The sequence below is a fragment of the Stegodyphus dumicola genome, chromosome 10 (genome assembly GCF_044657685.1).
Source record: "Stegodyphus dumicola isolate Sdum_Otavi_A_Nest chromosome 10, ASM4465768v1".
Classification (NCBI taxonomy): domain Eukaryota; kingdom Metazoa; phylum Arthropoda; class Arachnida; order Araneae; family Eresidae; genus Stegodyphus; species Stegodyphus dumicola.
In genome coordinates this window covers 33,974,698-34,118,098 of record NC_140777.1, presented here as the reverse complement: position 1 = coordinate 34,118,098, position 143,401 = coordinate 33,974,698, and the positions used below count along the sequence as shown (strand labels likewise).

General features: G+C 33.0%; 2 protein-coding genes across 2 annotated transcripts; both read left to right on the top strand.

Annotated features, from left to right (window-relative positions):
* Positions 1-3,218: 3,218 nt before the first annotated feature.
* LOC146994941 (uncharacterized) lies at positions 3,219-36,260 on the top strand. Its single transcript, XM_085826051.1, has 3 exons — positions 3,219-3,414; positions 19,543-19,605; positions 36,039-36,260. The coding sequence occupies exons 1-3, from the start codon at positions 3,260-3,262 to the stop codon at positions 36,154-36,156; spliced, it is 336 nt and encodes a 111-aa protein (XP_085682177.1). The 5' UTR covers positions 3,219-3,259; the 3' UTR covers positions 36,157-36,260.
* Positions 36,261-92,905: 56,645 nt separating this feature from the next.
* On the top strand, positions 92,906-140,699 carry LOC146994940 (zinc finger protein 341-like). The gene is made up of 9 exons (XM_085824868.1): positions 92,906-92,965; positions 93,257-93,349; positions 106,696-106,883; positions 107,951-108,523; positions 116,878-117,042; positions 120,760-120,882; positions 125,010-125,138; positions 134,693-134,892; positions 136,596-140,699. The coding sequence occupies exons 1-9, from the start codon at positions 92,935-92,937 to the stop codon at positions 137,653-137,655; spliced, it is 2,562 nt and encodes an 853-aa protein (XP_085680994.1). The 5' UTR covers positions 92,906-92,934; the 3' UTR covers positions 137,656-140,699.
* Positions 140,700-143,401: the final 2,702 nt, after the last annotated feature.

Below are 143,401 nucleotides of genomic sequence, written 5' to 3'. Positions count from 1 at the left end.
GTGGTGACAGTTACAATATTACGTCCAGTACTTTGCTGGGTTCCAGAGCACATAGGAATACAAGAAAATAAGAATACAAATTAGCCGTCTAAATTGGCAGCAAATGATGTAAACTTATTGGAAATTCCTGAAAAATTTCCTATTTCTTTACTAAAGAGTAAAACAAAAAATAAAATGATGTAAGAATGTCAATTCAGATGTAATAACATATCAAGGGGAAGATACACTTATAGATTTTTCCCAAAAGTGAACTTGCTGAGTCATTAGGATCTTTTTTAACAGGGGTGGAAAATATACCCAGTATCCTAGCCAGCCAGGATTCAAACTCCGGACCTCCCAATTACGCGTTGAATGATGTGCTTTCAGTTATACCACGAAGGCACGCAGAATTGAGGAAGAAACTATCTTATGCAATCCCCCTCTTAAAGGGCGACTGGGGAAGAGGGGACAAGTCGCCAAATCCTGGTGGAGACGAATTATCGTCCACCACTTTTAATTTCGGGCAGAACTTTAAAGACATTTTAGAATTTTTCGAAGCAAGGGAATCGAAAAATCTGCATTACCATCACTAGCTTCAAACTGCGGATCTCGAGATTACGCCTCGGACATGTTTCCAGTTACACCACGAAGGCACGCGGAAAGGAGGGAGAAAATGCCTTATGAACTTAAAGCATATAATAGCTTTATAGCACAGTACTTTATTGATCACGAGCCATTTCCAAAATATCTTAAAAGATTTGAACTAGGAAATTCAGAATACTGTTAGTGTAGAAAGATCGGTGATTCAGACCATTGCGCATTCAGCTGCAGTTTAAATGCAATACTTCATCATGCAAATACAATCATCTTCGGTCGCCGAATAAACAGTATTGACCACAGTGAGCAGATAAAACTTATTCGAAGTGTCAAATTAAAAGGAAAGTAAAATGATCAATTTTTGTGTTGTACGTAAAATATGCCTCAGTTAATAAAAGGGAAAGCCAATGTAATGTCAACCTTAGATAGAGCTCTAAGATGTATCAGCCTATTCTACGACTCATGATTATGATTTACGTATGATCATTATCATGGATATCACCAAATAATGTATTATATTTATCATGATTTTAATCATGGACTTAAATAATATGAATTTTTATGCTATGCAATTAGGTATAATGTAAAATATTTCATTTATGTAATATCCATTGTAACTGTATATATTTTTGAATTTGGAAAATTGGTCTGCTAACTCTTCTCCTGAAGGGTTTTATCTAGTACCAGATAGTGGGATGACTAAACACTAAAAGACTTTTGCAGGGAATGTCAGTTCTTTGGTAGTGTCAAAGTCGCAGTTAGAAGACTTCTAATGGAAAATGGCTCGTATTCACGTCACGCATTGTGGAAAACAATAAAAATAAACCATGCAACCAGCCTGTTCGCCTGGAATCGAACTTCTCAGTATTCAGCAGTCTTACCCACTCGACTACTAGTTTGGCACAGCTATTACTAACTATTAGAAATGAAAGAAACTTTCAACTGATATAGATTTTGAGTAAAACTGTATGATTTTAAGGGCAATTCGACATGGGTTCCTCGTTTACAGAAGTTAAAAGGGTTTGCAAAAGTGGGAGGACCCAAAACCATATTTATAGAAAAGACGGTAAATAGGGTAACCCTTACGTTAAAACCGTCAAAAAGGCAGTGAAATGCAAAATGTGCTTAACTTTAATTCATTTTCGAGGTTGTATTATTACGACAACCCTTTAGCAGAAGACTACTGTAAATGCAAAGTACGTTTTTCTTACGAAATAAAAATCTATTTCTTGTGTCACTAAATTAATATTTTGGCTTCCTTCAATTAAAGTTGATTTAAAGAAGCCAGAATTTGTGTTCTGTGTCACTGAATAAAAATATAACAGCGAAATTTGAATGAATATTTAATTTTTTGGCTTCTTTTTATTAAGGTTGCATTTGCAGAAGCCGGATGCTTCTGTGTTATCTAATAAAAAACACTCATAATGAATTTTGAATGAATATTTAATTCTTTCGGCTACTTTTTTGAGGTTCTGTTTGGAGAAGCAAGACTTTGCGTCCTGTGTCAATATATAAATCTTAATCACAACGAATTTAAATGAATATGTAATTTTTTTATTCTTTTGGATGAACGCATTGAAAATGCCAGAATAAGCGGTAAGCTGAATTTGAGCTGATTTGTTGTTGTTGTTATTGTTACTTTGATTCCTATTTTGCCGAATCTGTGTTTCCTTAGAATATAAAGATAACCCAAAAAAGCCTTTTCTATCTTCTTAACGTTTATCAAAATCACATACAATCCGTGGACTGCTCTTCAAGACAAAAACCTAAATGTAAGTTTTAATTTATGATGGTTTCATTTGATGTTTCTTGCTTTTTAAGCTTTCTTGATTGATTGCGCTTTTACGAAATTCATAATGCTCTGCCATTTTGAAAATGACTCTTGCTTCTAGTACGTTAGCTTGCTTAGCGACAAGTTGGGAATCTCGTCAAGCAGTACCTTGATCTGGAAAGAAGTACGGGTGGATAAAAGAGAAAATAACCTGAACGCTTTCTGTCGAGGAAAATAACTATGAAATGTGAAGAAATTGAAATTATAATGAAACCTGAAGAAAATGGATATCTTTACATTTTAGTAATATTCTTCTTGATATGTAACGGTATGTTCATTTTCTTTTTTATCCACCCATTATTTTCCCTATAAATTTAGTCTTCACTTCTCCCCCTTTGCAAATATTCCTTTTTTCTAGAAAACAAAAAGGACCTATATCTCGAAGCTGATAAAGTTTTATTCAAAATTTACTCCAGTCTAAGCTTCTTTTCTGCCTTACTAATAGATCTGTCCTGTTTCGTTTCCATTTCGGCAATTTGCACATTATTTAATTAATAAAAGATGTATTTAACAACACCCCTTACATATTTCTGTACAAAATCTTCCATTTTTCTTTTTGTTACATCACGTAAATGTACGCATTTACGTATGTATAGAAAAACTGCGTGATAACGCTGAAAGCGATAACATTTTAATTGCTTCCAATAAGCATACAATCCGCAATGTAACGCTGATAATAATATAGATCCACTATAATGTGAAGTTAAGGAAAAAACAAATTTTACGAGCTCGCTAACAGCGCAGCGAATTATCTGAGACTAGAACATCACGTGATGTCTGATAATATATAGAGTTATGTAATACTCTGGAATTTTCATTTTCCCGCAGGGAGAAGAATATCCATTCCTGCCGATGACCGTTTTTGGATGTTTATTACTGTCCAGCTCGCTACTTTGCCTGGGGTTGCCGGAAACGAGGTACCTGAAAAATCTCCTTACTCTCCACGACGCTGAAATGTTCGGCAAATACTGGAAGTGGAAAGATTACTGCACGTCCGGACCTAGCAAGTAAGTAGAGCGTTATCTTTGGTATGCTGATACAGGAATTTATAAATACAATTGCTTATGATTTAATTCTATCTGAATTGAATTATGCGTTATCATATTGATAAAAAGTGAATTTAGTTGGTTTGCTTTTGGAATTTAACTAAATTTTATATAGCATTACTGAGAATGAATGGAGGTCATTTTATCACATCTCTATGAAGTATGTGTTATGTGAAATGAACTGAAATTTCTTTTATTTAATTCATTCGAAAAAAATTAATAAGTTTCAATGTGTACAACATTAGCAGTACTGCAGTCATCATAGCAATATTCAGTTTAGTCTATATTCTGTAAGAATGTCTGGTGTAATTCTTGTCGTTTCTTGTGTTATTTTCTCCTTGAGGTAATTAGAGTTATTAATTCTTCCACCGATAATCTTATTTTTGTCAAATCTGCAGGAGAAAATGTCTAGTGGGGTAAAATCTTGATTTCTTGCTGGATACGGAATAGATCCGTTTCTTCCAATCCAGCTTCCAAGAAAGCGACGATTTAATTCGTCTCGCATATATTTCGCAAAATTAGGCTGTTCTCCATCTTGTTGAAAGAAGATCTACAGCTCATAATTTTTCCATTTAAATAATGTCAGACTGTAAAAAACAATCTGTAAGGTTACTAAGAAACCTCATGGAAACTGGGATGCCATGGGTTATCTGAGTAACAGAAACAAGTGTTTTCTTTGTAACATTACAAGAGTTTTGCCTGTAATGGTTACAGATCTTTTTCTTGTAATATCACAGCATATAGTTATGTAAGTAGAACATATTTTTCTCATGTAAATTCTCAAACGATATATCTGTAATGGTTACAGATATTTGCGTGTAATATTACAGCAAATAATTATGTAAAAAGACCATGTTTTTCTCATGTAAAATCCCAAACGATATATCTGTAATGGTTACAGATTATTTGCGTGTAATATTACAGCAAATAATTATGTAAAAAGAACATGTTTTTTTCATGTAAAATCTCAACAGATATATCTGTAACTGTTACAGGTATATGCATAGGATTTACCGTTACAGGTTAATCATATGCTTGTATTATTATAGCAAGTTATTATGTGAGTAGAATATACTTTTCTTACGTAAAATTCCAATGGTTGTATCTGTAAAGGTTTCAGATTATTTCCTTCTAATATCCCATTAAGTAATTATGTGTGTAGAATATATTTTTCATAGGTAATACTAAAGGATATGTCTATAAAAGTAATAGATTTTTTTGTCTAAAATGATGCTTATTATAATAAAATATATTGAAATCAAGATGTTTTGAATAAAACAATATCTGCATGTGTATATCATTATACAGATATATGCAAGTGAAGCATAATAGTTTGGAAATTAACTTTCGGGTTGTTTATTCTCCCATCAATAAAATTCCAACTTCTATACTCAAGGACCCCATTCCGGATATGAATTCCTGGGGTATTTATAGGATTCCTTGCCAGTGTGGTTTAATTTACATTGGCCAAACTAAGAGAGCCTTAAAATTTCGCGTCAAAGAACATGAGGCATATGTTAGAAAAAAGGAAACACAGAAGTCTTCTGTTGCTCAACATTGTTGGTCCGAAAATCGCACTTTCAATTTTTCTGCTGCCAAAATTATTCAAAAAACATCTTCCATTGGAGAACTGGATTTTCTAGAGGCATTTCACATTCATAAAAATCTTTCTGTTCTAGTTAACGATCCTAATTCCAATCCAAATTTGCCTTCGGCTTTTAGAGAAATTATGTTTAAGTTCTGGTTTCGCCAACAGATGGCACCACTTCCTTATTCTTGTCCAGGCTTTCTTATCTTATCTAATCATTATTTCCTATCTTGTTCATTTGCGGTTTTGCAGCTGAAGATGATGGTTCGGTAAAACCATCGAAACTAGTCCTGTGAAAATTTTGTAGGTATAACGCTGATTTTTGTTTTTTGACTTCTGAATTAGTATTTATTCGGCGTGTTATTGTGTCTTAATTATAGAAGCCCCAAACAGGCTTACATTTTGCTTTCTTTTTTGCACGTGGTGTGGCCGCCATTTTGTGATTGTAGGAGTTTCGGTGAGTACATTTTTGCAATTTTCAAGTTATGTTTATGTTTTGTACATTTGGATATTGTGCTTTGCTTGTCTGATTTCATGCATTTTGCTTACAAACGTTTTGTTTTCTATTCATTTCAGTGAGGGATTTTTCTGTGTTTTGTGTGTACTTTATTATTGCTCAGTTAATTTAGTTTGATTTTTGCATTCATGCCTTCATCCGTTAATCGTTTCACTAAATTACGCCTGAAACGGCAAAAATTCCTGAATCATCTTGACTTTTTATTTAAATGTAAATGTAAAAAATTGATCCCCAATTTTATTCAAATCAAATCTAATCAAAAATCTTCGAGTCGCGTTTCAAGAATTCTGTTAAATTGCAAGCTTGCCTTACTTCGGTCCATGATAAGGGATACACGTCAAGAATTGTCCAAAATTGAACATGAACTCTATAAGCTTCATCTGGAACTCGCTAAATCATATCCAAAATTCACTGCCCTTGAACAAAAGTCTTGGTCTAGAACGGAGAATGCAGTTAACCGTCATAAAAACACCCTTGCAGTTAAATTCGAAAAACTTCTTTTACAGTCTTCCAGTTCAAGTGGTTCAAAAAATCTTCCCATTGTAAACATCAAGCCAATAGTTAATATTTCTAATGTTAGTCTTTCAGAAGAACAAGAGAGAATTCTAAAATATAATTTTAACTTCTCACAAACCTGTAAACCCTCGATTCCAAAGATTTTGGCTCCTATCGAAAAAGCTTTCAAGTTCAGTAAAGTTTCAGATTCACAGAAAGAAATGATTAGGCATCTTATCGCTCATAATGTGAAATTCAATAATAAACCTTTGAAACCAAATCTAACTGCGAGAGAAAGAGCTACAATGCGCGAAATTCATTCTAACCCGGATATTATCATTTCAAAGGCCGACAAAGGTGGCCAGATAGTCGTCATGGATAAGAACACTTACATCGATGGTGTCACTAAACTCTTAAACGAAGGACCATATAATCCGATCCCTAAAGATCCTTCACCTTCGGACTTATCCAAAATAAAGACTGCGATCAAATCTTCGCAAATCATTTCAAGCAACTTAAAACATTCGCTTATCCCATCTGTTGCGAATTGTGCCAGATTATATGCTCTTCCCAAAATTCATAAAAGTGGTATTCCTTTCCGCCCTATTGTATCAAATTTAGGTACTGCCTCGTATCCTTTAGCTAAATATTTAGTTTCTAGATTTTCCACTCTATTAGACAATAACATTTACACCATAAAAAATTCAATGGAGTTTGTAAAAAAGGTTAAAAACATTTCTCCTAGTAATTTACTCATGGTTTCTTTTGATGTAAAATCATTATTCACCAATGTCCCAGTGGAGGGTGCATTAAGATGTCTAGAAACCAGACTTCGCGAATTTCATTTCTCTTGCATCGAAATTGAGGAGCTAATTTCTGTCACTCAACTCTGTTTGAAACAAACACATTTTGTTTTCCAAAATAAATATTACAAACAAACTGAGGGATTAGCCATGGGAAGCCCCCTCAGTCCCATCCTGGCTGATATCTACATGCATTATTATGAATCAAAATTGTTTGAAACTTTAAACTTCCCGGCATGGTTCCGCTACGTAGACGATACTTTTACCCTGTTTAAAGGTAATAAAGATGATTTAAATAAAGTTCTTTCAACAATGAATTCTATTGATCCTGCTATTCAGTTCACTTTTGAACTTGAGACTTGCAATTCTCTTCCGTTTCTCGACATTCTGGTCACACGTAACACATCCAACTTCAGTACTACAGTTTACCGTAAACCTTCATCGGTTTGCCTTCCACCACACTTTAAATCATGTCATCCGACTAAACAAAAGTTAGCTTCATTTTATTCCTATGTTTTCCGTGCTCTTCAAGTTTGCTCCTCCAAACTAGCCCTTGATGAAGTACTAAATTATTTAAAAGCAATAGCTATTGACAGGGGCTTTTCACCCAACATTATTAATCAAGCAGTTAAAAAATTCTCATCTGAACACACTAAAAGCCACACTCTTATTTTAGGAGATTATAAAAATTCTGTTGTCATTCCCTTCTTTCCATCAATTAGCTATAAAGTTGCACATATTTTGCAGAAATTTAACTTTCGGGTTGTTTATTCTCCCATCAATAAAATTCCAACTTCTATACTCAAGGACCCCATTCCGGATATGAATTTCTGGGGTATTTATAGGATTCCTTGCCAGTGTGGTTTAATTTACATTGGCCAAACTAAGAGAGCCTTAAAATTTCGCGTCAAAGAACATGAGGCATATGTTAGAAAAAAGGAAACACAGAAGTCTTCTGTTGCTCAACATTGTTGGTCCGAAAATCGCACTTTCAATTTTTCTGCTGCCAAAATTATTCAAAAAACATCTTCCATTGGAGAACTGGATTTTCTAGAGGCATTTCACATTCATAAAAATCTTTCTGTTCTAGTTAACGATCCTAATTCCAATCCAAATTTGCCTTCGGCTTTTAGAGAAATTATGTTTTAGTTCTGGTTTCGCCAACAGATGGCACCACTTGCTTATTCTTGTCCAGGCTTTCTTATCTTATCTAATCATTATTTCCTATCTTGTTCATTTGCGGTTTTGCAGCTGAAGATGATGGTTCGGTAAAACCATCGAAACTAGTCCTGTGAAAATTTTGTAGGTATAACGCTGATTTTTGTTGTTTGACTTCTGAATTAGCATAATAGTTTGGCTTTTTAAATTAGTCAATTTGACCTCAGAATAACATTAATTTAAAAGATGTGCTTTCAACAGCAATGTTCTTTTTCAAAAAGTAACATTAGTCTGTTGCAGAGTATTTTTGTTTTATGAAGAGAAAGTTATGTCTGATATTATTGAAAGGCCTTTCATTTTGATTAATTTAAAAGTTCAAATTGATATGCTACTCCTTATATTTGCCCTGTAAAATAGCTGAAAAAAATAGTATGTTTTATTTGCATGTTTTAGTGTCAGTTAATAAGATATGTTCTAGAACTTTCTTTTTAGTAATTTTAGCTAAAATAGACACATGTTGCTTTAGATTTAACTTATATGAGTAAACGTGTTGCATGTTGATATGATCATATTATTACAGTAAAAGACATTTTGTGAAATATTTCTAAGAACTCAGAACAGCTGTTCTTCATATTTCAAAAATATATTCTCTCCTTCTAAAAAATGACATTTTCAGTAAATTAAAGAATTCAACATAGCAATGAACTTCATTTTGTTACTACAAGGAATTCAAATTTTGTTCATACACTTGAATTACAACATCTAACTAATCTTTTTATTCTTATCTGCACTCAGTGTTTGTCAACAGTCTGCTATTGTTTGAAATAATGCATAATTTTTTACTTACCTTCAAATAATTTCCTTTGAATTAACAGATAGAAGTCTTTCATTAAAAACCTAATGTCATGCTTTTTGAATAAGCATAAAACTTTGCCAACTGACCTTAATTTTTAAAGCTTGTTTCCCTTAAAATTCTTAATGCAATTATGCCTTTAAGAAATTTACTTCTAAAATTAATACTTCAGTTTAGCTTAAAATTTAATGCATTTTAATTTTACCTATAATTTTTTACAAACATAATATGTAATAAATCTAAGCTTAATATTTACCATTTCGAAAGTGATACTAAAAAAGTATTCCTAGTTATTATAAATTTCGAGATTCGCATACAAAATTGTGAAATAAACATGTGACAATAGAAAACAAACTTTATGCTCTCTCTATATTACAGCATGTTAATTAAGAAGTTTATTGAATTTATAATTTTATTGTGAAACACTATGAAGCAAATAATATGCTAATTAAAATACAGAAGTAAAAATAATTTATTACTTAATTCATAAACTTTACATAAAACCTGAAAAAAAGAATTAATTAAAAAATAACATATTATAATTTAATAAACATTTCATAAAAATTCGTTTCGACTGCTTGGAAAAAATGAATGGTTTTTCCTCTCTTTGTAAACCATGTCTCCTAAATAAAGAAAAAAACATTTCTTTTAAAATCATAATCATGCTCTTAAAAAGCTTATAAAAATTATTTTAATAGATGTTTTAAACATGTGCTTATATAACACTTTTAATCATATTTCTTTATAATATCTTAATTAATTAAGAACAGCTTAAATTCTTTAAAAAATTGGATTACAGTGAACCGTCTCATTACGACAAGCTATCTCAGTCAATCACTTTTTAAATTTAACCAGCATTCCTCATAAAATAACTAATTAGTAAACATAACTTCTCTAGGATGCCCACTATCATTTAAAGATCAAAATTTTCAGGAATCACGTATAGCTAGCTTAGAGAAGGTTCATTGTACAAAAACAGCCAATATTCAAATATTTTCATAAATGAAGCCAATATAGTTATTAAATATAATATACAGTATACTTATATTCAGAATTCAGAACTTGAATAAATTTCTCGAACTGTTTTAGCATTCGAAAAATATTATATTTATTATAAAAATATTATATTTCTAAAACAATATTACATATTTGTCCAACGGAATCACTGGGACTCGGACAACATTTTCCCCCTAGCTTTCTTTTAGCACAGGATTCTGAATATGTTTTAATGATTTAGGTAATGTTTGTCTTCCTTAAGGCGCTCACAAAACAAGTTACCCTAAATGTTTTGTCCGCATAGTGGTCATTTTCATCTTACTAACTGATTTGCTAGTGGATTTTGGGTGCATGGCCTATCATTGATGAAACAATAATAGTGAACAGCTTCAAGAAAATGGGGATATCTAATGCTCTTGATGCCATATTCCCACTTATTTTTACTAATTTTATCTTCCGAAAATTAAGAGGGAAAAATTAAACGAATAATTTAATTTCCAAAGGACACAGTCACAGTAGGAGTATAACAAATGAAAAGTAATCATGGATAAACTACTACTATCACAATATTATTTATTTAAAAGAAACCTCTATTTCAATAAGAATACACATAATTGCAACATCTAATAAGTTATCTCATTTCTTCTTTATAATTTGAACTTCTGTCATTCTCATTGTTGTTCTTTCAAATCCTTAGGCCTCAGATCATACATAAATAATTGTTGTGAGAAGGTTGTGGTACGATGCTTGCTAGGGTGAACATTCAGCTGATATGGCAAAATTGCACAGTGAATGGCAGTTGGTATTTGCTTTCACTATCATAGATCATTGTTTATATTAGGCTGACATAATATTCAACAGTTAGAAGAGAAAGATTCAACGGGGCCTTAAGTGGGCAAAAGTTTGCCTTTGTTAGTATGACGAAAACAAACATTATGTTGATAAATCCATTTTAAAATCTTGGGATATTCATTTTCTGAATGCATTAAAAGGGGGAAAATTATGTAAATATTTTTTTAATTTTCAGAATCTGGTTCTAAAGCTGGGTGGGGTGGAATATGCAACGCAATACCGTAATTCTGAAGATCATTGCTCGTGGCAGTACAAACTAAACGGTGATAACTTGCGTGCTGTAGAAGAAGACACAAATTGCATTTCCAGATGCATTAAATGCTTTGAGGTCTAGGGAGTAGCAGTGGGCAATACTAAGAGTGAAATTCAAGGTATAGGGAAGTAGGAATGAAAATTACTTTTATCAGATAACTTAAATGGTTATGTTACTAAGCGTTCTTATTGGAATGTAGGTTTCTTTTAAATAATAATACTATGATAGTTACCAGTAGTTCATTCATGAATATTTTTGATTGGTTATGATCTTATTGTAATCACATCCTTCAAAATTAAATTGATTTCTTAATTTCCCCCTTGATTTTCATACTATAATATAAAAGGAGGAAAAAAGTATGCAAGTAAACATAACTCCTCTTTCTCTCTCTATATATAGACATGTATCTTCGTGTGCAACTAAGCAAAACAAATGTGACTTTTTCTTCTTTAAAAAAATTGTGTAAATAAATAGGATGAGAATTAAGTTCATTTCAAAGACTTATGACACATGAAATATACATGATCAAAATAAATTAGAAAATTAAGTTCAAATAAATTTTAAGCTAAATTACGTGTTGCAAGTAAGTTGCAATAATTCAGTTGTAATAATTAATACTAATAAAACCAAACATCATATTCCCATTCTGTAAAGTATAAAAATTCTTCTGCAAAACTGAAAAAATGACCGACACTTTGGCTTATTTGATAACTTTCAAATTCACTCCTTTGTTTGCATTTAGAATTTATGACTTTAATTTTCCACAGAAATTTGTTTTTGATTTTAAAAAATTTCACTGGCATAATTTCATTCACTTCAGCATATATTAATATATGCAGAAGGTTTTTGTACCTTACATAATTTTAAATCTTATGTAAACTAACGTAATTAATAACAAAATCAAAACATAGATCAGAAACTACTAGTGTCACACGAAATGCTATGAAATTAATTAATAAAATAAGAATGAGATAAAATATATAGAATTAATATTCCACATGTGAAGTTTGGAAGTTTTACGTTAAATATTTTTTTTTAATTAAGTATTTTTAAAAATGACCCCTTAAAGCATGGGACCTTTCGTAATTAGAACTTGCAAATCCACTTCGCTAGTCTTTCATAACATTGCTTTTCTTTTATTAACAAGAAATATTGCATTCAGTTATTTAATTTAAGATATCAAAAATAATGCTACTGAAAGGCATGAATACTTACTTAATTTGAAATTAATTTGGTTGACTTAAAATAATATTAAAAAAAAATAAATCTTCATATATATTACGTCTAAAAATCAGAACTTATTGATTTTCTTTTATTTGAACGATATCTGAATTCTGCCTTAGTTTGGACTAGTAAATAATTGGGCAATTAAATGCCAAGCTCTAAGAGAACTAATGTAGTTTACAAATGCACTGAATTTTATTTCCGGTATTAACTTTCAAAGAAAGTAAAATTTTCTGCATATTTGCATCATTTGGATTGATAGAATATGGCAAAGCATGCAAAGGCTATCAGCCTAAAGGGAAGTATATATTCATGGGCGGTTTTGTAAGGAAAAGTAGCTTGCATTTCCATTTATTCATGTATATATATATATATATATATATATTTACATTGTTAATGCTAAAATCAATGCTTCATTAAAAATTCATTATTATTTTATTTTTAATACAACATACAGATACAGAATTGTTTTAAATTCCAATAAACAATAATAATTTATTTTTAAGAAAACTTATTTTATGATTTATATATTATATTACATGAATAAGAGAAACATTTGTTAAGAAATGTATTAAACTTGTATTAGCAGATTCATGCTATCCTAGTAACAAGACTATCATACTTCAAAACTGTATTAAAACTGGGCAAAATAAAATCAACATAAATTCTACATTAAATGTTTAAAAACTTATAAGTATGCAATGGTAGTTATATATACAATATAATATATGTTGTCATTTATAAAATATTAATAAAATGATATTTTTGGAAATAATGCACAAAATTTTAGTTTTGTTTTATAATTAGTTTAACAAATTGTTAGAAAAATATTTAGGTCATTTCCATTTTTCCCCTGTTGATAGTGGTATACTAAAATATATGGAATAATAAGTTGCATCTAGTTAGTAAAACAAAACATTACGAAAAGTATGATACGGCATATTTTTAATCATATAATTACTTCATTTTGGAATTATAATATTTTCGTAAGAAATTAATACCACTGAAAAAAATATTATTACACTAAAGGAATAAACGAGATTCTCGACCGCGTTGTTCAAGTTTTTGTAATTTTACTTCATAACACACTTGTACATACACATATTAGACTGAATTATAAACCAGGTATAACTAATTAGATAATCCTAGAAAAAGAATAAACTAAACCTAGTAAGCAAAAAATATATACATTACATCCAGAATTCTAAATGTTTATATAAACGTTTCTCGCAAGGCTTGCCGGGAAAAAGATGTCAAACGTTCTTTGGTCAGACGATTGGAAAAGAACGCTAACATGATTAGTTTTGTTTTCAACAACCACATTACCATTTCAATTAAATACCACAAACAGTGATTAAAATTTGGAATAATTAGTTTTAAATAATAATACGGGCAATTTAAGGCGTAATTTATCGGATGCACAATGACAAAATACTACTATTAGATCTGCATTTGGAATAAATATTTTGCCCTCTTTCAACTCATTAGACATTACGAACACTGATATTAATTAATCGCAAAGCTTAAACGTTTAAATACTTACTCACTACATATAACAGTGCAAAGTGCATGAGAATAATCTGCATAAAATGAACAAAAAATATTTCAAGCAGTAATTGTAAACATTTTCTTACTTACCTGCGCTATACAACCAACATGCATTCAGCCATGTTTTTTTCTGCAACTAGCTTTCAAACACTTTTCTCCTGATTGGCTAATTTCCAGTCAGTCACGTGATTCTTCCGCGCGGCTACTGAAACATTATCTGTAATGCTACAAGCAAATCAACTGTTACCGCTACAGTTTGCTTTCAACCTGTTACCATTACAGGAAATTCTTCTGTAACTTTTTGATTTCTGTAACTTTACAAAACTTTTGCCAGTAAAGAGCGAACTTTTTTTTTACCGTGCACCTGTTCAACCCTCCAGGTCATTGGTCATGATTCACAGCTAGTGAACATCCTCCTCCAGAGGGCAAAACACTACAAAATCTAAACTAGGCTTTTTGGCATCATGGAGTTTCAGAGTATGTCCACTTACATCCTGACGAAAGTTTATCGTGCATTATCACTTCGTACGCTATCAAAATACAAGTCCCTATTGTTTTTAAGTTATTGAATTAAATAAAGACTCTTTCAGTTCATTTCACTAAAACCATGCTTTTCAATGACTACATGAAATCGTCCCATTCAACCCAATAATCCTTTTATAAAGACTGTCAAAATACTGTCTCACAATTCAATTGACTCTAGCAATGTCCTCAGGGAAGCCCTTCTAAATTAGCTGAGAGTTCTATTCCATTACGTGTTAGTCGTAGCAGTGTAACAGACAGGAGAAGCAAAGGGTATGTAATCAGTTCAGTAATAGTATAAATTGACCAAGACGCTTTTATTCGCGTCTTGGTCAATGTGTCTGTGTGGTGTTGCTCTGGAAAATGTGTGTTGGTGTGGTGTTGGTCTGGTCAATGTGTCTGTGTGATGTTGGTCTGGAGTGTGGTGTTGGTCTGGAAAAAACAATGAATACGCAACCTTTCCAATAGCATATTTGAACACCATGGCCTTAATCATGTATTGTATTGATAAAATATTATAGTCTGGAGAAAGCAATGAGCATGCAACAGTAGTATCATTGAATACTATCTGTTTAGTCCTAGTAGTACGATAGTCTGAAGTGATCAATAATTATTTATTTAAATACCAATAATAAAGCATGTAATAAGAGATTTAAAAACAGTTCAACAATTTTGGATCGAATTCATCATTTTCAATACCGTAAATTGTTCTAAACAAAAGAAACACATGAGAATTAATTTTTCTCCCAGACTGGTTTTGACTGGATTATTTAGATTAGGACAAAGTATACGAGGGCTGTCTATTTAAGACAAGGAATGCCTTCGTGGAGGACATTTAAAAACATTTGCTTATATTCACATTTCACGTGATTAAAACTACAAAACCTCGGAGGCAGCCATCCCGTTCTCCAAAATTTGAGCCCATTTTTAAGCGATCTAACAACTTTTCTCTTGCTTGTGTGAGTACTATATATTTTAGCTAAATGGTCCTAATCTCTGGATACTGGATTTTATTTTGCGCAGATGACATAAAAAAAGGTTTGTGACGTAAAATTAACAGTAAATACCAAATGAAAATTTGTCAGTTAAAAGATAAAAAGACCAACTAGAAAACAAACTACTTTTGGTTCCTAATGTCATTGTTCAGCATTATTGGCATTGCCAAGATAAAAATAGCAATCGATCTAATAACTTAAAATGATTCTGTATTCTGTCTCCTTTTAATTGATACTTCAAAATTTAAATGTACCACAATAAACATTATGGTTATACTCAATCAACTTTGTAGTTGGACCACCTTGTGTTTATGATGGGTCAGCAGGAATTTCTAAAGATCAGGCTCGAACAGCAAGCTTAGAAGTTGTGTTAAAGCACGTTTGAGAAACGGAAGTAGTTTTCTTTAAATGTAGACTCTGATTTCAACTATGTTCTTCCATCGGTCGATACAAGTCCGCAACATCCGTTAAAATGAACAAATGTCCGAGAATTTACGAAGCAGTTAAGCTCATGCTTTTAAAATCACTCTTATGGGAAGTCCGTTTTTAAGCTGTCGGATTACAAAATATTTTACTGCTCATACGTTACAAATATATCGTCGCCATTGTACCAAAATCACGTTTCTTGAAGGCTGCTATTTCTAAAAAATAGTGTATTTAAAGGTTTGACATGCGTTTAATTTTCAGAGAAATCTGCTGCGCTGTATAATAATTCTCATAAATTTACCTCATAAAATAAAAAAAAATTTCTTTTTTTAACATAGCATGAAACAACAAAAAAAAATAAATATAAGGTATAAATAAGGATCGCGAAAAGTTCAAATCCTTGATTTTGGCCTGCGGAACAGGATATCAAGACCTAGAACTAGTCGAAGTTATTATAAACTCCACTTAGTAAATTTCAGTTCTTACATATTGCAGTTAAAGAATTTATCTCCTTTACAAGATTTTATCTGCACCAAAAGCAGTTTGTCTTTCATATTAGTTACGGTACTCAAACTAAAAGATTAGCCATGAAAAGTCTTCTTAAACATACTGTCGCAAATATTATTTTACGTGCACTGTTCTTTGAATAAAAAATATTTAAAAAACTAAAGTTTCTGTTTTAAATTCGTTATATCGATGGCATATTCAATCTTATTAACAGCAATAAAGATAATTTACCTCTTCTGACTTTTATGAGTTTTAAATATCTACTTTGGAACTCAAAACGTTCAGTTATCTTTCTTTTCTTGATATTTGAGTCTCACCAAACAGTTTTAATTTTTTGGTGTGTTGGAAACATTTCTCGGTTTATTACTTTAGGCGCATGCTATAGCCTCTCATTTTTACTAGACAAATGTTAGATTTTTTCTACACTTTTGTTTTCCTTTCTTTCAATGTTTGCTTTAATCAGTCCTTGATTAAACACTGAACTGTTTGATAATGATCGCTATCGATAGAACCATCTCGTCTCAGAATATTAATTAGCAAAGAAGTCAAAAAGTTGTCAGTTTTAATAAGAAGAAATATTCTCCTACTTCACTCAGTATCGATAATTTAGTTTTATTCCTTTCTTTCCCGCTGTCAGTAACAAAATTGAGCATATTTAGTGAATTTTCAAGTTATTTTTTTGCCTTATAAAATACCCAGTTGTGTCCTTGAAGACCTTATTCCTGATTCGAATTCTTGGGAAATTTATAGCATTCCTTCAAATGCAACTTAATGTGCTTTAGGCGAACAAACCGCGTTTCAAAAATTTCATGTCAAAGAACCTGAATCTTATTTTCGAAGAAAAGAAATAATTAAATCATGAGTTACAGTTCTTCTGCATACCAAAAGTGCACTTTTGCTTCTACCAAAAATCTTCCAAAAATACTTTTTCAATAGATGAATTAGATTTCCTTGCTGCTCTCCATGTTCACTAAAATTTGTTAGCATAAACCAATGATTAAAATTTCAATCCTTTTTTTCTCACTCGCCAATAAACCAACTCGCCAACTGTTTTTGATCTGGTTTCCCTTGACATCCCGATATATTACCAACTGATTTGTTCTGCTTCGTTATTTTTCTCTCCCTTTCGTTATAGAGTATGTTATTGTAACCTATAAGTAAATTCTTCATAATTTGTTAATTCTTCAGAATTTGTTAATTTATCTTTCCGTTTGTAGTCTCTCGTTTAGTTGCAGCTTAAGAAGACAGTAGTGTTCAGTTTCCAATAATGTTTCGGCTAAAATAAAAATCTACCTCAATTAATATCCTTTTTCGTGCACTCAGAATTTCATAGCGTATCACTCTTGGCTACATAAAATATTTTATGTTTATCATAGAATTAGGCGAGTTCATTAGTGTTCCTGGTACATGAACATGGTACTACGTGGTAGCGAAAAGCCACGGAGCTTTTAGCTATCATGTAGGCAAGTTCATGCATGGTAGCGAAAAGCTCCGTCGTGTTAATTTAATAATCAGAAAATTTCGGGAAAACGTTTCAAAAGCCAAACGATTTTGTGCCAATATGTGTACTATATGTAATTAGAAGTTTGTTATATTCATTATCATAATTCCGCAAAAATTCCTAAGAATTATTACTTTTATATATCGTAAATTAAATTTAACTTAAGTTACATGAGTAAATTGTTATTTAATTAAGAGGTTCATTAGTTGACACAGAATTTTATTGACTCTAAAGCATATATACATCTTCTGTATATTCATTAATAAAGAAGCAAGAGTTCGCGAGCAGACGTTAGAATATAATATTCCATTAGAATATAATATTGTATCAATACGAAAAATATTGTATTGTTTTGATACAGTTATTATAGTACTGTATTAGCACAAAAACATATATACATGTGTCGCCCAGACGGTATAGTACTTAGGAAAGCCAACTGCGGTACCGAAGAACCCGGGTTTGAATCACGGAGAAAACATGCATGTTTGTAAATGTATAGTTTCTGTGTGGCATGGGGGCACTCTAAATATGCGGCGAGCTGAAAGTCCTCTCGTATGATTTGATGGAAGAGGAGAGAGGTGGGAAATCCCCCGGACCACCCCTGGGATGCTCTTCCTCAAATTTTTATGGAATATGAAAACCCAACCTGTCTTTGGAGTAGGTTCTGGCAACTATTCTTCCATGTAATATGGGCATGACAACAACATATACATGTAATTTACATGTATTAATAAAAAAGCAGCATTTCGTTAGTAGGCTATGAAAATACTTGAATAATTATTTACAGACTGATGAAAAATATTCATACTGATTTAATCTGAAAAATAAAATAAAGATGCTTTTCTTTGTTATGCTACTAGTTGTGATAAATATTACACGCGGCATATAAAACAATGTAACGATTTAGATCAGCGATTCTGAATGGGTAGTACGCGTACCACTGGTGGTACGCAAAGAAACAAATTATTTTTAACTATTAAGTTCAAATATTTCGTAAAGAAAAGGAAAAGTTGGTAGAAAGTTCCTGTGATCGAACTCGAAATGAAGATTTCAAAATAACACACTTCTTAACCTTTGGCTGAACCGAAAAAAGAAAAGATTTTAAAGGTATCTCAAATAAAACTATTAAACTCTTATTGCCTTTTTGCGCAACCTATTTGAGCGAAAGGATTTTCTTTCATGTTATATTTGAAAAATAAATACAGAATAAAATTTAAAGTGGATATTAATTTAATTTGCGGTTAAAACTAAGTGAAATAAGATCAGATATAAAGAAATTGATCTCTCTTAACAGACCCGAATTTCACACTAAATTTTAGAACTTACGAAATATAGCTTAAATTTTGATAATTAAAAAAATGGTAACCAATTTTTAATCTAACATTTTTTATGTGGGCGTATTTAATACAAATAGTCAATAAGTGGAGCAAATGATAAAATATATATTTTTTTAATATTTCTATTGAGAAATTGAAAAATAATCATTGTAAAATATGGTGGTATTACTAAAATTTTTCAATTTTTGTTTAGATGGTACGCGTTAGTCAAAAGGTTGAGAACTGCTGATGTAGATTACTTCGAAAAGATTACTCTAAGGACAATTGTAAAACAGCTGTCGTCTTTTTTTCTATATACTTATTTATTTGATTTTAAGTACGGTTTTAACGTTTGAAGACAAGTTTGTAAAAGATTTGTATTCTTTTTTACCAGCGTATTATTTTAATTTGTTTTTTCCTCTTAATGGCCAAAGCATTTCACTGGCTATTTAGTAATCTGTTAAGCAGGAAAAAAACATTATCTCACTTCTTTTCTTAACTTCTGTGGGTATTAAAAATAAATTTCTTTTTCCAGGTCAGACCACAAAAATGGAATTTTGAAAAGCATGGAAAAAAGATCACAGTCTCCCATACTTGGGTAAGTACCCGAATATGATTATTTCAATAACTACACTGACGAGAAAATCATGCGCGTGCCAACCCACCATTTCAAGAAGAAAAAATTCTAAAGACGACGTAACAAAAGCTCACAAACGATGAAAATATATCATCAAATATGTATTAGAGTATCAGATTTCATTTATGTTGAACGTGTATATTTTTTGCGATGTTTCTTCATATTTCTCGCCTTTCTTGATTTCAAAGAATGAAGACGACTTGAATACTAATGGCGAACCAGGAGATGAAAAGAACTGGATCGTTATATCAAATTCATTTATTCGCGTCGTAACGAGAGGAAAAAGTGAAGGATAAAGGTACTTAATAAGATTAAAGGGATCGTATTCATTAGGTTAATGAATATGAAGTCATATTTTATTCATTATTTTTTGCATTTTAAACGCAATTAACATGCGTAACAAAATTCTAATTAATAGTACGTAACACAGCGCAGCCCTTTTTTTTGCTTATAGAAATATCCCTCCGAATGTGAATGCTTTGATTTCAATCGGATCTTGTTTAGTAAAAATTAAATAAATGAAAATCGAAATATGACAAGAAAACTTCAAAATGAGGATTTCGTATTACCGTAATAGTTCGAAAAAGAGTTTGTTATTCAAAATTTTGAAATACTCAAAAATTATATTTATAACATTAGTTAATGGAAACCCATCATAAGTATTTAATTACATGTAAAATGCGTTTAACTTTTTGCATTTAAAACTGATATTTCTAAGAACACTTTCAACATAAATAATAATAAATAAGTAATGAAACATGTTTCTAATACTGGTAATTGAAAATGAATGGTACAAGAAAGATATAGGAAATGCTGCAAGGAAATGAATGTTACTCGAGTCTTGTGCGATAAATTTACTTTCACAAATACAAGTATAATATGTATTTTTTACTTTCCACTTTTCATTTGGTAAATTGAAATATTCATCATTTCCGAAAATATTCTCCAGAGTCAAACTTTCAAAATGGTGGCATACGCGAAAGATGAAGCTTATTCTATGCTAGAATATGCGGAAACAGGACATGTAACCATAGTTCTGAGTCATTTTCGGACAAAATTCGCTAAACAGGTACCTCAGCATCACATAATCGCAAGGTGAGTAAGAAAATTTGAAGAGACATTAGCTTATGCAAGGAAAAAAGCACAAGTCAACCATACATCGGCAATGCCATGGTGAGAAATATTCCTGCCACTTAAGGAAGTCCATCAAGTCAATGTGTCCTGCCAGCTGAAAACGTAACATACTGCAAGAAAGAATAGGGAGCTTGATACACAAGCGTCTTCAGTTAAATATTTGCAGATTTCACATGACACAAGTATAAAAACTGCAGATACATCAAACTGGAGAGAGCTTTAAATGGATTTTAAAGTGGATGGTTTTGTGGACAGACTTCTTGTTCACTGACGAAGCATTAGAAATTTTGTGTAGTGGTAAGCTGGATACTGAATCATACCATAGCTAAGTAGGGGTAAGCTGGATATTGAATCATACTTGAGTATGTGCACTAAAACTGAATCCTAAATATGGTTTTCAACAAGCAAACGTTTTCGGTACCATAACTAACCGCAGTGTATTTGGACTTGTCTTTCGCAATTCCACCATTACAGGCTTCATCTACATGGCATGCTGTAGGAGTACTTTTTTCCCATTTGAAAGAACAAGATCCGAACTTTATACTTCAACTTTATACTTTTCAAATGGACACTCCGCCACAACAACTTGAAAACATAAGCGATTATGTTGTGTACCAAAATTACATACAGATAGTCCAATCATCACGTAACAAAAATTCGATAAACATACCAAATTTAAATCTTTCTTTCCAATTCATTTTGGCAGATAAGTGCAGCAGCATATTATTAACCCATGTTCGATACTGATACACAGTTTTAAAGGCTTTAACTAAACTGTCTTAGATTGAAAAACACATAATCATAGCTACAAAAATATAATTTTTTATATAAGATTCCAAGTATCACATTAACATGGTAAATTCACAATAAAATCACAAATAATGACCACACTTACGTACTAACGCAACAGCTTGGCGCAGTTTGACTGCTTTACACTGGTATGCAAAAATTAAGGACGAGACGGTTTTTTCAATATAACTTTGTACAAAAGCTTTCCAAATCAACACATTTGATACCGTAAGATCCCCAATACGTAAGGACATGAGTAATGTAAGCAACACTTACTAAAAGAGAAATCAGAGGGATAAAAAGAAGCTTTATTGAAAACGTAGCATGGAGCGCAATGCGACTGAAGGCCGAAACATCCCTGTGATGGGTGTCCAGCAAGAAACATCCGGTCTTTAATAGGGGATATGATCTCCCCTGACTGCTAGGCAGGTTTCACAGCGTCTTCCCATGCTGAGAATGAGGGTCTCAATGAGTTGTTGAGGCATTGCTGCCCATTCGTCTTGCAGCGCCAATCGAAGCTCCGGAATCGTTACTGATGGTAAGGTACAAGCTGCCAAGCGTCTGCCTAGAAAATCACATACATGCTCGATGGGATTGAGATCCGGAGATCGTGCCGGCCAATCCATACGTTCAATATCCTCACTCTCTAAGAGCTGTTCGGCAGCTACTGTGCGATGACATAATGCATTGTCGTTCATGAAAAGAAACTGCGGACCCATAGCGCCTCTAAAAAGACGCACATATGGAAGAAGAATCTCGTTACAATAACGGGTCCCGTTGACTGAACCTGCGTCGAAGATGTGAAGGTCTGTGCGACTACCAAGCATGATGCCTCCCCAAACGAGAACACCGCCACCTCCATACCTGTCCCTTTCAATGATGTTCGAGGGATGATTGCGGCTTCCCCGCTCTCTCCTGATGAGTATGCGATGAGAATCGCTACTCAGACTGAATCTGCTCTCATCTGTAAAGAGTACTCGTTCCCATTCATTGTCTCTCCAATTCCGGTGTTCCCGGCACCACAGAGAACGCCTTCTCCGATGGGCAGGCGTTAGAAGTACACACCGTACAGGGCGTCGTGCAAACAGACCACCACCGTGCAGTCTTCTGGCCACGGTAAAACGCGATATCGGTCGTCCAGTCGCCTGTGTCGTGTGTCTAGCGATTTCTCCCGCTGTCTGCCGCCTGTTTCTTCTGGCCTGTAAGGCAATATACCGGTCATCTGCGGGTGTGGTTCCTCGTGGACGACCACTACTAAACCCCCGGATAGCTGTTCCTGTACTTTGAAATTGTCTCCAAAGTCGTGAAACGATGCTGTGAGCAATTCCGAACTCTGCAGCCACACTTGTCACACTGCGGCCTTCCACCAACTTCCCAATGATTCGACCTCGGGTAAAAGCATCCAGATGTCGTCTAACAGATTGATTATTCGCCATTTCTCGCTGAGGCAGCAACTCGGTGTGATTTTAACTGCTATACGGCGTGCAATCTCTTTGCCAGAAATACTGATCTTACACCGACAACATGCTTTATACTACTCAGACACTCCCCCATTACGTCTACCTGCATATCTGCGCATGTGCTACCGTACATCACCTTTCTTAATCTCCTGATTGGTCTTTCTGTCCGCTCTGCCTCTTCGTTCAGCTGATATGCTAATTTTTCGACTTCGTCCTTAATTTTTGCACACCAGTGTATACTGATTAAAACGTAAATGTTACTTCTTAGTTGCATGCTGGTGGTTTTCGTGAATTGTTTCGAAAGAAAATACCTAAATTATCGCTATTATCGTAAATCGGGGGGGGGACATTACCAACATATGATAAGAAAATACACTTTAACAATTTTAATTATCAGATAAGGTTCATGCGATAAGTTAAAAAAATATAATATTTACACTCTTCATCAAACCTTTCTTCAATTTTTGCGCTATTCAGCTTTCCAAGTGCACACGATCTGTTTTCGCTTTAAAAAAAAAAAAAAAAAAAAGGGATTATAGACATTCTGCATTGAGCAAACTTGGGCCACACCGGCTCTCTATTAAACATATCTCCTCGTTATTTTCTTCAGAGATTTTGCGGAAAAATTATATATTGCTGCAGAAATGTTACCTCAGTTCCTTTCATTGTTGGCAAATTCTAACACATAAAGACATATAAGCACACGATAGCACGTAAGTACCGTAATTAATTTATCATGATTTTGGGATTATTTCCTTAATACATACTGCTATTAAAAAATCAGATTTGCATGATCAATTCTACAGCTAAAAGAAGGTAAAGGGTACTTACATGAGCAGAATTTAGGGATCTAGATCTAAATTATAAGCAATGCTGAAAGATAGCGTTCCAAGAATTAAACTGTAAAGCCTTAACGTTGTCACTTATAGTCCTTAACACAGTTGGTTACTGTTTGCAGAGGGAAGCCGTTTTCTCTGTCACGCTAAATATCAGCTTAATGCTTTGCGAACGCAAAAACATTGAACAACTTCAATCATGAACATCTTTTAGCTCTCTCTTAACTGTCTGTAAAACTTGAATACTTCACCCCGTCGGACTGGAACCTTTTCAGTCATTTTTAAATGTCTCCAACACTGAAACACTTCATCAGTTTAGGGCAGGAACCTTTATCGCTCAGTCATTTCTTAAACGTCGGAAAACCAGGAACACTTCATCAATGCAGGGTTGGAACATTTATCGCTCAGTCAGTTCTTAAATGTTTGTAAAACTGGAACATTCCATCAGTGTAGGGCAGGAAAATTTATTGTTCGGTCTTTCCTAAGTCGTCACCAATAAAATGTTCTTTCTCCATCTCAGAAAATTGCACTCCTTTCTACTAGTTATAATCCGCAAATTTCTTCCTTTTTCCCCTTTTGTTCTTCAGCATGCTAAACTCTGATCTAACTCAAAGCAAAAAGAAGGAAATCTGAAAAAAGTCCTCTGTTTTAGACAAAATCTTTCCTATTCCTCCAGACGTAATTATTAAGTAAAAGCTAAATTCTGATGCAATCACGCCTCGCTTGCAGTTAATTGGTTAATCACAGTCCGCTAGAACCTTTTCCGAACCGATTATAATCACATAGCAATTACAATTCACTGCGCGTATTTTCTACAACGCCCCAAGAAACGTGAGTAGACTATTTTTCTCACTTCTTTCGCCGTGGAAATTCTCAGAAATAATTTCATGCCTCGACAAAACACCTTTCAAGAAAATAATCAGTCTAGTAGAATTTGGCCTACACTTTTCTTGCAGTACTATTCAAGGTGTGGTGTGGTGTGGTGGGGTATTTAATTATGGCAAAGTACACGAGGGCTATCTGCCTAAGGGGAGGGATGCCTTCGTGGTGGACTGTTCAAGGACCATTTAAACAATGACTGGCTCCATGCTTTAAGTCAAGCCTTTTTTTTTCCTTGTACAAAGATAAGGAACTATTTTAAGTGCGAAAAGTTTTGGTTACAAGATTGTAAAAAAATAATCCATTCTGACCATTCCTACCATTCCTAAGTCTATTCTGACTATTTTTGCGGGGCTTTTGTACGCACGGACAGAACAAAGGACCCTTTATTCCAAAACTGACTGTAAAACGGATTCAAAAGTGATATCTGTAAGTAAATACGTTAAGTATGTGTATCTCTCATAGTTTAAAATAGATTAGCCGTAAAACATTGAAGTTGAAGACTTGCTATAACATCTAGTTTTCAACTTCCTTTTTTTAAATTTCAACCGGCAATACCAAACATATAAGTATACAGTTTGAACCTTGTCGCATACTTTTTCCAAGAACTACAAAATTTCGGCTTCTGCAGAGCAGTTTGAATTCTAGTTTCTTCAGCAAGAACACCATTTGGTCATCTTTAGAAGTTAGTTAAATCACGCATAGAAGGTCGTGTTAAGATTTTAGTATGTTTGCGTTTTTCAATTATTATTTCAAATAGGTTTTCAGTTTTTAGCTGTTTAAAGCTCAGATTTAACCTTATTTACAGAAATCTCTAAGTGCAGGTTTTCATTTTCTTGATATTAAAAGTTTAGTTTAACATAATCGGGGACGTCTCAATTTTTTATTTTGTTTAAATGACTATTTTGCTCTTTATTTATACTTAATTTTTAATTTCGGATTAGCATATATTGGTTTTAGACTTTTTTTTTAATTTCAATGTACATAATGTAAAGTTCTATGTCTTTTTAATTGTCATTTTGGCACTATGTAATATTTTATTCCTTTTTCCAAGGTGTTTCGAAAATGTGCAGGGAAACTTCTGGTACATTTCAAATACACCCACCTCCATACCCGGCTCAAATGTTGTTACCTGGCTTTTCTTTTCGCAATCGTTTTTCGTAGGCATATACTTCCAAATACAGAAGCCAATTTTTTTTTAATTAATTTTTGACAAACAACGAAAATTAATTTTTAATGCGGTCTTGCCTGTGCTTATATTTGGGCACGTTTTATATTCTTTATGAAGAAATAATAAAAATACAAAAAATTTGATTTCCGTAAGACAAAATTTGACCAGGATATTTAATTTTAAATTTTGTAATTTGTGATGGCATTTTCAACTTGCCTTAAGGGATCGGTTAATTAAGAAGAATTCGAAGAAATAAGTTCGGCAAAAAAATGCGAATAATTTAATAAGCCATATATGGAAGTCATATGGTGTCCACATCAGATTTTTTTAGAAAGCTGCTGCATCCATTTACCTCCTTCAACGAAAACATTTTAACTTCTTCCTCGAGGTTTTCAAACCTTCACCACAAGGAAGCATTTTTTAAAATGCAGGTTAGCTGCTACGTGGCTCACTTCTCATTAAGGGAAGAAACAGCATTTTCTCTCTTTGCAACAGACACAAAAAGGGAAAGGGCTCCTTTATTCATAATAACAATTGTTTAGTTTTACCGGCGCCTGCATCTCATCTCATACCCCTAGTTTCTCCACCCTCCTGATAGGAATCTCACAACATTTAGAAAAAACCTTGAAGTCTGAATCCCTACATAACAATTACAGCAACCAGAATTTTCCAGAGCTTTGGTCGCGTTGATTCTAATGATATGACATTGATACTTTGGCATCTAAGATGACTCGATCTTGCGATTCTTTCCTTTGAGGCTGTGAAATGATAAATATGTGTTCGCAACCTCGCTTTCATAGAAACGGATAGGCGATGCAGTTCTCTCGGCCAGGATATACTTAGGTGAGAGCGGTAAAAACCTAAATTATCGTATCACTGTTAGCCGTGTCACGAAAACACCACAATCAAACATCTGTATTTAACACCACCGTCGAACATCTGAATTTCTATAGGAATTTTAACTATCTCAACAGGCACAGCGCCTTCCTTCTTCCTTCCTGATATTACACTCTCAATTCCCGCAACAGGATATAATGCCAAGCTCTAATTTGTTTATTCCACTGACGGGACACAAGAGATTAATGAGCTTCTTTTCCAGAGGACCAGTTGTTCTGTCAATAACAAAAATAAAGAAAAAGAAAAATAAATTTTCATATTATATTTGTATTGCTCAAATACATCTGTCACAAAGCAGACTAAATGTTTATTGTCTAAAAGTAAAACCGGAAATTTTATTTGTATTTGGACATAAAAATATTTTGAAAAAGAAACGAAAAGCTCTCTCCTCCGGAAATGCAGAGAAAGCACCGAAACAGAGCCGTGTAACTAATCTCTATTTAATTTCTCATTTCCCCTCGCGTATTTAAAATTTGAATCCATAAACGAGAATGGAAATTCAGAATAGCAACCTAAAGAGAATTACCAAAACGCGGAAATTCATCCATTTTCTGTCGAAAATCCCTGCGGCAAAGCAAAGTAAAATAACAAAACAAATGTTCATTAAAAACTCGTTAGAGTACAATTAATTGCGTGGGGCGAAAAACCCTAACGCGCTTTCAAGAAAACTTCCCCCTCGGTTTTACATTTTTAATAAGCCATTACAAAATAATGCATTGCCCGAATTCATGGATGTTATTAGTTTACAGCACTTGACGGTATAATCTCGCTTTTCGGGGGAATGGTATTGTTACACTTTTCGAAGGAAATGATCCAAAAGTTATTGGCACATTTTAAAACTATTATTGCTGTCTAAATATTTTGTGCCCATTAGTACTAAAACTGTTATGCTGTCCACAATACTCCAGCTTCATTACTAAAGTTCAAATTTTATAATCAAAAATTGCTACTTGTCCTTACGTTGCCCGGATTTAAGCATCAATAAAAGCAAACAGATATTAGTAATCTAAAATCTTCTGATTACATTTTAATACAGGTGTGGCCGAACTTCTTATCAGTAATCAGACAGTTAATTGTATAAGCCCTTCCTGCAAGTAAATGCAACTAGGTTTGACCATGTCTCAACTGAAAACGCCTCCATATTAGGCAGGAGGTGGAAACTAATAAAAAATCACCTCGGAGAGATACTACAACAATTCCATTTTGTGAAGAACCACGGGACCTCAATCCCGAAATGCAGACTTACGCAAAACTATCTCTCTCAGAGCTAACATCTCTGAACCATCCCCCCGGGCGATCGTCTTACTTCAAACGTACACAGACCACGACGGGAGGATGCGAAAAAGGACTCCGTGTTCATGGCCGTCGCGCAACCTAGTCGGATGGCCGAAGATATTTACATCTATATTACAAGCATCAACTGCCCTTTCTGGAAATAGGAACGGGGTTTGCATTCTTATACCCTCCGCTGCCGGGAATGTCTAAATAAGATCCCAGCCAGCACATTAGTCGACCCCCGGGGGGGATTCCTATCAGTAGACACACGTTAAAATTCAAGAATGCTCAAGAGCTGCAACTAAATTTTTCAGAATTCGTTTTGGTTTGATTTATTTAATTACGGAAAGCACAAGAGAGTTGTCTGTTGTTGGAAATGGACAGATGCCTTTGCGTAAGAAAATTGGCTCGTATCCACGTTACACATGGGAAAAATCACGAAAACTTCTATGCGGCTAGCCCGTCCGGCTGTAATCGAACTACTGTTCAGCGACTTTATCGCTCGGCTGCTCGTAGGCCTTTCAAGATTCGCAACAAGGCATTATATTGTTTTAACAATAATGAAACAATTTATAAATATAAAGAAATGCTTCAACTAAATTAAGAAGATTTTCATATTTTTTTCATTAAATGTGGTGCCTAAATACAAATAAAAAAATTTATTACTCCTGCTGTGTACATTCAGGAAAGTGTTTCTCCTACGATATAAATTTTCAAGTCTTTGGATTTTTTGTTTTTAAGATAAAAAGTTTCTATTCAATAACTTCAAATAGTAATAGCGTTTGACATTCTTTGGTAGCATAAACTGGTAACAAGCTCCTAACAGACGTAGAGCGAATTATCACTATGTCTGGACAAAACTACAGTCTCAAGAAGGTTTAAGAAATATTTTTATTACATCAGAACGTTAACATAAAATATTTCTCTCATGCTTAATAAATCAGTCAACTACTTGTGGAGATATAATTAAGGCATCAGTCAAATTCAAGATTTATAACCAAGTCTATTAGTCCAAGAAAACGCAATTGGTTTAATGCGATGTTGGCTGAAAATCTTCTCTCCGTAACAATTTAACTGTTGACAAGTATAATGGAAATGCTTGAACATGCCTCCATATTAGGCATAACAGCCGAATAATACAATCTTATCTGAGTAGCGAAACCTAGTAACGTGGCCTCAAGAGGCAAAAGCACTCTGTATCTTATAATCCGGAAAACTTCGACTAAATTACCCTTGAGCTTGATTTGCATTTTGGTAGGGAAACGAAAAGAGAAGTGACAGTAAAAATCTAAATCATAAAATAATTGGTTATTCATAATAATAGTAATTTTACATAGTTACTAAATTCATCTACACTCTAAGAGATATGCAAATTTATTATTTAGATAAACAAACACATATATTTCTTGAAATAACAGATAAAAGAAGCATTCTCTATTTGAGCTTCTAATTTTTTTTTTTTTTTTTTTTTTTTTTTTTTTTTTTTTTAGTCCAAAGGGATTTGAATCCCGAAGGACTATTAGTTTCGTTTTGGCATTTTGCGTCGGACTCATAAATGTCGGTTCACTTTTCAAACTGTTGCCACAAAATGTTAGAGTCCTGCATTATATTTGAAGAAATTAAATAATGAAAAATCTGCATAAATGTATGTATATTTCTCGTATTGTGATAAAACAACGGTACATAGAGTCATCGAATTTTGAATAACGTAATCCTCCAACGAATATGAGCATGTGGAAGACCAAATTTGAAATTTGAAATTTGTTTTATGATCGATTTCCTATTTTTTAAAACTTTGACGAATTTTTGATTAACAAACTCAAGGATTTCAAAGCGAGCAATGGCAACGTTGTGCAGAAAAAACATTTTTATCTCCAGCGCGTGAGTCTCTGTATCGGAAATTCTAAAGATATGCTCGTTTTAAAACTATTTTGCGATATTGCAGTTGCACTGGATCTTATGGTTTAAGTGCGAGGAACATGATATTTAATAAAGAAAGGTAACACACAAAATGTTAAAAAACGCCCCTTTGGACGTAATTCAAAATCTGAAACATTTCAGTTTTTTTTTTTTTTTTTTTTTTTTTTTTTTCACGGAATATGTTACGCTGTTTGATCTGAAGTCAGTGCAAACAAAAGTTTATTTTTATCTATTACCAAACAATTAATCTTTTGAAATTTTGAGTTAAATTCAAAATTCTTGCCAAAACAAATATTGTTATGTGAGCATTTAAAACACTCAACTAACGCAATGAGGAGCGTAACCTCTAGGGCAGGTAAAAACGAATAGCATAATTTGTAAGAAACAGCAACTCTTTTCTTTAACATAACGAAAACTGCTCAGCTTGGGTATGAAAAAACTCAACTTTCATTTCAAAAGCATTAAAAGTAATCGATAAAGTAAACGTTGAAACACTTACATATAACAGTGTGACACAGTCCTGTTTGACATAAATCAAATTCAACCGTTTCAACCACGCTGAAATCTCACGTATTAGACATGCTGCAAGAAAACTTCGAAATGGCATATCGGTTCATTTGAGTTTTCCAATTTTATATCCTCTGGCAAATAGTGGAATGAGTTTCATTATGCAAAATATCGAATTCCATTAACAAAAACAAAACATAAATAAAAATTCTTAATAATTAAATGCATATTATTTTAAAGTGACGTATATTTTCTGTTGTCATGTTTAAGAAAAGCATTTTTTTCCAATAATATAATTGATTAAAATAAATATAATTTCAGTTATTATTATGCTTTTCCTCTGGTTATTGTTTTCATCTAAACTGAATTTGAGAACAAAAGAAAACGTAGTAATCTGCATGGTAACATAAAAAGCTTTACATTGGAGTGAAAACTAGAATAGTAAGTTTAAAAAGCTTAGCTTAGAATATGATGAACGTAAATGCATGCCTTTGAAAAAATAATCCATATTAGATATACAACGCATGTTGCGGAGAAACTACAATTTGAGATATAAAAACTGTTTTAAAATAAGCCTTCAAAGTTACGGTTTTCTCTAACATATAGTAGCTTTTCTCTCCATACGACTAAAATGAGCACCAAACATGTGGAATTCGAACTTTGCCTTAAATCACTTAATTTCTTAATTCGATGGGAATTAGAATATCATCATATACAAATATTTTGGTTCCTATCCCCTAGTGGAAATTACAATTAAAGATAGCTAGTGTCATTTCGCAATGGCGTTTTCAGACCTACGGACACGAAACGGAATAAGAAACTTTTCTAAGGAACGTGTTTCTTCCCTAATTAGTTTTAAAGGCTTTTTACAACCAGCTTTGCGAATGCAACTGCATTTAGCGATTTGTTTTACTTATGAACGCACAAAATTTTACGACGTTTCGTAAACAATTGCCCCTGAAGATCTGCTTCGTGTCAATGAGTCAAATTAATGAAGATCTGTACAGTATAATTATGGAAGGTCTTCCTTTATACTAAATATTTAAATATTTTTCAAACTGTTTCTGATTGCATTTTGCGTGCATGTATTGGTTTAAAACTGATGTGCATCACCAGGGTAGCACATTGATAATGTATTTGTGTTTTCTGATGTTCCGACAGTGGTAAAGAGCTGTAAAAGGTGCGGGCTCTTAAAACAAATTTATATGTTTATATTTATATATTATTTCTGAATATATATATATTATTTCTGTTTATATATATATATTATTTCTGAAGCTTGTGGAGAAAGCGAAAGGCCAGAGCTCTGTTTTTCTAATCTGTTTATATGTTTGATCCTCCTGAAAGCTTCGCGTGATTGTGGTCAGGAAGTAAGATAGAATTTCTTTTTTATAATTTAAGGCTCTATGTTAATTTTCAACATTACAATGAATGAGTATGCTTTAAACTGTAATTGTTAATTAACTACTTTGTTTGTAAACTCAAATCATTCGGTTTGTTAAGCAATTGTCAACCGGTTGTTGTTTGTAATTTGAAAGATTCATTAAAGATCTTGTATCAGCTCAATTCCACAGTTCTGGAACCAGAATATATTTACCAAACATTTTAGAAGAGATTTTAAGGATCTTATGTTCTTAGCCATGTCATTTGTTGACGGGTTCTTTGAATTATAAATGCATGAGAGCTTAATCTAATGTAACGGTCCAAATAATTTTGAAAGATTCCTTTAGAGATGCATCCTAAGTCAAAAAGGACAAACTTAGGTGAGAATTTGGCAACTGCTATCTCCATCGAAATAGTTCTCTAGTGTTCCCAAATATTCTATACTTGTTCAATTTTTTCTCAAAGTCTACTTTTCTCATATGTGCAGTTCGGTCAAAGAAGCCTCAACTAGTGAAAATTATTTAAAGCTTTAAATGATATTGTAGCTTTTAACATAGTCATAATGTCACTAGTTACTATGTATGATAGTCTGCATGACTATGGACACTATGACTGTTAGCAGCTGCTAATAATGGCTGAATTTAATACAAAATTACCAAAGAAAAATTTAAGCGAATGCTAAGTAATTACGTTTGCATACGACATGTCTATATGATCGCTTCTATGCTTTAGGAATTTTTGTTAATGTCATGACACCATTTATATGTTTATAATACTCATATAAACCTTAGAGATTTTATTTTAGCTGCATATGCTACAAACATGATGTAGCTAAAAACTCATTTTTATTTTCTATCTCATTTAAGTAAAACTGTGCAATTTAAAAGTGCATTTTATTTAATAATAAATCTGACCGAAGTGACTTAAAATGCATTTATTTCAGAATGTAAATAATGTATTTAACTTGCAATACATACAATTTATAATTTTTTACAGTTAAAAACAAATTTTAGCTTTTATATTGTTATTTTAATGAATAAGTGAGTTTCCTGAAATTATACATTGCCTTCTTCTGAACAAAAACGTTTTGCCTGTTTTTCTTAAGCTAATACGTTACTCATAGCGGTCACTTTATATTTATCTTCGTAATTTAAGCATGTTAGAAATGTCTTTCTAAACTTTTTGGAGTGTTTAATATGTTACTTTACTTTATCTTTGCCACAGCAACAGCACTGTGGTACTCTATACTGGTGATTGAAAACCAGTGAGTCACCAAAATCCAGGGTCACTGACGTCAATGATAACCATAAGATTGATGGTAACCAGAATAGCTCGATTTTAGTCAATGGTATCCTTCGGTTTCATATGATTTTATTGATTTAAGCTAAATTAACTGAGCCGCCCTACATCATTTAACTGACCACCGGTGACTAAACGTCATTGGTCATTAACTTGCAGGTCACCAGAGACCAACAACTTCAATGGAAATTAGCAACGTAAAACAATTAAACTATTAAATTTTATTTTTAAAAATAACTCAAATTTACTCCACTGTCCCATACTGGCGAGCTATAGAGTGACACTAAGGGACCTTCAATCTATACGTCATTGGTGACCATAATGGATACCGAAGGAGACTGTTAATTAAAAGCTTTGTGCCTCGATTTCATAGTAGTTATGTGTTTAAATTTATTCCACTGCCCTACTTCGGAACCTATGAATTAACCTCCAAGCGACCCTCAGTTTGTAGGTCACCGGTTTCCAACAGCTCTCAGAAGTACCGATGTGCGTCAATTTAATTCTAAGTTATAAATTTACCGAACTGTCTTCTAATAGGGTTTATATATACGAGTACGTAGGGGAGTCAACTGAAAACCATAAAAGTAGAAATAAAAATCCGCATATGGCGCCAGTGAGCTGTAAGTTGGCATGCCTGTTTGCGACAGTATGCCGGATGTCTCCTAGGTGGCAGCAGCTGGCAGATGCACAAAAACCGGCGCAACAACTGTTCCAAATGGCAGCCCCACTAGCCACATGCACCAGCGAGGAGCAGCGTTCTGTGATTCGGTTTTTGCGAAGTGAAGGTGTGAAACCTATTGACATTTTTAGGCGAATGAAGGTTCAGTATGGAGATGCGTGTTTGTCACAGCCACAAATCTATGAATGGTGCCGGAAATTTGCAAATGGTGTTACGTCCGTGGCCGATGCTCCACGCCCCGGCCAGGCTCGGCGCGTAGTGACTCCAGAGACCATTCAGCCGTTGAAGCCATCGTTTTGGAAAACTGCTGTGTGACAATAGACGAAATTGCAACATGTGTACACATGAGTCATGGATCGGCACATCATATTGTGCATGATGTTCTCCAGTTTCATAAGGTGTCTGCAAGATGGGTGCCCCGACAACTGACGCCTGAACTGAAACAGCGACGTGTTGATGCGTGCGAAGACCTTTTGCGGCGTGCTGAACGTGACGATAATGCCTTCCTGTCACGAATCGTCACTGGTGACGAAACATGGGTGCATTACCATCAGCCTGAAACAAAACGAGCGAGCAAAGAATGGCGCCACTCCTCATCACCGAAACCCAAAAAGTTTCGGACACAGCCGTCTGCAGGGAAGGTTATGCTGACCCTCTTTTGGGACGAAAAGGGCATCATCTTGGAACTACACGCCACGACGAACCTCTGTGACGAGTGCTACGTACTCGGACCTCCTAAAAAATCATCTCCGGCCTGACATCAAAACGAAACGACGTGGATTGCTGTCAGCCGGTGTGCTGCTGCAACACGACAATGCACGGCCCCATACGGCGCGTGCAATGGTTGCGACCATCACAGAGCTGAATTTTGAATGCCTTCCACATCCTCCTTATTCGCCAGACCTCGCACCGAGCAATTTCCATCTGTTTGGTCCGCTCAAAGAAGCAATGGGCGGCAGGAAGTTCCACTCCGATGAAGAGGTACGCAACGCGGTGCACGAGTGGTTGCGCCGTCGCCCAAAAGACTTTTTTTCTGCAGGTATTCAGGCTCTTCCGAAACGCTGGCGGACTTGCATTGAACGAGGAGGGGACTATGTTGAAAAATGATTTACTTCTGTACCCTGTGTGACAAATAAATAATATTTAAAAAAATAATTATGGTTTTCATTTGACTCCCCTAAATAATTACTAATACAAGGTGACGCATATATTCTAATCACAAGTTTAACTGGAAACCTTGTCAGAATGAATGTGTTCATGTGTGAAGCATTTACATTAGTCAAGCAATTAATATGTCATAGATCGTTAGCCGGAGTAGTTGTGCATTTCAGTGGTGAAAGACTTCATTCAAATAGGATTTGCCTCGATGAGCATTGCTGTGGTGAATATCGTTACAACTGTGGGTAAGATAGTTGATGGATTCAATGTGATTCCAACAGACGGCGCAACGGCAAACAAAAGAAAGGCTGTCTTTCTACAAATATTTCCAAATTATTTCATTTTGCGTTGGGAATATGACTTAACCATCTCTCTTTCAGATTTGAAAGCTCTGTTCCATTTCCTCTGAGCTGCTTGAAAAAGAAAATCTTTACCTATCGTTTGCGAATTACTGACGAACTCAACACTCTCATCGTCCACGAAGTACATAGTACACGCTATAGCTATACCACAGGATATTTTGAGATGCATGGAAACCACTCAGCATTGCTTCGAACAATATGCATTCCAATCATAAGAAGAACATGTAAAAGCTATTTTCATGATTCCTTGTTTCCAGTATTATTCGCAATACATATAACACCAAAATACCTTGGTGCATACTGTTATTTCCCAATTACATATAATTACTACAAACGCTCACAGTCTTTTTGTTGTTATTTAAAATTTGTAGTTAGGGCAAACTCCACTCTGTGCATACAAATGATAGAAAATTTTGTGAACTTCTGGAACATTGTTTTTTTCATTAATCGAAAGATGTTTTAACGAAATAGTATCTCATTTAATGTAGAATCGTTGGTTTAAATCCTCTTAGCTGTTACATTGACTTATTCAAATCATATATAATACGATTAATTGAGAATATATTTTTTATAATTTTATTATAAATCGAAATATATATTTCCTTCGCCCGTGGGTAATTTAATGTAATTTTATCGTATTTTCAGCCTCCTGCGAAAGAGGGACAGCTTCCACCTCGCCAATGCAGAAGGAGAAATAGAAGTTTTGGAATGCAATTTTGAATCTCCCTCTCTAGAAGAAGCAGTTAAAGTTACAGTTTTATGAAGGCTGTTCACAAAACAATGTTTTAATATTCGAAGTGAACTTCTTACATATAAATATAAAAATTATTTGGAGTGTTATGTCCAAAATAAAGGTTTTTTACAGTTTCTAAATTCTCATGTGTCTTTTATTTACCTATTTATACACTTTTCCGGTCAGTAGTCCGGCTTGGAAATGGATTCCCAAGTTTTTCCCAGAATTATCTCTGTTTTGTACGCAGGAAGACTGTGAATACATTCAAGACCAACGAACTGGATTCTTAGTTCAGTGCATAGTTACGAAACTAAACGCATATTTCTGGATATATAGATTTATTATACTTGCTTTCTGTTATGATATACATTTACTTTTGCAGCCATGCTGTCCAGAATATAGTTAGTTATACAGCTGAACGAGATAAATTTAAATGATAACTACATTTTTAGAGTACTAAGTTGAGTAAATCTAACTTAAACTCCTTAAAATTTAATGTAGACCGACAAGAAAGTTATCGCTCCGGCTGCAGAAGTATAACAAAGTCCTAATAAGGTTATAAAATAATCGTTTAATTTGAAACTTATCAAAATATCCATTTGTTCATACCAATCAATTTTTCGGACATTAAATAACAGAAAATTAAAGTTACAAATTGAAGTGTATTCGTAGCTAGAGACTACAATATCTGGCATAATAAAACATTACCTCAAACTCTGCGGGATTTAACTTCGGTTAGCAAAATGGCTAATGCCAAAATACTCACTTAGCAGATTTCGGTGAGAGAAAGTGCAAACTGCGGGCGTCGCTGCCAAATTCTCCATCTCTAAAACTTTTAAGAACCGCCTACTCATTTGCATCCTGGTGAGAGCTGAGAACCAATTAAAGGAAAAGTGACAATACAGATTTAAATCATAAGAAAGTGGATTAATTAACATAAGCCATACACATTATACTCAGTCAAAGTCAAAATTCTATTAATATTTTATCAATTAATAGAATTTTGACTTTTCGTATTCTTTTCAAAATTTCTGAAATATTACATTGCGTTACGTTATAGTTGCATTACGCTACCCTTCGAATTACAAATCATGCACTTGCTTTGGCAAGTACTGCCATAGCAGTGTCCTATACAGGAGATTGAAAACTCTAATATCAACGGTTTCCAATAACCTTTATGGTAACCAGAGTCCGCCCGTTGCAATCAAGTGTGTTTTTTGGTTTCATTTAATTTTAGCAGTTTATCAAGTTTAATATCAAGCACCTGCCCACATCAATTTCTTACTAATTGACGTCTAAGGATCATCAGTCAGCAGGTCACCAGCAACTGTCCGCCATGGTAGACATCAGTGTGCTTCATTTAAATTCTAACTTAAATCTCTGCCTAAAATTACAACATCGGCGATTCTTAATTGGCTACCAATTATAAAAAACAAGGGGACGCTTATTTTATCGACCATTTTGACTGGAAACGTTCCTCACTTTGATTGAAAATAGTTCAGCTGCTGAAAAAATTATTCTAGATATTGAGTTTATAATATATGATGATAAAGTAACTTTCATTAATTTAAATAAAGTACCTCGCGTATAAAAATAGCCATATGAATAGGAATTATAACGGAACAAATCAGAGCTTCCACAGCAAGCGATATTGCTATAAAAACCAGGAGCTAAAAAGGCAGAATAAACAGAATTCTCCTTAATAAGATGGAATATAGCAAATCATCAAAACTACTCACACGGCAAAGACAGGAATGTCCAAGCAAAATGCTGTTTAGTATAACAGACGCAGATATTTGAACTAGCTAACTGATGTCCGCTTACAGTCTATTTGTGCGGTTGCTTAAGAGGAAGGGTAAGCATATAAGGAAAATTGCTCCTGAAGTTTTGAAAATGCGTTTTCTTAAAACCACCAGAAAATCAAACAATATGCAAGAGATAGCCAAATATCGTCAGTCTGGAGCCAAACGTGTCGCTACAACTCAGTACCAACGTTTTCTGAGCATATGTTTATTTCTACTTGAAATAGCTTTGCAATTCAGATATCAGTCGGCTCATAATTAAACCATCTAAAATATTATACATGTATAAGTATTTACAAAAAAATAACAAATTAAGATTCAAAATTCAGAAACTCCAAAATTTCTAAATTAAACAAAATGCATTAATAAACAAACATAGCTTTTAATTGTAGATTTATTAGGATTTTTTCTTCACGCAATGGCATCACTGGCGAAATCGCATAGATGATACACGTGACGTAACTTAACATAACGGCAACCTAATACTCCAAAATATTTTGAAAGTCTCCGCTATGGATGTTTCTGATGGCAATACTGTTTGCTGGATAAAAAAAAGCTAATATCATTTTTATCTATAATATCGTAATACTTCATAAGCGATCAGTTAATGTTTTCTAGAACAGATTGAAGGAATTAAAGAGAAAAAAAATGTAAAATGTTCTTAGACCAAAATAGCAATTCTCTTTCCCTTCAGATGCTCGTGACATCCCTCTTTCCACCCCAAAAACAAAGTCATTTATCCCCCCTCGTCAAAAGAATTTTATCGATTGCCGAGTGAAAAAGGGAAATTTAACGCATGGTTAGTTTTATGAAGAACCTCCAGGGGGTGGGTGAGATGATAATTTTTCCCCTCCTGCTTTTTGCCGTCTTAAAAACGAACCAGGAAGACAGAAAAAAAAGGGTTATAATAAAAAAGGAGGTGCAGCCATTCATCATATTTGGCAGGCACAATACCCTCTAGTGAGATGATGGCCGCTCTAGGGTAAAAGGATACGGATATTACTTGCCGCAGGGAAGTTTTAGCCAGAGAAAATATCCAGCATCACAGTGTCTGAGACCAGAAACTGTGAGTGGTTTTAGGGAGAATGAGTGATATTCATCCTTCTATTATTGTATTTCGTTACGAAAAGTGTGACAGACATTTTTTAGCCCAATAAATATATTGCTTCCACATAAGGTGAAAGACAGGTGTATTATCCTTAAAATAAGCAAACTATCACACAATGTCGATTGCAACAACGAGTTCTCGAATTTCCGATCTTTTTATTTGCGATTGATTTTTTTCGCCTTTAACTTAAAATAATAATAAATAAATAAATAAAATATTAGCATGCGAGTCTGAAAACTACACATCGCAATGTCCCTCAGAGGGAAATGTATCGTTAACAATATAAAATATGTAAAAAATTGCACAATATATTTTGATTTATCTTCTGCCATAAAAATGAATCAGCTGTTTCTAATTTATAAAACTAAGTCTTTACTGTTGAATAAAATTAAAAACCCAATTCAAAAAGAATTTCAACTTTCAAAACTCCCCGTTCTATTCTATATTTCTTTTTTTATATTAAATGGTGTAAGCAGAAAACTTTCAGAATGTTTAAAAGCGTGAATTGCATGTAAATAAAATTTAAAGTAACACTAAGTTTTAAATGTTATTATGGAGGCACCTAATGGGCAGCCACATATTACTTAATATAAGAGCAAGATGAAAGAGGGAAAAGGTTTTTAACACTTACAGAAACAAGTGGAGCAAGCTTCGAATGAATCATTTCAAAATTTAAACTTAAAAATTCTACTTAAAAGTGAAAATTCAGTGCCTTAATTTTTATCCCAAAAGAAAAGTTTGCTTATTTTACAATGCTTTGAAATTCTCTAAAATTTTATGTGATCTTTAATAGAAAACTAAAGCAAAGAAACTTGTTTAAAATTTAGATTTATAGTCTAATTTTCTGTAAACTGAACCTGATATTTTCATTAAAATCCTTTTGTTTGTTTTTAGATACACTATAAAAGATTCTATCATTTAGAAATTCTGGACAAATGTTTAAACATCGTTGAGCAAATCTATATATTTCTCTAAAGAATCTCTATAGAAACTCTATAGAATCTATATCTAAAAAGGACTCGAACCTTTATAACCGGGAACCGTTATGCAGATGTAATGAAAATTTCATGGCTTGAAACCATGCTTTAAAATAAAGTAAATCCAAATAAAAATATCTTGAAAGTAATAAGTCAATGATAAAGTGTTCACAAATTAAGGAACTGAAAAAACCTTAAATGGTAAAATCATAAATGAAAATTAATGCCATGTACAGATATGTGATGCTTTAAACGACAAACACGAGCAAGAACGAACTAGAAAATGCGAATTTTTAAGTCCAACAAAACTAAAGTCGCTTCATCACCTATGGAGCTTGTTTAACTACTATTACAGTAAACTTCTTCAATGGCAGAGACTGATAATTCAATATGTTTTATCTATGAATATGGAACGCAAAGACTTTAACACATAAAGGAATGAAGATAATCGTTAAATTTCCATCCATATTTGTCAGTGGAAAATGATAAATTAAACAATAATATCGATTCTTTAGCATTAGTAAATAGAAATTTCCTCGTGAATCAAGTGACTGCTTGAAGTCTTCGTAACGAAAGAACCGATACTCAAGTAATTTCAGTCTCAAATTGCAGTTTAATTACCTTCGAAAAGTGAAACCTAAGTTGTTTTACTTTGAGTGAAATTAAATTGAAATTAGTCTGTTTCTGCAGAAACAGACTTCTGCAGGCCGTTTCTGTAAAGATGAAAACTGAAGTGAGTTTCAAGCACTCTTTTCATATCACTTCATTAACCCAAAGACTGATCTTTTGTTTCACAAGGTCCAAGTTAAAGAAGACATTTTTAGTCACATTAATATTTGTATTATCCTATAATTTTGAATAGCCTCGTGGTTATTTTCAAACATTGCATGAATGACTGACATGAAGGGTAAATATCACTCTTCATGCAGAGTAACAAAGTACCAATAACACCATAATGGTTACATTCATTATGCAATATGTTTTACCTTTTCCCAAATAATAATATAAAAAATATGACGCGGACACCACATGGCTTTCTTGTACGAAATATTAAATTATACGCGCTTTTTTTTTTTTTTTTTTTGGCTGCATTTTGTTTAAATTTATTTCCTGGAACTTCATTAGAGACAGATTTATCGCTTAATTAATTCAGGTCCATTTTAAAGCAATTTTATACCCTTTTGGGGGGGGAAAGAGTCGTTTATTCTATCCTTAAGTACAGGTGTACTTAATGTACCTCCGCAGTAGCCTTTTGGGGGATAATGTAAGTTATTTTCTTTATCCTTACTGCGCACTTCGTCGTGTAATTAAAAGCACGTCCATCTAGCATTGGAAGTTCTGGAGTTTGAATTCCGGTGCCCATTTTTCATGCTTCCTGCTTTAAAAAAAAAAAGTTAATGACTCTATAAAACTCTATTTATTTCGAGGTCAGTTGACATAAAAGAGCTTTCAGAAGAATCTTTTTGAAAAGCGGGCTCTTCGTCTTTCAAATATTACTTGTTACTACTTAACAAAATGAATAGTCTAAAACCAATAAATTAACTTTATAATAACAATTTATAAATTTAATACTTATATTTTTTCTCCTTGAACTGTTCATAAATATTAATTTTGCTGCATGAACTGTTATTTACATCAATAAAATTTAAAGTTTTCTTATTAAACAATCCCAGTAATTTAAGTGCGAATCAGGTGCAGGCGAGAATATAATATGTTAATAAACGCAAAATAAAGACATAAGGAAAGTCTTAAAAGCAAGTGCTTTCGCACTGCTGCATCCGTTTCTACTCAGTCAAACCTCGTGAAACAGCAATTACTCTTATAAATCCAAGGTAGTTGAGAAAAATTGAAAATTATCTTAATACTCCTTTAATTTTGAATCACTTGTGCGTGGTAATTAACTTCCTTTCCCATTTATTTATCATAACTTTCCTACCCTCTACAGGAATTTGCCCTACTTAAGGATTATTATTATCCTAAATTTTTGAGTAGTTTCCAGTTTCTGCATTTGCGCCATTTTGCGATAATAATCTCCTGCTCTTCCTTAAACAGTCTTCAAAATTATTTGATCGAAATCTTCCTACTTATCGATAGGAAGGCCACAAATTCTAGAAATGGGTGTAAATTAAAGTCTCATTAAAAGCCTTTGTTTCCTGTTATGTGCATATCTCGACTTTGATTTATTTCTAGCGCAGCGCGAAATGTCAAGCTCATTTATGTTCTGGCATGTTTGGGCTCCTTCTACTTAATGAAAAAATACTCGCGGCTACACTCTGAATGCAAAATATACAGTTAAATATATATGAAATTTTGTTCTCATTTTTTCTATTATCCTATCTTCATTGCTATATATGTAAAACATATCTGATAACTTCGAAAGATTAAAAAGAAGACTTAAAGAAAAAGTTCAGATAAAAGGAGTGCAAAATTAATATTACAGATAAGAATGACACATATCCGACAGAAAAAAACTGATACATAAACATTTTTAGACCATACATTTTTAAAACGATTTTGGGGCCGTTTGATTAATGTTTAAAACGTAAAGAGCATTTTTTTTTAAACATTCCATCTGATAACCGTTTTTCTGGACTCTAAGTCTGCATCATGATTTCCGTGATAGAAAAATTTTCATAAAATTTTCGGGAATATTGATTCCCGTTCCTCTTTCATAACTTTCCAGATTCCATCAATTGTGGTAAGTTTGGGCTTAGAAAGAGCTCTTTTCAAGAGACCAAAGCCATAATAGTCCATAGATGAAACGTCATGGGACTTGGAAGGAATACTTTGAAAGTGTATATATGTGAGGTACCCGCGAGTAACGCGTGCCTACAAAAGTATAGATAACCTTACCTAGAAAAATAGCAATCTTAATTGAGATAGGCATTTAACATTATGAATTTAATAAGGAACATTAAGAATGAAGAATTAAGGAACATTAAGAATGAGATTTAATAAGGAGAAGTAATATAGATACATAATAATGGCTTAAGGAAGCGTATAGTCCCCACACAAATCGGCGTTACATATCACGTGGAAGGCACAAGACGAGTTGTTTCACAGGCACGCACACACACAGACTGAAGTCGTTACCAGGACTGCCGGGGAAAATTCTTCTCTTTCCGTCAGCCCGTAGGGTTGTCAAGCAGGTTGACTGTTTCGCCAATTGGCACTTTTCTCCAGAGTTTTTCAGTCTGTATCGCCTGTTTGGCGCTGCCGCTACATATGCAATACCAGTATCAGTCCTCATTTTTTCCAGAAATGCTGTGGTACTTTTCGAAGTAGGACTTGTTCCTTTTTTTGATAAATCTTCACTCAAATTCAAAAGGATAAAGAAATGTAATTTCTTCTGCAAATATCGGAAATGAAATTTCTCTTGATAGTATGTTTAGTTAATTCTAACATTTTTTTTCACTCTTTTATTTTTAATTCCCCATTGTATAAGAGAGTCCGGTTGCAATCACAAACTGAAACTTTGCATTGACAGAACCAGGTTTATATAATATTTCTGATCGTTTTCGATAATAAAAAGACCTTTCTTCTTTAAAATCATTTAGGCAAATGTATTATTAATGACGAGTCACAATGTATTCCCATTTATCTTCTGCTAAATAATTTTCAAACAGAGTTCTAGAAATTTTTTTGCACATCCCTGAGTGAAAGCTGATGATCACTATGTTTTTAGCTTTCAATTTGTAAATCTTTGTTTATTGCTTTATTTATTGTTGCCACAGATGTATTTAAGGACTTTGCAATTGATTTCTGAATCTGCGTATTTTTTCGCTACCAGCGATTTAACTTTAGAAACATTAGATACAGTGCCTAAATTTTTTCGTTATTAATTTTCTTTTAACATGGAAGCAATAATTGACTGTTTTTTTCCTTCCCACTTAATAATGTTGCTTATTTTGCACTTCGAAATTTTAAATTTTAACATTATGCATTTCGCAACGTTTTCGAATTATGGAATAGGGAAATTTCTCTTCGGAAAGTGTGGAAACATATATTTCAAACCACAGCTTCTTTGCATGCGATTTGAAAGAAGAATAAATTTAAAGGTAGCAAGCGATAGTTCTCGTTTCAAATAAGCTTCTATGTTTTCCAGAAATTTTTACTGTAAAACATTTACTGTTAATTCTTTATCGAAGTCGTTCTAAATTTGTTTAAACACCCTCTGTATCTATGGCATTCGAAAATATGACTCCGCCCCCCCTTTTTTTGCTATACTTTTGTTCTAAAATTTGGTCTTATAAACGGCTATTTTGGTAAGTGGAATTTCAAAAGGAGACTAATGAGTTTAATTGTCAAACTACATAAAATAATTATGCCATTTAAATACTAAATAAAGCACATAGGTAATTATCATCTGTCTAAATGCATAACCACCGTTAATTATAATAGTTTATAATAGTTACATAGAACTCAGCAATTTCAAATTTGACCTGCATCTACTATATCGAAAACAAACAGGCACTAATATATCATTAGCATTCTCTTACTTCCCTTTTAATTTGGGGAACAAGAAGACTCTGAAAACAGGATAATAAAATAATATTATATTTAAGAACTACAATTTCTGTTTCAGAAATTTTTTTCTGAAGTTTAAAGACATTCGAGATTAAATAAGAGAGAGAAAAATCTTTGAGTGAATACGGTAAATATTTTGGAACAAGATAATACTAAACTACAGTATTCAGGATCAAAATATTCAAAATTCGCCATAATAAATGGCAAAGACATTTTAAAACCTGAGCAAAAGAGGATAAAAAAATATCTTACTTTTATTACTATCTTTCTTTATTATATTAAATATTATTTATTTATAATATTTACGTTTCTTGTTTAGGAAACTAGAAAAGAAACTTTCTTTTCTAGGAATTTGAATCTACATTAATTATCATTATTTTAGTGACATCGGAACGACGTTAAGTTATCTGCTAAAAAAATTCTTTATGAAATTTCTAAACTACGAAACAAAATTTCTTATTAATAAATTTATCTTGAAGTGTTTATAATTTACCAAATTTAGCGCCTTTACTAAATATTTTATAATTCAAAAATGAAGAACTTGTTTTTGATGCAATCAGGAGGAATTCAAATAGGGACTCTAATTTTTGCCAAAGAACATAGCCTTTAAATACAAATTTGGCTATAGATCGGTAAACTGGCACGATTTGGGTCAACCTTATACAAAATTTTAAAATTCACTCAAATTTAATTTAGCGCATAATATAGTAAAACGTAAAAATTATGGAAAATTCTTAAAAATTAGCAAATATACTATCGAAGAATCTACCGTATAAGAGCGGAAGATTACTCAGAGATGAATCGGAACCTGAGAGTAATGTAGGGTAGGAAACGCAGTTGTAACGTGAATAGTTGTTGAGAAACTATAAAAGATTAGCACAAAAGAAACTGTCATTTCACAACCACCCATAGAGGTAGCAGAATGGAGTGCAAACTTGGCAGAAATGCTTTTAGAAAATAGAGCTGTTGATTGCAACGGGCTAGCTGCTGCATGCTTGCACTTGCGAAAACTACCCGGTAGGCGCATTTCAAAACACCAGAAGTTTGAACAGTTGCATAAAAAATTATGTGAAACTGAGACCTTTGAAACACTTGCTGTAAATCGGGAACGAATGCACACATTCTAAATCAAAGAGATGGTGCTTAATCATACACTTCGTGTGCCAGTACTCTAGCAATAGCTACTTACTTTACTCTGAAGAAACCTGAATTAGAACCAACTACACACATACCATAAGTAAATGTATCTGAAAAAGAATGAGAAAGGACGCTATATTTCCTACTTCAGTCTTATTCCCAGACGAGGCATAATCACCAGGGAAGACTAATACAATGCACATAACTTCCATATACCGGCGATAAAAACCGCCATGTTATACGAAGTCGTGTATCACTATACCGGTTTATTGCCAATGCTTAGGCTGAAATTGTGAAGTAGTACCTCATAGGTCCATATCTTTTGCCTTTTCGTTTAGACGGACTGTACTATGAGATTTGTTTAAGGGAAGTCTTGTCCAAACTGTTGAGTGACCAACGGAGTCACAAAGCCATGATATTCAGTTCCAGCAGGATGGGAATCTAGCCGTTTTCAGCAATGATATTTGGTGCTTAAATGCAATATTCGGAGAACACTCGGTCGGGAGTGGTATTCTCATTTATTTGATTGCACAATCTCCAGGTCTTTCTTCTCTGGATAGTTTTTGGGGGTCACATAAAAAGGTCTGTTGCGCCATGCACCCCTGGCCTGTGAGGAGGACCTTGTAGCCCGCATCAGCCTAGCCCAGAATTCACCCAAACCTTCAGAAACTTTCAAAATGTCCAGATTATCTCATGTAGAATTAAGTTTTAGAGAGATATCTTCATAGAAGATTTTCTAAAGAAAATTGTCTTGTATCCACATCACACATGGAGAAAATCACAAAAACATCCTTGGGACTAGAACATTTGCAGAAATCCGAAGCCAGGTCTAACTACCGATATTCATTAGTCTGATCCGCACGGCCACCGACGAACGATAAATATAAGATTTTAACATACGATATAATGAATACAAAACAATTCAATATTTACCAAAGTAAGCGCATAATAAATGCAAGTTAGCTTAACAAATCGTAACACCCAAAATATTTAGCATTAGACAGCATTCAGATAGTTTTTTGCTGTCACGATTATCATAACCATAAGATATAAAAATCGACAGTTTCATTCAGACATATGGAATAGAATTTAAGTCACAGTCAGACCCGGAAAGCAAAGTTGCGCATGAGTGAATGTGCAGCTGATTCAGCGAAATCATCGAGTGAATGTCAGTTCCTGATTGCTTCACTGATGATTCGGTGCTTCTTTTACCCGGTTAGCATGAACAGTGCATTTAGACAAAATCCTTACACCAATTCCCTGACGTAGTAATGGCTGGTAGGCATGCTCAGTTTTATCTCTCCTGATTAGCTGCGGCTTCCTAGCTTTGAAGACAGCTAAGACTTAGTATGACAATAATGACAGCTAGACAATCATGTTAGTTCTCCTCTACATACCTCTGTTCTGTGGTATAACTGATAGTGATTATCAACCTGTAAGTCAACAATAATCAACGGTCTTACTGGATACCATTTTGGAGGAAGGGGTTGTATATATATATATATATATATATATATATATATATACGTATATATATATATATATATACGTATAGCATTTAACTTCTTAGTCCGAACATTTTCTGAATGATTACAGAGAAACAGTAAAAGGGAAGAGTTTTTATTGCATTGCAACTATATTAGAATGCATAACATAAAAGAACAAAGTAACTTCTTTATTCAAAAATCTCAGCAAACATGTAAATAAAAATAAAGTTTTCCGTTTCGTGGAAGTTAATCCTTTAACAAAAAAGAAGAGAACTGAGAAACTGATAAAGCTTCCAAACTTCACTGTTAATTTAAATGTAAATTGCAACATTAATCACTCGAAATTAGAATGAAGTGATGCTGTTGGATAGGGTATCTTTCAGCTTTAAATTACAGAAGCTATTTCATGGAATCTTCGTACTATTTTCCTTTCCTTTAAATCAACAAGAAATAATTTTTTAGAATTTTAATAATTTTCAAGGTAGATCGAGATGAGTGGTATGAATGAGATAGTTGGCGCAAAACCAAAGATCATTATAATGCGCCAAATGCGAGGTATTATGACCTAATTTGATGAATTCAAAACAGATTATTAGTAAAGAAAACAAGAAGGTGGACAAATGTACCAAATCCTGAGGATGAATTCATATAAAAATAAGGTAAAAGCACACAAGTGGTAAACCTTAAATACAATACATAATTTTCAAATCAGATTAGATTAAGTAATAAAAGCCAGTCTCTTTTAAATAATAAAATAAATTACAACTGACCTCTCTTCGGATTAAACGGTCGAGAGGTAAGTCACAACTATTAAAATACTTCTGAAGAGGACTATTAAAACATGTACACTCAATACACTCAATTAAAATATGACGGACTGATAGACCAACATTACAATTTAAACTAATAGGCGCATTCTCAGCTTTCAAAGGATAGTTATGTGTCACTCTAGCGTGACTAATTCTTAGACGATTCAAAAGAACTTCCTCCTTGCGATTTCTTGTAAACTCCCAATGCTCAATTCTAGGCTTTACACTTCTCAACATGTTATACAGCTGAAAATCCCAAAGTTGCTGCCATTTTTTAAGATTTTCTCTTTGATGACACAACAGATATCGCTAGCAGGGATGAGGTAACTGGACAGTTCAACAACAAATTTCGCTGTGATACTTGCCAGCTCATTTCCCTTTATTCCTGCATGTCCGGGAACCCAGCAGTATAGTATTTCATATCCACGATATTAAGTTTATATTCAACTTGAGTGCAACTGAGATATCACAGGATTATCAGTGCTGGGAAAAGATTCTAAAACCTTCAACGCACTGTACGAGTCAGTATATATAATAAATGTTTTATAACTTAGCCTTCGCATGTACGAAAGACCATAATATAGTGCAGTTAGTTCAGATGTTAAGACTGAGAAAGCATAGTGCAAACTTTTGCCCTCTATGTGATCTCCAATTACAAATGCCATCGCAACATGAATATTTCACTCAGATCCATCTGCATATATCGGATGATAACTGCTATATTTACGCCTGTGCTCAGCAAAGAGTTGTCTGTAAACGATCTCGTTAGTGTTTGCCTTTACGTGATGGTCGAAAACATTAAGAAGCTGTATTCGTGCACTTTCCCAAGATGGGATTTTAAAATTCTGCACCTTGAGAGCACATATCAGAGAGGGAGAGTTCCTCAATGACAGGGCGAACTCTTAAAGGAAAGGAAGGCACAGAGAATGGACGTGCTTCAAATAAAGTGTTACACACATTATCAAGTAAGCACAGCTTATTAGGATGTTCAGGTTGGGACAAAATACTAAAATATACTGCAAACCGGGACAACTGGTCACGCCTCAGATGAAATGATTGTTCGTTAAAGTCAACGTAAATGCTTTGGACTGGAGATGTCCTGAAAGCTGCAGGATCTAGTTGGATGACATGATCTAGTTTTAACAACACTGGAGACTATCAGTTAAGCCAGCTGTATTGCTGTACGACTTTCCAGCTTTATTTCTTAACTGATGGAACCATCTACTCTCCGCTAAATTTATTAATGAATTTTGAAAAATAGTAATGAATAATAAGTGCATAAAGTTCTAACATAGTAATTGTCTTAAAACAAAAAAAAATTGGAATTTTGTAAAAGTAAAAATTAAATATTAAATAAAAAATAATGACAATAGAGAAGTTTTAGGAGAATTTTGAAAACCTCAAACGTCAAAGAGTCTTTAGTCTATATTCAAGAATTAATAATAAAAGGTATATAGATAGTCTGAATTTGAAGTTAAAATTTCCTTTGTTTAATTTAGCTTTCAAATTACGAGTGTAATCCAGTTTCCACAGAGTTACGATTTGTTGTATCATGAGATCTACAATTATCTTTGAAACTGTGAATGGGAACAATCTTTGAACTTATGAGAACGTTTATCGAGTTCTGCTATCTGTCGTTTCATGACACCTTTAATTTATGTTTCGAATTGTAAATGCGAACAAGTTCTTCCGTTTGCCGCATCGCAACACCTTTAATTTATTATTTAAATTTTAAATTTAGTTCTTTTAACACTGAATTATTTGAAAATAATGCACACATTTCTTAAGAACTTATATATACTTTTAGTTTTTAATGATATATTTAATTAACATTTTATTTATAATACTTTGAACTTTAATTTATAATAATAATAACAATAATAAAAGAGGCTTCTTTGGTACAAAATAATCAATTTCGTTATAAGTAGACGACGCCGAGAAATTTTTTATTCTGATTCCTGTTAAAGCCAGAGGAGTCAGAATATAAAAGCAAGTTAAAATACTCTCTACCTTTGTAAGAGTTGATGTTAAACTATACAGCTCAAATTTTAAATAGTAGACTATTGCTAAGCCAGGAAAAGACCCAAGGAATGCCTCGAACTATCGGCCAATTGCCCTAATGAGTTGTGTATGCAAGCTACTTGAAAAAAATGGTAAACAGCCGCCTAGTCTACTTCTTGGAAAAGAATAATGTTATATCGCCTTTTCAAAGCGGTTTTCGAAAGGGAAGAACAACCATAGATAACATGCGTCTTTTGGAGCCACCCATTCGAAAAGCTTTTGTTAGAAGAAACCATCTTGTCGCTATCTTTTCTGATATTGAGAAAGCATATGATACGGCATGGAGTTACGGTATAGTACTTCGGGATCTTCACGATAGGTGACTTGTCCGGCAACCTACCAATTTTCATTCAGAATTTTTTGAAGGCTAGAACTTTTCATGTATGGATTGGCTCTGTTTTGTCGGATGATTTTGAACAAGAAGAAGGTGTGCCTCAAGTCTGTGTGCTCAGTGTAACCCTGTTCAGCTTTAAAATCAACTCTGTACTAAAAGAACTTCCTCGCTCCATCTTGGGAGTTTTATATGTTGATGATCTACAGATTACTGTCGAGGAGAAGACATGAGACATGTAGGGATGCAACTGCATATCACTTTGAACAGGATCTAAGAATGGTCAGACAGACAATTATTTACATTTTCGAAACAGAAAACTTTGTACTTGCACTTTTGTAGGAAGCGAGGTTTCCATTCTGAGCCTGAGTTATATTTGAATGGTTCAATTATTCCACTTGCCCTGAAATAAAATTTTTAGGACTGATTTTTTTTTTTTTTTTTTTTTTTTTTTTTTTTTCCCTACAGAAAATTGACTTTCCTTTCTCATGTCTTAAACCTGAGAAAGAAATCTTTAAAAACACAAAATATTTTAAAAGTTATAACGTTGCGCGCCTCCAACTTGCACGCAACCAAGAGGTGACTGTGAAAACTTGTATAAAAGATAGAGCCTTGTGAAGGGTTTAAGTCCCTTTTTATTCAACGTAATAAAATTACAATTGCGTGCTCTTGACGCTCACAGACGGTGCCAACTCGGCAGTCAAATAAAAATAATAACCTGAAAAGAAACTAAAGACAAGATTCTAACTACGAGGCTCTCTAAAATAACTAACTCACCGCGTTTTACAATACCGCTGCTAATTCAGCAGACTTGAAGCTCACTGGAACGATTAACACTACTTCCCGCCAAGCACATAGGCCGAAACGCGGGGTCCTTCAAATTCTCGCTAACTACCTCCGCACTCGCTAAGTAAGAATATCACACACCGAACTCGTTTCCTTGCTATTTAAATCATACTACTTCCGCTGATAATTTGAATCCTTGCGCGTTCTACTAAAATTTACATATTCTGGCATTGGCAGTTCCAGGGGAAAGTAAGGCTTGACAGGAAAGATAGTTTAAACTTAAAATAAATGTTAGTTAAAATAAATATAAACCCTACATTTGCCGCTGCCAGAATTTGGAAAACTTGGAAGCAGGTTCTACAAACGACCTGTTGTAAGTTTCTCTAATTCTGAACTAACTGGCGAGAACCTCGTTTACACAAAAAAATCTTATGTAACAATTATATACTAAAATTCTGTTGCTCGTTATAACTTTCTTCTTACAGCAACTTTTCCTGGACTTCATCAATCAATCTTGGTCTTTCCTTCCAGCATCTGGAAGGAATAAGTATCAGTATCTTTCTAAATACATTATAATTTACACTTTCTTGACACAATAAATTTTTGTTTTTAAACGATTCGTTTTTCTTAGTTATTGCTTACTTCACATTCATTCAATTTTTCAAGCATTAATTTAACTTTACCCTGGCTCTCCACCGTGTGTGGTGTCAAACGGGAATATTCGTGTTTTAGTCTTACAACACTTCCCCTAACCACCATGATTTGTTAGAATTCAACGACCAAATAGACACACCTTACTCGACATTCTACAACTCAATGAGCTACTTTAATATTCTTAAAAATTCAAATGTAGGTGGAGAACCCTACAAAACACATTCATTCTAACTTCCCCCTCATTCATCTTTAAACATGCAGGCTTTCGCTCTAAAGCATGACTTTATCTACAATTTACTACTTAAATTTTGACTTCATTGCTTTTAAGTATTCACTTTTAGCATCTACAATTTTATGCTTCTAGACTAAATTCTACTTTTATATAACATTCAAGTATTTACGTACATTTACAAAATTTTAATACATATGATTTTTACAATTTACCATAAAATGAATAAGAGAAAATAAATTTTTACTTTACTCATTCTTCGCCAAGCTGGCGGCACTGAAACTAAAATTCTTATTAGTACAAGAATACGAAGTTATTTTTATCTTCGGCCAAATTTTGGCTTTAACATAACAGAATTAGTCTTTCGACCAACAGAAAATGCTTGTTTTTAGCTTTTACACTTAAAGAAAATAATACTTTTGCCGTAGCTAAATAAAGTAAAACAAAACTAAGTCTCAACCGAGACATATTGACTTTCGTCAAAACATAGAACTTCGTACTTATGCATAACATTTCGGAACAAAAGAGAAAAAAATTTATAGAAGGTTTTAACTTATCTTTGAGTTTTCGATGCTTGAAACTCCGTCATTCGTTTTTGGTAGAATTGGTCCCAAGTTAGAGGTTTCATGGATGTTAATCTTCTCCTTACTGATCTCCGAGTGTCGTCCACGTTGCTTTTTCTTTTGCGTCCTCTACATGCTGGCCTCTTGGCGGAGTAATCGTCTGGTTGTTGGCCTTTTCGTTTCTCCCTGGGACGGCTGGTCTTGACGTCCTCCGGTTTGTGCCTCCTGCTGGCGTTTCAGTTTCCGGAACGGCGGCCTTGCTGGCACCTGACTCTGTGGCCGTGTGCGCGTTCTCCTTGATGTGTAATTTCTCCTGCTATCCTTTGTAGGTGGTGTTTTTCTCTTTACCACGGTTTCTTTACCCGGTGCATCTGTATTTTTGTTTTTCTTAAACGCTGGAGTTTGAAAATTATTTTTTCTTTTTGATACCGACGTCCGGGTTGTAGAAGTGCTAGGTCTCTCTTCAGTTCTCTGTTTCTTGGGTGGTGGAATAGTTGTCTCTGGCCCTTCTATTTCGTTTAGACTTGAGTCCTGCAAGAAACTTTTAAGGATTTCAAAATCATTTGGATTATAGTATTTTTTCACCTGGTCGGGACTTGCTTTACAGATTTCCCCTCTCTCGTTCTTAAGATATAAGACTACTCCTTTGATTTCCTGAATTACATAGGGGCCTTCAAACTTTGGAGCTAGCTTTGCCATAAAATTGTCTGGGGCACTTGATAAGGAAAATTTCCGCTTCAATACTTTATCCCCAACTTTAAAATCTGCTTCACGGCGTTTTCTATCGTAATATAGTTTCTGCCTATTTCTTGCCGTATCCGAGGTTTTAAGCGCCTGATCAATCAACTTTTGCACATCTTGTTGTTTAAACTCCTGCTCTATTTGTTGCACAAAGAATAATTTATCTAAAGGCGTAATTAACTTTCTGCCTAAATATAATTCTGCTGGAGTTTTTCCCGTAGTATCATGATGTGCCGTTCTTAAAGCATAAGCTAATTCATTTATGTAGCCATCCCAGCGCTTGTGATGTGTGCTAACGTAACTGCGAATTATTTTTACAATGTTTTTATTAACTCTTTCTGCTATGTTAGCCTGTGGTCTATACGGAACCATTTTGATATGGCGTATGCCAAGTCCATTGCATATGTTTTCAAATATTTGACTGATGAATTGTTTTCCGTTATCGCTAATGACTTTTATCGGTGCACCGTATTTTAAAATGTATCTGTGTAAGAATGCATCTGCGACTGTTTTGGCTGACGCGCGTTTAAGTGGAACAATTTCTATCCATTTTGAAAAATGATCTACTATTACTAAAAGAAAACGATTTTTATTTAACTCGCTCTGGGGGAAGGGACCAAGAAGATCTATGCCTAAAATTTCATTCGGAAATGTAGCGCGAATGCTATTTAAGTACCCGGCCGGGCTGTAATTAATATCATTTATTAACTGACATTGATTGCAGGACCTGACATACGCCGTTACTATTTTGTATAATTGCGGGAAATATACCGCCTCGCGTACCCTTTTTATAGTCTTTCTGACCCCGAGGTGGCTCGCTGTTTTTTCTTCGTGCAACTCCTTCAAAATGCTTAATCGAAGCAAGGCTGGGATGACTGGCTTATACTCAAGATTTTCGTTTGTTGTTTTCGTATAGAATAATAAATTATCTATTTTTTCATAGTTTTTTGCTCTATTTCTTATCGCATCGATATCTGTATGCTCAAAGCTTTCGGGGTCTTTCAAATAAGCATAGATATTTCCAAATTCAGGATCAGCTTTCAGTTCAGTAATAACCGTATCTCTAGAATCTAAAATTTTTGAAGTCAACACAGCGCATTTAAGTTCATTTCCTTCATCGTCCAGTTTTATACGAGAAAGTGCGTCAGCTACATTGTTTTCCTTACCCGGTTTATATTTTATTGTGATATTATATTCTTGGAGTTTTAAAGCCCATCTTATTAACCTGGGCGTTAGGTTTTTTCCCGAGTAAAGTCTACCAACAGCCGCATGATCCGAAAAGACTGTTACTGGCGATTTGCCGAAATAAACTCGAAATTTGTGTACAGCCATTAATACGGCTAATGTTTCTCTTTCTGTAGCTGTATAATTCCTTTGTGTCTGATTCAACGTTTTACTAAAAAAATGCCAGCGGATGGTTATTTTGCATAAGAACCGCACCCACCGCATAGTCTGACGCATCTGCTGCAATTTCCAGGTTTTCATCCCCCTTAGGGAATTTTAAAACAGGGGCATTAATAAGCGCTTCTTTTAATCTTTCAAAAGCTGTGTTAGCTTCCGCTGTCCACGTAAACTTAGCCCTTTTTCTTTTGATTACTAAGAGTGGTTCAACAATATTAGCGAAATCTTTTATGAAAGATCGATAGTAAGAACATAACCCAAGGAACGAAGAAAGTTTCTTGGCGGTGTTGGGCGGTGGGAAATTCTTAATAGCTTTTATTTTTGAATCTTGCGTTTCTATACCCTTTTGCGAAATTTTATAACCGAGATATTTAAGTTCTTTAGTTGCGAACTTGCATTTTGAGGCGTTAATTGTAAGACCGGCCTCTTTTAATAATTTAAAAACTTGTTCGAGGTCATTAATGTGTTGTTCCAACGTACTACTCGTTATAATTATATCATCTAGATAAATTAAAGTTGATTTTCCTAGGACAGGCTTTAGAACAATGTCCATAGCTCTCTGGAATGTTGATGGGGCCCCACACAACCCAAAGGGCATGCGTAAAAATGCATAAGTGCCCGATTTTGTTATAAACGCGGTTTTGTGTATATCTTCGGGTCTCATAGCTATTTGATAGTAGCCAGACGTTAAGTCCAAAGTAGACATATATCTTGTCGATTTGATCTGTCTAATGATCTCGTCTATAACCGGCAAAGGGTAAACTGGAAATTTGGTAATACTATTTAGTTTTCTGTAATCAATAGCAAACCTCCAAGCCCTTTTATCCGAAGGAGGAAACTCGTTCTTTTTCCTACATAGTACGACTGGACTCGCGTACTCACTATTTATGGGCGTTATTATTTTATTCTTTAATATCTCCTGAATATGTTCTTCGATGATTAGGTCTTTTTGTTTATCATAACGATACGGTTTAGTCCTACAAGGTTTTTCGGCATTTAATTGAATCTTGTGAGTCACGATTTGGCAGTTTCCTGGTTTTTCTGAAAACAAATGAGAAAAATTACTCACCACTTGCTGTATTGCTTTACTTTCATGGTCATTCAGATGGCTAAGGTCCACTTCAGGTGTCTCCACAGGTTCCACCACCCTCTGGTCCATCTCCAACACCACGGAACTATCTTGAAAATTTAATTTGGCCCTCGCGGCCCTTAAAAAGTCCATACCTAAAATAAGAGAGTGTTGCAGGTCTTTCACCACAAAAATCAATACTTTGAGATTTTCCTCTTTTACCTGTAAGTTTAATGATAATTTCCCGATGCAGTGACATGTTTTTCCTTGCGCCGCTATAATTTCTGTATTTCTGGTTTTAAATAATCGTATCCTATAAAAATTCTTTTTGAAGAAATTTTCACTCATAAAATTTCCTTCTGCTCCTGTATCGATGAGGGCTTCTACTGGTACATCGCCAACCAGGACTTGTATAATTGGTAGCTGTGAGTTTTTTACAATGACCGTGTTTAAATGTCTATTTGAGGGTTTTTTTAAAACTTCCGGGGTCTGGACCCTCCCTTTCACAGGCCCCTCTACTCGTTTAAAGCTTTCTTTTCAATCTGTGTCTTCTGGGTACGCGGATGTTTATTTTCAAATTTTCTTTTTGGGCCTTGACCTTCGAGTTTCGATGCGTTAGCTTGATAGTTCTTTCCCCCATAAGAGCGATTTCCATTTCTGGTTTCCTCCTTCCTTCGGGTACTTTGAGAATATGTTTCCCCTCTCGCTTTTTCCGCTATTCTGCGATTTTGAAACTTCACCGCCAATTCGAAAAGTTCCTGCAATGTGCTTGGTTTTCTAATTTCAAAGTAGTCTTGGACAGCGGGTAACAATCTTGGTAATATTATTTCAATTATCTCCGCATCGGGTTTTTTTCCATACAGCATATCCGTTAGCTTGATTTTTCGTAAAATAAAGTCCGTCAATTGTGCTGTATCCCGTTGATAGAAACTATATAGTTCGGCTTCCAGCCGTGCGCGATCTTTCACTATGGGGAAGGCCTTTACTAACGATTTTTTGAAATTTTCAAATGTATACGTCGGGCTTCCAAATTCACCTAGAAGAAATTTGCCTATATTTTTCCACCATAGCGCGGCCTGTCCTCTTAGTGCTGATGTGGCGATGGCAACTTTTTGTCTTTCAGGCACAGGGTAGAGCTGAAAGTGGTTTTCTAGACCTTCGAGAAATACCGCCACCGAATTTTTTCCGTCGAAATAGACGTTTGGCTTGATTGATGCTCTCAAAGTCTGGACCAGGTATCCAAACCCTTCTAACTGAGTTGTCATTTCTTGGTGTTGTCCAGCGGCTTCCATCCAGTTTTCGGCCATTTCAGTTCGATAAGTGTTCGGGCGCCAATATAATGTTGCGCGCCTCCAACTTGCACTCAACCAAGAGGTGACTGTGAAAACTTGTATAAAAGATAGAGCCTTGTGAAGGGTTTAAGTCCCTTTTTATTCAACGTAATAAAATTACAATTGCGTGCTCTTGACGCTCACAGACGGTGCCAACTCGGCAGTCAAATAAAAATAATAACCTGAAAAGAAACTAAAGACAAGATTCTAACTACGAGGCTCTCTAAAATAACTAACTCACCGCGTTTTACAATACCGCTGCTAATTCAGCAGACTTGAAGCTCACTGGAACGATTAACACTACTTCCCGCCAAGCACATAGGCCGAAACGCGGGGTCCTTCAAATTCTCGCTAACTACCTCCGCGCTCGCTAAGTAAGAATATCACACACCGAACTCGTTTCCTTGCTATTTAAATCATACTACTTCCGCTGATAATTTGAATCCTTGCGCGTTCTACTAAAATTTACATATTCTGGCATTGGCAGTTCCAGGGGAAAGTAAGGCTTGACAGGAAAGATAGTTTAAACTTAAAATAAATGTTAGTTAAAATAAATATAAACCCTACAAAGTACTGGCGAACACCTCCTGGGGTGCAGAGCGTTGTTCTATGCTTCACATTTACAGAGCGCTTGTCTGCTTTAAACTGGACTATGACTCAGTTATTTATGGATTCGCTTGTCCTTCAGTGTTGTTAAATAGACTTCATTTATTTGAGACTGTTTCAGACACTTCAAATTCAGACTATCTATATACCTTTTATTATTAACTCTTGAATATAGACTAAAGACTCTTTGACGTTTGAGGTTTTCAAAATTCTCCTAAAACTTCTCTATTGTCATTATTTTTTATTTAATATTTAATTTTTACTTTTACAGAATTCCAAATTTTTATAGTGTTTCTTAAACTTTCGAAATCTCTTTCGAAACACTCTAGGATGGTGTTTCTTAAACTTTCGAAATCTCTGCACCTTTTCTACAATTTCCGTAACATTGAGTACCTCTCATCATAAACAAATTGCATATACTTTAATAACAATCAAAATATATTTATCTTTTCCCTTTCTTGTATATAAATAAAATAGTAATAAACAAAAAATAAAATTTGTTCATAATAAAATATAAACAAAATAAATAACAGTTATAAGTAACATTTATAATAATCAAAGAGTAGGATAAAATTGCTTATGTTGAAACGACAGATGATCATATTTTGTTCCCTGGTTGTTAAATTTTATTTGAGATTCTCTTTCACATCCAAAACTCTATTATTTTATTTTTTTTACTTAATGTTTCCGAATACTGAAAAAGCAACATCACACAGATATGAAGTTGGAAAAGCCAAGATGTGTTTCAGGATTTTATCTCTTAAAACCGCTTCTAATTACTTTTGTATTTTATCTCCTAAAACTGTTAATTACTTTTTGAATTTTATCTCTTAAAACTGTTTCTAACTACTTTTTCATTTATTTCTTTCTGTTTTCAAATAACCATTTCTGTATTTCTGAAAAACTATTCAAACTTCTTCTGTGTTTCAGGCCTTCATCTGTTATACATGTTGAATTTGCAGCCAGAATGATGTTAAAGTACACTCCTAGTGTTTATTTTTCAAGAATCAATCTGAAGCTAACTCCAACAATTACTTTTTTTCCGCATGCAATGAACCTTCTGGCATGAATACTGTAAAAATGTTGAATGGTTATCTTATTCATTCAAGATTTTTGTTTAAATCAGAAAAGTAGTTTTCAGGCCCACTTATAAATGCTCTAAATGCAATTCTGAGTAAAAGCATCAATCTTAACTGTCGAACTTGTTACATAGTCAGGAAAGTGAAACGAGACGACTTCTTCATTACCAACTCTCTTTCGTGGCAAATTTAATTTTGCCATGGTAGCATTCACTTTATCTTGAACGAGAAAGAATGAAATTTCTTAGCAACGATAAACTGAGAAAAGTTAAAAATAAGAATATATCTGCTGAATAAGGCAATTAACAGGGCCATTTTTAGTCACATAAATATTTTCTATTCTCAAATCAACCATTAAAATGCCTTGAATTCATATCTAAGTTCAAATAATCGGTTTAGAATTTTCTGACAAAATAGCCAATATGAAATCAGTATCAGTAGGAAAAAGACGCTGAGTATGATTACTTTCCATTTCTTCAAACATGATTATCCCGCTTTCATCCAGAGCTCTCTGCAGATCAACAGCTATCTTCCGTGTTGCCAAAGCTCCTCTGTGTATGCAACAATCTGTGGCTATGACATTTGGAGAAACATTCTGCGTGCCAGAGCGTTTTCTCGTTCACCACCGGCTGTCACACATTTGTGCCAGTATCCTGGATTGTTTTATAAACTATAACTTTTGGCACAAGATGCCATTGTATGTCCATATGGTTTCAGATACATGAAGATCTGACCTTCTACTCAAAATGAGAGTAGCATAAATCATATACACGTGGGTTTTATTATATAAATATAAGATGAAATTAATGTTTCCGAATGGCATGCTCTATGACGACTCTTTAAGCTATCATACGTGTTAAAATTAGCATTTAAATATCCTTTTCCTTTAGTTTGCATGAAAATGTATATAAAAAAATTGCCCACTTTGAGAAATAATTTTGGGAAGCGTTATTCAAATTATTCAAAAATTTTAATTCATAAAATACATTAATAAACTTTTAAATAAATAAAAATGCAAGAAAGTCTGTTTACAAAAAGTAAAATATTTCACGTGAACTGGAAGATAGACACTCTGTAAGCTCAGTCTCTGACAAAATGTCCATATGAGAATCACTAGAAATACCGCTTTTTAACTCTCTAGGAAATGAATCATCACTTTCATTCATATCACTAATTGGCTCATTTATCATTCGTCTGATAAAAAACGCTTTCTCGCCATAATAAACTGAAGTCGTATAAGGTATATAAGTAAATTGAAGGTTTTCCGAACTAAAATCAACGCAAAACGTAATTGAACTTCACATAGTAATTCTAAAAGACTCTACCTAGAAGCAAAAAACGAATATAAAAAGGATTCGAAGAGTTATAGAAATGCGAATGTTTATATGATGAGAAAACGCGCTGGCATGCCAACGTGCCGGCCGGGAAAAGAGTGCGTTTCTTGCTTCTTCATGGATTTAGGCTTAACAGCAAAAAAAACCTTTGGCCCTGGACAGACACCCTGCTGGCCTCAGCGATAAGCTCCGCTTCCTGTCACGAAAGGATTAAAGATAACTTCTGTTGTGAAAAAACAACAGTCTGATAAAGGTTGGCAAAATTAATGCAGCATGAATTTCTTAATTTTTCGTATCTAACAAATGCCATAAAATTTGCAAAATTCAAAAAAAAAAAAAAAAAAAAATCGCAATATCAGTAAACTTATCGTCTATTAATGCATAATAACGATTTCGAGAAATGCAACATTCATTTCTGCAATATTCCAGAAAAATACTCGTACAGCTCTTCAGAGTATCACAGAGTAAAATCAGTAGACTCACTTCAAACTACTTAGTTCTTTAAACACAACTCAGTGCAAAGCGCATATGAAGAACGAAGCTAACACGGAGATATCTCAAAAATTAAAACCACGCTGAACTAACAGCTAACAACTGAGAGCAGATATTCTTTTCGGTTTCACATAGTTTTCAACTGGCCACCGAGAAATACCTAGTACTTCTCAAAATTACTGGAATGCATGCGAGGGCCTGATACGGTTACAGTTGCATATGGAATCAATTACAGTTATACAATAATGATATCCGTTACGGTGATATTCGGAACTTTGATTTGATGCTTTTAACAATATATTTGTTTAATTTGCGTTGGCTATTCGTTAACCATGATGCCGATTATTATCGGCCAGGAGAGTTGCATAACGCTCTTATATTACATTACATTACCCATTACGGTGATACCGGGAGCGAAGCAAAATGTTGCCAAGTTTGAGGACATTTGAAGATTTCTCGTCAAATTTTGCAACAAAAATTTCTTGCCAAAACCGTTGCCAGCTTGGCGATATTTCGCCAATTTAGAGAGATAGCCATTTATTGAATGTTAAATAAACTTGCTTTTATATTCTTATTTTTCCGGCACAGCATGATCTCTTTAGATTTTCATGTTACATTATACAGGAAAAAATACAACAATTTCACATATAATCTCACTCGAATTACTAATATAAGTGCAGCATCGGGACAGGGAACTGCTACATTAAGATTTCATTCTTCAACGCGAATGGTGTAAAACGCAACTCTATGAAATTGAGAACTATGTTAAAAAGCACAGTTTTGATGCGTTAATATTAAATGAAACTCATCTTAGACCATGTTATGGAATCAAATTTAATGTGTTCAACATACTTCTCAAGAACAAAAACCATAACCGAGGGAATGGCATCGTTATTCTCATTAAAAATCACCTTAAATACAGCCATTACTTATTACCGACTCCTTTACACATTGAAGCCACTGTAGCTCTTATTTGTAGTACCAACCAAAAAGCATTTTTTTTTTATTTTAAAAAATTGATTTACTAATTGCATTCGTCAAATCACATACAATCCACCCAGCTACGTGATGTCGAATAAAAATCTTCCCACTGCCGAAGTATCGATAATAATTGCTGGACTTTGGGTGGCCAGAGTGGTATAAATGTACACTTACCATGATATACCCCAATGCCCCTACCAAAGTCCTGGATATTCCTCTGCTAAAAGGAATTCAACATACGCCTTAGCTGGAACTTATAGAAGAACTTTCCCAGTTAACTTTCTACGGACCGTATTCACCAGCTCACAACTTTTGAAAAATAAGAAACTGGGAATAATTCAGAGATAAGCTGAACGCAGTACAATGCAAACCGCACCTCAGTACTATCTCAGATATAGAAACAGCTATTACAAAACTCAATAAAGAACTTAAAAACACCTTAGAAAACCCAAGCTAAGTTATCCTTCAAGACAACCGTAATAAATTACCAGACAGCATTCTAAATAAAATTAAACTGAGAAATCATATAAGGAAATAGTGGAAGCTTTCACGTTATCCAAACTGAAAAGAAAAATCAACAGTCACGTAAGGGAAATCACCGAAGAAATTGCAGATTACAGCTCTAAAAAATAGGATTCGCTTCTAAATAAGACGGCTATCGAACGAGATACCGTCTGGAAAATTGCTTTAAGTTCATTAAGACCCGACCGCCCGAGCCAGATAGATCCCCTAACACGCGGGAATCAAATGGCACAAAGCGAGCAAGAAATTGCCGGAGTTTTCACAAATGTTTTTGCAGAGAATTTCATTCAGAACATAACTAATCATTCACAGCATGATGAAGAGATTAAAAGTAATCTTGCTTTATTCTTAAACCAAGAATCCATAGCAACAATTCCGCACACTATATACCAAAAGAAATCGCCAATGCCATCAATAAATAAGACGTGAAGAGGTTTCGAAGATACTTCAAATAGAGCTATTGAGAAGGCGCCTAAGAAGATTATCTTCCTAGTTACCAATATTATCAATGCCTGCCTACGTTTAACATGCTTTCAACAGCAGTGGACGCATGCAGTGATTACTGCATTCTTAGAATCCAGAAAAAACGCAAGGCAACCTTCTAGTTATTGTCCGATTAGTCTCTTTCCCTACGTAGGGAAGCTTTTTGAACGATTCACAGAAGACTGAAGGAATACCTCAAATCATCTACATTTTAATAATTACCAATTCGGATTCAGGCCAGGACACAACACCATCATGCAAATTTTTAATGTCATATAAACCGTAGCGACGCATTAGTTAAGAAACAATGCCTACTGGCCTGCTTCCTTGATATGGAAAAAGCCTTTAACCGTATATGGCACGAAGGTTCCCTTTACAAACTTTTAAAAAATTTAATTACTAATTGCATTCGTGAAATTGCAATTAAGTCATACCTGAAATGTCGAACCTCTCAAATAAAAGTAGGGGATACTCTCTCAAGTAAAAGGATTATTCGCGCAGGAGTCCTGCAAGATTCAGTTAGCACCGTGCCCTTTTAATATTTTTAAATGGTTTACCAGAACCACTCAAAGTTGTCACTTATGCAGACGATACGGATGTTGTGACGAAACTGATCAGGCAAAGCCATGCAGTTGATAATTTACAGTTCAGTCTGAACATACTTGCACATTGTGACTTATAGAAATTTAAACTTAACCTTCCAGCTTGGCAATTTTACATGAGCGCGCGCACGTCGTATTTTTTACCACATCCGTTATTTTACCGTTTTTGGCACGAAAAACGACAGAAATGAGTGAATATTGATAATAAATTTGTTAATAAATAAAATATTAATCTTATTATTGCAAAATACAAATGATATCACATTCAAATATAAGTAAAGTTCTTATGTTAGTGAGATGGAAATGCAATGATGTATTTTATTATAGAAAATTTTAAATTTATTATTTAATACTTATATTTTTTGTTGTTTGACTTCTGAATTAGTATTTGTTCGGCGAGTTATTGTGTCTTAATTATATTGCCAGTTTTTTAGTATTACCCTCTATACATAAATTTTATACATTTAATGCAAATTACCTAACATGTTATTCTTATAGATCTTTACACCCTGACTGTTATATACAAAACAGTCAGTTTGTAAACATGTTAGATGCTTTTAGCGTAAAAAATGGATTTAGTTAGAGTGTTGCCGATAGATGACGCTGTCAGTATCATATCATAAGAATAAAATGATACAACAGTATTATTGTATAAAATTTCCATTTCTCAGTCACCTAACAAAAAGATTTGTTACATGTTATGTTAGCAAATGATTCGGGAAGGAAAAGTGTACAAAAGTTGTGCCACAAACCGAATGAAAAAATTAATAAAACTCCTTTTCCCCAAACGAAAGTCGTAAAAATATGGCCATATATTATTTGTAAAATATCTGGTGTTCCATTTCTCCTGTATAATATAAGCTTTCGTCCCGGATACTTTCGAGTAATCGGAGGACAAAATTACCATTATATTTTGCAATTTTTTCCTCGATCGTTTTCTGGAATTTCTGGCTCAACGAGATAGTCAAAGATATATTCACTAAGAATTCCTCCCTGGAGGAAAAAAACGATTATATCGCTTTTTTGAGAATAATAAAATGAGACATATTTATTATTTTTTTTAACTTTTTCTGCCCTCAACGTAAATTGTTTAGCTGTTCTTTTATTTTTAGAATTGTGATTTCTATTATCATTCTAAGTGGTATAAAATTCCAGTAAAATAGATAACAACATTTTTTTCGGTTCGATTTGATTTAATACCATGCTTTTTGTTTCTTAAAAATCCAAAATTAGAATTTCGATGCTGCATACATAATAACTGAAACACACTGACATTTGTTGCATCCATTTGTTCTACATATTTTACAGATATATGCCGTGTCCATTTTATGTATGATTTGATCATGTAACATAATTGAAGTTTCATAAATGAATAATTTATTAATTAATTTCTATAATTTATTGTTAGTATTTATAATTAATTTCCTATTATACTCTGGCTTATGAACTTATTCAGTCTCATCTTGCTCATTATAAAGCGGTATGCTAGCATTTTCCTGAAATGCTTGTTTATATTTAATTGAAATGTCAAAGATTTTTAAGCATCAAAGTGTTTGCAGTCACTGCATTTTTAGCTGATTACGATGAAACAGTAAAATAAAATTGGGATGATGCATTTTTAGTGTAGATCTATATTCCGTGTAACTTTGAGTATCAACTTTCTATTTGTTTAATTTCATGTGCAGAATTTAATAAAAAGGATTTAGTTTTTGGATTTAAATAAATTCTTTTTAGTCCGTGTGTGCTGATTTGTTAAGAAAACAGCATGACCTTTAAACTTCAGGGAACTTAAAGTTTAATTATTTTTGCTATAGTTGATAAGTTTTGGGAATTTTTGTACATATTTCTGTTCCCTGCCTGCATATTCTACTGCGCATTTATATTATTATTCTGGTTTACATAGAAATTTGACCTACTGGTATCCGTTCACTTTTATTGGTTTTAAATATTGCTTTTTATGGAAATTTGATTCCACGTACAGTTTTATTGGTTTTCGTGTAATATTTTTACGCCATTTACTGATGCTAGTACAGGTTTAATGATTTTGTCTATGTATACCCCAATGTCAATACCAATTACAATTTTTTTATTGATTGGAACGGAACATTTTTAACAGAGGAATACTTAGAAAGTCAATTTACATTATTTTGTGTGCTTAATATTATTAATAAAATATTTGTTATTACCTACCTATATTCTGAAGGTTTTATTTTTATACTAAACGTTCGTTCCAAATTGTGTCAAAATATATAAAATTTCTACTCTTTACATAGTTCCCTTTTTTAATATTTATAAATAAGTGCCGTATGTAACATTTGGCTTCAGCTTTCAACTCGTTTATACTTAAAAAGGCAGTTATTCAAATGACACAGATTTGTTTCATTTCAAACTAGTAATTTTTTTTTCCTTTAATTCCTGTTTGTCGTTGAACTGTTTAAGCAGTCTTGGGCTAATTGGCCATGTTAAATATCTATAATTAGGGGTAACCTCTTAAAATTCACATGATGCCTGACAAAAACTAACTAAACATCAATTCATGTATCATACTATAACATAAGAAGGATCGTATAGTGGTAGTACAAATTAAGTTTTAAGTTCGCGTTGTGAGTAGCCTATGCAAAAGGAAAATCCATATTTGAAATTCAATTAAACTCTATGTTTCCTAAAGCCTTACGGCTCAAACAAATGGAGTGACCTGGCAAGTAGTGACCAAAGTAAGTTAACACACAAAATAAACAAGTGCTATTAAAATTCTAAATCAAACACATTTATTAAATTCTTGAATATAATAACACCAAATATAGGATAAACCGTTCAGTATTCCATCACATAATTTTACTGTGCAAAATAACACATATGTCTCACAAAATTACAGCTCACATTAATTAAAAGTGAGCATTTTTCTAACTTGCCTATAAAGCAGGTGTAACAAATTGTAATTTTCCAAAATAACTGGTCATTCATTCCCTTAAAATTTCTAATCACTTCTTAATATTAACAGCTAGCAATATTTAATTTATATAAGTAATTAAAATTTATATATGTGGATAAATGGTTATTAACTAGTCTAACATGGCATTTGGGAACACAGAGAGAAAATAATCTTAAAAATCCCTCACAGATGGAAGACGGTTTTTCCGGATTGAAGGATCTTTAGTGTCCAATCCACTGCGAAATGAGCAAACACAATTTTTTTTTTTTTCAAAACACTTTCAGAAGCGTCCATTGATTTCAGGAATCACAGGTGTAGGATATTTAATACAAATTCTTTAAACAGCCAGCAACCTCTTTAAATATGTCCATTAAGAGAGAGAGAATTTTCCGAACAGAAAGATCTTTAGTGTCCAATCTAATCCACTGGGAAATGAGCAAAGACCATTTTTTTTTCGGTCAAAACACTTTCGGAAACGTCCATTGATGAATGATACCTCCTTCTGGAGCAAATCTCTATCTCATGACTAATTCCTTCAACTGGAATGTCTCGAACATAACTATTCAAGGAGTTCTCCAAAATACGCGATGAAACGGCGAAACTAAATTTTGCGTAGAGTACTTTCGGCACAAACTTCTAGCTGTAACAAATCTCTTCTGTCTATGACGGACAATTCTAACTGGAAAGCCTCTAACTTGATTATTCAAAGATCTCAAAATACACGATGAAACAGTGAAATTAAATTTTGCGTAGAGCACTTTCTCCGTTCGAACAAATTCTCATCAGCGGAAAGCCGCGAGAAACCTCGCCTCAGACCGCAGGCGCAAGCCCCCCCCCCTCGCTGGAGGTCAAGCCCCACCGAACTTTCTCTTTTACTACTTTACATCTTCGCAACTAAAATATGTCTCCAAATCCGACTCAATAGCCGGCGCTCGCGAGAGCAAGACCCGCAAGGGGTAAAGCTCCCACTCTTCTCTCCTTTTTCTTTCTAGCTCAAAAATCAAACTCCGAATGAATCTAAAAAGTTGCAAGCCTCCCAAAAAATCTCGGTTTCTCCTCATCTGTGAGTTCATAGGCCTACAAAAAATCATCAAATTAAATCTTACCAATCCCAGAATTTTGCTTTATCTTTAACTGAGAAAATTACACCCCCACGATGAATTAAAAACAAGAAAATCTGACAATGAAATCCTGACATCTGTACTCTCAACTTAGAAAGTAAAGTGGAACCTCCAACTAACAAGCGGAAACTAAGCTTTACGAGAATCCAATTACCTAAGCTTACTGAAAGAAACATTGCAAATACAACAAAGCGAAAGGAAGACGATTTTCGTTACAAAAGCCATTAGTAAAAAGGCCACCAGCGAAGCAAACGACAACAACGTAACTGCTCTAATTGTTAGTAAAAAGGCCATAAACCAATGAACCAGGTGGCTCTTGCAACCGTTTCCTGTCTTTGTTACACTACACTTTCAAGAACTACCAGTTAAATAAGGCTTTAACAATTTAAGAAAACTCTTTTTAACAGAGTTTTTATTTATATATATATATATATATTTTTAAAGAAAACGTTTTTACTTTTGCAATACACATGAGTACAAATAAAAATACTAGCATAATGATAACTTAAAACACATTAATATAATTAAAATTCGCGACATAACAGCCATAAAGCTGTAAAACGCTATTAGACATTGCTAAACTACCAGCAGTTTAGCGAAATTAAGAAAGCAATTGTAAAACTATTGTTGAATATGCGAAACAAATGCATATAAACTAGTTTCTAGAATCATTAGGTTTTTTGAAGCAGGAGACGTGAATAATAAACAATGCCCTACCGAGACTCGAACCTGGATCCTTCGCATGCGCGCCGAGTGTGTTACTGTTACTCCACGAAGACATGCTAGAAGGAGGGAGAAAATATCTTATAAGTTGTTTAATAAGAGATAAAAATTCATCAGGAATGTAATTTAAAAAATATTTTTATAAAAAGTCAAAAGATAAATTTCAAAATTGTGTTTAATTTAGGCTTTAACTCAAAAAGAGTTTAATTTTCGGTTTTGTTTTAGGATTAATTATTGAACTAGTTGTTAGTTATTATACTCGAAAAATTTAAAACTGATGTCACAATTTGAAATATGCAAATCGTCGTCTATTAAACTTAGCCGTTTGATAAACTTAAAACGTTTGGAACGGGAGTGATTTTAATAAGTGGCGTTAAAAAGAAATTTAATAAAAAATACAAATTATCAAGAAGTGAGCTATTTTCTACATATCTCAGTATATAAAGCAGTTATAATTATGGTATGAATGATAAAGATGTCAGGGAGTTTTGAAGTCTCACGCTTAAGTCATCAATCAAGCGTAAAGCTGAATTAGAGATATTGTGTTTGGTGAGGTAGTAATTCTTCCCACCTCGGGTAGACGATCCGGTGTTGTTATGTGATCTGACATTACTTAATGATCCGAAATTCATGAAATACTCCGCTATAGACGTTTCTAAATGTTATTTCGAAAGCCTGTAAGTAAGCAAATTTTAATTTTAAAAAATTACAATGGTAGAACTATCAAACAAAATTCTTACATTTATGTATAGCATCATTATCATACAATATATCAGATATTTATGCATTCCTTTACACATTTAGACATGTATCACATATTTTACGCTCATTTACATGCTTCTACGAGCATCATACATTTATTTTAACGCAGGTTTTAAGAATAAGTAATAAATTTTTTTCTGGGTTAGCTTTAATGTGTGGAAAGAGCTTAGTACATAGAAGTCAATTCCAAAGTAAGCAACAAGCAAGCCTCATACAAATGTTTTCCTTCTTTTTTTATGGGCTCACCAGCGCTCTAGCGGTAAAGTCGCTGAACACTAGTAATTCGGTCCGAGGTTCGAATCTCGCGAACTGTCTGGCTGCATGGATGTTTTCGTGGTTTTCCCCATATGCAAGGTGTATACGGGCCAGTTTTTCTTAGAAAGTCCTCCACGGAGGCATCCCTTCCTTTAGGCAGACAGCCCTTGAGGTTTTGCCGTAATCACGTAAACCAAACCAAAACAACCTTCTTTATGGTTTCCCATTGCAAAAGATGTTCCAACATGATTTCTCGTTTTTGAGCCATCAGTATTTTTGGGAGTGTAGCCGCTGTATCCATGTCTGTATTCAAGAAAAAGCTGTTTATAGATGATGTCGCTCCTATTGCTTTTATTCAAATGACAGAAAACATCAAGCAACTGGATTTGTGCATTTTCCCAAAGGTACACTATCAAAACACTTTACTATCTGGGCATTCAAGTCAGTTAAGAAGTATTATCTTGTAGATACATTAGGTATTTTGGGAAGCAAGATAGATTGAATAATATCCAACGCCTCTGGAATACCGGCGCAGTGTGCAGAACCACTACACCACGAAGGCACGCTAGGAAAGTGGGAGAAATACCTTACAATCTGACCGGACTCTTAAAAAAAAAAAAGAAGGCACACAAAAAGATGGTCGTGCTTCAAGCAAGTGAACAAACAAGTCTGTGTTTGAAGTGGAATTATTAGGATGTCCCGGTTGTTGTAGTATATTAAAATAATGACAACGAGACAACTGCTCACGTCTTAACTGATGAATTGGTTTAAAAATACAACATACAGACTTTGAACAAGAGACGTCCTAAATGCCCCGGAACATATCCGGAAAGCCTGGTGGTGAACAGGGTTATTTTGAACATAGAAGACTGTGACCAGCCACAACGATCTGCTCCCCCCTCCAGGAGATATTCAACAACGTTTTTAAGAGGTTCAAAAATTTAAAGCATTTCTTCTTTAAGTGAAGCACATTTTTCAACAGAAATCACTCAACCATTAAGATGCAGTTCTGGCTCAGAGGTGGAGATTACGTTTTTTGCAAAAGTAGATACGCACAGTCTTCTGACGTGAGAATTTGAAACCACTCTGAATTGACCAATTAACGATACTGTTAACTGTGATCTGCAGTTCTCTCTATCTAAGTTCAAGATTAGGATGTAGATTTCAGATTTTTCCCTAATTTTGTGTTTGGTGTTTAATTTGGCGAAAACAATTTAACCATCGCCAACGGCTCCTGAAACGGAAAAATATCGATATTTTCAATTTTAGTGTTCAACTGATTTAATAATGCCTTTTAAATTACTCACTGACTTATTTTCTTCTATATTCTTATCTATTTTACTGATAAGCTTTATAATTGAGCTTTATTGACTACCTCGTACTTTTTTCAGCTTTTAAATTCCGTTGTAAATAAAGAAAATAAATCCTCTTACCTTTTCAGATGTGTACCCAACTATTTAATGGAATTCAGATCTTGACACTTACTCGTCGAATAAACATGAAATTATCTTCTCAATCCTCTTTCCCGGTTCACAGGATATACAAAAATGTGTGATAGACAATAATGGCGCTGCGCATCTAACAAAGTTTTAAAATGAATGTAATTGCCGCATTTAAATTTCCAAATGTATTGTTCGGCTATATTTCTATCCAAATCAAAATTCAATCTAAATTAAAAGTGAATTTATTAGAATACAGAAACAAACTAATCTAATCTAGAGTCCAAGATTTTATCCGTGGCATTCAAGTTGCCTCAAACAAATCGAAAGCAAGTTCAAATATTGCCAGTTAGCGTTCTCTAACTCAATGTGCTTCTACTGACTTATTCATTGCCCCTCTGAGGCTGATAAATGTGTTTATTCAAACTGGAACACAAACAGATTTTCTTTCATGTCAACAATACAGAATACACCTCTTTCATGAAACTGTTTCAGATAACAGCTGTAACTATTTCAGACAACAGGATAACACAGAGCTTCGTCCAGATGAATTTACCTTTTAGGTGTTTAACCAGATCTTTTCGGATGATGGTAACACTGGCTCCAGTTGTTGGTCATATTACAAAGAACTCCATTGATATGTTCCTTGAGAAAAAGTCCATTAATGCCTCCACTCTCAGCAGAAATCTAAAGAGCTTTAAAATAGTGTTTCTTATTATCTGGCAACCTCCGCTCAGGGAGACTGACACTAACTTGTTTCCTTCGTCCTTGCTGGGCAGCGGTTCTTATTTTCCGTGTCTTCGGATGTTCTGCAGCTCCTTCGTACGTGTCCTTCGAAACCGCAGTTCCAGAACTTTAGAGTCGGTTTGTTGCCACTGCCGTTTCTTCTCAAGGCATTGACTTGTCTGGTTAAATGGTCTCGAATTTCATAGCGTACACTAAAGTGCTTTTTAAATTTTTTATATCCGCCATTCGCAGAGCTTTCTGTATTTCAGGATCCCGAATGTCATCGATGAAGTACTGCAGGGACAGGATTTCCCTTGTTTCTCTCGAGCATTCTGAAAGGGCGAAATGGGACAGCCTTTCAACATCCATGGCAAGCACCTGAAGTGTTTCTGTGGGCTTCTGATAACGGAATTTTAATTGAAGCTTGACATAGTCTTTTAAATATTTCTACCCTAAGCGCACTTCCAAAGTGCAGCATAGAGCTTCAAAGCCTACTATCTGGTTTTCGTGAAAACTTTGAAGGATATCCACTGCGTCTGCTCTCAAAAAAAAAAACGACAAGATGAGACACCTCAAACTGGGAAAGCCTTACCTTCGAGTCCGCCACTATAGAAAACTGTGCCTTAGACACTTAACCGTAAGTCTTACCATCATATGTGGATAGTTTAAGAGAGGAACGAGAAAGCACGGATAAAAATTTAAATCCATCAGAATTGCTTCTTGCTGTCGCTATGCATTTCTTTAATGTATGAATTCTTTGGCGACGGCTGAAACTCTCTTTTCACTTTGTTCTTTGGTAGAAAAAACTCTTTCTTCAGTTTCTTCAACTCTATTTTCAAACATGTCTGTTCCATAGACTCGAATGTATTTTCTGTTATGCAAGTAATTTCTCTATTCATTTCTTCTTGACCTGCTTCAGTCTTTTCTTGAAATGATTTAGTCTCTTCTTTAACGGATTCTTGGCCAGTTTCCATCTCTCCTTGAGCAACTTTCATCTATTTTTTAACGAACTCTTAGCCAGCTTTCATCTCCTCTTTGTACGCAGCAAAGGCTGCCACCAGCTGTCTTAATTGCTCATCCATCGCTTTTATCCCTGGTATTCAGTACTAATTCTGACACTAAAAACTGTTGCATGCGCACGGGTTCATAACAGGATGAATGCATAGAGATCTAAAGAAAGGTTGATAACATTTATTTTATGGAAAGAAACACTTCAGATTTCTGTAACCTTCCACAAAAATAGTCGTACAACTCTTCACAGTATCACAAAGTGCAATGAGTAGCTACACTTCAAATTACTATAAACGTTAAGCATAACACAATGCAAAGCTCATCTAAAGAGCGAAGCTAATCCGGATGCATCCCAGTACTCCACTATCAACTAACAATAACAACTATAACTGAGAGCAGATGCTCTGTCCGGTTTTACTTAGTTTTCCCCCGGCTGCCGAGAAATTTATAGTACTTCTCGAAATTACTGGAAGACATATGAGGTCCGAATACGATTACAGCTACATATGAATCAATTACAGTTACGAATACGATTACCGCTACATTAATTAGTTACAGTTACAAATACGGTTACCGCTACATATGAATCAGTTACAGTTGGCAAACGGTCCCTAAGTTTGGCGACTTTTGTAGATTTCTTAATAAATTTGGCGATAAAAGTTAGTCGCCAAATTTGGAGATGCTAAGGCTACATATTTTAATTTAATTATTAATTTTAATTTGCGATTATCCTCTAGAAAACGAACAACAAAGTCTATTGTAGGATTAAACTTATTAAAAGTTACTATTCTAGAAATATTGCGATAAAGCTGTGGGAAAAATACTTAGAAAAAAATTTTTAATTCTAATGGAATTCATATTAAACACTTAAATAACGAATTAATGCATATCAAAAGAAAATTAGTTATTGTTGATCTCCAGAAAGAAGGCTGACTTTAAAAGAGGAATTAGTCTTGTCCCGTAAGTTCCACATCCAATAATGAATGAATAATCGTGTTTTATCTCCCTCGTCTTTTAAATTAAATTCTTTAAAATACATCGCTCGTACCATTTTGAGCAATTCCCTTTGAAAAATCAGTCTTCTTCCAGTAGGTCAGCAATTGTTACATTTCCTTTGATATATATGAATTCGCTTTTTAAGTGTTTTAGTATGAAGTCCATTACAATTTAATACGTCTACTAAGTATTTTCTTTTAAGCTTTATTTAAGTATTCTAAAGCATTAACTTTTAATAAGTTTCATTTCACAATAGATTTTGCTCTTCATTTCGTAGGGAATAATCATAATTAAGATTATAAACTATATTTATATATAGTAGGTATATGTATACATGTATGAAATTTATTCTTTACTCTTCACCTTTTTCCTCAGATAGGATAATCAAGATTTCTATTTCTTTTGAATTCAGTCTTTTAGATATATATATGACATAATCAAAGCAAGGAAAAGACGGAGCACTGTTGATGCGTAGTTATCCTATATTGAAGAGAAAGTATTATGATTGCGTCGTAAGCTAATGTGTTGACTTCGTAAATAAAACTTGGCAGTCGAGGCAATTTTAATTCCATTTTTATTTCCAATTGACAATATGTGGCCACAGATCACTTGGCACCCTAATTGTGCCTGTTCAAGAACACTTATATTATTGATATTATTGCAATAGGAAGCAGCGTAGCGATATTGCGTCCAAGCACAGCACAGACAGAAGCTGAATGATGGAAACACGCGAAGAGAAAAGTTTTGGTTTACAATGGTAGTTTCAGTTCCCAATTATTAAGTTATCAGAGCTGCGCAGGCCATAGGATGATCTAGAAATAACGCAAACCAGAGAAGTTATTGCAATTTTTAGAATAGAGAGGGAGAATTAATGTTTTACTGTTAGTTTAAATTATAATTTTTATTCACATAATTTTTTTCTAACATATATATATTCTTTTCAGTCACAAATATCCGACAACGTTACATTAGGTTTAATTTAAAGTAATGAAATTAATATATCCGAATTTAAAAAATTATCTGTCGTGTACATTCAAATTCTGCATAAAATATTATATATATAACTGTCAATTTCAGTCTTTGATATACAACCTAAAAATATTAAAATCATCAACAATACGTATTTCGTATAAACTGAAGATTATCCTGGCGAGAAAGATTCGCTACTTTTCCGCTAGTATGAGGCGTGAAATAAAAAATCTCATGGTACTATTATCTAAGAATTTTAAGCTTTGCAGATGATTCATGAACTCCGTGGGTTTAAAACAAACATTTGAAGCGATTTTCAACAATGTTTTTTTCTTCTTTTAAGTGAATGATTCTGATTGGTCAGTACATAATTTTTCTCAAAGTTCTTAATTCCAAAATGTCATTTGGCAAATATTGCTCCTAGTGTGAAATTATTGTTTGTTAAAACTGCTGATTCGTCAATGAGTGAAATGCCAATTAAATAATATTTTTAAAGGACAGATTTTTAATTGTGTTTCAACGGTGAAAATAACATGCAAAAGCCTTCAGCTGCACATTATAGTATAGAATGCCTATTAAGTTTAAATGAACTGTTTTACATATGAGAGAATTAGGTGTTCTTTTAAGTTATTTATAGAATTAATAAGGACCTCTTATCTTATTCATATATAGCATTATTTATATATGAATATGATAAGAGGTTATCATTCATTTTATAGCATTTTATCATATTCAAAAGCTAGGAAATTTCTTATTTATATAAATGATAGAAAACCTTGTTCTTAAAGTAGTTACTAACTAGAAAAATATCTGGATAATTTCGACGCTGAAATATTGAAACCACGAAATGAAAATAATTTAATTTTCAAACTACAGTAACAAGAGCTCAGAAAATGTTTCTGCCGAAAATTAAAAATGACAAACGGTAGCTAATAGCTACGATTTTCTGTAACTATTAGCTACAGTTTCTAATTTTTAGCTACAATTTCCAGTTACTAGAAGCAGAACTCGAATTATACGAAAGTAATGACTGTAAATAAATCGATGAAGGTTTTAATTTCTTATACAGTGGTGTTTTCATTATTGTAATTTATAATATGTTCACATTGAGCATATCTAAAATTGTCCGTCTTCGTATGTCAGAAATCTTTTGATAATAAACTCTTGCAGACATATCCCAATAATGCTAAATGACAGCTAAAATTAAACGCTAAATGGCAGCTAAAAAATTTCACAGCTCCGTTATGAAATCGTCTCCATTATTTTTAACTGTTTCTAAATGAATTGATATGCTTGCTAAGTTGTTCTAAAATGTATGCTAAGTTGTTCGAACTGAGTATCATTCTGTGACTAAACTTTTGACTAAAGAAGGTCTTAATCACGACCCCCCTCCCCCCCACACACACACAAAAAAAAAAAAATATCTTTGGATCATGCGAATGATGATTCAGCTTCTTCCTATTCTATAGTATATAGAATAAGTAAATAAAACGATTTTGCATGAGCCAAGAAGCTGTAAAAGATGATTCTTGTGAATGTCGCTCTTTGAGGATATTGCTTGTACCGACGAGGAAATATTGAGTGATAAAATTCAAGGCTATAGCAGCAAATTTGAATCTGTCTAAAACAGATGTTATGCAAATTCTGCATGAACACCTTCACACTAACAATATCTCTACATTAGTGCTCTAACTTCTTTCACCAATCCAAAAAAGCAAAATGCTACTTGCTCTAAGCAGTTGTTGTATTTTACAATACAGTTCAGAGAAATAATTTACAGTTGATAGCGACTGCTAACGAAACAATGGCTCTATACTATGATCCTCCCCAGAAGAGTGAATTAATGGAGTACAGAAAAGAAGTGAAGCACCACAAAGAATAGAAAAGTAAATCAACGGAAAAGATAATAGCCGTAATTTTTTATACAGGGTGCGGCAAGGAAACTACCTTATTTTAAAAATGAATAACACAAATAGTATAAATGATATCAGTTTAATTTTTCCCCCAAATTATAGAGAGACACTTAAAGTTTTTTTTTTTATTATTATTATTGCGGTTTAAAAATAGTATCAATAAGGTGGCCTCCATTCTGGACAATGCATTGAGGTAGTCGAGTTTTGAAGTTTCTTTCCACTTTTGCCAGCATATCAATGCATATGTTGTAGATAGCAGCTTAAATATCGTTCTTCAGTTGAGCCAGGGTCTTTGAACGTTAGAGATTTCACATAGCCCCACAAAAAAAAAAAAAAAAAAAAATCACACGGGGCTAAATCAGGCAAGCGCGCTGGTCACTGACAATCGAATGGGATGGAGAATAGCCGGTAGTCTGGAGTTTCTCTTCCACCCTATTATGATTTCGCTAGTTTTCTGGTGTGGTGTGGTGGTGGTGTATTTAATTACGGCAAAGCACACTAGAGCTATCTGCCTAAGGGGAGGGATGCCTTCGTGGAGGACTTTCTAAGGGAAACTGGCTCGTATACACGTTACACATGGGGAAAACCACGAAAACACCCATGCAGCCACCCCGTTCGCGGGATTCGAACCTCGGACCGAACTACCAGTGTTCAGCGACTCGGCCGCTGGTGGGCCTCGCCAGTTTTCTGAGCAGGTTCTTTCACACAAAGCGTCGACGTTTCCAGGTGAGGATCCCTTCTGATGATGGATAGTCATGCCCTCAGATGCTGAAAGCAATTTTTATATTTTCGAAGGAAAAATTGTATTTCCTTAAAAAGTCCAATCCGAATACGCAAGGATCTGTAATATCAGCCACATATACCGTGTGATGGTAGGTGACACTTCCAAGCTTGATTTTCACGTTTAACTTCCCATCGATGTCGATTTTATCACCAGACGCAGTCTAGAGAGTAACACATAATAGCGTCCAAATGAGTTCATCTTTAAACTGTTGAGCTAAATCTTTCTAGATGATGGTAACCTTAGCTCCTGTTTCAATGATCATTTTGCAAACAATTCCATCAATATGCCCATTGATGGATAATCCATTACTGTTGCCACTCACTGCAGAAATCTTGGGCTCATTAAAACGGGGTTTTTCACTATCGTTCAGACTCCGCTCCGCGATATGGTAATTAATTTGTTTCCTGCGCCGTTGCTAGGAAATTGTCCTATTTTCATGTACTGGGGTGTTCTGCAGTTCCTCCGTATGTGACCTTCAACAGCGCAGTTCCAGCACTATGGTTTCTGCTCACTTCTTTTTCATCTCAAGGCATTTAATTGTCTGTTTAACTTCCTTGTCTTATTTTCATGCTCTAGGGTTTTCTGCAGTTCTTTCGCATGTGGTCTTCAACACCGCAGTTCCAACACTTTAGGATTGGTTTCTTTCCACTCCTGTTCAGTCTCAAGGCACTGATTTGTCTGATAAAATCATCTCTTTTATTATCCGCGCTATGGGATATTCTGCAATTCTGCCGTATGTGACCTTGAGTACCACATTTCCAACACTTTAGAGTCAGTTTCTTCTCACACCTTTCCGTATCAAAGCATTGATTTTGCCTGGTTAAATCATTTAAATGAGCCATCACTTGATCCAGTGGCTCGTAAACTTGAGCAGCTCTGATTGGGTGGTGGTCTCTACGAGTTGCTTGCTGAGCTGCCTCGAATTTCACGGCGTACAAAAGAGCACTTTTTGAGTTCTTGACACCAGCGATTCGCAGAGTTTTTTGTATTTCAAGATCTCGGATGCCTTCCATGAAGTACTGCAGAGACAGGATTTCCCTTGTTTCTGGGCGAGTTTCTGGAGTGTTTCCGTGGGCTTCTGTTGACGTGATTTTAATTGAAGCCTGCTGTAGTCTTTCCAACATTTCTCCCGAAAGCGCAGGTTCAGCGCGCCGGACAGAGCTTCGAAATCTAGCCGTTGGGACGAGCAGATAGCGACGAGCAGGCATCGGTAAAAATTTTAAACCATCCGAATTGCTTCCTGCCATCGCTACAAATTTTTTTAAAGTATCAACTTCTTTGGCAACCGCAGAAACCTTGTCATCAATTTGTTGTTCGATTTGGTGATGGAAGGCAAAAACTCTTCCTTCGATTCGTTATTCCACAACAGAAACTCTATCTTCTTTGACAAAAAAAAAAAAAAAAACTCTGTAATCGATTTGTTGTTCCACGGCCGAAACTCTCACTTTTATTTGTTCTTTACAGAAGAAACTTTTTCTTCAATTTTTATAAATTTTATTTTCAACCGCATCTTTTCTGCCTTCCATAGCCTCAAATTAATTTTTTTCTATTATGTAAGTAATTTCTCTTTTCATCACTTCTTGTCCTGCTTCAATCTTTTTCTGATTAGCTTTTATCTCTTCTTTAACAGAATCTTTCATATCTTCTTTATAAGATTCTTGGCCAGCTTCCAACTTTTCTTGGAATGCAGCAAAAGCAGCGACGAGCTGTCTAAATTGTTCTTCGATCGCTCTAGTGATTAGCATTCAATCCCACTGTTGCCACCAAAAAGTGTTGCGTGCGTACGGTTTCGTAATATATCGAATGAACAAGTCTGATAAAAGTTAATAAAATTTATTCTTATCACAAGAAATAAAACAAAATGCGGAAATTTTTCCTAACAGATATTCGTACAATATCACACAGTAGTTATATTTTAAACTACTAAAACGTTAAATAGAACACAATTCAAAGCGCAGTGAAAACTAGTCCGCTCAACAAAATTTACCACAGCTAAGTAAACAACAACTAATAAACAACTGAACTGAGATGTTTTTCTCCGGTTTTTTAAAGCTTTTTGATCGTGAAGGAGAACATTCTGGTAATTTTTGTTTCTGAAAAGCAAAAGAGTAGAATTACAGTTACAGCTAACACACAATTGCATTTATTCAATTTAAATATAAATTACGAGATATCTATTTATTGCATGCGCGAGCTCCTGTATTTTTACTTTTTCAACGTAGTTTTTCTCTTCTTTCTCGCTTTCTTTTTAGGCGTAGCTTCTCGTCACGCGCTGCATTGCACGGGGAAATAAAGCAATGTTAATTACAATTCCACTAAAAATAGCCAACTAAGTACAAAATCCGTAACAATAGTACCTAATGTGTAATAGTTTCGCATTTATAAGCATGCAGTCTCCTCATACGCTTGTTCCGCAAGAAATCGTAATAATTCCTGTCAGAATATTTTTATAGTGTCAGCATTGTCTCGGAATTGAAGTCCCAGAGTTTGAAATTTCAGTTAAAAATTTTCTTTCAAGTATAGTTTTAAGAGAAATATGGAGTAAATTTGAAAATTGCGAAAATAAAAGCTAATTAAAATTGACGATTACAATTTGCTTAAGGTATTTATTATTTGACAAAAAGAAATATTCTCTATCAGATGTAAAAGAAATTTGGAAGGATAACCCTAGTTTTACAAATTAATTAATTTCAATAAAGTTAGTTTTGCTGTCATGTACGCATAAATTCCGTGAAGAATTAAATAATTATCTCTTCCGCAAATGATTTCATTTTTTGCAGCTAAAGTTAACCTGAAAAAATGCATTTCTGCTAGGTGTAATTTTCATACAAATTATGGTGGCGCCATCTGTCTCTAGTCTAAGAAATTACGTAATTGTTGAAGGTTTAGTTACGACTAAGTACACTCAAACCTGTTGTTGTGCGGTGGATAGGAACCGCATAAAAGAAAAGGCATAAAAAAATGCACAAAATTTCACGAGTAGCTATAAAACATAGTTTGCGCAACACAATTAAAAGTTTTTTTTTTTTTTTTTTTTCTAATATGCGCTGAATAGGGACCTCATAAAAAAAGTCACACGTAGAAAATAACTCAAAAACCTTATGAAATAACTAGAAATTGCTTTCTTAAACGAAATCAAAACACAAAGCTTGGCAGCTAATTCGAATCTCGCCAAACCTTTTAGAATCTGATTTAGAAAATACATATGCGAACATTTTAAATATTTTATTTACACATGTACTTATTTACAAAACTTTTCAAAATGTATAACCATTATCCTTCATAGTCTAGCAATACTCGAATGACGGTTTACTTGAGGTGGTGAATGAAATTAAATAGTTAGTTGTTTTATTAGACAGCAAATTTAAATGAAAAAAAATCTAATTTCTAATAAAATTCGAGAAATTTCAGCATTGACTGAATCGAATTGCACTCAACAGTTTTGGTGTTAAATCAAAAACCAGTGCAATTATTTATAAACAAAGTATTGTTCCCTTCACTTCATATGGCTGTAGAGCTTAGAGACTGTCCGTGAAAAAAAAAGATTAATTATAACAACAGCGAGTTATCAGAGGTTACCGGACTATTAATTATAATGCTGTCTTTGATCTTACCGGCTTTCTTGCAAAGCGTAGACTACAAGGATTCTTCTGTAATATATAGAATACAAGGATAGCCTTACCAACTGCACCAGCTCTCATTTTGAAAGTCTGCTGTTCTAATCTGCACTTCTTCATTCATATGTAAGACACTCAATATAAATTTTGGATAGTATGGATGAAATTTCATTCTCAGTTAGGAAAACTGATGACTCAAAGTTGGTTTTGCTTATGCTTGTGTGATCTGTGAGAATGGTATTGAAACTGATCACCACCAGTTCCGTATTAGAAATGAATGCACTGTTTATATTTCTGAAATATTATATATTAGTTTTACAGTTAAGTAGATGGTTAGCCAGGATAGACTGATTCTGTTACTTAATCCGCACTAATTCTCTCCCTTCTCAGAAGTCCCTAACAAGTATCTTCTCATGTAATGGCATTATTGCTAATATACAGCAGTTCCTCTGGGTTTTACTGGAGTTCTCTGGATTTACACTTGTTCGTGAGCACGCGGGGATATATGGAAATGAGAGAGCAATTGGATTGCCAAAATTGCAACTAAAAAAAACATTAATGTTGATGCAAATATTTCAAAATTTTACTTTTAAAAAAATTTTAAAGATAAAATGATTGAGGAATGGAATTAAGAATATATTACTTCTGATAAAGGAGATATTAGAAAAATGTTCTTTCCAGCTATCTTTGAAAGAATGAAAAGTAAGGACTTATTGTTAACTCAAAGAGGCGCGTGCACAGAAGGACTATTAGTCTCGAAATGGCATTTTGCGTCAAATCACTGTAAACGGCTGTATCACTTTTCAAATTGTTGCCACCTCCCTGTGTTCTATTTAAAGCAATTAAATAATGAAGAATCTGCATGAATGTACGTACATTTCTCGCATTGTTAAAAAACAATGATCCCAAAAGCCATCAAATTTTGAATAACGTAGTTCTCCACCCGAATATGGGCACCTGGAAGCCCGAATCTTGAATTTCGAGTTTGTTTTATTACGTATCTCCTGGGTTTTTTTTTTTTTTTTTTTTTTTTTTTTTTTTTTTTTTTTTACGAATTTTTGGTTAAGAAGCTCAACGATTTCAAAGCGAGCAACGGCAACACATTTTACAGAATTAAATATTTCTATCTCCAAAGCGCGAGACTGTCTACCGGAAATTCTAAAGATATGCTTTATCTTAATATTTTTATCCCAAAGGGATGCTAGGCCAAATGCTGTCGAAACTTGTGTGTAAGTTTAAATGAAAAAAACGCCCAGATGAGCGGAATATGAAATCTAAAAGCCTTCATATTTCTTTTTGTATGTTTTCTTTTTTTTTTTTTTTTTTCCTTCAATTTCTTTTTCCAATTTTAACGTTACATAATTTTTGTTTCAAGCTTGGGAGGTTTAATGTTTATCCTGAACTGTTTAAGCTGACGTCTTCCAATTTTGATCTCAGCGTTCAGCAAAGTGTCTTCCACTTTCTTTTTGGTTGACGTTGCCTTGACCAAGCCAAAAAAATTCTTTAAAATACAGCTTGAAATTAACTGAAATTAATTGGCCACCGAAATAATAGTAATTTGTTTCTCTGCTTCTAATGACCTTGCTTTTAATGACTTTGTTGAGTCTCATTTTAAATACAGTAAATGATTTTTCTCTGTACTTGTCTTTTAGTTTCTTTTTTTTTTTTTTTTCTTTTTTTTTTTTTTAATATCATATAAGTTTGATTTATTCTCATTATTTAAATGTTTTTAGGAAAACAAATATTACCTCGTGCACCACAAATTATTACACAAAGCTTACAAATATGTGCGTTAAAAAAAAAGAAAAGTCATATGAACTTTAAGTAACACAATTAACTCAGAGAGCTTTGACGAACAGGAACACACACAAAAAAGAAAAATAATGTACAAAGAAAATCATTTAAAATAAACATCAAAATAAACATCGATAAAGTCATTAAACGTATGGCAGGCCAAGGGTAAAGAAATAAAATCATGACATTTCGGTGGTCAATTAAAAATTCCAATTAATTGTAGTCTACATTGTAGTGATTTTCTTGTATAATTAAACAAAGGGCAGTCAAAAAGTAGGCGAAAGCTGAACGCGGAGATCGATCAAAATAATCCAAACTGGAAGACGTCAGCTTAAAATTGTTCAAGATAAACATTAAACTTGCCATGCCCAGACAGAAGTTGCGTAACGTTAAAATTGAGCAGTAAATTTTTATTTTTCAATCTTTCAAAGATAGTCGGAAGGATTGGATTATCCAGTTATGGCAAAGCACACGAGGGCTATCTGCCTAAAGGGAGGGATGCCTTCGTGGAGGACTTTCTAAGGGAAACTGGCTCGTATACACGTTACACATGGGGGAAACCACGAAAACGCCCATGCAGCCAGCCCGTTCGCGGAATTCGAACCTAACTACCAGTGTTCAGCGACTTTACCGTTCGGCCGCTGGTGGGCAGATAGTAGGAAGGAACTTTCTTGTAATAGCTGCCGTTGTTGATTTTCCGATGATAATCCTATGTGTTATATCTGACTTCGAATCTAAAATTTTCTGAAGAACACAAAAACCTTGTCTAAAACTTAAAGGTTTATTTAACTGGAACTTCAACACTGATGAAAACTTAACATCACAAACAAAAACTTAACATCTTGGGTGGAAAACTTCAAAGTGCTTTAAAGTAACAGCTATGCCGGCACGGTGAAGAACACTTTCCCTTAAAAGACAGAATTCATCTAGCCCTTTCGGCGTATATCTCCATTCCGCTGAATTCAGACATCCGCTCCTACGTGTTTTGGACTTAAACGGCCAGGCTGGAACTGGAATAGTACTGGATCAGGACCGGAACTGGACTGGAACAAGACGGGAACCGGAACAGGACTGGATCCGCAACAAGACGGGAACCGGAACAGGGCGGAAACCGGAATCTCTCATCCCCTGGCTTCTCCCCGGACAGGTCTATTCTGGCTCAAACTAAAAGGAACTGCGGTGCCACCAAGGAAAGCACCTCCTTTTATTGCCGGCGGTTGCCGTTACTACAGGCGACTTATGCAAATATTTAACATCCTTCCACCTAAGGGGAAAAAAAAAAAAAGAAAAAAAAAGTGAACTTTCACATCAAAGTAAAACAATGCCAAAGAGCCTTAATATGCCAGTCTGTCCGGCGGAGTTACAGTTCTACCAGATCGTGTTACAGACCTGACAGATTTATCATCTATGTTGAGTTTAAGTTCAGACAAAAAATCTTGTTTTTCATTCTGCAGCTTCACGGGTACATCATTTTGCGCTACCTCTAAAGGATACAGAGTTCGAACTGCTCTAAGCAAAATTCCATTTCGGGTCTTTACTCTTGCAAGCCGATTTATTCCATCAGGTCCTGGAAGTAGTTCTATGACACGACCAAGTTGCCAAAAAAGTCTTTTGTCACTAGTACCGATCAAAACAATATCATCTAATTTAATAGTAACTTTCCTTTCAGCTCTTTTATGCGAAACCTTGAGAATCCCCAAATATTCTTTACGAAATCTATTTTTAAATGCTTCTCGTACAGTTTGAATATACTGAAATCTTCTTTGTAAATTACTTGATTTAATACCGTATTTTATATCCCGCAAACTACTAGTTCTAATTTCTTTTAAAAAGTCGGCAGGAGTTAAAGCTTTAAATTCAGGATCGGAAGGAATTACTGTCAACGGTCGGTCATTAAGAATCGCTTCACAGTCACACAGTATCGTGTACATTTCTTCATAATTTAAACAAGCATGTTTAAGAACTTTTTTAAGGACTTGCTTCATCATTCCGATCAGACGTTCCCACCAACCACCCCACCATGGAGCACCAGGGGGAATAAATTTCCATGTTATCCGCTCATAGGCTGCCTGCCGATTAATTTGTTCAAAATCTATTAATTTAAATGCATTTGAAGCTCCTACAAAATTAGTTCCATTATCACTGTACACACTTGTGGGTTTACCTCTTCGTGACACGAACCGATGAAAAGCCTGAAGAAACACTTCTGTAGATAGAGAAGTCAGCAACTCCAAATGGACCGCTCTATAAACGGCGCATGTAAAAACACAGATCCATGCCTTTTCTTTGTTTCTCAACAATAAAGGACCACAAAGGTCTATACCCGTTACCTGAAATACTGCTGAATCATTTACTCGCTTTATTGGCGGTGGGGCTGATATGTGGTCAACAGGTGCAGCAGAATATCTCTTGCAAGTAATGCATTTACTCAAAACAGAACGCACCGTTCTTCTGCCAGATAACAACCAAAACCTTTCCCTTAAGGTATTCAGTATATATTGTACACCTGCATGTCTTTTCTTTTTATGTTCTTCCATAATTAAATTCCTAACTAATGGATGTTCTCCTGGTAATATTATAGGTGTTCTAAACTCTAACGTGTCATCTCTTCGAAACGCACCAGTTTTAATTCTTAGAATTCCCGCATCATAAAATGGACTAAGAGTTCGTAAGCGTGCGTCTTCTATATCCTGAAACGATTCCGATTGAATCAAGCGAATAACAACCTTTTCTGCAAAATCAATTTCATCAACAGTGAGTTCACCTTTCCTTTTTTTCTTATTTCTGCAATTAAAGAAAAATCGTTGAATCCAACCAACAACTCTAACTGTTTTTCGATAGCTAGAAAATCGCTCACCCAAACTAAACCTTTCAGTAGACACTAGAGATGAAACCACTGCCTTTTTTTTCTCGCTGGCTATTTCCGCTTCATCAGTTATAAATTCGGCACTCGGCCAATTTTCTTGCGATTTTAAAAGCCAGCTCGGACCCTCCCACCATTTTGACCGGGAGAGTTGGCGAACTGAACACCCTCTCTACTTGGAAGATCTGCAGGGTTAAGGTGACCAGGTATATGCCTCCAATCCTCCACACGTGTCAAAAGCCTTATTTCCTGTACTCTATTTTCTACAAATGTCCCCCATTGTTCTTCCCTTTTTATCCATGCAAGGACAGTAGTTGAATCTGTCCAGAAAAATATACTTCTGGCCTCAAAGTCTTTTAGAACGTCTGCAGCAAGACGAGATGCAATAGTTGCTGCTAACAATTCTAATCTTACAATAGTAGTTTCCTTTTTACCACAAGGGGAAATTCTAGACCTAGCCTGAAGCAACTGGACTTTAACTGATTCAGGTTCTTCTACACGAATAAAAACTACTGCCGCATACGCTGCTTGACTGGCGTCACAAAAAACATGGATTGAACACTGTTTTGGCTGATATCGTATCCACCTTGGAATTTTAATGTTTTTCAAAAGAAAATGTCCTTTACCCATTTCAAAAATTTACTTTTAATTTCGGTGTTAACTTCTTCGTCCCATTTTACTTTTGTTTCCCATGTACGCTGTAATAACATCTTAGGTAATATAAGGACTGGACATGTTATACCGATGGGATCAAATACTTTATGGGCTATTGCCAAAATACTTCTTTTCGTAACTTTCTCGAAACAAAGATTTTGTAAATTAGCAACATTTATTTGAAGAGTATCGCCTTGTCTTTCCCATAACAAACCTAATACATTCGCAATAGATTCTGTTTCTAAACTACAGTCGGTATATTCCCAACCCCGTAATTCAAATTTTCGTTCTGCCATAACATCTGAAGATACTTTCATGAAGCACTGTAATTCATCTTCACTTCCAACACTTGTTACACAGTTATCAACATAGAAACTATTCATTAATTTAACAATAATGTTGGAAGGATATTTTTCATCTGCATCATTTTTCTCCAAAATTGAATTTAGGTGATATTGAATAACAGCTCCAAGTAAAAATGGACTACTAGTTACACCAAATACGACTCGACAATGACGAAAATGCTTCAAGCCATCTTCACCCTTTATCCAAAGAAATCGGAGGAAGTTTCTGTCACTAGAATTCAGGGCAATTTGTAGAAAGGCCTTACGAATATCAGAAATCACCCCTATTTTTTCTTGGCGAAATCTATTTAAGATTGTAGGAATAAATGAAATAAGGTTTAATCCCTTTTCAAGACAATCGTTGAGACTCGGAGAACCCTTTACTTTAGACGAAGCGTCAAATACTGGCCGTAACTTCGTAGTACTATGTTCCTTAACAACATGTCTATGTGGCAAATAATGATGGGGTAAATCTAATTCATTTACGGGTACTTCCTCTATTATGCCCTCTTTGAGCCATTCTTGGAATATATTTTCATACTCTTGGCGAAGATTATCTATTTCAAGTTGCCTAATCGTACCGTGCAACCTTTTAAGCGATAACTCAAAATTATACGACAGGGGAGGGTGCCCTTCCAACCAAGGCAAAGACACTACAAAGCGGTCATCTTCTATTTTTACAGTATCAAGAAAATGTTGCCTGGTAGCCTCATACAATTCCAATTTAGTCTTTTGTTCGGATGGGTCCGTAATACCAAGCGAGTCGATGGCCCATAAATCAGAAATACAAGCCTCTTTATTCAACATTGATGTAACTAAGAATGTTGAACCTTCACTATTCAACTCCCCGGTTTTTCCCATAACCGTCCATCCTAACTTTGTTTCAATAGCTACAAGACCGTTTGAAATTTGTTTACGATTCCCCGTTAATAATCGTCCTGCAACATCGGCTCCTATTAAAATTTCTATGGGTCCTTCTAAACGATCTGTTAAACTTATTCCACAGTCAGCAAGCTCTTTAAGCCATATTCCTTGTCCAATAGAAGGTATACTATTACAAATAACAGGCTGACTTAACGCATCAAAATTACAACTGTACGAGCCAGACATATTAGATAAATGAATTTTGTAAACTTTATGTTCACACAAACTGGTCGTCGTACCGCCAAATAATGCGTGGCTAAGGTATTCCTTTACCGTATACCTGTAACCCATATCTTGAGCTGCGCTTTGCAGAATATACGACCTTTGAGAACCAGTATCAATTATAGCTCGAGCCGAACGAGATTTTTTATCTCCTTTAATTATTACTCTTATTGTTTGCAGCAAAACTTTAGACCTTGAAGAAATGTTGGCGAGTGTTTCAGCCTGATTTGGAGGCTGTTCCGTTGCCCTTGTCTCACTCATTTGTGAATGGCCCTTACATAGAAAAATATGATGCCTTTTGCCGCATGTAAAACAAACTGTTTTTAATCTACACCTCCTGACAGAATGTCCAGATTTCAAACACAGATAACAAGAGCGTGTCCGTTGGACCAAAACTTCTCTTTCTGACAACGATAAGTTACGCGCCTGAAAACATTCCGCAGAACCATGATTTATACTGGAACAAAATATGCAGCCTTTTCTAGCTTCATTAGAAGAAGTAAACAGTTCAGCTGCCGTAGGTTTTAAGCGAGGTTCTCTTATCTTTAAACCAGAATTCCCTTTCTTATTACCGTGAGCCAATCGATCGAAAACATTGAAAGATTTAGCTGCTAAAGAAATTCTTTCCTCACTTTCAACTTCACCGCGCAAGAAACATAAAAGGCGCTCAAGGTCAGATTCCCTTTCTCTTAACTCGGCGTTTTCGCCGGTTAAACTTTCTGATCCTTTACGCGAAAACCTAAGTCTCTCCCAGGTTTTTAAGACTTCATTCGGCAATGCTGATTCTACCAATGGATATAATATCGCGCAATATTTGCCTCTATTTATTCCCAATATCTCCAAGGCTCTTAGATTAAATTCGAGTTCATCGTATAGTTTCCGCAAAGAGTGTGTACCTTGTTTTTGAATAACAAGGGTTACCAAATCACGAATATAAATCTCCGTTAATAATTCTTTGTTACCAAAACGCGTCTGCAATGCTTCGATTGCGCTCTTGTAACTATCGCCAGTTGGCGGAAAGCTTTTAACTATTTCCTTTGCAGGAGAATTCTTCTCCATAGCCTGTGCTAAATAAGCAAATTTATCATTATTATCTAATGTAGGATCTTTATCAATCTTTTGGAATTGCCCCCAAAATCCTAGCCATTTCTTCACGTTGCCGTCAAAGATAGGCAATTTAATCTTCGGATAATGTAACATTTTATTCTGAACAAAGGACGGAACAATTAAAGTTACATTCGGGGTTCCAGAAGTAAGATCTTTTACTTTACTTTCCAGAAGTCTCCACCTATCAAAATATAATTCAGATTCATCTATTTCTTTAATAAGTAAAGTCTCATCTGTAATTTCTTTAAACATTAATTCTCGTATTTTCATTTCAGTATCAAACAAAACTTTAGCTTTCTCGGAAATAACTTTTATTTTAATTAATTTTTCTTCCTGATTAAATTTAGTTTCTTCATTGTCAAATTCATTACAAGCTTTACTGAATAGTCTTCTATAGAGTTCTTGCTAATTTTAAAGCTTCCATGATTCAAAAATAAAAAAAGTCGCTTACCTTGCAGATAATATCCTGTCGCTTGACGCCAAATGTTGATTTTCCGATGATAATCCTATGTGTTATATCTGACTTCGAATCTAAAATTTTCTGAAGAACACAAAAACCTTGTCTAAAACTTAAAGGTTTATTTAACTGGAACTTCAACACTGATGAAAACTTAACATCACAAACAAAAACTTAACATCTTGGGTGGAAAACTTCAAAGTGCTTTAAAGTAACAGCTATGCCGGCACGGTGAAGAACACTTTCCCTTAAAAGACAGAATCCATCTAGCCCTTTCGGCGTATATCTACATTCCGCTGAATTCAGACATCCGCTCCTACGTGTTTTGGACTTAAACGGCCAGGCTGGAACTGGAATAGTACTGGATCAGGACCGGAACTGGACTGGAACAAGACGGGAACCGGAACAGGACTGGATCCGCAACAAGACGGGAACCGGAACAGGGCGGAAACCGGAATCTCTCATCCCCTGGCTTCTCCCCGGGCAGGTCTATTCTGGCTCAAACTAAAAGGAACTGCGGTGCCACCAAGGAAAGCACCTCCTTTTATTGCCGGCGGTTGCCGTTACTACAGGCGACTTATGGAAATATTTAACAGCCGTATCAGAAACTATATAATCATATTTCCATTGTTCAATCATTTTATTTTTGAATTTTTTTAAATACGCTTTTTGAATATTTACTTTAACATTAATATCTTTTTTACTTGCATTCTCAGCAAGATCTCTCATTTCAAGCTCATTCAATTCTCAGCAAAATCTCAGCAATCAGCTTTCTCGTTTCCATAAATCCCGGTATGACCACGAACAAATGTGAAAAACACTGAAATACCCTTCTCCAGTAGATCCCCGAGAGACTGTTATATATTGTACTATGTTGACAGAATTGTTTAATTTAATCATTGTATAAGCATTCATATGTATTTCTATATGCTATTTATATTTTATTGTATTTTTCTATATGAAATGCACTTTATACTGCATGGCTTATGTGTTGCATGCCTCATAAGAATAACTGTACTCAATATATATACTAAGACTATTCATGATATTATATAATGAGCATGGTACTATGTATATGTACTACTGTAAAATAATATCTCGTTGTACAACAATTTGTGATGAATCTTATGTAGCAAAATGTATATTTGCAAAGATGACTCTTTAACACATTTTAATATTGTGACTCTGTAAATTTTGATTTTAGGAATCAATAAATGCCGCGATTCTACAGGTCAGGCAATATTCCGATTGGTTTTACCTTAGGACGGAAGCTTGGTCTGTAGTGTAGTAGTAGTAAACAGGGGGGAATTCTTTAAGAAGAATAGCGTCGAGTGTCTCCTCCATGAAAGATGTAAAATTGCCAGTTGGAAGTTGAAGGCCCAAGATAAAGTTTTTTTAATACCATAATTGTAGATTTTGTATGATATCTGAAAGAAAATTTAAGTTTGATGTATCATTACAAGTTGATGTGCTTTTCTTTACTTACATTTTTGAATCTCGTGTGAAACTTTGTGGTGCATCAGAAGATTTATTTTAATAAGTAAAAAAAAAAAAAAAAAAAGAATACCTTCCTAAGCTTTTTCTTAACTGGTAGTCATTCACCGTATTATAATCTTCTCATTTTATTCTATCTGCAGCATCTCAGAACAAAATATTAAATTAATTTTCAGTTCTTTCTTTAATGGAACCTTACTTTATAGCTTTCCAGAACTTTAAAAAATTTGGTTGCATCTTAAATTCTATTGCTTCTTAGTATATGGGGAGGGAACAAATCAAAGAACAAATTTACAGCTACCGTATATGACATAGAATTTTATTAACTTTTCAAAATTTGTAAACCTGGCAACAATCTTGCATATTCCATACAGAAATTTATGACATTTTTACAAGTATTTCAGGAACAATGCAGGGTCTTAATTTATTACATATTAAAACTATCTTTAGAAATTAAGAAATATAATGCTCATCTTGCATTCATCGTACAGAAATACAAAATTATATTAAAAAAAATAGCGTACAAAAGTTCTTAATGAATAATAGTTCAATCTGAAATAGTCGAAACTGCAAAGTGCAATTTAGCGGAAGGGAAGCCTTTCAAAAGCTGACAAATAAAAAACTTTTTCAGTAATTCAATTCGATTTCTAGGTCTTAAAATCCAGTTAAATAATAAGACTGAAACCAGTACACTAATATACTTTACGTACTTTTTTTTTCATGAAGCCTTAGTCTGTTTTGTAATCCGTAATTTCTTATATTGAATATTCCTTGTTTGCATTTGCTATAGGTTGGTAGCAGAGTCGATTAACTCTCGATTGTTAACTTGCAGTTCTTACTCTTTATACGTTTTTATAAGATCAAAAGTGCAAAAATCCGTGGATGATACATCAGGACATTTAGTAGGGAATGAGTGAAGAGTATGGCCTTGATACAAGTTTCTTGTTCTATTTTTTCCAGGAAATTAACAGTGGAGTTTTACCTGCGGCTGCTTGTCTTGTCTTGATGCAATTCTACTGATGGATGGCACTGTATATGAAAAGAAGGTGTTTTATATTTAAAAACTGGTATAAATATGTTCCTGATAATACGTGGAGTTAACCTTAACAATTTTCTGCGCTCTCTTTAATTTTTATTTGTCGTTATTTCAAAATCCAGCAACAATCATAAATCCCTTTGAAAACCTTTCTTTAGATCCTTTTAACCATGTTCTAAGATTTTTTTTTCTTTTCTTTGGTGATAATAAACGGATTTCTTTATATTGCAGTCATTTAAATAAACCCAAGATTCATCTATTTTAACAACCTTTTACCATTTTCGGTCGAATAATTGTTTCTCATAGAGAATTCTGCAGCGCGTTTTGCTTTCGGCGGTATGTCGAGGAGAGAGACGAGGGAGAGATTATGTTTTTCGCCTTTTCAAGATTCCAATCAGCATTAATCACTTTGCTTACAGTTCACACTGAGCATTTTAATGATCATACTACTGTCCTTTGATTTCAAAGATTTTCTTTTAACACCTTCCTTTCTTACCTTTGCAAAATTCGAAGCATTCCGTTTTTTCATTGGATATGTATTTTGAACAATTTTTCTTCTTGAAGCCAAACATTAACGTTTTTCTTTTTCCTTTCTTATCGACAACATTATCTATTTTTTCTTTAGATACCGAAAAATCACGGCTTTCACAGTAATTTTCGAAAATTATTCGTTTCGATAAGAGCACAAACATAGCCTTCCGTCAATTGCTTCTTTAAGAGCACCATTTCGCATAAAAACAAAATTGTCAAATAGCAAACGATAATTTCCACTTTCAAAAATATAGTTGCAGTTTAGAAAAAATTTTCCAAGCAGGCGATTTTTATAGCAAAGTAAAATCGTCTAAAAAATGTGCGAAAAGCCACTGCACTGCTTAATTAAAGATTGGTTTCGCCTTTGACCGTTGATCATTATAATACTTAAGCAGTTAGCCTCTGCCGGCTTACTTCCAACTCTAGTTGGTAGGTACTCTAAGGCAGCTGAAAGTAATTTTGTAATAAGCGCTAATTAACGCCGCCACAGAAGCGCAAATTAGATACATGTTTGAGCTGGTGAGAAATGATTCAATAACAGGCAGGATTGGGAAAATTACTGTTCTGTGTCACCATCTTGTGATGAATGAAATGGTGAGTAGTAATGAAATAGAAATTTAAAACACTGCATAGGAACAGAGGGAAAGAAAATAAAGCGAAAACGTGATATAGGTGAATACCCATAAAATACGTAACAAAAATAAGAAAGGAAAAATAATAATGCAAAGTTATATATTTCACGATCTTTGTATTTCCTGCTTTGCCATGTAGGCAGGATAAAAGGAAAAATCAAAACCAAAAGTAAAACCAAATGTTGTGAATTTACTAAAAGGAAATTTAAACAAGTGGAATTTTGGTAAATTAGCAAGTAAAGACTAGAATTAAAATAAAAGTCAATAAAGTAGAAAACCAATTTTTTTAGAAAACCAAAGTAATTTAAAAACTCGTTTTTTTCTTTCTGTTGTGAAAAATGTGAAAGTAAATAGAAAACAACTCAACTCCATTCAAAATCAAAATTAAAGATGGCGCAGCTTTTGTTTGAGTCTGTGCCTGGTGAGATTTTAAAAGGGTTTTCTGATTTGTTTATCATTGCTGTAATTTTTCTGTTGATGAAGATTTGTTCATATATAAACGTTACGTCAAAATGTATTTTTATTCAGGAATTTCCGTGTTGGATTTATCAACAATTTCCTAAAAACACAGCATTTTAATTGTGCATTTCGATCTTGATTATAATTTCTTCTTATTTTAATAATTATTTTATGAGTCTTCTAGCATGTGTAATTCTACATTTGTATGTGTATTTTTATTTTGTTTGAAAATATTTTTTTAATTAAATTTCAGCTACTGTATCGGGAATTTCATCATCAGATAATCAGACTGTTTTGACTGTTCATAGTATGTTGGATCCGCAATTGATTGCACAATCTGAAACAGGTATTTCTACAGGAATTAAATCGAATATTCATCCCCATGCTCTTAAGATAATATTTTACAAATGTAATACTTATTTAAAGCTTTATACAAATGAATTTTGCAGTTGTCAGTAGTCATTCAGGCATGATTAATTTTTACACATTTCTACTTCATTGCTAATGAATTCATGAACAGAATAATATTTGATGACATATTTAGTTTTTTTAAAATTCCTATAGATAATTGTTTTGTGTCGGAAGATTATAACCAAAGAAGTACCATATAAATCTTGTAGTTAATAAGCATCTGTAAAATATTCAAGATCACTTTATAGTTTTCATTTTATGCACACATATCAATTAGCTTTAAATATAAAATTTTGGTTTAATCCTAGTATACAGTATCCACTGGATTTGTCGACATTATTAATGAGCTGTAAACGCGACATTTATTACGAGCAGTGAACGGGTCATTTTGATGTTGGCGACAGTTTTAAAAATCGCACCAAGGTGGTACTGTATGCTAGGATTTTACCAAATTTGTATTTATAAGCAATTAAGGAGCATTACCACTGAGAACCTGGTAAACGTAAACACTGCCGAAAATGGAGATAAGATTTCAAAGCTAATTACCCCTTGAATTTTCTGTTTGGAGGTAGCAACCATTTCTCCTTTGTCCTCCGTGCTTTCTTTAATTGTTGTTCTTAATATGCTTTAGTATAACAGTAATTATTATTATCTTCATCTTTGCACCGATATCATTGTAGTTTATACTCCACTTATAATTATTTTGTCTGATTTCTATGCTATCTTTTCTGAAAGTGAAGATACCAAAAACTGGTCTTTACAAAGAAAATCTAGCAAATCATTTTGTCGTATACAGTTTCAGTGTAAAATTAAATTCATGGTCAAGATCCATTATGGAAATTTAAAATGCTGTTAAAGAGTATGCTTCATAACAACTTTTTCAAGAAATCCATCTTTTTTATGCTTTCCAACGTATTTTCCCATTAGCAACATTATTTTCCCAATGTACACAGTGATATATTTTCCCCGGTAAAAATATATTTGTGGGTGCCCCTTGGCAATTTTTCCTGGTACATGGACTCCAAGTTTGTGCAATTATTTGTTTGACTTGTTATTTTGGCTTTGTGTAGTGCCGCTATACAAATTTAAAATAACAAGTCAACGAATTGCACGTGCTCGGTGTCCATGTATACATTGACCTATTTTCACTTAAAAAAATATCAAAGAATTGCACAAACTAGAAAATAGATATTGTGCACTTGCTTGAGTTTGTCCATGTATACATCGATCTATATTCACTTAAAAAGTCAAAGGAGCAGCCAACAAAAAATATAGATAATCTTAATAAACTACATTTTAAATCAAACAATGAAATAACATAAAAAAAGAAATTCAATTTAGCACTACACAAAGGAAATGTCCACTTAACTTTGTCTTCAGTCAAACAAAATTCCTTAACAACATCCACAAACTTCCTAAAATTTTCTGAATACTGGCATTGCCACATAAATTCACAAAAATAAGAGTAAACTGAAATCTGTATACTGGCATCGCCACATAAAATCACAAAAATAAGATTAAAAATTATCCTCCAACTTTCGACCATACACATTTCTTTCCTGCACTTGTAATGGCTAATAAATAAGCCTTTCATTTACACACCAGTCGATTAATGCTTTTTTTCCTTTCATTCCAAATCGAACAGAAATTTCAAATTTATCTTACCACATTTAGCCATTTTATCGTGTAAACCACAAAATAACAATGTACTTATCCAAAATCCAACACGTAAACAAGCCTTTCCAAATCTTTTCCTATCATTCAAATTCACCGCAATCACGTAACCAGTTAATGTCATTATAGGCTTTCCATAGCATGCAACTCAGGTTACCATAAACGAAACAACAACTTGGTGATAATCCAAAGAGCACCCTTAAATCTACTGTGGTCATTTTCCCTTCAGAAAATGCTTTAGAATTGCACATCTGTCGAAAGAGATGTACTACATGCTTAATTGTCGGAGCGCAAGATAGCTGGGAAGCCAAGGAACTAATTCCTATAATTTATGTACTTTAAACAGATTCTCACACTACCAGATGGGAAAAGAAACGTCCATCCATTTGCAAACAGGGGTCATTGGTTTATTTAATGTTTTGTTTTTTAAATATTAGATGGAACACGAGCAAGCCAAAAGAATACATATAAAAAATAGGTTAGAGACATTTCCAGTAAATAATAAAAGAAAGACTGCTAGTGTGTACTAAAAGGAATCAAATTTTTAGCATGTTTCTCAACAGCTCTCGGTGAACTGTTAATAATGAACTGCCATTCCATTTTTGCCGGAGCACTGATCATTCATTCAGTAAAGTGAATCGATTCCGGAATGGATCGTCAATTTGTAGTTTAGGGATGCATGCGGCCCACAGGTCTTGAGTTTGACATGTCTGCTTTGTGCAATTACATGATCGTATAATTTTTAAATTTCATTTTATTTGTGATTTCATCTTTACAACACCCATGCTTTGTGGTTCACAAAAGTTATTTTCTTAGTCATAATTTTGTAAATAAAGCAGATATTTTAAATCTGTAAAATTTTATCAGACTTTAAAAAATTTCTTTGAAATGGTTGAATGTTTTGACTTGGTGTCATATTTTTGAAGTAGCCTCAAGTGCTCAAAATGTGTTATGTATAATTATAGGATGTTATATCAAGGTATACTTCAAAAGTGAGAGTTGACAAAGTTAGTATCTGGGTGTATATTTATCTGCCAAAGTTAGTGCCATTTATTCAAAAAGTGGCAGTTTTCGGATAACCGGCTCTTGGCGATTTGTTGACATGTCTGAAGAGAGTGCATATGTGCCAGATTATGATAACCCTGATAAGCGTTTTGCAACCCACACAGGGAATTGTCCTGAAGGACCAAAAGGGATATTAGTAAAAGTATATTTTAGGGTACCCCTTTTCGATTTTTGGTGATATATGGATACCAAGTTTGTGCAATTCTTTAACTTGTTATTTTGGCTTCCACTACACAAAGCCCAAAATAACAAGACAAAGAATTGCACAAACTCGGTATCCATGTACACATCGACCTTTTTTCACTTATAAAAAAACACTTAAGAAAACATCCCAGAATTGCACAAAAATGCTCAAAATCTTGACTTTGCCCATGTACACATCAATCTATTTTCACTTGAAAAAAATCAGAGAACTTTACAAACTAGGCTTTGCACACTCCCTTTGTCCATGTACACATTGAACTATATTCACTTAAAAGGTCAGAGGAGCTGCCAACAAAAAAATATATAATCTGAATAAACTACATTTTAAATCAAACAGTGAAATAACATAAAAAAGGAAATTCATCATAGCACTACACAAAGGAAATATCTGCTTATCCTTATTTATGAATTTATGCATCTTCAGTCAAACACAATTTCTTGTCAGCATCCAAACACTTCCTAAAATTATCTGAACTAGAATCTGTATACTGGTGTCGAAACATAAATTCACAAAAATAAGAGTAAAAAATATCCTCCGTTTGAAAGTATCCGATATTCAACCATACATATTTCCTTCCTCCAAACAGGACACTTAATAATGGTAAACCTTCATTTATACTCCAGTCTTTTAACGCATTTCCCCCTTTTGTTCCAAATCATACAGAAACTTCAAATTAATCTTACCACATGCAGGCAATTTACCATGTAAACCACAAAATAACAATGTACTAATCCATCACACACAAGCCCTTACCCAAAATCTGACACACGCTTTCCAAATTTTTTTCCACGATTCAAATTCACCACAATCATTTACGTCACAATACTACTAATAATTCAACTACTCAGGTTGTCGTAAATGAGACAACAATTTTGCGATAATACAAGGGGTATCCTAAAGTCAACTCTAACTGGGATATTTTCTGTTTACATAGATTTATAGAATGTTACAGTAAGATAAAATAAAAGTTAGAAAATCGCAAATCATTATCGGTGAAAAAAAAGCTCTATTCTATTTGTTCTACCTTTCCTAGTCTATTACCTTTTGTAAAATAAGATAGCTACATGACAAAAAAAAAACCTCAAATCCTTATCGGGAGTTAATGGCAGTTGAAAAAATGAAGCTCTGTGATATTTATGTTAGCTCTCCTAGTCTCTTTATTTTTACCTTTTGTAAAATAAAATAGCTGCATGACGTTTCCTACCTCAAATGCTAATTTTATGTAGGGAGGAAGGGCCATATATAGGATATATATTTTTAAAATTTAAACTTTTTGTTTGAAATTTGTTAAGTTTTCCAATATCCAATAAGGTAAAATACAACTTTTTATTTAAGCCTAATGTTAAAATATATTAGAGAATGTACAGGTGATACTTGATTATTAAAATGGCCACCATAACAAAATAAGCTGATTGAATTGCCAAATTTGTAACACATGCAACTTTAAAATATTGCAATGCTCTGTCTGCTTTAATAAGGAACTAACATACAGTGCATATGCAGCAATGTTTAGATTTTCAGTTATAACTTTATTTTCTCTGTTTTAATTATGAGTTGAGGAATGCTTCAGCATAAGGTATCCCAACTTATATAATCTTGGAAGATACGCAGCTGCTTATTTTATTTCACACATTTATACTTGTAGTTAATTTGTATTTAAAACTGTGAATAATTCATAAACAGCTGATGAACAAAACCTGTCTCTATACATAAGAATACATAAAATAAGCAGCATCAAAGTCTAATAATTTATGCTAATTGCTCTAAAACCCCATACCTTTCTTCAAAACAGCACTTCATTTATTAAATGTGTTAGCAGACAATGCAGTTGTTCTATATTTTTATACACAGTGCTGTTACTTTCATTCTTTGGTTCAAAAAAGTGAATGGAATTATATATTCTGAAAATTAGTTCACAGCAATACTTAATCTTTTATTTGTATGCAATTAAATTTTCATTATTTAAATTTAACTTAGCTTTATACGAATGAGAAAATTTGTTAAATTCTTATGAAATGTATATAATATAAAATTGTAATCTTAATCATATATAATATGAAAACCACATTCTTTATTATACAGTCAAAAGTCGTTAATCCGGACTCGTCGGGACTTCGGCGATTCCGGATTATAGATCATCAGTTTAAATCTGGTAAGATGGCATGCAGAAATTATAAAATTAAAAATATGAAACCGTAATTTATGAAATAAAGAGCAGTTATGATCTAAAGGGTATCAAAATTTACAAAAAGAAAAAGCTAAATATTTATTTGTTTACTTTATTAAACATTTCTTTCAATGCGAGTTGTTTAATTTGCTTCGTTTCATGTGATAATACTTTCTCTTTAATTCTATTAAACAGACATTATTTCTTGTTTAGTTACAAAGTTCCGCTGTTCAAGTCCTATAATTGCTGTGTCGAGAATACCGACTAATTTGTCAATCGAAATTTTTTCGTTTTCAATAACTTCTGAGTCATTTTCTTCACTATCGGAAGCGAATTATAATGACGAGGAACTTGATTTAAATCATATCAAAGACTGAGTACATCGAGTTGAAATACTACATTTAGTAAAGAATTATAAGCCAAATAAAATAAAAACATCTGCCCTGAAAATAAGGATAGTGCTGACAGATCAACTTCCAATTCATTGCGCGCTGCCGCTGCATTAAAGATAAACAAAGTTTAGATAAACAAACGTTAAAGTTTAGATAAACAAAGGATATGTCTTTATCCATTTTTTGCAGCAATTCCACTTTTTGTTTAATAGACTTTGAAACATACTTTCGCTTTGTAGATCCTTTACATGTTAGTAAATATATATCGGAAATTCTATTTGACATAATAGGAAGTTCAAGCTTACTTTTATAAAATTGCTCTAACAGTCTGCAAAAAATAATAAGCCGGAACCAATTCGAAGATTAAGGAACAACGCAATCTGCAACATTAACTGAAATAGATAATTAGATAATTTTAGTCTGTTACCGTCCGTTATACATTAAACGCGCATGCGTAAACGTATTATGCGCATGCGCACATGTATATTCGCAGCCGTAAAGGTCTTGTGCGCACACGTAAATGCCTATGCGCATGCGTGAACGCGACGCATGCGCAGAAAGTTTTTAGCTTTGAGGTCTGGATTATAGATCATTCCAGATTATGGGTGTCCAAATTAATGACTTTTGACTGTATATATTTTAAAACAAGTGCTTTTTTAGCCACTGATTCTTTTTAACTAAAATTCATATGTATTGTTTTGTAATGCAAAATAAATAGGTATTCTGTTATCAGGACCAGATTCAGAATTATGTTTATATGCATGTATGGGTGGGATGTATTTATGTGAATATGTATGTACGTGTGTGCATACATGCATATATATACATATACACATGCATACATATGAACATTTCTGAATCTGATCCCAGTAACAAAAGAGTACCAATAAATAACATCCTGACTACTGGGAGTCTGATGTCAGAACTTTCATTAGTTGCACCTATTGTTATATTCATATTAATATTTTTTATCTATAATTAAGTGACATTACAACAGGTTCACATAGCACATCATTTATTACAAACCAACATCAACTGACAATTACTTCACTTCAATTCGACCAGCAACTAGTGTGTTGCCACATATATGTAACATCTTCCCTTTTTGGAAGAGTCATAGGAATCAATGCATTACATAATTATCATATTTGGAAAGTTGATATACATTATGACCACTTCTTGTCTTATATACACAATCATGATTAATATTATTGCTATTATCTTGATGGTGAGGATCATTATGTATTTTTGGATATTCACTGCTTATATTTTCCTCATTCTCATTACATAGATCATAATAGTGTAATGTCACTAAATTCTTCTGATTTTTAGTTTTTCTTAAATGGAATTTATTCTGTTTAATTACCCTATTATCTTTTGTTCTAATCCAATATAATCTAGGAGTTGAATGCTTTTATAAAACTATAGCAGGCTCCCATTTATTTTCCCATCTCCACATTACCTTTTCCCCAGGAATAAATCCAGGTCTTTCCCTTGCATGCTTATCATAATAGATTTTAGCCTGTTTCTGCTTACTCCTCACCTTTTCTCTATATTGATCTTTTACAGTTGGTCGCAATCTGTTTGTGTAATTGGTAATTATGTTCTTAAATTCCTACTTAATAACATTTGACTTGGTGATAAATTTATACCTAAAATTGGAGTATTTATATATTCCAGTAAAGCCTCATTTAATTTCTCCAATCCTGCTTTTCTAAATAAACTCTTAGCTATACCTACCAACTTCTCTGCAAATCCATTAGATTTAGGATATCGAGGACTGCTAGTGCTTATTTCAAATCCCCAATCCCTTGCAAAACTCTTCATTTTCCAACTATTAAATGGTACATTATCACAAATTAAAGTTTTGGGTATTCCATGTGTTGCAAATATCGATTTCAATTTACTAGTAACTTCCACTGCACTTTTATTTTTTAGAGGAATTATGTCTACCCATTTAGTTAAGTAACAGTCTATTACTAGATAACTTTTCCCCACATACTCACAGATATCAGCACCAACCTTTTCATAAGGTAAATTGGGAATTTCGTGAGAAACAAGAGGTTCTTTTACTGTTTGAGGCCTGAACCTATCACAAATTAGGCATTTAGAAATCATATTTTCAATGTCACTGTTGATTCCTGGCAAAAATAGTACTTGTCGAGACCTAGCTTTGGATTTCTCAACCCCACGGTGAGCCTAGTGTAATAATGTTAACATACATTTCCTTAATGCAACAGGTACTATTATTAAAAAAAAATTAAATCTTGTTCAACACTCAACTCATTTTTAAATTAAAAATAAGATCTTGCTTCTTTAGGAACTTTATTGACACTCAAAGACCATCCATTTTGCCAATATTCTTTTGCTAACATTAACCCTTCACCTTCTAAGTAGCTTTCTGAAGTTCCCTTTTCTTACTCTCAGACATTTGCAATTGTTTTGTTAGTGTATGAACAATCTCTGCCATATATATGTTATCATTTGTGTGTGTATCAATAAAAAAGCATATTTTTTTCCTGCATTACTTAAACTAGACAAAAAAGCAATTGGTTGCCCATTCTGCAATAAGCAGCAACCTAACCCATCTTTAGAACTATCTGCCTGTATAGTGATAGGTTTATTGCTATCAAATATTCCTAACACAGGTGCATTGCAAATTAATTTTTTTAATTCCATGAATGCTTTAGAATGTAGCTGTAACCACTGTCATTCTACTTTGTTTTTCAAAAGTTCCCTTAATATGGCTGTTTTCTCTGGAAAATGTGGTACAAATTTCCTCAAATAATTACACATTCCCAACACACGCTGTAATTCATGCGTATTCTGAAGTTCCTGTAACTCAGTAATGGCTTCAGGTCGCATGCCTGATACATTAAATAAATGGCCTAAATATTTAACCTCACTAACCCTATATTGAAGTTTTTGCTTGTTGAATTTAATATTAAGTTTTCTTTTAGCTCTGTTAATGACCTCTGTTAAAATTTTATCATGTTCTTGTATGGGGCTAGCGGTAATGAGGATGTCATCAAAATAGATCAATACTCCTGTATTTCTGAAAAATTTCAGGTGCACAGGAAATACCCATTGGAAACCTTAAGAATTTATAGCATCCAAATGGTATGCTAAAAGTACAAAGATCACTGCTCTCCCTATCTAATGCTATTTGAAAAACCCATCCTTTAAGTCCAAAACAGAGTAAATTGATTTATTACATAGCTTTGGTAAAATCTTCTCAATCGTTGAAATCAACGCATGTTCTCTTTTTATAGCTTTGTTGAGTAAGATCTTGAGGATGGAGACATATTCTTAAAGATCCATTAGCTTTTTCAATTATTACTAGATTGCTAACCCAGTTTAAAGGTTGATCAACTTTTGCAATAATGCCCTGTCTTTCTAATTCATTTGATTTTAATTTAGGTTTTAAACTAAGTGGTACTCTACATGGTGGTCTCACTACAGGAGCTATCTGATCATTTACTATGATTTTACATAATCCATTAAATTTTCCCACACCTTCAAACACTTCTGAATTAATTATTAATAATAAATTGATCTTTAGATGGAGGTAAAACAGTTGTATACTGATCCAACTTACCTTTACTTGATATTCCAACCTTATTTATAAACTGAATCAAATTAAGTTTAACACATGCATCAATTCCTAATAATGTACATATATGCTTGCTAGAAACAATTAAAAACTCTAGAGTATGATCCTCACTATCTGAGGAACATTGTAACATTAACAACCCATCAGGTTTAACCTTGGACCCCCGAATGCTTCTAATACAACATTACACTTGTTTAAAATAAGATCAGAGTTAGCACTCAGTGTTTCGTAAATTTTCACAGGCAAAGCATTCCCTTCAGACCCTGTGTCCAACTTAAAAGTCACAGGTTTTCCTTCAACAATCATAGTTTTAGTCCACTCTTGTAGACGATGTTGAGCACACACTTTTAGTTTTTTGAACATTTATGGAATTCACAAAGTATTCATCATTGGATTCACTATATAAATCTGCGTTACCATGCTGAGAAACATTTTGGACGTGCTTCAGTCTGTACACAGTCGGAAAGTGACTTAGTTTGCCACAATTAAAGCTTTTTTTTTTTTTTTTTTTTTTTTTCTATATGCCGGACATGGTTCATTAACATGATGTCTGTTGCATTTTTTACACGAAAACGTCTCAGTATTTGAAGCAGCATCACGCCATCCTCTGCGCTTTCTCACTGCTATGGCTGCATTGGCTCCTCCTGCCTGATGTTGCTTCACTTTTCCTTTTGTTATGCTGTCAACATTGTGTTCTCTTAACATTTCAGCACAAACTTTGCTCAGTTCAGCTGCTTTCTGTAATTCAATTGCTTTTTCCAAACTCGGATTATTCTCGCAACATCCTCTCCTGTAAACTGGCATCTGATACTCCAAGGACAATGCGATCATGTACAAGAGTCACTCTGCACACCAAATTCACAAGATTTTACAAGTTTTTTCACATCTGAATCTTTTGATGTATTTCCTGGTGCTTTCATATAAATCTGGAGCAGCTGCTTGAATCTGCGTCAGTTTTCGGCCACATTGCCGTCAAAACTTAGACCTTGTGGTGGGCGACAAAATTCCATCTTGTGTCTGCTGAGAGGAAAAACAACCAAAGGGATCGCCTGGCAATTAGTTATAATACTACTCCACACGACTACGCCATGTTATACTCATATTAATATTTCTTGATCTATAATTAACGACATTACAACAGGTTCACATAGCACATCGTTTATTACGAATCAACATCAACTGACAATTACTTCATTTCAATTCGACCAGCAACTAGTGTGTTGCCACATATATGTAACACCTATCATATAACTTCAGAGATATAACTGTATTATATTTTAGTACTTAAATATAAACTTGTTAAAGTTAAAGAGTAGCAAAGCTGAAAAATGCAAATGTGATATATTTCATAACAATCATGTGCAGTAATCGCTCTTTAACCCACGGGAAGGCGCTTGAGGTGTATCATACCCCAACCCTACATAAAAGTGGAATATTCCTAACTTCTGAAACTGAAATTCTGTGCTGCTTTCAGTAGCTGAGTTTCTAGTTGTGATGGACTTTCTGAACCGCTTTTTCTTTGCCTGTGTGTTTCAGAAAAAGATTCATCGGTATTTTGTTGGAACTGGGGTATGACACACCCCACGCGCCTGTCCGTGTAAGTGTTTTTCTGACTAAATATTTAGTTCAGAAATTTATTTCTAGAGTGTAACAGTAAATATTTCTACTCGCAAGTGATTTTAAAGTACTTGACATTAAATTCTTAAAAATTTCTAACTGCTTTATGGTAAAAAGAATGAACTAGAGATGCAACGCATGTGAAATGTATTAGAAATATTTGAAAGCAATGAAGATTGCATTTCGGAAACTGAAGATGAAACTAAGAATATTTTCTACAATGTTTTGGTTTCGAAAAAGATAAACATTAATTCCTGATGTTCCTAAAAAGGAAAAACTGTTCTTATGCTTTCAACATTATATAACGATCATACTATAGATGATACTATTGGAGAAAATGAAATGTCAGGAATTATATGTTTTAATAATATAACTAAAGGAGCAGTGGATATGGGGGATGAAATGTCAGCCAATTATTCAATTGCCAGAATAACAAGTTCGCCAATGGTAATTTTCTTTCCTGCACTGAATGTTGCTGTAATAAATGCTTAAATTATATTACATTCAACTGCTAATCCACCAACAAGAAACAGAAGGACTTAGCATTACAATTAATGAAAAAAAGTATTGAACAAAGATCAGAGATTAATACTTTTCCAAGAAATTGACGTACTGCATGCAAAACAAAAGCAGAAGTTTCGATGAAGAATTAAAACGAATACATGAAATTCGAAACAACTAAGTATGAAAGATGTGTTAAATTTTTTGCCCTCGTGCCAGGGACAGAAGAACGTGAATGCAGTGTTTAAAATGTGAAAACATTCTGTGCCAAGAACACATGAATGTATTTCGTTCAAAGTGTGAAGAAATAAAATAAGCATGGTGTATTAGAGATGCAATGAAACTTAGAGGCATGATGTTTATTATTTTCATTTATCTTAATTTTAATTCTAAGATTATTTCGGAAATTAATTTTTTGAAACCCAATTGTTATTCACTTATTTATAATACACGAGAACAAAAAAAAAAAAAAAAAGTTTTAAAACTAAATAATACTATTTTTATTGTATTTTAAATATTGGGGTATGTGATACCCTACGCGCCCACTCTAGTAACCTTTCTTGGTGCGACTTCCACCGGGTTAATAATGGTTTTGATTAGCTGCAGAATAAAGAAAACTAAAATAGGTTATGAAAATTAGTTAACTTTATTGAATTGAAATTGGCCAAATGATAGATTTACTTGCTTATAAATAATGTTTGGTAGTTCAGAATTATTTTCCCTCGGAGAGGAATAACAATTTTGGCCGCCATCTTGGATTTCAAAATGCGCTTCTTGGAGCATTTTTGAAATCCAAGATGGCGGCCAAAAAAAATCACCAAATTCAGCCAAGAGCCCGAGTATCTGAAATGAGCCCAAAAGTCATTTAAAAAATATGCCAAAGTTTAATAATTTAATATAATATTAAAAGTCTGTTTCTGCCTTTTGAGGTGCAGTAAGAAAACTGAGCTACATGCAAGTCAGTTTGCGTGGCAGCTGAATTTTTTTAATATTTGTAAATTTATAAGACTAAAAAATTTCATTGCATTGCATAAATTTTTTAGACAGAAATTTTAACATTAAAAAAGACTTGAATTTCTTGCATAAATGAATTATAGGAGAAAATTATTCTAGAATTTATATTAGCTAAAAATCACCTTTAAATAAATATATTGCAGTGCAAAATAAAATTTTAGCATGAAAAAAAAATTGTATAGTTACAGCTTAATGAGAAAATTTTGCAATTTCATATAACTAGGTGTGTTTTGCATTTGAACCTGTTTTTAAAAGTAAACATTCCAAACATGCTGAAAAGGACATTTAAAAACAGTATCATAAATAAATAGTGTACATTCTTAGACATGAGAATATAATATTTTGAAGATAATTCATCCATAAGTGATGTAATTTTGAATTTGTTTCAATAAAGAGAATTCTTTCTTCATTCAAATTTATCTCATAGAACTATAAATGGTAATCTGAAATATTGTTTTTAAATTATTATATTATTTACTGTTTTTTTGTCAATGAATTTAGTATATTTATATGGAAAGTAAAATATGTTTGTTTAATGTTACTTATATACCTTTATTGTCTTTTAAAATCATGAACAGTTCAATGTCAGTGAGGTATAAATGACCATAAATCTTAGAGGCCTTTCAATCAAGTTATAATTCTGCTTTACTGTATGTTAATGTTTATTACAGGTACAAAGTATATAGCAAGTGATGAAATGCAGTACTGATATAATGATTACAATATTGAATTAACAGTAAAACTAATGTATCCTGTATAAATATTAATTTATTAAGTTTTATTGACTTTTTTTTGAAGACTGATATAATGATTACAATATTGAAATAACAGTAAAACTAATGTGTCATGTATAAATATTAATTTATTAAGTTTTATTGACTTTTTTCTGAAGAACTATCTACTATTTTTTTTCCCCTTTTTGCTATTTTTCTATTGCCTGTTTTCTTCAAATCTGTTGTTATTTACATGCAGTGAGACTACTTTGTAAGTAAATTATTTTGCATGTGTGTAAAAAGAACCTATTAATTTTCAGGAGCTGTTTTAGATGATAGTGATGTATTCCAGTGTGGCAAATGTAAGAAACAGTTCCTATCCATTGATGTTTTTGTAAATCATAAGACAGAATGTACCAGTTCAATTGTGAGTCCAGTCTCAGACATTAGCTTACCATCAAATATTTGTGGAATTCCACAGAACACTGTAGTTGTTCGTAAAATTCAGGTAAATCAGGAATCATTCTTTATTATTAAGTTGTGATATGTTTAATTTCTTCTCAAATAATATTTTTGCATCTCAATTTAACCAAATGCATGTTTACTGTAATATATAAAAATCTTCAGCTTTACATGAAATCTTTTCTTGAAAACCAATATCTATTGTGGGCAACATATTCAAAACAAAAAAGCTGCAAACTTTAGATCACAGTCTAACACCTTTAAAAAAAATACCACTTAGTTTCAAGAATTTAAAAATGTATTTACATACAATATATGACATTAGAGACATGTATATTCATTGTAACAGAATTGCAAATATTCATAAAAAATATCAGTTGGATATGTAATGAATTAAATGTGTTTTAGTATTTAATATAATTAGGTATGTTATTAAAAAAGTAGAAGATTTAAATTGAGTATTGCTCTTTAATTATTTACTTTGTTAATCAGTAATAGACTGGTTAAATTGGTGAGATAAATTAAAAGATCTTATTCTCTGTTATTGGCAACACACTGAGATCTAACTGCATACAAGGATGTACTGAAGATAAATTTAAAGTCTCCCATTTCACACAGTGGCAACACTTATCAAGTACTGCATCTTGATTCTTTCTTTTCTTTTTATCCATCAGTTTTTCCAGAACCAAAATTCATATATGAAGTGTAAGTGCAGTGTTTTCAAAATGTAATAAAATACTATTAATATTATAGTATAATGAAAAAGGATGAAAATTTTTTTAAGAAATTATTCATTATGTTGATTTCATTTCATTTTAGGCAAAAAAAACTTTTTTTCGGTTGTTTTGTCATTCTTCACTCTAAACTAGTTAACACAATTATAAATAGTAATCTAGACTTTTCTAATAATCCATGAAGTAATCTTGACTAGATGTCCTTATCAAATTTAATGTTTATTTTTATCTGCATCTTATTATAAAAAGAAAGGTTGTTAAAAAGTTAGCCCTGTTTCATTTGGAATATTATTTTTAAGGTATGCTATCTTTTACTGTTTTTTATTATTTAATTTGGTATATTTTTATGAAAAGTAAAATATTTTTTTCTTTTTCCCAGATACCTTCATCATCATTATCCAATTATTCTCAAAGTTTAGTCCTAACTGATGCTGATCTTCTGCAGCTGTCGACATCTGCAATTGATCAAACTATTACTGCTCCAGTATCCAGTCCTAGCATCCAAGTGAATCAAAATCACAGCCTTATTTCTCAACCTACATTTAGTACCCAGACTATTCCGGCTACAATACAGCATGTTCTTCAACAAGTTACCACGCAGGACACACAGCTTCCACAAACTGTAGAACTTTCAATCATAAATGACAAGTTCATATCAAGGCCTCTTATTCTAACTAGTCAGCAGCATAACAGTACCATATCTGGCTTAGTGCTGAATATTACTAATTCAACTGAAACTCAGTCAGTTCTGTGTAATTCTTCATTATCTGTGAAAACAAATGGTGTGGTTGTTGAACCCTTAACTGAAGCTGTAGATGCTTTAAACAATAATGAACAAAATGACAGTGAGAAAGAACCAAGTACTGTAAATGTAATTGCAGAATTTCATAGCAGTATGGTCAAGACAAAGAAATCTTCCGAGGCTGACAATGAAGATAATCAAAGTAAAAAGGCACGTATAATTTTCAGCATAACCCCGCTCCCTCCAAAAAAGATTTCTAATTCATTTAGTTAAATTATGGCTGTAAGAAATTTGAGAAATTACAGAATTGTAACTGCTTTACCAGTTGCTATAAATTGTTAAAAATAAAAGTTTAACTAGACTTAACTAGACTGAAGCTTAGTATCAAATCACAGTAGAAAAGAAAAGATTCACGTAATATGCTTTTTTTTTTTTTTTTTATTATTATTATTATTATTATTTATTTATTTATTTATTTAGACATTAGAACATTTGATATGTTTTATGAACATTGTTATTATTGTGAAGAAGCTCGTTTGTAGTTTACATTTTATGATAAAATAACAGCAACTAAAACTTTTTCTGACTCCCACCTCCATAGAAAACAAAATTATCTGGAATTGTGGTGGTTGTCGTGCTATCACATATTTCCCTGTTTTAGGAAAAGGAACTGTTTTAAACATTCCCCCCCCCCCAGATATACACTGAGACAAAGCCACAATACTTTTCTTCATACTGCCAAAAAATTGTACTGTATCAGGATTTCATTTTCTGTGATTATAGGATATCCGTTTGCTTTTACATTAATAGCCCCCTCCATAAAATGGTCCGCAGTGGTTGGCTGTTTTCACTTCATATGACAAAAAGCAAACATAACACAACAAATTGTTCTTTTCAAATATTTTAATGTGTGATAGAAGTTTCAGGAGTAAGTAAATAAGTAACAAATTACCAAGCAGTGCTTAAACTATCTTAATGCATAATGAAATTTGAGTGTGCAGCATTATAAAAAGGGAAAAAAAAAAAAAAATGATATCTGCTTAGCAGTGATAAAATTATTTGAAAAAATCTTGTGTGTGTGTCTATGTATTGCAATTATTCATTTGATTGTTTGTGCTGTCTTTTGTATGCATAAAAAAGGCAAATCATTCTGAAATTCTTTTTGTTCATTTTTTTCTTCCTTTAAAGAATGTTGATCTCTTCTATAAAACTTATCTGTTTTATGAAATTAATTTGTATGGATAATCATCATTCAGATACTCATCCTATTATGGCCAAGTAGTGTAAAACTAATTGAATCTACTTTATATGCTCATGTTAACTAGCAAAAACAAATATAATGAAAATAAGTCATGTCTTTGTAATCAGAATAATTATTTATTCAGAACTAATTCTGTTTTTAAAATGGCATATTAATACAACCACATTAGTAGAAATCAGCAGATTTTTCAAAATCTAAACTCTTATAATCGTTTGCACCATCATCATTTTAATATGCATTCTTTTTTGTTGTATTCCAAGTTCCAATGGTTTTCATAAACAAATCATGATATTTTTTGCTTTAAACTCAGTTTTGAAATCTGCACTTGTGAGATTTGCCTGCAGTGAAAGAAAAAGGTGGTAAAAATTCTGTGGAAATATATTTTTTTTTTTTTTGTAAGATTTGTAAGAAATATAATGTTTTTTTGTAAGAAAGGAAGCAATTCTTTTGAATATATTCTTAAAACAGCTGTTGCAAAATTTCTGCCAGGACAGGATAAATGCAGTTATCAATCATCATCCTTTTTTCTATTCTGTAAAAAATTACTTGGATGATTGCATTAAAATTTAAGTACTAGATATTATAAATGAAAATAATATCTCAGTGAAAGGAATATTTAGGATATTCCTTAGGTAAGAAAATTTTGTGTCTCAAAAATGTAATGATTTTAACATGCAGGAAATGTATGATATATTTTAAAGAAAATAATTAACATTATAAGTTCTGTGTCAATATAATATTAAAATAAAATAAAGTACTAATCATCTGTACCTCCACTGAAAAGTTTCAAAAAAGTATTCTTTTGGCAAAGCAGTATGTACTGAAAATAGTTATGTGATGAGCTGGTGACCTTGGTGTGTTCATAGAATATATTTTGGTTTGGTGTGCATTGTTGAGTTTATGCAGTTCTCTATTTTTTTAGAAAAATTAGACCATTGTGTACATGAGGAGAGCAACAGTGAAAGTAATTACAGGCTTTATTAATAAAGTTAAGTGTTTTATTATTAATGTTTATTTTTTATTTTAATTTATTTATTTAAAATTCTTAGTATGTTGCCATTTTGAAAGTGGCTGTTGCCTTTTATGCCTTAGCATGGTGAAAAATTAGCTGCCAACAAATTCATAAATGTTTTCAAGAATTGCCAACATGTTTGGGACTTTTCAGAAAGGCTGCATTTAATTAGAAAATACTAAAAATTAACATTATAATTTAATTTGCCTGCATAAAGCACATATTTTCATAAATTTATAACATTCTGTAATAATAAATGTAACAGAACATGAGTTTAAAACGTGAAATGTTTTTTTTCTATTATCATTTACTCCTTTTGTTTTCTAGCTTCATAGAAAGGCAGAATGATTTTTTACTGTATTTTTATTTTGAAAAGTGAAACGTCGTATAATTGTGATATGCATTTGATTGAGGGGAAAATGATCATAAATGTGACTGCATATAGTAGAATATTTTTCATTAATTGAACCTAATATAACTACAAATGGTACTTTGAGCTATGAAGGTGTATTTGATACCTTGAGTTAATTGTGTTACATTATTTGAACATGGCAAAGCACACGAGAACTATCTGCTTAAGGGGGCATGATGTGGTGAAGGACTTTCTGAGAGAAAATGCCTTGTATTCATGTTCAGGAAAACATGAAAACTAACTATATAGCCAATGCACTCACCTAGGATTAAACCCATGTCAAACTCATACTATTCAGCAGTCTTAACATGTCAGCTGGGAGTTGATTGTATATTTAGTTTAGATATAGTTAATGCCCTAAAAAAATAATCCTTAAAAAAACTTTGAAATGATACCTTGTTTAATAAAATTTTATAAGGGGTTGGATCCTTGAACTGTAAAGCCCAGTTCACACCAGCATGGTCACAAGTTTGGGCGGAAAGCTTTGACCAATCAGAGGCGGCATTTTCCGAACGACCGGAGAACGCATGAGTTGACCTAACTTTTCAACGCTTGGCACATCAGTTTCAGGCATCTCGTTTCAAATGTCCAGTTTATACCAAGGTTTTTAAATGATTGCACTTTCAAAAATTCTTGATGGAAAAAAAAGTCAAATGGACTAATCTTAATAAAAATTACAGATAATAATAAAAAATGCATATGCTAATAGAATAAATAGCTTTATAAATTATTTAAAGGAAAATTCTCAAGTTTATTAGGAGTAATAAACCTTAATAATCAACCATAATTAGGAGTAATAAACCTTAATAATCAACCATAAATTATATATGGTGGGCAGTTTTTACAGAATAATCTAAAGCAATAGATTGTTGTGAGAAAATAGTGATGGATTTCGAAATCCCAAATTTTAAATTTTTCTTAAAATATATCTACATCAATTTAAAGTTGCTCTTGTTGCCTAGTGAGTAAAATGTTGGCTTCTTCAGTTAAAGATTTTGTATTCAAGTGTCACCAAGAGTGGTATTGTAATGAAGCTGGTATTTACAGAAAATATTATCTCTAGTTTAGAGTAGCCCAGATGCTTTTTCAGTTTTCTGAAGGTGAAGTGTAAAAATGCAAGCTACATTAGTGCAGAGGTAACATGCTCAAGTAGAAAATTCAGCTTGTACTAGGGACTTGTATTGCGGTTTGAGGCCTTGCTTTTTCCTACTTTTGATAATGGTACGGATATACCAATTTTTTTTTTTAATCCGTCGCGACTTTTTTTGGGGGGGGGGGCACAAGAAGCTTGCATTTATTTTCATTCATCATTCATATAAATCTAATTTTCGCTCGGCATTATGTGCAATAACTTTCTTTTAACAACAAGCCTTTGGTATAATTCATAAGATGATCTGATTCTATTTAGGCTGACATGAGACCAGCAAAAGCGTTATTGGTATTAGTATAAAATTGCTGTTTCATCTAATTAAAAAATTTAGTAAGTTCTAAATGTTAAACGAGTGGTGACAAGTAAACTATTTGTTTTAAAAAAGAAGCTAATTAGAATGTAGCTGATTTATGGAATACTTCTCTGCATTTTAATGGCTTCATGTTTGCTTTTCTTAACATGCATGGCAACTTTTTGAACAATTTATATATGAACTTAACCAGAGGTTTAATTTTGATAATAATTTTTCATTAATTTAAAGAACTTTTGCATGAGCATAAGCAAATTTGCTAATTGGGGAATTCAATTTTTAATGTGGAAAAAGAAGTATATAAAATGAAGTTACTTCAATGAGTTTTACATAAAAGTGGCCTTATTTAATAAACCTTTAGATGTGGCTGTTCATTAATACATGAATGACTAATTGAAGTAGTTACTACAGTCAAAAGTCGTTAATCCGGACTCGTCGGGACTTCGGCAATTCCGGATTCTAGATCATCAGTTAAAATCTGGTAAAATGGCAATCAGAAATTATAAAATTAAAAATATGAAACCGTAATTTATGAAATAAAGAGCAATTATGATCTAAAGGATATCAAAATTTACAAAAAAAAAAAAAAAAAAAAGCTTAATATTTATTTGTTTACTTTATTAAACATTTCTTTCAATGTAAATTGTTTCGTTTTTTATGTGATAATACATTCTCTTTAATTCTATAAACAGACATAATTTCTTGTTCAGTTACGAAGTTCCGCTGTTCAAGTCCTGTAATTGCTGTGTCGAGAATACCGACTAATTTGTCAATCGAAATTTTTTCGTTTTCAATAACTTCTGTTACTTTCTTCGCTATCGGAAACGAATTATAATGACGAGGAATTTGATTTAAATCATATCGAAGACGGAGTACATCAAGATGAAATAATACATTTAGTAAAGAATTATAAGCCAAATAAATTAAAAACATCTGCCCTGAAGATAAGGATAGTGCTGACAGATCATCTTCCAATTCATTGCGTGCTGCGCCGTTAAAAATAAACAAAGGATATGCCTTTATCCACTTTTTGTTTAATGGACATCGGAACATGCTTTCGCTTTGTAGATCCTTTGATAGCTCCAGAATCGGAAATTCTTTTTGACATAATCGACTTCCAATTCATTACGTCGCGGCGTTCCCCCCGCCGAGCAGCGTGAAATTGATAAACAGATTTCGGATTTCAAAACATACTTTCGCTTTAGATCCTTTACATATTAACAAATAGATATCGGAAATTCTATTTGATATAATCGAAAGTTTAAGCTTACTTTTATAAAATTGCTCTAACAGTCTGCAAAAAATAATAAGCCGGATCCAATTAGAAGATTAAGGAACAATGCAATCTGAAACATTAACTGAATTAGATAATTTTAGCTTAGCTTATACTGTCTGTTATCATTAAACGAACATTTGTAAATGTAATTTGCGCACACGCACATTCGCAGCCATAAAGGTCTTAAGCACACGCTTAAACGCCTATGTGCATGCGTCAAGGCGACACATGCGCAGAAAGTTTGTAGCTTTGAGGTCCGGATTATGGGTGTCCGAATTAACGACTTTTGACTGTATTACATTTAAGGTAAAATTATGTACATAAGGCAGAAACTAAAACATTTTTAAGTTAATAAAACTGTTGTTTATTAACTTAAAAATAACTGCTGTTTTTAAGTGCGATATTTTATTTAGTAATGCTGTAAATCTTAACATACATTTAAACAAAATATAATTTTTTATTGCATTATTTAAACCAATTAAGGGAAGTTCATTTAAGGAAAATTTTAAGGGAAGTTCATACATCATGTAAAACCATTTATGGTATTCTATCCCATGAAAAATTTACTTTAAAAAATAGAATCATGCAATTAAGATTTTTTAGTTATCATTCTACAAAATTCATAAATAAATTAAATTAGATATACAGTACAAAGTCTGTAATCCGGACTCGTCGGGACTTCAGCGATTCCTGATTATAGATCATCAATTTAAATCTAGTAAGATGACATGCAGAAATTATACAATTAAAAATATGAAACCATAATTTATGAAATAAAGAGCAATTATGATCTAAAGGGTATCAAAATTTACAAAAAAAAAGTTTAATATTTATTTGTTTACTTTATTAAACATTTCTTTCAATGTAAGTTGTTTAATTTGCTTCGTTTTTTGTGCTAAATGCACATGCGTAAACATTAAATGTGCATGCGTAACATTAAACGTGCATGCATAAAGCATAAAAAAAAATTGTGGTTTTGAGGTCCGGATTGTAGATTATTCCGGATAATGGACGTCTGGACTACAGACTTTGTACTGTATACAACGATCTTTTTATGTGATATCCTATTTCCATCTTCCAAATGATTCTTTCCTGCGATATTCTGACAAAAAAATAGTCTTCTTCTTTTGAATAAATAGTTCAATGAGGACTAGAAATTCATCGAATTGATGAGGTGTAATGCAGAAGTAATTAAAAGAAATTTCGTTTCGTTCAAGCATATTTCTTCAATTAAATTATTTGCATCTCCTTGCTGCAGTCATTTTTAACATATTAATATAAACCACTGCATTCTGCTTCTCTTACACAAAGCAAGAAGTAAAATAAGTTTTAATCAAGCAGAAATTAAATCCATTTTCATTTTAAAATGTAATTGTAAAAAGTCAAAATACCACACAAAAATTTAGCGTTTTTCCTCAGGTTTCTGATATGAAGAACCATTTAGTGCGAGCATATGACAGCTTTTAAAGTGAAGGTTGGTGTGAACTGACGTATGTGAAAAGCGTTTTTTTTTCCGCCTTGCTGCTTTCGCCCCAACAGACCAGTGTGAATGCAGCTTAAACCAGCAAAAGAACTTTGAGTTCTGCAGATAGTATTAATACCCAAACAATTAGATTGTGTTGGGGGATTTCGAAACTAAAGACTATACACATGCTTAGTATTATACAGTCAAAAGTCGTTAATCCGGACTCGTCGGGACTTCGGCAGTTCCGGATTATAGATCATCAGTTTAAATCTGGTAAGATGGCATGCAGAAATTATAAAATTAAAAATATGAAACCGTAATTTATGAAGTAAAGAACAATTATGATCTAAACCTAAGGGGTATCAAAATTTACAAAAAAAAAAAAAAAAAAGCTTAATATTTATTTGTTTACTTTATTAAACATTTCTTTCAATGTAAGTTGGTTAAGTTGCTTCATTTTATGTGATAATATTTTCTCTTTAATTCTATAAACAGACATAATTTCTTGTTCAGTTACAAAGTTCTGCTGTTCAAGTCCTATAATTGCTGCGTCAAGAATACTGACTAATTTGTGAATCGAAATTTTTTCGTTTTCAATAACCTCTGTGTCACTTTCTTCACTATCGGAAGCGAATTATAATGACAAGGAATTTGATTTAAATTATCTCAAAGACGGAGTACATCAAGAGGAAATACTACGTTTAATAAGGAATTGTAAGCCAAATAAAATAAAAACATCTGCCCTGAAGATAAGGATAGTGCTGACAGATCAACTTCCAATTAATTGTGTGCCGCGGCGCCCCCGCCCCCCACGCCGCCGCAGAGCAGCGTGAAATTCATAAACAGATTTCGGAATGGTTACAGAAACAAAGGATATGCCTTCATCCGTTTTTTGCAGCAATTCCACATTTTGTTAAAAAAATAATAAGTCGGATCCAATTTGAAGATTAAGGAACAACGCAATCTGCAACATTAACTGAAATATATAATTAGATAATTTTAGCTTATACTGTCCGTTATCCTCGTACATTAAAAGCGCATGCGTAAACGTATTATGTTCATGTGCACACGCATATGCGCAGCCATAAAGGTCTTGCGCACATGCGTCAATGCGATGCATGCACAGAAAGTTTGTAGCTTTGAGGTCCAGATTATGGGCGTCCGAATTAACGACTTTTGACTGTACTTGCAAATGCTTCCCCATTATCTTGCAGAAGTATGGTGGCAATCTGTTAGTAAAAATGATGATTTTTTTTAATGTTGAACCACATTCCTGATATATATGGCTGAATTATAATAACTGCCTTTTAACGGTCATCTTGCTTTTATTTTCTAAAATTGAAAGGAATTAAAATTTTATGGAAATAGTAAGTTAATGGGTTGTAAATGAAATTAATGGAATCATTTTCATTCATGTATTCTTAATTGTTTGTATATGTTTTCTTTTTTAAAAATACTATTTTAGTGGCAGATCATATACAACAGCATTATCAAAATATGTGTTCGCTCTCTGAATGTACTAAAATGTATTCATTTGATCTTGAACTACTTACGCACTTGTGTTATTTACATTACTTGTAAATTTTAAACATAGAAATTCAAGTGCAAAGATTTTCCTAATTTTGTTTTATTTCAAAATTTTTGAATGTTTATTCATCTAATACTTATCTGTTTACAGGATCATAAATTAAACTGTGCCTATTGCTGGAAATCTTTCACGAAGAATTTTGATCTTCAGCAACATATACGCTGTCATACTGGAGAGAAACCATTCCAGTGTATCGTATGTGGCAGAGCATTTGCACAAAAATCAAATGTGAAGAAACACATGCAGACACATAAAGTAAATTGTATTTTTTCCCCAATTACTTATATGCATTAAAAAAATCATTTTAATGTAAAATGGAAGGAAGTTTATATTCTTATTTCATTTTGTCAAGGAGTTCTCTTTCAAATCTGTTGTAATTTTGTTTCATTGATTCTTCAAATTTAAGTCAGCACTTCGCAAGCAGGATTTTCAACACATTTGAATGTGTAGCGAGCAAATCTAATCATTACCACTATTAATTCACTTGATGATTTATTAACATTATTAATTTGAATTATCATAAGAAGGTTGACACACCTGCTTCACCTAAAAACATTACCTCATTTGGGGTTTCGTTATTTTCAATCTCCAGTTTATCTTCAATATCTGAATCATTTGCACCGACTTCTAAATATATGTATGTTGGTGGTATTTCATTGGGAAAGCATCGTATTTAAGTAATTATTGTCATTCTTTGAAAGTTTGCTATCATTACAAGACTAATCTGATAACTTACCAGCAGTTATTTTACTTTTATCATTTTGGGAATCATAAAGCCATTTTTGGAATGGGTGAAATTGCAAAATGAAACAAAAAAAAAAAAAAAAAAAAGTTATTTTTTTATTTTTTTCCTTGCAATTGACATGATTAGTTCCTTGTGTTCAGAAGTTTGCTCTTTTTTTTAACTGTGATCATACTCTTCTGCCCCAAATGTGTTAAATTAATAATTAAACTGATACTTAGAAACCTAGCTAAAAATAGAAAGCTATTTGAATACTTTTGGCATGTAAATAAAATTGGTCCTCCTTTTCTTTTGGGAAAAGAGAGAATTTTTTTAAATTATCTAAATTTATTGCATTTAAAAATATTTTATGATTATTTTGTATTGTAGTATTCCAAATTACGAATATGTTTTTATGTAAGTTTACTTTTAAACAGTATCTATCCTAAAATTCCCTATTATTTAATTCTGTGCTAGTAATTGTTAAATTGACTATTAATATCAAATTATTAAGACTTTATATTAATTAAAGACTCTTATTAATTAAAAACTTTTAATAAAGTCTGTTCCATAAAAAGAAATGTCTGATATAATTTTATTTTGATTGCTGTGATATTTGTATTAGTGATTCTGTACTTCAGCTGAAATATGATAAAATTCGAGAAGATACACCTGATATGCCAAGTGAATTTTAGCTTTCTACTAGTAATGAAACTCCAAAAATTGAGATATGAAATTATGTAATAGAGTTTTAAACTTGATTTTTGCTCTGTCTGGTTTATACAAAAATATCTGGGAAATTTATTCAATGGAATGAATATTTACTTTTATTACTTTATTTGCATGAACTTAATAATATAACCAACTATTAAAATAAGCAAGATTTCAAAATATAATAAAGGTGATTTCTAATTTGTGATTAGATTGTTTAAATTTCTTAATTGACAGATTTATGAATACATTGTATTCAAATATTTTAGAGTAAATTAATTTCTGTTGATTGCATGTTACAAATATAAAGAATATTTGAAATTTGGTAAAGAATTTTATTAGGTAGCATAAATTTTAAAAAAATGAGTTGAAATAATTTTGTGTAGAAATAGTAAAATTAAATACTTTTCGAAACAAATATATTAATATCTTTTTTAATAATATGAATAATATTTGTGTAAATTATTACACATTTAGCAAAGGATTCAGAAAATAAATAGCATTGTCATGTCTAGATTTCCATCGAGACAGCCAACTGTCCGTAGCTTTAAAGTCATTGTGGCCCAGCTTTTTAGCAAGTTCTGCTTTGCACTTTAACATTGGGCCGCTTACTCGCACAAACTGTTTAGTAATAACAGCAAACCATTAATTAAGGGCCTCATCAACATCTGAATCCTTGCCTTCATGCTTCCATTTTTTGGAAGTTCCTCCTCGTCCTTCACATTGTGCCCATTCTTCTTTTCAGCTTATTCTTTTGTTTTATCAAGCACGAAATTGTAGTCTTTGCCAATCCGGTTATTTCCACCAACCGATGCTGACTAGTGTTTCATGGTTGTTGCTTGTTCTTATCCAGGAAACCAATTTTTTCAGCTAACGTCAAATCCCTTTGTGCCATTTTGGCAGGGGAGACAAGACATGTGCACAGTTTCACTGACTAAATTGGTCTGAAGAAACCTTGGTGTTTCGGTTTCAAAATGAGGTCAAGAGAGAGATAAAGTGCTCATCATTCATCCCAAAAAGGTGATGAAATGATAGCTTTCTCGTGTAAACTTTAATCATCATTGACAGGCGGGAATTCCTTTCAGGACACTCTATTGTTCATTTCCTCGAAACTCGGAGGTGCAGGTCAAAGAAAATGGTGTGCATGTTCACCTCCCACTAGTTTTGCTTTTGTCATGTACTTTAAGGAATTCCTGACCTTTGATAAAGCATTTTCGTGGGGAGCCGCAACTACAGATCCTCCCATACGTCGCAGACCACCTGTACATCCACTGTACGCGGCCGACTTGTGGCTTCTGTTTCTTATTCACTCTCACGTTTTTTGGTCTGATTAAAGAGAATTTTGGTCCAAATAAGCAAATAATATGAGACTATTGTACATAGGATTTGTTTCGATTCTTTAGGATTTCGTCCGAAAAAGCTGCTGGTTTGATCATGCGGTGGTCCAATTAACTGGATTCAACTGTATTTATTTTAATGTATAGATAATTTTTATATATACAGTGTGTCCTTAAAGTCATGATGCACTTTTGATCGGTCACAGGAAAGCAACAAACAAGATAGAAATGCGAAATCCTCACCAAACAAAAGAAAATCTCTAAGTTTCATACCTATTCACAGTGCGGTTCGATGTGGGCTCCATGCATGCCGTCACAGTCCACTCTGCAAAGAAAAATGGTCGTATCGCTTTATCATGCATCAGGCCTCACCACACGTTCACTTTAGGGCTGTTGCATTCGTACTCTATGTGGGCATGAGGATTTTCAGCAGCCCATATTCGGATGTTGTGGCGATGAACATGTCCACTAACAGGAAATGTCGCCTCATCACTAAACACAATCTTCAGCAGAAATCGGTTATCACTGTCGACCTCATGAAGCATATCTGTAGCAAACGCAAATTGTTTGGGTCTATCCCTCGGTTTGATAGCATGCAACAGCTGAAATTTGTAAGGGCTTCTTAGGTAACTCTTCATTATAGCCTCTATTGACTCATCACTAACCGATGGCCTGCCAAAATGGAGTTTATCCAACAAACTGCTGGTATCCTTTAACTGTGTATCCCACTGATTAATGTTATTTATATTTCTATGGCAGTTCGTTGTACACACTACGATATTCACGTTGCATTTTGGTCACGGATTCGAATTTGGCAAGCCACAGAAAACACTGAACTTACCTCTGTACGGTCCACATCTCGACTGGCATGGGTGGGCTGATCTGCTCCTTCGCGGTTTGTGGTGCTGTGTCATCACCTGTTTGCGCACATGCTTGCACATAAAACTACAGAAACTTGGAGAGTTTTCCTTTTGTTTGGTGAAGATTTCACATTTCTATCTTGTTTTGTTGCTTTCCTGTGACTGGTCAAAAGGAGCACCATGACTTTATGGATGCACTATATTTGCAGGAATTTTGTTAGAGATTTTCTATTGCTATATATTTATGTACATTAGTAAAAAATTAATATTTAACTTTATTTTCTGTTTTTCATTAAAGTTCAGATTATGTACTGTTCCTTTAGTTTTCATAAATTTTTTTAAGGTGTGGCCTGATGGACTTTCAAGAACATTACCCCAGTTACCTCCAAAAAGCAATTCTTCTTGCAGTGAAGATGGTGAAATGACCAATGAAAATTCCTGTCCAGATGCTCCAGATCTAAAAAATGTATTTAGATTTTTCTTTTTTTTTAAATTTATTAGTAATCATTATCCATTACTTATAATATAGTAATATATTTTTATATGTAACAACACAATGCATATGTACACTGCACTAAAAAAAAAGGGAACAGTTCTATATCTTCTGTTCTACTGGACCGATTGACGAAATTCAAATTGCATTTTACATGTCTCAAAAGCACGACTTAGGATATGTATTATTTTTATATATAGCATTGTTTAAATACAGTACAAAGTCCTAAATCCAGACGCCCATTATCCTGAATGATCTAAAATCCAGTCCTCAAAACCACCACCAAAGTTTTTCTCGTAGGCTTTGCACATGCGCATAATAAAAATCTGGATTCTTAATTTCACTTCAACACTAAAAAAAAAAAAAAAAAAATCTGAAATGTTTCAGATTTTAAATTACGTCCAAAGGGGCGTTTTTTAACGTTTTGTGTGTTACCTTTCTTTATTAAATATCATGTTCCTCGCACTTAAACCACAAGATCCAGTGCAACAGCAATATCGCAAAATAGTTTTAAAACGAGCATATCTTTAGAATTTCCGATACAGAGACTCACGCGCTGGAGATAAAAATGTTTTTTCTGCACAACGTTGCCATTGCTTGCTTTGAAATCCTTGAGTTTGTTAATCAAAAATTCGTCAAACTTTTAAAAAATAGGAAATCGATCATAAAACAAATTTCAAATTTCAAATTTGGTCTTCCACATGCTCATATTCGTTGGAGGATTACGTTATTCAAAATTCGATGACTCTATGTACCATTATTTTATGACAATGTGAGAAATATACATACATTTATGCAGATTTTCATTATTTAATTTCTTCAAATATAATGCAGGACTCTAACATTTTATGGCAACAGTTTGAAAAGTGAACTGACATTTATCCGTCCGACGCAAAATGCCAAAACGAAACTAATAGTCCTTCGGGATTCAAATCCCTTTGGACTAATAAAATACCTTGTTATTGAAGAAACAATCATTTTAGCATAAATTTGTATGATCAGCAATTTGGCTCCATTGCTGCATATCTGCTTGGCATACATCTCAAACCGAAACATTCCACTTAGATACATTGTTGATTTGATGCCAAGCTGGCGAATCATTATTTATTATACTTTCCTTTCATCACCGCATGTTTATCAAAACATGACAACTTGAGTAATGACTCATGTAGCAATCCCTAAACATTTTTTTTTTATGTCAGTAATGGAATAATAAAGAAATATGGTAACCTTTTATGTTGCCATTACGCTTGGCTGAGGAGAAGAAATTTACCAAATGTTTCTTTCCATATGCTAAAAATAGATTTTGTTATTGATACTCATAGACTCAAAGATTACATTTAGGGCTATTTGAATAAATAGAAACTGATTTGTTATTCACATAAACCCAGAACCAGCACGAGGGCTCTTATGGCCACACCAAGTCGCAGAATTTAGGGCCCACAGAAACTGCATCAGGCAGTAAGATATTTAGCACTGGCCTCAATAAGGCTTAAGTATATGTGGGAATTTATTTATTCAGAACTCTGATAAGCCTTAAGCATGTGCAAGAAATAGACATAAGTATAATAAATAACTAATACAATTCAGGCTTAATTGTCTCAGTGCGCGATAGAAGCAAGATAAAATTTAATGGAACAACTTGTCATTAGTTTAATATCACTATACATATTTGGCTATGCCAAGCCCATGATGCATAGCCAAATATGTATAGTGAAAGATAGCTAAATTTGATGCTGATAGCCACTAATTTTAAAGTTTGCGGATTTTGTAAAGAAATGTAGAGAAGCGGTAATAAATGAAAATGATATAAAAGAAGTTTTTCATTGTGATGACAGTGCTTCTCAATCATCAATTAGTTAATGAATGGTGAAATTTGTAGTATGGTTCTAGATCCAGAAAATAGCACTACCGATAGTGAAGAAAGTGACAGAGAAGTTACTGAAAACGAGAAAATTTCGATTGACAATAGTCGGAATTCTCGAAACAGCAGTTGCAGGACTTCAACAATATAACTAGACAAGAGATTATGTCTGTCTACAGAATTAAAGAGAAAGTATTTGCACAAAAAACGAAGCAACTTAAACAATTTAAATTGAAAGAAATGTTTAATAAGGTAAACAAATAACTGTTAAGCTCTCTCTCTCCTTTTTTTTTTTTTTTTTTTTTCAATTTTTGAAACTCTTTAGATCATAAATACTTCACTATTTCATAAATCACGATTTAGTTTTAATTTTATAATTTCTACATGCCATCTTACTAGATTTAAACATGATCTAATATCCGGAAAAATCCAATTCGGAATCCAAGTCCTGACGAGTCTGGATTTTGGACTTTGTACTGTATAGGTATTTTGACACAAAATTGGACTTTTTCTGAAATGACATGCCAATTTTTTTCCATATTTCAATTCTATGACTTAAATTATGCCAAACTGCAAAGTTTTGTAAAAACTGGATGAAAAGTTTTTAAAAAATTAACTCTCAAAATTTTAGCTCCTTGATGTTAATTCAGTTTGGTGTGTATATATTAATATCACTTTTTTATGAAGCTTATCTGATTCCTTCTTACACAGTTTCAAATTTAGGTTCATTCCAAATAAAATTGAGCTATTTTTTATGATTTATTTTTAAATAATTTTTATAAAGTTTTCGAAAAAAATTTTGAATTATAACCTATAAAGTTTTTTACAATCATCTTAAAGTAGATGTGTTTCTAAGCATACCTGCAAAAAATTAGAGCTTTTTATTTAAACTTTCCGAAAATATGTGTGAATTTATATATTGACGAATTTTGAAGTTGGCATATTTGTTGAAAGAGATAATAATGAAAATTTTGCTTAGACACTTTGTTAAAATTATTTGAAAATAGGAACAACGTGACTTTTTTTCTGCTCATCCGTAATGTAAAAAGATAGGAACGATGTGTATTATTATTTTATTTTATTTATTTATTTATTTGCGCTCCTGTAGAATGGAAGGGAAAGGAAAACAGGATGCTATATATTAAGAACTTCACGAAGTGAATTATTCTTGGCTCAAACTAAAAAAAAGTGCAAGTTAAATTTTTGAATTTCTCCTTAAATTTCGAATGAAATTTTACGAAATTTAATATTTAAGAATAATTTGAGTCGTAGAATTAAAATATGGAAAAAAAAATTGGTATGTTATTTCAGAAAAGTCCTATTTTGTGTCAGAATACGTATATTAGAACAAAGCTGTATGTGAATCTAATACATATCTTAAGTCGCACTTTCGAGACATGGAAAACGCAATTTGAATTTCGTCAAGCGGCCTGGTAGAATGGGAGATATAGAATTGGCCCCCTTTTTTTCTGCAGTGTATACATTATGTATTTTGTATATGTAATGCGTGTACAACATTTGTATGTGTAACAGCAATATAGTTTAATTTAAAATTTATAAAATATTGTATAGCCAAAACACACTAATTTTAACATGACTTGAATTAAGTTTTGCTGAAGTTAAAAGAAACAAAATCTAGTAATGTATTCTCTTCTGACATATAAACACACTCTGCATGCACAGTTAGATTTCTTCATTTATAAATCTTTAGTTTTTCCTTTAAATAATCATATTAAAGTGTAGATTTTTTAGTAATGTTATTATTGCCCTGTGTATGATTTTTTTTTAAATGGCCGATATACTTTGATGTTTCATTAATTTGGTAATTAATACATTTTGCATGTTTTTTGTAATTTTGTGCATGTAGAAACCTGAAGATGCATGTTTTATTTGTCAAATTAAAAAATTCTGCAAGAATAGTCATTTATAAAAATGGTCAAACATTTCTTTAAGGTTATATGTTTTTCTGTAAATAATATTAACTCAAACTAATTAATATGTCTCTTCTTTTTATATAACTACTATAGATGCTTGGTATCTCTTAGATTTTATAATGGATTGAAATAATGTCTAATATCGAAGGCTGATGCAAATCAAAATGAATTTTGATAAAATGGGATTGTTTTAAATTATAGCAAAATATTAACAAAATCCATTTTAATTATATAACAAATAACCTTATCTGTATGTATATTAAACATTATTGGATTTGTATATTATTTTTCTCTTTTATTAGGCTAATGAACTGGAGAAAATTGGCTCTGGAGAAGTAGACAAAAGTTCATATGCCTGTCCATATTGTAAATATATTGGTAAAAGCTACTATAAATTGAAAAGCCATATGAAGCAGCATGATACTGAAAAAGTTAGTTTTTTTATATTTTTTTCAAGATCATATTTGAATTATTTTGTATTTGTTGACTGTCTGACATAATCTTTTGATCTTATATTTTGAATATACACTTCATCTTTTGTCTTTAAAATAATTTTCATATTACTTCCCTTTTATCAGAAATCCATCTTCCCCAGTTTGTTAATTTTCTTATGTTTTAATCTGATTTCAAGTATTAAGAAAACATTTAATATGTTAACTGTTGATTGGGTGAAAAGTTAAAAACTTCAGACATCTCAGGGACTTGGTTGATTTGGATTTTATGGATTCTCATGCAGTGATTTTTAGTGAAATGACTAGATAAATTCTGGTATATAAATGAACAAAGCAGAATAAAATTAATGTGTGACGAAAATATAATTGCAAAAACTTTCCTCTTTAAAAAAAAGGCAATATAATGTGTGATATAATACAGGAATTAAATGCTGAATTTCCGCTCATTTGGGAAGACTGTGGCATGAAAAGTGGCAATGGCATAACGAGGGGGGCAAGGGGGTGTATGATGCCCAGAGCGGCGCTCGCCAAACAAGATTTTCCAGAAAATTTCAGATTTTATTTTGATCGATTTCTGGAAAATATATTTTAAATTAATAATTATAATATAATTAATTATTTATTTTTTGGTTTGTCTGATAAAATGTTTGCAGTACATCTTGCATATTTTGCAAAGGTTATAATTTTCCTTTATAATCTCTTCTATTTCTTTTTGTTAAAATGGTTGTCAATTATATGTTATTTCATGCCGAACTCACAATATCCCCTAATTTTTTTTAGCAGTGAATGTGACTGCAAGATATTACTCCACAGTAGAAAAGAAATTGAACCTAAAACTCCATTACAGATCTATAGAGAAAATGTTTTTCCAAACCTAAGAGTCGCACTGCAAATACTCCATTATCAAATGTGTACATTCAAAAAGCAAATTTAAATAAATTTTGACTATTTACAATCAACGGTGGGACAAGATCCCTTAAGTCATGTAGCATTTTTAAATGTGGAAAGAGAAAAATTTGAAATGATCGACTTTGATGAAGTAATTGCAAAATTTCCTTTATCTAAGGCAAGAAAAATGTATACATAGTTATTAATTGTATTAATGTATTATAATATTATATTATTATTAATAAATATATCTACTTATCTATAATATATATTAAACTTTTAAGCGTTTAAAAATTGTACTTTTTTAAAAACAATTATATAAATATGTAAAATAAATACCTTTTTAACTGATTCTAGATCATCGTATGTCTAATTATTCCACCTACACAGATACATTTCCGAATTCAATGCTAGTTTAGTTTGGTAGTGACTATTCTTAATATATTTTAGTGTTTTATGGCAGAATTAGCATTTTATTATTTGCATTATTATCTTATTGCTAATGTATTCTATACATCATATTATTGTTAAGTATTTTGGGGGGGGCTCCTGCCCCAGGCACCAGTTATGCTCACTACGCCACTGAAAAGTGGTCAGAAAGATCTGAAGCAATTTACAAGAAGAAGTGGAAGTTTTTTTTTTTTTTTTTTTTTTTTTTTTATGGATCTCTCTCTCTCTCTCTTTTTTTAATAACAAGTTTATATTTTAAATAGCAATCTATAAATAGAAATTATCTGTCTTAAAAAGAAAGCAAATAAAGAGTTACTGTAATCTTTTTTCTTGAACAAAACATATTACTCAGCTCTTACTTGTCACAATTTTATGAACCCATAACTGTCATCACATATAAGTGACTGAGTTGTTGTTCATTGTTTTCTTATGCAGTTACCCTTCAGAAACAATTAATGCAGTTTAAAAGTTACTGCATTGGGTTATTGTATCTATTATTAAATAATGAAAAATCTAGATGTATATGTGTTCCTCACATTGTGGAAAAGTCTGTCACGTAGAGCCACCAATTTTGGAACACACAATTCTCCACCCAAACATGCACCTCAAAGCTTGAATTTTGATTTAATTTATATTTTGTGCAAATTTAATTAATTTTTGATTAACAAACTCAGCAGCTTAAAAGCAGTATGCTGCCAAGCAGCAAAGCATAAAATATTTATGTTTCAAATTTAATCAGATAACTCAGCAATTTAACAGAAATGTGTTACCACTTCCTGAAATAAAATATTTCTATCTTCCAAGTACAAATGCTTTGCCATTTAATAAAACCTAAGCTGTTTAATTTTTCTTTCTAATGAACCTTTCTGTTATTGATGAAAAAACTAAGCAATTTAAAAGAAAGAAGTGCAGTTTTTTTTTCTTCTATTATTATTAATTTATTTCTTGTCTCATCAAATTACATTCACTAAACTCATTAGATTCCTTAACAATTCAATTGTTTATATCTATATTTTTATAGAAACAAAAATATCTTTTTTTATAACAATTATTTTTGGTAGCTGCCCATGCTATCGGCTAGTGCATCATGCTAAGTAACTATTTCAATTCAGCATAATTCTAAGCTCCATGGTTTTCTTTTGAGATACCAAAGGAGTAATTTTTATTATGGATAAAGTACTGCTATAAATTTCATTTGAAGTTTCTTCCAGAGTTGATATTTTTTTCAAACCTTACCTACTTTTTTGAAGGTTAAATATATGTTTTCTGTATTCATTTCTTTCATTTGTAAGGTTTATGTTAATTAACCCACTATTTTATTTGTACTGTCAGTTCTGCTTTTGTCAGCTCCCACTAGGGATGCAGCTTAGCTGTGTAAAAGAACAGAAATACATAGGTAAGAACAGAATTCTTGAATCTTTAGCAGCGACACAGACCTTTGTAATATTTTCTTATCCAGGTCTGAGAATTACTCTAAAACAACATTAGCCATTTGCTAATTGAGTTTGCTTTTGCAGTTAGAAAAGTCTGAGTCAAAGCACGTTAGAATTTTGCTTTGTGGATTTCTAGCATTAAATTACTTTGAATGTTAATTTATATCTTCTGTAGATTAAATCCTTCAAGTAGCAGCAATTGTTTTGTAATCACAAGCTTTAATAAAAAGGTTGTTTAAAGCCTCTTCTGATTGGGAATTGTTTTAACATACAGGATGATATGTTGCCTAACCATCTCATTATAAACCTAAGTTTAATTTAATTAATGAGTTGTTCCCTGTACTTTTGTTTCACAATAATAAATAAAGTAAATTTTTATAATGTTCTTAGATATTTGATTGATTATATTGATTATATTTTGCTGTAAAAACATAAATGTAAATGTATTCATACTTAATAAGTAATTCATTACCCTTGGTCAAAGAAAATTGTTCTCTTTGATGATGAAGGAAAACAAGTGAGAAAAATTAAAAATTGAATTGCAGTGGGAATAACATTATTGCCATTATAAACCAATTGAATTAGAAACCCTTACAAAAAAATAAAGCCATATTTGAAAGAAATGAAAAACTGCTTAATGCTGGAAAAAATGAGTCAAAATCTTCAGATATCAATTTCACTGAAATTTAAAACAGAAACATGCTTTTACTATATATAAGTAAAAAACTCTGGAAATTCTGTGTACATGCAATTTCACTTTACCCATTAGTACTTGTACTGATGCCTGGTTCTCTTTCTTCCCTATAACTGGATTTTTTCATACTGGGTTTGTCCTGCTCTTAGTTGAGGTGATAAAGAGTGTGGGATCTTTTAGATATCTAACAGTTATGTAGAATACAGGCTCATACAAGACTTTGTTAATGTATTTCAGTTCTTCACTTGATTGTTTCGATATTTAATTTGCTGAAATAAAGGTTACATTTCTTAAATTCAGTAGTTTGCTGGTTCTTTTCAGATATGCTATTGGTATCAAAGATAGAATGATGCTTAGAATGGAAAATATGTTACTTTATCACTTCTGAACAACATTTATGACTTTTTATTTTCGGTCCAAAAGCAAAAAAAAAAAAAAAAAAAAATCTTATTTTGTATCTTTGAATCATGCGTATTTCGCAATCTGACCATGTAGTGCTCAATAATGTCTTTATGGATACGGATGTTCATTCTTAATCTTGAAGGGCTATAATAGAGAATCAACATAGTATTTTTAACAGAATTATAAAACCAGAAGATTGGACATGATGTGAATAATAGATTTTCAATCCTAAAAGTTCTAAACATGCCACTCTGGTAGCACATTGCAAATAAACGACAGGAGATTCAAAACATGTTGGTTCATGGGATATGGTGGACCATAAAATAATCAGATTAAAGAGATTCATTGCTACTTATAGTAAGCATAAAATTTCTTTAAATTCTGTCCTTCTGAGCGGACACAATTTTCCCATGGAAATGTGTTAGCCCAATTTAACAAACTGTCAAAGAGTCCTGAATTCTCATTTTTGAAATCTTAAAAAACTACGAAAAGGAGATAATCAGCTAGATGCAATTTGACATGAAGTAAACTCAGACACTATTAATAAGGAGATATAACAGCTGAAAAACAGAAAAACGGGCCTTAAAAATATTTTCCCTCATTTCACCAACTGTGAAATTTATTTAAAAAACAACCTCGGAAATTTGTCTCTATTTGTAACCTAACCCTAAATTTATCTTGCATTCCCTAGTCTTTCATCTGAAATTAACAAAGGCGATAAGAATAAAAGCATTCTTTCAAATCAGCAGTTTTTGTGATTACACTAAGAGATGAGACCGTAAGTGCACTTCCATTTCCCGTATTTTTAAATGAGCATTCTCTTTGTGTGATCTCATCACACCAAGGGAAGAAGGTGTGACTCCCGAATGACAAATCAGTTGTCAATCACCTCCTTTCATTTTCGTTGGATTTTAGGATTTTGGAAAACACGAAACAACGGGTGTCTTTTAGGGGCTAACATGCCACATTTAATCCCTACAATTGTGTAAAATTTTGACCCCAGATGGCAATTTTGAAATCGATGAGTCTTTCTGTTGGGAAAGGGTAAAGTGCTGAAGTTAAAATTTTAGATAAATAGAGATGAATGAAACTCTCGCAGAGTAAAGAAAAAGAATAAAAAGAAACAAATATACTTGTATTCAGTCCTAGTGCAGGGTCATTAAACTCCCCTTCCCTTCATGAATATTATACTGAATCCTAAACAGCTTGTAAGTTAATCATAAATAAATTATTACATCATAAACTATTATAATGTAAAGAAATGCTGTCATCTCACACAGTAGAGGAGAAGACTGGTGCTCCCAACTATTGGCAAGGTACCCTCAGTAGGTGATATATACCGGTATTAAAAAATATATACCAGTATTAAAGGTACCCTCAGTAGGTGATATATACCGGTATTAAAAATGTATACATAATCTTCTTTTAATTAGCAGTTTTTATTGAAATGCAGTAAATGTAAAAGGTTCTGCATGTGTACGTCATATATTTACAGATTTTGAATTTTTCTTTCCCTCCAATAGAATTTATCAATCTTCAAATATGATACCTTGAAACGAGGTATATTAATTTCATAACTGCAAAATGTTGAGCATTCATAGTGTGGTGCTGCCATTTAGAATCGATAGGAAACACTAGAAACTTACGATTATAGCTTTTGGTGTAGAGAAATTAGCATTTTTTTTTAGGTTAAAAAATTGACAAACAACCAGTTTATATTATATACTGGTGCCCTTCAAAGGGTTAATTGCATAGTCAGCTGCTAACTTTGTTTTACATTCGCCTCCACGTGTAGACATGTTAAGTTTTTACACGTTCATACCACACACACTAAGGAAGAAAAAACAGAGCACATTAACTTGTCTGTACTGCAGGTATAACTGACACAGCTCTCTAGCATCTGTAGTAAAGACTAGTTTTTCTTAAATTCTAAGAAAATTGATAACAAATAAACAAATGATTCTTCCCTTACCCTTACCCATTCATAAAGGATTCTAAATGAATCCAAAGAAACTGGCCAGGGAGCTTTGTCCATTAAGTACTCATAAGAGGTGGACAGTAGGACAATAGCCACTAATGTGTAGTGAAAATGCAATAGTCTAGGAAAGCAGGCACGTGCCTGTTTACGCAAAAAAAGAAATACAGATGATTTTGACACACGAAATATGAAATACACAGTGTATTTTTCCGTTAAATGAGGGAAAAGAAATTATTTTTGTCAAATTTTTAGTTCAGATTAGATTTATTGATAAGCATTTAGTTTGAATTAATGAGATATTTTTAACATTAATTCCAATACAAGTTTCTGAGGGCCTTTGGATTAATTCAAATTAACACTAACATTACAGCAGTTGTCGTATACCTATAACTGCGATCAGTTGTCATTTTGACTGTTTGTTCTGAATAGAGTAAAGAGGTTGCTTTTGGTTATTATTATGTAAAGTTAATGCTTATAATTATATATTTTGCTTGTTTAATGAGTAAATAAATTAAAGTGAGTAAATACATGCACTCAAAAGATAATTTAATGTAATAAAGAGCTAAAAGAGAAGGAAAAAAAAAAAAAAACACTCTAGATACTTTTAAACTTCTTTTCAATAGCCTCATAAAAATTTTCACTATGAAATAAATATATTGAAAATTACACATATTAGTACTTACATTACTCAGTTTTGCAGTGCATACAAATTAATATTTTTTAAATTTTACCTGTAAAGTTCCACAGCATATTTTTACACTGTTCACACATATTCAAAGTTTTATTCCCTCTGCATGCATTTATTTGGCATTGTTTATGCTTATGGGAAGGGTTGGCACAAGTACCATTTCTCTTTTCGTTAGATACAGAAAGTTTGGGAATTTTGCATGAAATGTACATCTTGCAAAGCTCTTCAGCCTTATGAAAAATAAAATTATAATGGCTGATATTCCTATATTCAGTTGTTTCCTTGTAAATTATCCATGCATTCATTGGCATTGTTTATAACATTTCAAGCAGCTTTCTATAAAAGCATTCCAGATATCCGAAACAAGGGAAAATGGATCAGTTTGAAGTCTTTGGGATCTAGTTGATTTCATGTCGAAGCGCAAATATTTCATATTTTCCATAAATCTGTCTTTAGCCATTGTCTCAGTGAAAAATGGCAGGCTCCAAGGTATTCACCATAAACTCAAAATAGAAAGACCTCTTGCAGGTAAAGCACCACGAACATACAACAGTGAAATGAAAGCATCTAATTCATTGAGTGGCAAACTGAATTTTGGGATTTCATACGTGCCTCTTCTTCAATGCACTACTTGAGTTACCATCAATTATTTTTCTCTTTGCGTACGAAGTTGGCCCAGCTTCTTCTCGTAAGACATTCTGTTGAGGACATATCCCTGTAACACTTGTCGAAATATTTAATATTTTCCAAACTGAACCCTCATTAACTGTTTCTTTAGCATTTTGAATTTCCTTGTTTTTGTTACATGTTCCTCGTTCTCGAGCTTGACTACTGCCATCTATTTCACTTCCTGAAAACTATACTAGTAGAAGGCAATGTAATATTTTCTTGATCTAAATTTTTACTTTCCTTTTCTGTTTTGTGAACAGATTCTCCAGACGACTCAGTTTCATTTGTTTCAGTAGCAACAATCCAGTCCTCATTGGATAAATTGAATGTAGTTTTGGTATGAAATTCTTCATCAGGTTTGGTTTCTGAAGCAGAATTATCATGAGAAAGACTTTCAAAAACTTTCAGCACCTCTTTCTTCATTAGATATTTTCTACCAGCGTTTCTACGCTACATGATAAACTGGTCAGAACAACAAAACTATCTAAATGAAGTGAAGTACATTTGCATCTATTAAAAAATAACTTTTCTAACACAAGGGCAATGCGCAGACACGTAGCTCGCAAAAATTCCAACCAGGTGTTTTTATTCTGCACCTCCTCTCCTCCCCACTCTTTTCTGTAAAATATGCAGTATTCCTTACCAAAGTACACTTGTTTATCTATCAGCAATCTAAAAATAGCTAAAAAGTCAGAAAAATTATGAGAAATATGCAATTTTCTGGATACAATCAAAATGACTGATAGCGGTAATTCTAGGTATAAATAGGCAAAAATAATTATTTAAATTGGACAAAACAGTTATCATGTAATGTTCGTAAGTTTTTAGAAAAAGTCAAAAAATATCAGTTATGAATGAAGAATTTTAAAAAGTTATGTCCAATTAAAATGGAGATACAGTCAAAATGACCGTTGCCATAGTTCTAATGTTAACTAGCATCCACCGTAATGGGTAATATGGCTTTATAGATGAGTAATTTAATTTCAACTGAAAGAACGCTGCTGCAGCCCATTAGGCGATGTAATGTAGCTTTATGCACTGGGAACTTGGATAAAATGTGTTTAATGTGGGGTGACCATATGCAGTCAGAATGTAAAGTAATACTTAATTACTGAACTTTCTTGGACCTGGGTATAAAAGTCTCGTACATTGAGATGCGGTCATTTCAAGTGTTTCTCTTCCTAGTGAACGTAATTGCATCCGATTCGACACTGATTTTTATTTTCCATGCTTGCACCCAGATCTCTAATGCATGTAGGTGGTTTTGTACTGCTTTTTAAACTGAGCTAACAGAAGCCTTTTATGCAACAATTGCTGTGTAGGCGGTTTTGTAATGCTTTTTTCAGTGAGCTAACAGAAGCATTTTATGCAACAATTTTTGTGTTAACTGCATACATGACTAATGTTGTGTTCTGCATGTGTAGGATGTCATTGGTATAAATATGAAATAGCAGTGGGCCAAGCAAGGACCTTTGTAATATGCTGACCGTAACCGAGTGACTTGCAGAGTATGTATTGTTAACAAGAATGGCAAAGTTTTATCAGTAAGTTAGGAGTGGATAATGTATCCTGAGAAGGTCAGGTTTTTGAGTTTGTATGTGAAGCACACCAGCTGAACATGATCAAATGCCTTTGCTACATTCAAGAAAGACCTCTCTAGTGTTTATTTTCCTGAAGACCACAAGAAATCAAAACCATGACCCAGTGCAACAGCCAATATACAGTTGAATGTTTTTTCTAAACACCAAATTGTGCTTGTAGAATAAAGTTGTTTTTATCCACATGACTAAATAGCCTTTGTAGAATAACATGCTCAACCACTCTGCTTTAAATTCATCCACTACTTCATTTTATAGCTACTGCAACACATTTGCATATAAGAATGTTGCTAACAGAAATTCATAAGACTTGTTATGATCCAATGCTCAGATATGTTCAAGCACATTTTGGAGCATCCCCTCCCCATTATTCACCTACTTCCACATCTACGGATCCTATAATGTCATAACTTGTTATCCTTTGCTGTCTCATTTTATGTTCACTATGAACTGAAGGTCTTGTCTAATTTGATATTAGTTAAGTACACCATTAAACAATAGCACTACAAAGTTATTGAGCCTTTATGACTGTGGACAAGGTTTCTGATAACGCAGTTACTGCTGTGAAATATTTTTTAATGAAAAGAATTATATTATTTGTTCTTCTGTAAGTTACATAAAAAGTAAAAGTATGTGTATTAAAAATTTGTTCCTTGTGTGCAAATATTTTTACATCCAAATACACGATACTTGTAGATTAATTTTTTGCAATTCTTTCTGGGTTTTTAATTAGGTGTACAAGTGCATTCTTAGTAGTTGTGGGCAGATGTTTAGTGATCTCGATCCTTTCCTGGAGCATACAAAGTCACATGAAAATGAGATGACATACAGGTGTCATGAATGTAACAGAAATTTTCCTTCTTTGTATGATCTTGGTTCTCATCAGTTCACTCACAGTCTGTATCCGAACCTACGGTCACGAACAACTCGTAGGTATGTGATCAATGATTTTTTTTTTTTCTTTGGCTGTGCATTTTTATAATGTGAGCATAATATTTCTTTCACTTTTTATTATGTAGTTATTCTTAGTATTTGCTCTATTTCTTTAACCCTGTATTTCAATGATTCAAAGTGCAAAACATATCACATGGTGTTTTGTTAATGTTGAGCTGAAATGAAGCCTTAACAAGAGAAGCAAGACATAAAGTTCATCAATTTCTTCCAAATTCTGAATATTGAGAGCCTTAAAATGAATATGTACATGATAGGGGAACGTGAAACTCTTGAAAATGAGCCTTCCACCCAAAAAATTCTAGGCTTAAATTCTCAATAATATTATCAGTATTTAAATTACTTCCTTTATGATATTTCGTGATAGCATTTTACTTTGAAGTAATGATAAGAATAAACATGCTGCATTTTTTAAGTATTAATTCTTTAATTTATTTATTTTATTTTGAAATATGATAAATGAAATGATTGTATGCTGAATAAATGATGGCCTCATGCAAATGCTTAAAAATTTTGAGGAAAAATCATACATAGTTAACATTCATAAAAATATGTCTCCTATATTGTCCAAAATATAAGATGAATCTACATTTTCATCTAGTGTATGTTTAAATTCAATAAACAAGTTTTAGTACTAAAAAAAGTAGCAAAATCATCTCATAAATTACATATAGAGCACCACCAGCATCCAAGCTGTAAATTTACTGAACTCTGGTAGTTCGACCTCGGTTAGAATCCTGATGAATGGCTTGTTACATGAGCATTTTTGTGGTTTTTTTCCCTTGTGTAATGTGCATATGAGTCAGTTTTCCTTAAAAAGTCCTCTATGAATGCATTTCTCATTTTAATAAGCCAGGTGCTTTGCCACAGCACAGTAAACCAAACTCATAAGTTATACAAAAACCTTCATGCTATATTCTATAAGGCCAAAAAAAATTTAGGTGCAGGTGAAAATTGGTTGGGTATTGAACAAGATGTAGAATCCAACATAAAGGAAGAAAATAATAACAGAACAGATAAGTTTTCTTGAGAGCTATTTTTAAAACCATCTGCTAGATGAAATGTCGTTAAGGACTAACTTTATAAAAAGTTAAATAAGCAATAACATCAGTAAGAAACAGTACATTAGCATGATGTCAGTGCTTTTACTGCTAGGCCATTGAGGTCTCTGGCAAGCCCAGCATGAATGTTATTTAAAATTCTAACCTTGAATTTCAAGTTTACAGTGTAGAGATTCATGCTGTTTCAGGTATATATTCATTTTAGGGTTTTCTATAATTATACAATTTTTATTAATTTTGTTCAGATTGTAAACCAAAATGAGAAAAAGCAATTCTGAAACTTTCTTTAAAAAGGTAAAATAGGTAAACAATATTTTATTAAATAGATTAGTATAAGCCTATTTAAAGAAACGAAATGCATAATAAGAGTTTTTAATTAATAGGAAGGCTTTATATTTCCTAATTACTAGAGGGAGAAGTACATAAAGCTGTGTGACTCTTTATGATAGTACATCATATATTTTTTATTATTATTATTTACAGTAATGCTGCTAGTTTTCAGAATTATGGATTGGATGTATTGTTAACTTCCTAGTAATAATATGTTGATTTTTTCCTTTATTTTGATGTTATTAAAGTTGTGAGGCATTATAATGGTGTAATTGCATATTTTTCCTTTTCTAGATTTTTCAGATGCAATCTTTGTCTGAATAAGTACTCAACTCCAGCTGCTTTGGACCATCATCTTGCCACTTCATCGCATACCTATTCGTGTTCCTGGTGTGATAAGGTATTTCCATGCGAACGTTATTTGCGTCGACATCTGCAAATCCACTCAGAGTCTGAATCTTTCACGTGCAGTATTTGCTCAAAAGGTTTTAAAACTGAAAGCTACTTAAAAGTTCACATGCTGGTTCATAGCGAAGACAAACCATACGAGTGCAACACATGCAAGGCAGCATTCAATCGAAAAGATAAGCTTAAACGTCATCTGCTCATTCACGAACCAGTGAAACGATACAAATGCCCTTTCCGGACACACTGTGGCTGTCCAAAGGAATTCAACCGACCTGATAAGTTAAAATCGCATATATTAACTCACAGTTGCATAAAACCTTTCACGTGCAAAACATGTGGTAAAAACTTTACACGGAAAGCTCACCTCCGAGATCATGTAAAACAAAACCATGATGAATCAGATCTTAAATTAATTTGTGAAGAACTATCACCAGATAAAAACAACTGCTCTGTCTCATTATCAGATTCTGATGATGCTAAAGCACATAAAAATAACAAGTCTGTATTCACTAAAAAAAGGAAAGATTTTGTACACAATTTTCGGTTTCGGCGACAGAGAAAAAGAAGCTTAAATTGTCAGGTTATGAAAAATGGAAATTGTGTCAAAAAAAGAGGAAGACCAAAGAAACACCTTGAATTGGAAAATTTGTCTGAGAGTTTCAAAGAGCAAGAAATTGATAGTACATCTGAAATAGCAGATGATATACCCACTGCTCATATTGAAATCATTCCAACACATGGGACATTGGTTTCTAGCTCAGACTTGACACATATAGCCTTACCTTCTGATATAACTTATGGTGATTTACATTTTGACACTAATGAAGATGAACCTGTAGTTGCTAATGCACCATCAATATCTGTTGACTCTATTCATACAACAAATTCAAACTCTTTATTAAGCAATGATCTCCAAACAGAAACCGATCTTAATGATTATAGTTGACACAATGTACTCTTATTTATTAAATTGGGTTTTACATTAGAAAGTGAGAAATTTTATTGTAAAAATTGTATATTTCTTATATTTATTTAAATTTAGAGCTTATTATGTGTAATTAGTACATTTTTTATATTTTGGTTAGGCAGTGTTATGTAACAGAGTTGTTCATAATTAGTTGAATGTATTGAATTTATCCAGTGAGAGTAAAAGTGAACATTGCTAGTAGTTTCTCCCACAGTGATACATTCCACATAATTGGAAGTTTATTTACATTTTGCAGTTTCCAGAATTGTTCATAAGAATTACTTGATTATAGTAAAGCATTTTTCTCTTCATATCTGTCAAATAAAAAGAAATTTACCTTTTGGATTTCTTAAATGTCAGGACTTTTATGAGATTCTCTAAGGAACTGGTGAGAACTGGAAAAAATATCTCCAACAGTATATCAACAAAACATCATCAAGGTAAACCACTGTAAGTATGAATGTGAAAAGTCATGAAAAAACTCCATTCAACCAGCCAGTTCATTTCCCAGGAACAGAACATGGGAGTAAATAATGTTTCATTAATGTAGCTATAGAACTTAGGAGCAAACAAATCAGACAAAATTGAATAGTAAATTTTAATTGTAGAATTCAGCTACATACTTTTTGAGAGTGACATACTTCCATTCAAGAAATCAATTATTATGTACTATTTTACAAAATTTCATTGAGAAATGTAGAAAAAACTTGTTGTAAAGCCAACTATTTGAACAAAAACTGAGAAAAACAAAGTTGTTTTGGAAAATTGGAAAAAAAAAGTTTGTTTAAAAAATGTTGATCATAAACATTCTAAGAATATTTAGTAATGTATCTAATAAATGTGAATCAGTAATTATTATTGAAAGGTTACTGAAAATTGGCAGAATTGTGTTTAGTAAGAATATAATGCTTTTTGAGTTATTATTCTTTGTAGTTATAAGGCTTAATGGAAACTTTAAACAGTGCAAATATTATATGACAAAAATAATTACTATAAACAAAATTTGAAAGCTTTCAGATTTTACATTACGTCCAAAGGGATGTGTGTTGCCTTTATTTATTAAATATCATGTTCTTTGCACTAAACCATAAAATTGAATTCAACAGCAATATCGTAAAATAATTTTGAAGTGAGCATATATGTTTAGAATTTCTGATACACAGTCTCGCACACTGGAAATAAAAATGTTTCCCCTCCTGGTACAGTGTTGCCACTGCTCACTTTGAAATCGATAATAAAACAAATTCCAAATTAGGGCTTCCAGATGCTTATATTCGGTGGAGGATAACGTTATTCAGAATTCGATGGCTCTAGGTACTGTTGTTTCAGTACAATGCAAGAAACATTCGTGCATTTATGCAGATTCTTCATTATTTAATTTCTTTAAATATAACACAGGGTGATAATATTTGGTGGTAGCAATTTGAAAAGTGAATCAACGCAAAATGACCAAATGAAATTAATAGCCCTTCTGGGCTAAGTTTGTGTGTATACGTATTGACAATATTTGAATTCTCAGCCAGATTCGTTTGGGACAGAAAATACTGAGGCTGCCTGCCTTGATATGCTTCACCTTAATTAAACTTGGTCAACTTTTGTATAGAAATGTTTGCATTTAGTTTATTCATAAAAGAACCCTCTTGCAGATAAGTCTATTCAGCTACCTGAAATAGTAACAGTTTTCAAGATAACACATTCCACAGCCACTTGGCAACTTAACGGACTTTGGTAAGGTCTCTTGGGAAATATAGAATATCAACAAACTCTAGCCCTTAGACTTAATGAATAAAGTTAGTGCCAATGCTTATTTTATTCTCACTGGTTAATTCCAAGTACTGTTTGTATACAGTTTTGTTTCATGTTTTCAAGTTATAGTTTAACCCTCCAAGTGAAAATATTTATTCTAGTCTCTCAATAAATTTATATAGCATTTATCTTAATTTATAAAATATGTTACTCAGTTCTAATAATTCTAAAGAATAGTCCATTAGAATATTTTATAATTAATAGTTCTCTAGCACTGATTTGTAAATCATTAAGGAGTTTCTTATACTCATTTGTAAATTATTCATCAATAATTAAGGGGAAATACCATCTGCCTCTGGGAAGAAAAATTCTGAAGTCAGTTGAGAAAATTGGTGGATTGTAATGATGAAAATTTATTGGAGCTTCCATCTGCTATTAAATTTTTAGTAATTGAAAATGTTTTTCAGAGAAAATTAAATTGTTTTTTATTTGGAATTAAAAGTTGAACTATTTCATATATAACCTTTTTATTCTTTAATATATATACCAAATGTGGTGGGAGCAGTTTTGATCACATTCAGTTTGTATACATTTTTGTTATTATGAGAATACCTATTTTAAAATTAAGATGCAAATTTGTATTATGTATGAAGAAAACTATGAAAATACCATTTGGTCTTCATGGATTCAGCCATTGCTTAAATAACTAGCTTAAATGAGATGAAATTGGAACTCAAATGAATTAGCATTGAAAGGCATAAAAAATACTAATGTATTGTCAATCTAATAACATTTAGATTACCATATTTACTTGTGTTTTTCATGTAATTTTCTCCTTCCTCAAGCTTTCTGAAAGCGAGCTTCACTAAATTTTAAAATAGATTTGTCCATGGAGCGGATTTTTTCATTTCACATTAATTTGCTTTTGGATTTTGGGTCCATGGGTTATAATTGATGAAGCAGTTATACCAAAGAGCTTCAAGAAAACAAGGATATCTAATACTTTTGATGGTTCTAAAAATCATTACAATAGGGTAAGACAGACTGAAATTTGATGAAAATGATACCTACAATGTGATGGCATAGAAAGCAAATGGCACAGACAATAGCACAATGATTTATGGCTTAGGAAGTAGCAATGGATAGCAATAAGAGCAGGTGAGTTTCAAGATAAAAAGAAGTAGCAATAAAGATATCTTATTAGATACTATGATGTTAATATTGTGTATTCTTATTGGAATGTAGGTTTCTTTTAAATAAATAATATTGTAATAGTTTCTAATAGTTTATCCATACGTACTTTTCATTCGTTATGTTCTTACTGTAACCTCATCCTTCAGAAATTTACCCGTTTGCATAATTTTCTCCTGTTGTATGATAAAATTAGTAAAAAAAAATGGGGGGGGGAGTGTTATATGAGTAAATATGGTATTCTTCATTAAAAGCTGTCTAAGAAATAAACTTTGCAGTCTTAAAAATTAGCTTTAAAAGTTTAGGCTTTTGTATTTCTGAATGACCTCTTGTAATAACGAGTAAGAAATAAACTTGGTTTGATGAATATTTTAGCTGGTACTCTTCTGCATAGAGGCAGGCAGATAACAATAATATAAACAAAGTAAAATAAGTTGTTGAGACATTTGAAGGTATATTACATGGAGTGTAAAATTCATATATTTATATTCATTATGTACTACATATGATTCATTATACAAAATTTTATATGTCTACACATTGTAGAAATAGCATAAACATGAAAGACTACCATTCAGCTATATATCAGTAACATAGCTTATCAACATTTGTAGAAATAATTCTCAGTTTTAAACCTTATAGTAGATTCGTATTTGCAATCAGAATTAAATTATATGATGAACTGTTTGAAAATTTGCATTGCTGTTTCCTTTGCGACATAAACTTTATAAAAATATTTATTAAGTTATATGTGTTAAGGTGAATGTTAGAATGCAGTTGTATGTAATTATAGTGCCTTTTACATTCACTTTATTCTCACTGGTACTGTTTGTATACAGTTTGGTTTTATGCTTTCAGGTTATAGTTTAACCTTCCAAGTGAAAATATTTATTCTAGTCTCTCATTAAATTTATATAGCATTTATCTTAATTTCTAAAATATATTACTGTTCTAATAATTCTAAAGAATAGTCCATTAGAATATTTTATAATCAATAGTTTTCTAGCACTGGTTTGTAAATCACTAAGAGGTCGAGAAAATTGGTGGATTTTAATGATGAAAACTTGTTAGAGCTTCCATTTGCTATTAAATTGCTTTTTTTATTTTAAAATTATTCAATTAAGTGAATGTGAAAGGCATTATAATTACACACAACTGGCTGAATTGAAAAGGTAATAAGTTAAAAAATGGTCATACCTTTATGGAGATTGTTTTTAGGAAAACTGGTTTGTATTTATATTACACATTAGGAAAATCTGTTCCTGGCAAGAGATTTTCCTAATGTGTAATATTAATTAATATAGATTTTCTCTTGCCAGGAATGCCCTAATATTAATTAATATTACACATTAAGAATTATAGGAAAATCTATAAGTCGCTGAACAGTGGTAGTTCGGTCTGAGGTTCAAATTCCGCGAACGGGCTGGCTGCATGGGCATTTTCGTGGTTTTCCCCATGTGTAATGTGTATACGAGCCAGTTTCCCTTAAAAAGTCTTCCACGAAGACATCCCTCCCCTTAGGCAGATAGCCCTAGTGTGCTTTGCCATAATTAAATACACCAGTTACACACATCTCTTGCCAGGAACAAAATTACAAAAGTTACAATCATTATTTAACTTGTTCATGAGAGTTACATTTGTGTTAGCTGAGTGCAGATGATCCAGTAGAAAAGTCTGATAAGCCAGTACATTTGGGACTTCAGCAACAGGCAGTTACTATGCTAAAATGGTGTAATGCTGCAAAACCCTTTTTTGTGTGTTTATTATTATTAAATGTTCTGAGTAGTGAAAAATGCATATGGTAATTCTGCAATCATATTTAATTAGTAAAACAGTATATAAATTTACACATAGTTCAGCTTTATTTGATTAGTTTTGCTTTGAACTTTTCCTAAATAAAGTCACTGTCCATTTGTTTTTGAATTTTTTAGTGAATTTCACAATTGTATTTAATGCTTCAATGGTATAAGGCATAGTGATCTTGGTTAATATTAATCTTCATTTCTTTTGTTATCTGTGGCTTCAACACTTACTGGATTACAACATAATCACCAAAGTTTTTTTTCAGTAAGTCAGTTCAGTAGTTGGTAATATTTTCACCCTCTTTGTTAGAATTTTTGTTAATGGCTTTTGGGCATAAATTTTGCTTTTGTAACCTTGTTATTTACATGTTTTCAAGTATATAGTGTAAAGTTTCCAGGTCTCATTTCCCAACTGTGAAAATTGTATCTTTTACATTGAATTGAAACCTAGGAGTTCTTGATGCTGCAGTCAGTTTAATAAATTCTACATAGTTTCTGAACAGAAAAAAGTTTTGAATAATTCCTTGATATATAGGTTGGATTAACGTTATACAGCTTCTAGTGAATTCCTAATCCTTCCATTTTATTTTATTATCAACACTTTTATCAAAGTTTGAAAACATTATAATTAAATAAAAGCAAATGGTATATGAATGCAAAATTGTAAACAAAATTGTGATTGGCAAAATATGAAGTAACTGTCATTTTATCAAATGAAGTGCTTGTAGCATCAATGACAGAAGTATCAATGAAGGGGGTGTTGAATTAGTGGACTTTTATTATAGCATTTGGTAATAAAAAGGAGAAAAAGATATATTCTGTACTATTGACCTATTATCTCATATAGGTAACTATGGAACTAAGCTAAGAGACATTTTTTTTTTTTTTTTTTTTTGGGGGGGGATTCTCTTTGTACATGTCTGCCATCTGTGTAATCAGAAATGTAATTACTGTTGAAACAAGTTTACTGAAAAGTTCAGTTGCTT

Excerpts from the sequence above, each read along its gene's own strand:
- LOC146994941 (XM_085826051.1), top strand. The coding sequence starts at position 3,260 with ATGACCGTTTTTGGATGTTTATTACTGTCCAGCTCGCTACTTTGCCTG. Across the intron at positions 3,415-19,542 it reads TGCACGTCCGGACCTAGCAA|GTCAGACCACAAAAATGGAA; the intron begins GTAAGTAGAGCG and ends TTCTTTTTCCAG. Across the intron at positions 19,606-36,038 it reads TCACAGTCTCCCATACTTGG|CCTCCTGCGAAAGAGGGACA; the intron begins GTAAGTACCCGA and ends TCGTATTTTCAG.
- LOC146994940 (XM_085824868.1), top strand. The coding sequence starts at position 92,935 with ATGGCGCAGCTTTTGTTTGAGTCTGTGCCTG. Across the intron at positions 92,966-93,256 it reads TTTGTTTGAGTCTGTGCCTG|CTACTGTATCGGGAATTTCA; the intron begins GTGAGATTTTAA and ends ATTAAATTTCAG. Across the intron at positions 108,524-116,877 it reads AAGATAATCAAAGTAAAAAG|GATCATAAATTAAACTGTGC; the intron begins GCACGTATAATT and ends ATCTGTTTACAG.